Raw genomic sequence first — 109,056 nt, 5'->3', positions numbered from 1 at the left:
TAAAGTTAACACTGTACACTGATACAAACTCCTACAGTCAGGGTTTGAGTTAGGGATGTTGTGCAAACTTTGTACTTCCTGACACCTGCATTGAAAACTAACAATAATGTTGCTGTGACCCAAGAACCTCTTAATACTAGCTGGCAAGGGGGTGCAGAGGGCTCCAGGGTTCTCCTGATTCTCATTCATCAAAAGAACATCATGTGAGGTCAGAAATAAGAGTCCGTGTTGCATTCTTCATCAATATTGTTGTGAAATGTATGTGAGGATACTATGTAAGGAGTGGTGTATCTATACTGAACATATGTTCTTAAAGTCTGTGTCTGGTGGCTGGTCACCAGCAAAGATAAAAAATGGGTTTTTTGTCATACACAAAATGTTTAGCCACCTACATATTTACATGTACATTGAGCATTGTCTCATTCACAATGGATCTCCTATTACCAGTCTGAAGGGAATGAAAATAAGGATTGTGAAAACTTCAGAAAGGAACTAATAGGAAGAAAACAGCAGGGAAGGAGAACCTTATCTTGAAGTGTACCTCAATGGTTTGTTCTACTATATTTGGGGGGCAAAGAAGACACCCAGGCATATCTCAGCTAGGAAGCAAATCGACAGCAGATTTGCTTCATGAAGGTAGAATCTCAGCCAGGCTGGGCTAAAAACACTGGAGAGAACTTTGTGTGAGATAAGTTTCTTTATTAGCTGGTCAATTTGTTAGTTAAGTTTAGCTAGTCCATAGAAAGAGCATTATTTTGCTTTATATGTAACCATTTGATCCCAATATTCTTGCTCAGTATTACTTGAATCTCTAATCTTTGATAATAAATGTATTCTTGTTTTCACTATAAGCATATCTAAGTGCTGTGGTATGAAGTAAAGGAATGATCCTGAGTTGAATCTTACAAACTGGTGTGTACTGTTTCTTTGGGAACGGCAGGCCCGGTAATTCTGTGAGTGTTCAGTGGATCAGGGACCAGCCACTGGAGGGAACTGCTCTGAGGACTCAAAAGTTGATGTGTGACCAGCCACTGGAGGGAACTGCTCTGAGGACTCAAAAGTTGATGTGTGTCCATTGTGCAGAGAGGACAAGGCCTGAGGAATTCTGGAGGGTAGTGCTTGTATTGCCAGAAGCTGTTGGTTTCAGGAAGCTGATCCACAGCAGCACAGACATGACTGCTTCACACTAGACAGATGGAGGTGAGGTGCCTCAGAGCCCTGGGTACCCTTGGGGGGTGTCACAGTTGCATTAGCAGTTTTAAAAATCATTTAATTGGTTATAATTTGACTAAGTCAAGTTGTTTGCCATGAGCTGTGAGACAATTGTGACAGGAAACTTGGGATCTTCCAAATTTCATGTAGTGATTTCCTGTCAGTTATTTAGAGTTTAACATGAAATTAAAAAATTTTGTAGACTTGTCAGAAGAATCAAAATTGTAATTAACCAATTGTCTTCCAAAAGAGCAACTGGGAAAAATAAAACTCTCTTTCTGCTCTCGAGATTGTAATTTTATAGCTTTTCTTTGGTGAAGTATTATAGATGTATTTTGCTTTTGACCTTTTAATTTGCCCAATTGAAATGCATCTATACAGCTATCAAGTCAAGGATTCAATAAATCACTACATATTTTGTCATTTTCAGAAGTGGCAGGGAAATAAGCCAAACAGAAGTTGAAGACATACCTGTGTGCATGTGAAAAGAGTGAAGCTGCAAGAGTATAACACTACTATAAATGGTCAAATGGTGATAGACAGTCTTGGGCATGTACTTATGTCCCACTGATTGTAATGGGACTCAAGCATGTGCTTAGCATGTGTTTAAGTGCTGTCCTGAATATGGATGCTCTCCTCAATCACGGCTATAACATATACCTTCTTCTAATAATTTTTAAGGGACAAGTGAGTACTAATAATTAATATCGATATTTTGGCAATGCTACTCAGTTTCATTTTCCAGTTTTATACTCCCCTGTTTCCTAATCATAAATGGGGAGTCTTAAAACATTGTTTCTCTAATAAACCACTATAATCTACCTGGACCAGTTTTTAGCATAAATTTATGTCCCCTGAAAAAATGTGCGAAAGAAAGAAGTTGAAATCTACAGACTACTCTGTACATATGAGTTGAAAAACAAGAAAGAAGCCTTCTGCCTCTAATTTAGGGCTCGGAGCAATGCCCTAGGAACTGGGAAGGAAGAGTTTGGAGCAGGCACCAGGAAGCCTGTCTGTGCACATGGCTGGAAAGTTAGCTGCAGTTGCAGTCATGGCAGGTGCACCACTTGTGGCTAGGTGTGGTATAGCAGCTCACCATCTAGCACCCCTGCCGACAGCTTCTACGGCTCTGGGTGGTGTCTTTTTTCATGACTTGGCCTTCCTGCCACTTTAGAGTCCCACTTCTTCCAGAGTTTCCATGTGCCACATGGACAGTGCCCTACACAATACTGGTCATCGATCTGCCATCCTCCTCCCCTCCCAGACTCCTCTTCCACTCTACTCTTCTATCAGACTTGCAGCCCCCAGGCTTCTTCCTGGATTCTATTAACCCAACTCAAAAGCAAAACACAGATTTCAGGGAAAGCAGCATCAGACCCTTTTCCATGCTTGAATTTTTAAACCATCCTGTGTTCACACACCCCCTTCCGCAAAGCTCTCCATTCTTCTGCAGAGTACTGACTTTCGGGGACTACCCTCCTTAAGTCTTGCACTGTTTGGATCTTCAACTCCAGTCCCTCCCAATGCTTTCTGCCTTGGGGTGACCTTCTCTCAGGCCCATTTCAATATTTCCCTTCACTCCTGCTCCCTCTTCCATCAGGACCAGGGTGTAAATGCCCTCCTGATCTTCCTCTGTGCTCTACTACCTAGAGAAAGGGGAAGAAACCTGTAGCCGTTCTCCCTTCAGTCCTTTTCTACTTTGGGCTTCCTCCCTTTACAGAAACCATGTACATCCTTCCCCAGTGGGACTCATCTTTAACAGGCCAGGTCAGGCCTACCCTCCTAGTGCCACCACCTGTGTGTATTGGTTTCTCAGGCCCACATTAACCATTTCATCACCTGTGTGAAGTAAACACCACATCACACATCTCTGTAAACAGTTCTCTTAAAAAAGAGTAGTTTAGTTTTAGAAACATGCTGTGACATTCTGCACCTCATGGCACCCCATATTTACCATGGTGATGTAATTATGATAAGTTTTGTACAAAGTATGCTTTGTAAGGTTTTATTCTAAACGTCTTGATCTGTTAAACATTAATATCCTGTTGGAAGGATGTGCTATGCTCATATAAAAAGTTATGAAGTTTTGCTATGTGTGTGTTACTGAAAGATGTTGTGAAGTCAGAAACTAGCCTTTCAGGTACAATGATGAAGAAGCTAGACAGTGCTAATGGCTCATTACCGAAGACAATGGACCATGGAAAGGGCTTGTCCTCACCTGAGGACCCTTCACCCAGCCTATGAATAATGGTTTCTATGACTCAGCAAGGCATGCAAGGGAATGTGACCAGACCACAGGAAACTGAACTCCATTTTGGTACCTGTATTTTTCCACAAACTGGCCTGGGAAGCTGGCTTCAAACAAAGGGGTTCCTGCCATATGATGAAACTATATAAGATGGGGAGTGTTATCTTTTGGTCTTCACACCTCCACAACTCAACACCAAAAAGAAACGCTGGAAGACAAAGTACTTTGAATAGGGGAGTGGGAAACCCAGGCTACAAAGCAGATGCAGCCTGTGCCTCAAGAATCTGTAAGCCTGCTTGTATCATCAGTTAGGGTGAGATATTGCTGATTCAAATCCTCTCTAGTATATATGACTTAGACTGCATTTTGTTTGATTTCTTAGGTAACCTGCTTTGATCTGTTTGTTATCATTTATAATCACTGTGTGGTTTTGAGTGATATGTTAAGGAATCTTCATTCTGTTAACACAGGTGGGTGCATATCTTCCCCACATTGAGGGGGAAGCCGACTGATTTAATGAGCTTGCACTGTACAGACCCCTCTGCAGTGCAAGATGGCACAAGCCTGGGTTTATACTCCAGTGGGGGTGTAAGGCTGGGGAACTGGGAAATTGGCTGGGGCCTCCATTGTTGGTCCATGAGTGGCTTAGGCAAAGCCCCCAGATGACTCAGTTGGGGGTGTGGCGACACCTGTGTTGGGTGATAACAGGGCCTGGAGAGGCTGGGTGTGAGTCGCCAGCAGAGCAAGTGTGGGAAGCCAACCCAGCTAAATAGTTAGGGGCCAGTTCCAACAGCTTCCAGGTTTCACCACGGGTTCCATCCCGTCACACATGGTTCTTCTCATCTTATTACCCCACATGTGATATGTGAAACATGGTGGCAATGGTCAGTCTAATGAGAGACAATAAGAGTGTGTGATTAATAGGCAAACAAAGCAGCAACGAGAAACAGAGGAAACATGCAGCACACAGGGGCTCAGACCACCAGAAAGCTGCCAGCCATTCAACTGCCATGTTTGCAGGTAAGCTAGTAGATCAATGACCAGTTCGATTCCAACCAGCTTGACTAGAACACAGAGGCTGTATGTACACTAGAAACTACAGATCTATCTGCACCACTGTAGCGCTGTTCCCGAGGTCAGGCACTGGAGCAAGCAGGGTAGCAGACAAGGAGGGGTTCAAGGCAGGGGCAGGGCTGAGGCAAGGCTGGGTGCAAGGCAGGAGCAGCAAGAACAAGGTAACACAGGAGCAGGCACAGTTGTGGTGGGCATGAGTGTTTAGAAACCAGCAAGCCGTTGCTGCTGGCTTAAGTGCCAGCTTGCTGCGCTCTGTAGCCTGTCAGGGTGTGTGGCTAATCAGGCAGCCTGCCGCAGACCAGCTGTAGTGATGAGGTTGCCTGGAGACTAGCTCTCCTGGAGGCCCTGATTCCTGACAGTACTACAGAAAAGGCTCTGGGAGTTACAGTGGATCACAAATTAAATATGAGTCAACAGTGTAATACGGTGGCAAAAAAGAGAATGCATTCTAGGATGTATTAGCAGGAGTGTTGTAACCAAATGCATCCGATGAAGTGAGCTGTAGCTCATGAAAGCTTATGCTCTAATAAATTTGTTAGTCTCTAAGGTGCCACAAGTACTCCTTTTCTTTTTGCGAATACAGACTAACACGGCTGCTACTGTGAAAGATACAAAAAATAATTCTTCCACTCCCTCAGAAATGATCAGGCCACAACTGGAGTACTGTGTCCAGCTCTGGGCCCCACACTTTGGGAAAGAGGTGGACAAATTGGAGAAAGTCCAGAGATACGGTAACAAAAATGGCTAAAGGTCTAGAACAGTGATTCTCCAAACTACTGTACCCCTTTCAGGAGTCTGATTTGTCTTGCATACCCCCAAGTTTCACCTCACTTAAAAACTACTTGCTTACAAAATCAGACATAAAAATACAAAAGTGTCACAGCACGCTATTACTGAAAAATTTCTTTCTTTCTCATTTTTACCATGTAATCATAAAATAAATCAATTGGAATTAGGGCCATCAAGCGATTAAAAAAATTAATCACAATTAATTTTGCAATTTAAAAAATGTATCATGATTAATTGTGTGATTAATCTCGCTGTTAAACAATAATAGAATACCATTTATTTAAATATTTTCGGATGTTTTCTACATTTTCAAATATATAGATTTCAATTACAACACAGAATACAAAATGTACAGTGCTCACTTTATATTTATTTTTGATTACAAATATTTTACTTTTGTAAAAAAATAAAGAAATAGTATTTTTCAATTTACCTAATACAAGTATTGTAGTGCAATCTCTTTATCATGAAAATTGAACTTTCAAATGTGGAAATATGTTAAAAAAAACCCTACATTCAAAAATAAAACAATGTCAAACTTCAGAGCCTACAAGTCCACTCAGTCCTACTTCAGCCAATCACTTAGACAAATAAGTTTGGTTACAATTTGAAGGAGATAGTGCTGCCCACTTCTAGTTTACAGTGTCACCTGAAAGTGAGAACAGGTGTTCTCATGGCACTGTTGTAGCCAGCATTGTAAGATATTTATGTGCCAGATGTGCTAAGGATTCATATGTCCCTTCATGCTTCGACCACCATTCCAGAGGACAGGCATCCAAGCTGATAATGGGTTCTGCTCTATAACAATCCAAAGCAACGTGGACCGGTGCATGTTCATTTTCATCATCTGAGTCAGATGCCATCCAGAAGAAGGTTGATTTTCTTTTTTGATGGTTCAGGTTCTGTAGTTTCCACATCAGAGTGTTGCTCTTTTAAGACTTCTGAAAGCATGCTCCACACCTCATCCCTCTCAGATTCTGGAAGGAACTTCAGATTCTTAAACCTTGGATCAAGTGCCATAGCTATCTTTAGAAATCTCACATTGGTACCTTCTTTGCGTTTTGTCAGATCTGCAGTGAAAGTGTTCTTAAAGCGAACAACATGTGCTGCGTCATCATCCGAGACTGGTATAACATGAAATATATGGCAGAATGCAGGTAAAACAGAGCAGGGGACATACAATTCTCACCCAAGGAGTTCAGTCACACATTTAATTAACAAATTATTTTTTTTAACGAGTATCATCAGCATGGAAGCATGTCCTCTGGAATGGTGGCCGAAGCATGAAGGGACATATGAATGTTTAGCATATCTGGCATGTAAATACCTTGCAATGCCGACTACAAAAGTGCCATGTGAACACCTGTTCTCACTTTCAGGTGACATTATAAATAAGAAGCAGGCAGCAGTATCTCCCGTAAATGTAAACAAACTTGTTTGTCTTAGCAATTGGCTGAACAAGAAGTAGGACTGAGTGGACTTTAGGCTCTAAAGTTTTACATTCTTTTGTTTTTGAGTGCAGTTATGTAACAAAAAAAATCTACATTTGTAAGTTACACTTTCACGATAAAGAGATTGCACTATGATACTTGTATAAGGTGAATTGCAAAATACTATTTCTGTTGTTTGTCATTTTTACACTGCAAATATTTGTAATAAAATAATATAAAGTGAGCACTGTACACTTTGTATTCTGTGTTGTAATAGAAATCAATTATTTGAAAATGCAGAAAATCATCAAAATATTTAATACATTTCAATTGGCATTCTATTGTTTAACAGTGCGATTAATCACAATTAATTTTTTTAATCGCGATTAATTTTTTTTAGTTAATCGCATGAGTTAACTGCGATTAATCAACAGCCCTAATTGGAATATAAATATTGTACTTACATTTCAGTGTATACAAGTTGTCTGTATGAAATTTTAATTTTGTACTGACTTTGTTAGTGCTTTTTATGTAGCCTGTTCTAAAACTAGGCAAATATTTAGATGATGTACCCCTAGTTGAGAACCACTGGTCTAGAACACATTACCTACGAGAAAAGATTAAGCAAACCTTATTTTTTTCAGTATAGAGAAGAAAAGATTGGGGGGGACATGATCATGGTCTTAAATTACATCAAAGATTGTAATAAAGAGGAGGGTGATAAATTGTTTTCCTTACTACAGAGGATAGGAAAAGAACTAATGGCCTTAAATTGCAGCAAGAGGGATTTCAGTTTAGACATTAGAAAAAAGTTCCTAACTGTAAGGGCAGTTAAACACTGGAGCAAATTACCTAGGGAGGTTGTGGAATCCCTGTCATTGTGGGTTTTTAAGAACGGGTTAGACAAACATCTGTCATGGCTGCTCTAGATGATACTTTGTCCTGCCTCAGTGCAGGGGACTGGCCTAGATCACCTACCAAGGTCCCTTCCTGTCCTACATTTCTATGATCCTCTGTGGCCAGAATAGAAAACAAAGCACTGATCATGGAGGATTCCTTAGTCTATTGAATATGTGAACACTCCTCTAACTTGGAGCTAAGTTCTCTCTTCTGCTAATGTGCTCCAGCCAGAGAAAGCAGGGCTCTTGTTTGGACGGACTGTGGGAGAGGAGTGAGCCAGAGGTTCACAGATGAACTCTATTTCCACACCACTAGTAGTACTGAGGGAGATGAGTAGGACTGAAGTGGGGGAGTAAAAATAACAATCTACACCTCCCTCTGCGGTGCTATGCAAATTTCCTTCAAACTTTTGGCATGAACTTGCCATTTCCTATATTTATTATTAGAGTTAGAGAAACTACTGTGATTATATTAACATTGCCGCTGGAGGTAACAGAGACCTGCCTGGGATGTTGGTATATTTGTTTAATTAATAAATTGTCCTGTTTTGAATTATTTATCAGTGCAAGTTGCTTATTTGTTGGTGACTGACAAAATAAAAAAGGGAATGTCCACCCAAAAAAGCTTGCGATCGGCGTTCCTGTATGGCCCTAGCTTTGCATGGGCTATGTCTTATATACCTGTGGTGCTCATGGCAGGATCAGGGTCTAGGGGACAGAAAAACTCAGGATGTTCTGAGTAATCTAGAAGATTCAGATTTGTAACCTACCTTTTTTGAGTGAATGTGTAAATTGTAAGTATAGTTAATTATTTATATGGGATGGTGATAATTTCTGGGATAACAGAGGTGTCAGCTAATACTTATAACTCCTTATCAGTTTAACTGGGTACAGTATAATCAGAGATTCATAGATTAAAAGGCCAGAAGGGATCATAGTGATCATCTAGTCTGACCTCCTGTATAATATGGGCCATTGGAGTTCCCTAAATTAATCATTATATTCCTCATCTTATTTTAGAAATATCATGCCAGGTATACAGATTTAATAGGTTTGTATAAATAACCCATCAGGTTCCAGCAATCTGATTTGAATTCTAACTGCCATCTTTATAAAGATGGAAACTGAGCCAAAAAAGCAACAGACTGGTCAAACTCTGAGAGGAAAGATTATAGCTGCAAAAAATCCACAAAAATCATAAACAACCAACCCAAATCCCACATGTAATTTAGTGAATTGTTTAAATAACACATACTATGGTATTCTCTTCCCTGATTCTCTGCCTAAGGTCTGATCAAAGATTTGTTTGGTCCAGACTCTATTGTGACATCTACTGCACTGGTCTTAGTTAATGCCTTCACTTCAACGGAAAGTGGGAGAAGGAATTTAAGGAAGAAGACACCAAAGAAATGCCTTTTCGGCTGAATCAGGTATGACACATGAATACACCTATTACTTTCAAGATATCATATTGTAGACTCCAAAAAGACCAGTCTATAAATTATACCAGACCCAGTTTTACTTCTTATTTATTCAGCTCATAGTTCCCTTAATGCATTGTATTCCTTATGGGGAGCTTTCCTATTAACTACATTCCTAATACTATGTTCTGCCAATATAAATGTGCAACCAAGAAAAATGAGACCGAAGGTTCTCTCAGAAAGAATCTTGTTCTAAGATATTATTCAGTTAATTTTAAGCAGATGCATCAACTTGTGTTTCTAAAAAGCATGTTTCTCAAATTTATTTTTCAGCAAGTAAGCAAATCTGTGCAGATAATGCATCAGAATGGTCTATTTGCCTTTGCCTCCATAGAGGCAGAGAAGGTCAAGGTCCTGGAGCTTCCATATGCTAATAGAGAAATGGGTATGCTCATATTACTACCAAATGTTGTCTCTGGCTTTGATGAGGTAAAGCTCAGTCACCTCAAGTTACCTCAAGAGAGTAATATAAGTTGTTGCCTATAGAGTCTTTCATAGCCAAGGTATCCCAAAACAATTAACAAAGTACAGATTTGGACATTGGCAGTGTGATAGCTGTGAAGGTAAATACAGAGGCTTACATGAGGTCCGCAATCGCACATGCTGAGCACTGGGTGCTAGAACCTGTTTTATTGAAAAGTGTTGTCCAGGACAGAAAAGGTTCTTAACAAAGCAACTATGATCCACGTGCCTTGGATTTCAAGGATCTAATTTCCTGCATAACTGTATACTGATGTACACCGGTCAAACAATCTATATTGGTTTTACTATTAGTTATTGTAGTTTTAAAGTTATGTTTGATGCCCAGGGTTTGTTTCATTCAAATGATTAACATAGTGCAAGTGCAACTGTACTGCATATGTTGAAAGTCTGTGCTGGCAAACGCACATTTATGATGGAGTTTTCACAAAATGTTCTGTTGCCAATTACATATGAAAGCTTTCAAGTCATTCACAAGCTGAAGTTACAGTGATTTGCCCACACACAAAGTAATAAGGATCATGCTGTGACATACCAGGGGCTTATTTTTATAGGTAACAAAGAAGCTGAACACAGAACTCTGTAAAACAAATAAAGGGACTGTAGTGGGGTGGCCATCTGCTACTGCCCTGAAGGGCTTGAAATCAGCCCTGGGAGAGGGCTGAGGTGGCAAGAGGGCTGCTGCTAGGAAAAGCAGCAAGCCTCAGCTGATTGGGGAACCAGCCACAGATGCGGCCACGCTCCAATCAGGGCCCAGCTGGCTCTCATAAGAGGGCAGTGCGCCAGGAGCAAACACACTCACTCGAGAGGGATGGGCCTAGCTGTTAGGGGCTAAGCAGGGTACCAAGACTGAAGCAGGGCTGGGGGAAGGCCAGAGGAGCTGGGGAGCTTTGCCTGGAAACCCTGCAGGCCTTGTTAAAGGCCAAAGAAAGGTACTGGTGTTGCAGAGGCAGCAGGTCCAAATCCCCCTTGCCAGTGATGAGTGGCATTTACACTGCAGTCTGCCTCAGGGAACGGGGACTAGTTGATGACTGGCAGTGGCCATAGACTAAGGTGAGGTGGGGATAGAGGGTGCGGGTACCCGGGGGAAGGGAGACCCAGATCTGTGGGGGTATTGTCAGGGGGTAGCACCCTGGCCTGAAAGGGGCACCAGGGTCCAGGAGGGACTCAGGGCCCAGTGGCAAGTGGGACACCAGCCTGCAGAGGGCACTCTGGAGGCTGGAAAAGCTAATTCCCTGGTTGACCAGCAGGAAGCACTGCAGGGATGAGTCCCGCCCCACTACAGGGATCTAGATATTACTTCCCATATTTGTGCTGCAGTCTTTCTTACAAGTTGTAAACTCTTTGGCCCAGGGCTATCTGTTCCTATTTGTGTGAAGGGAGGTTTTTTGCCCTGATCCTGACTGGGGCTTCAGGGTGCTAGCACAACAGAAAAAGTTCTGGCTTGCATTGTTTAAAGAGGTTTGAATGGGAACACTTTGCACTGCTAGTGGCTGTATCTATTTCTGAGGCTGAGGTTATTGGACTCTTAGCAATTTATTAAAACAGAAAGCTGCTTTCCTTGGCCCAGGGAGCAGACTAACCGACAGCATCTCCACTTGTACTCTAGACACACATCTGTGCCAAGTTTGGGAATCTTTTGGTGCTCATTTTAGGAAACAAATGCAGACTACCTTAAATAATAGTCATTTTAAAGAGTCCCACTTTGCAGTGATGCTCTGTTCTGCTGGGATGTGTTAAGCATTTAGCCGGGGAATACCATATTCTGTACAAAGTGACACTTTTTGAACCAACCCATTTTCACTATATCCTGCCACAACAACAATCATAGTGAGCGATTATCACCCCTATAGGGCTGCTCACTGTACAGCTGTTAACTGATACAGTGAGCCTGTGAAGTAGATTACCAGATGTGGAAATAGCGGCTCAGAAAAGTTACCTGAGATTTGTTTTAGGCCACACAGCAAAGAAGTGGAAGGAACTCCCAAACCATCTTAGTTCACTATTCCATGCAACCTCTCTTATGAAAGAGCTCAGAGTCTTTAACACTAAATAGGTGAGTGCTGTACATGACTGTAAGAGTCACTCCGCACTCTAAGGGGAAAAGTAGACACACTGATAAAGTGGTGTATTTCCTGAATGGATTAAGCTAAATTCCCCCTCTCCAGCACCCAACCAAGAGCAGACACACAAGTGCTGACAAATCAAACATCACACACAGCATAAGATGATAAACCTGATCAAATATACTATGTCACTGATTTAAGTACTGAGAAGTGGCAGAATATCCAGCAATGAAAGAGAAAAGTATTCCATTATTTGATGAATCAGAATTTGCAGGCAGAATTAGCTCAGATCTTGCCCAAATCTCAAAGGCATTTGTATACAGGATTCAATTCAGCCCCATCTCTTAAAAAAATTCCAATGAAGCAAGCCCAGAAGAATGGACATACTGTCCATGTATTTCTTTGCCTCAATAAGTCCAAGTTATTCCAGCTCTATATCTGAGAGTCACAATGAAGTGTCAGTAATGTTTTAGTCTAAATCTCTTAGAGTAAAAGCACATAACTGAGTCTGGATGAGTGAAAGACATGTTACTGTTTCCAAGAATTACTATTAAGGGAATAATTGATGGGTCATCTCAGCCTCAGAAGGATGTTTACCCCGTCAAAAATTTTGGCAAAGAAATCTAAACTGAAAAGTAGGGTGCCCATACTATAACAGTTTGTGTTTGAAAGGAATTTGTGCCTCCATTTCTGGGACTATCAGGGAAACAAAACAAAAATGAAGTGGCCCAAAATCAACATTTTGCCAGGCCAAAAAGGACTTGAACCTCAACATTTTCCATTCTAACTTTAAATTTGCAATTTTTGAGTAATTTGAGAGTCTGACAAACTCTCATCACTCTAACTTAAGGAGACTAATGTTGAGCCATTTCATATCTTGTAAGAATTCTAGGAAATGACTCATGCAACATGTTGAATAACTCTGCTATTTAAATTAAAAATATACTGACTTAACCACCTAAACATTTTAATGGGATTAAAAGGACTACATTTGATAGCACCTGTCCCAGTCAGGATGTGTTGTCTGGGCACTTCTGCAATACAAATGAACAGCAAACCAGGGCTGGCCTTATCATGAGGCGAACTGAGGCGGCCGCCTCAGGTGCCAGACTGTGGCCGGAGGGGTCGGGGGGCACCGCTAGGACCCAGAGTGTAGAAAATTGTGTCGTCTGCTGGTGCATATGTATTCTCTCTGCTAGAGATAATGGAGTGCTGTGCTGGAGGAAGGAGGGCACAAGAGACATACCAGGCAGGCAGGAGAAAAGATGAGAAGGAATAACAGAAAGCAGCAGGAGCTGCAGGGAGAGAGAGGAGGAGGAGCCTTTTATGTACCTCTCTAGCACCTCCCGGAGCCTGGACTGATTAACACCAGATTCTCAGGGAGCTTCCTGTTTCCTGCTGCTTCCCTGAACCCACTTGAGGAGACCAGGCAGTCAACTGAAGTAGTAGGAGTCAGTTAGGCCCTTAAGAAACTGATATCTTCCCTCACTTGGGCCCTGCTACCAGCCTGCTTATTTGTCCCCTTGAGAGCCACTATAGCTGGCATAGAACAGCAGTCATGAAGGAAGGAAGAAAACACCCCTCTGGGGCAGCATTCAGAAAAAGAAAGAAAGCAAAGGAAGCTTTTCTATCTAAGCAGGCAGGAGCTCTCCTGAGATACATAGACACAAATGTTCACGGGGAGCCTTCCGGCCCCAGTGAGGATGTGAGTGGTGAGGAGATGCCTAGTCTTCCAGTTAGTCAGAGTGCAGGTGACCTGGCAGCTACTGCAGCATCCATATTTCCACCTCAAATGGATGTAACCATGCACATTTCTGAAGAAAAGTGTAGATCAGAGAAAAGTGTGGCGGAGGCGCAAGAAACAGCTGCTGCTGATTTTAGTTCCTTAAGTCTAGATGATCCAGGACTGTGGACCCACTTGAGCAGTAGCCTGAGGGACTTCCTTGTACTGCATGGGCCACAGCAAGTGAAAAACTTCATGTTCCCCAAAGACAATGAAAATAGAAGTTTCCATCCAACACATTACTCAATTACCCAATGGTGGCAAAGTGTAGAATCCATGGCTTATGTACTCAAAAACTCAGAATGCTGCATACTGTTTTTGTTGCAAACTCTTCCAATCTAATGTTCCAGCCACACTGGGTTCTCCAGGAACAAAGGACTGGAAAAACCTGGCTAGAAATCTGGCATGTCATGAGAAGGCAGAAAATCACCAGAGCGCATACCATAGGTGGAAAGAGCTTGAGATGAGACTAAGGTTAAAGGCCACCATAGATGATCAGCATCAAGAGAAGATTACATCAGTGTCTCTTTACTGGCAAAATGTTCTGAAAAGGCTCGTTGCCATTGTGAGAATGCTTGCTACCCAAAACCTAGCACTGCATGGCATTTCAGATCAGCTGTATGTGCCAAACAATGGAAACTTCCTTAAAATTGTGGAGCTGATGCCTGAGTTTAATGCTGTACTCCAGAAGCATCTAAGAAGAATCACCACCCAAGAAATGTACATACACCACTACCTTGGAAAAACCATTCAAAATGAGATCATACAGTTACTGGCAACAAAAGTCAAACAGAAGATTGTGGCAGATCTGAAGTTAGCAAGATATTACTCTTATTCTGAACTGCACACCTGACATCAGTCATATGGAACAAATGACTTTAATGGTGTGTTTTGTAACAACAACAGAACCTAGTGAAAATGTCCCTGCAATGGTGACTGTCAGAGAGCATTTTCTAGAATTTATTGACATTGATGATACTACAGGAACTGATATGACAAATGTGCTTCTTAAAAAGCTGGAAGATATGGGAATTGTGATAGCTGACATGAGAGGTCAGAGCTATGATGATGGTTCCAACATGGGAGGAAAGAACAGAGGAGTGCAGACGTGTCCAAGAGTTAAACCCTCGAGCTTTTCTTGTCCCATGCAGTTCTCATTCATTGAACTTGGTGGTCAGTGATGCAGCATCAGCTTCTAGTGAGGCTGCTGAATTTTTTAATGTAATTCAAACCATCTATGTATTTTTTTTCTCTGCATCAACTCACTGATGGCAAATTTTGAAGCAACATCAAGGAACATCCTCTCTGACACTGAAACCACTGAATGCCACATGGTGGGAAAGTCAAGTGGAGGCGAAAAAGCCTATCAAACACCAAATTGGGAAGATAGATGATGCCGTAGTTAATAATGCTATGACAGGAACTGTTCATGGGAGAACAGTGACAGAGGGAAATGGAATCACCAAAAACATACATAACTTCAAATTTCAGTGTGGCTTAGTGTTGTGGCATGACATACTGTTTGAAATAAATGTTGTAAGCAAGAGACTCCAAGGTGTTGACCTTGATATATCTGGAACAATGGAACAACTGGACAAAGCAAAGTCATACCTACAGTCTTACTGGTCAGATGAGGGATTTCAAAATGTTCTGAAGAGTGCACAGAAGTTGGCAGAGGAACTTCACACTGAAGCTATTTTCCCGCCCATTCAAGAATACAAGAGTCGCCGAAGAAGACGACATTTTGATTACAAGGCACGGGATAATCCCATAAGAGACTCCAAACAACAATTCAAAGTTGAATTCTTTAACCAGTTGCTAGATTGTGCAATACAGTCACTTGGACATTTCATGCAGCTCAAAGAACACAGCAGTATATTTGGGATGTTGTATGATATTCCAAAACTCTTCACTATACCTGAAGAAGACCTACACCAGCAATGCAGGGCACTAGACAATGTTGACATGCACGATATTGATGCAAGTGATTTAGGTGATGAACTGAAAGCCCTTTCAAGATACATTTCAGCAGGATCAACTCCAAAGGCTGTTCTGGAATATATGTGCACAAATAAGATGACCACCCTCTTTCCAAATGCTTTTGTTGCTCTGCGCATACTTCTAACACTTTCTGTAACAGTTGTCAGTGGAGAATGCAGCTTCACCAAGCTGCAGTTAATAAAAACACATCTATGCTTCACAATGACACAGGAGAGGCTGGTCGGCCTTGCAACCATCTCAACAGAACATGAGTTGGCCCAGACTGTGGACCTTCAGCAGGAAGCAGTTCAAATCTTTGCAATCAAGAAGGCATGGAAAGCACCACATTGATTATTCAAACAGATAAAAATGCCAGTGTTTACTATGAAGACAAGAAAAGTTACATTTGCTGTTCAGGCGTTTGAAAGTTAAGTGTTTCTTAAAATTTTTGAACAAGGCATTTGAAGTTGTTATTTCTCCTTTATAGGGGTAGGTAGCAGAGCAATACCATGAGAGGAGTAGAACAGGAACAAATCAGAATTGAGACCTTTCAAAGTTTTGGCCCAAGCTAGTCGGTATGGGGGTCTCATTTGAGCTCCCTGCCTCAGGTGCCAAAATGTTGTGGGCTGGCCCTGCAGCAAACACTGTGTTTCTTAGCGAGTTGTTACATGTAGATATGAAAGCTCCCATATTTAGCACTCGTACTCAGCCGCAAGTATCTAGAAAAGTCATATCTGTGATAAACCAAGTCAGCCACTGGAGGTCAGTCTCTGAACAGGTGCTAAAAACACAATTAGAGCTGTAACAGTTGCTTTGTGGGAGAATCAAACTATAGGAAGCAAGAATACCAGTCCCCCCACCCCAAGTATCTTGGCTAGAAATGCATGCAAATTCACCAGTAGTCTGTTTTTTCTACAAACATCTTTCTGAACCAGTCAGATATTGGGCTGCAGCTTTCTATACTTAGTCTCTATCAAAAGGTGATTTTTCTTGTCATTTTTCTAAAGATTAAGAAATATCTTTGGTTGTTTTCAATCTGAGGAGGTTTCTACTTTCAAATTTCTGCATGATGGAAACTTAAAATTCACGGCTAGTTCTTTCCTGCTCTTACAAATAACATTACTCACATGAATATAGTTATTCGCATGCACAAGTGTTTGCAAAACTGGGCCCTCAATAGGCAATTGGACCTCTGGGCCAGATTCTAACATCCTAACTCACTCCTCTTTGATAGTCCAAAAGGGAAGTAAAGCTCTGTGATACCCTGGCATCCCAATATTCACCACTGTCATGTAATTAGGATATGTTTTGCACAAAATATACCTTGTGAGGTATCCTTCTAAAAGTCTTGATCTGCTAGACAGTTATATCTCATTGGATTGTATGTGCAATTGTCATATGGGAAGTTATGAAGTTTGGCGCTGTGTGTGTTACTGAAACATGTTGTGAGGTTTAAAACACCCACAAGCAGCCTTTCAGGTTTAACAGTAAAACGGCCAAACAATGTTAATGGCTCATTCAGGAAATTCACACAAGCATAAGTGTTACCCCAGGAACTGTGTACAATAGAAATCTCTCAGAAAAAGCACTACACAATGGGAACTTTTTTGACCCAGGTCACGGCAAAAGAGCTTTCCAGCAAGTGGGAAGAAGATATAAAAGGGGGGGGGCAATGACAGTACTTCACTCTCCCTACAACAACACGCCTGGAAACACCTGAGGGGCAAGGACTGAACTGTGGTGATGGTACCAGGCAAGAGGGATTTTTAGGCTGTGTATGAAAACCTGAGAAAGCCACGGAAGGTTGTGCCTTAAGAGTCTGCCAGCCTGCTTATCACTCAGGGTGAGAATTTGCTAATTCATATCCTACCTATCTAGTGTGTTAAGATCAGTTTGCAGGTTTGTTTACTTACTATGGTAATCTGCTTTGATCTGTTTGCTATTACTTATAATCACTTAAAATCTATCTTTTGTAGTTAATAAACTTGTGTTTGTTTTGTCTAAAACCAGTGTGTGGTAATTATAACTAGGGGCAGAAAGTTGTTGCATGTTTCTCTCCACATTGAGGGAGGGGGTGAATTTTATGAGCTTATGCAGTACAGTTCCCCATGCAGAACAAGTATAATTTTGGGTTTACACTCCAGAGGGAAGGATGTGCCTGAGCAACTGGGAAGTGCCTTTACTGAGCCTTCCCATGCAGAGCTGATCTCAGCATCTGTGTGTGAAGCTGCAGCTGGGTGTGTCCCTATCTGTGTGTATGCTGGTGAAAGAGCAAGCTTTGGAGAGCTTGCCAACTTATCACAGCAACACAGTGTGAAAGGGAGCCCAGGCTGGTGAGTCAGATGAGCTCAGTGGTACCCCAGTCCCAGATGGCACCCCAAAAGGGGGGGGAACCAGACACAAGTTCCTCTGAATATTTGTCAGGTGTGGGAAAGGGAAAACAAGTGTGCTTCATCATTGTACATTTCTAGGAAGATATGGGTCTGTTCAGAAGTGTAAACAGATGTGGGCTATTTTTAACTAAGAATGGGGGGAGGTGGAGGGAAAGAGGAGAGAGAAAGGAGAAAGAAAAGGAGTACTTGTGGCACCTTAGAGACTAAAAAATTTATTAGAGCATAAGCTTTCGTGAGCTACAGCTCACTTCATCGGATGCATCGTAATGCATCCGATGAAGTGAGCTGTAGCTCACGAAAGCTTATGCTCTAATAAATTTGTTAGTCTCTAAGGTGCCACAAGTACTCCTTTTCTTTTTGCGAATACAGACTAACACGGCTGCTACTCTGAAACCTGTCATTATGCAAGAGAAAGGAGAGTAAGTTGTATATTTGAAGGCTATGCATGAAGAATGTCCAGCCCCAACTGGCGAAGATGTACTGAACACTACATTGTCAGTATGGCACAGTGCAAGAAGCCACCTCTCAAGAAGGCCTGCACCTCCCCTGTACTCTGCAACTATTTCAGCCTCTACACTATTTAATTTCTCCCCATATAAAACAGCAGTGCGTTCTAATAACCATAAACAGAGAAGGAGACCACTTGTTAAGAACACATTAAATAATGTTTGCTGGAATTGTTTACACTTTGTCCTAGAAAGATATAGTGAAAATATGGCACAGTGAAGGAAGGGGCACAATTTGAAGGAGCAGACTGGGGGGTAAAGACAATGTAGGGAAGCCAGGGGTGGGGGGTATTCTTTCTCTGTGAAATTTGGAAAATACCAGCTGTTTGATGCCATTTGGTTCATTCAAAAAGGAAAAATCATTTGGTTTTCAGAAGCGTTAATTAAAAAAAAAGGTAAAAGTTTTAACAAGAGGTCCCCAGAGAGCCCTTCTCTTGCACATCAGTTCATTGATACCAAGCTACATTGTTGTAACTGATTTCTGTTTGGTATTCTCCTTCAGAAATAATGGGGATAGAAAAAAGTTCTTAGAGCCAGTTACAATAATGTAACATGAAGTGGAGAATTTTCTGATTCAGCAGCAAGGCAGCTGGCGTAAGGTCACACCCTGTGACATAAAAAGAATCTCAGTGAAGTTTCTGTTCATGAATATTACCTGTAAACCTATCATTAATCACAGTGTGTTTCAGTGTTACTATGCTTTGTTACAGAGAAACCCAGGTTACCCCTCATACTTTTAGCCTTACAAGTCAACTGGAAAATTTCAAGGCTGCTTGCTTATGTCTTCATCATCGCTGGGACTGCATTTTTGTGAATATAAGATCTAAAGGTGTGTATATTTAGCAAAGTAGTACAATTTATATATGAACTGCACCCTCCCCAAAAGTTTTTAAGTAAATTTAGATTGTGCTTTTGAATAAGCAGAAAAACTGAACAGAAGAGTCCTCTGCATATAAACATTGCCAATTTTGAAGATTTTGACTGAGCAAAGATATTATGCTTAACCGGCATGAAGAAACTTTTGATATTTCAAGATACTCAATGTCCATTTCCTTCTAACATGGTTTGTTCTTTAGATCCAACAGAGATCCACAAAACACATTAAATTTTAACCAAATAATTTTAATCTGAGTTCTGCATGAACAAGATTTCTCACTGGAATAAATGTGTCTGTAAACAAATAAGAGTCATGAACAACTGTACAGATTTTGGCAAAACTTTCAAAAACCAAGTCACTTGTTGGCAGAAACCAGCCATGGAAAGTTTCAGTCCCTGAGCAATCTGAAAAAGTTGAACAAGACTCACAAGGGAGCAAGAGAAGAATACTTATAATAGAAGATGCACTGTTGCCTCAATTTTGGAAAGAAACTTGTCTCTCTTTAATTAGAGAGAAAAACACTAACCAGTTTAGAAAAATAAGTGAAGAAAAATATTGAATTAATTGCAGGAGGAATAGATGTAGGCAGAATGCCATTACACAAATGGAAATTCTCCAGGTCACTGAAATGATCAACATTAGTCCTGCACAGAGTACAATGGAAGCTTGAATGACCACAGCGGACAATGCCTCCCATTTACATCCCTTCAGAAAGATAGCACCACCCACCCAGTGTCTTCTAACAACATGCTGGTGCCTTAATTTAGCATTAGTTTAGAAGGAAGAGTATCACAATTACCAAATCACCAGCACACTTTCTACTCCGTTTTGTGTTTTCCTTGGAGAACCTCAGTAAATGGAAGAACTTGAGGATTTTTTTTATTGTTATCTCTCATCCCATCACACTGATTTAATGTATATTGTCCTTTTAAGTATAATTTTGTGTTAAAAAAAGCACTTATTGTAGATTAAATGTAACGAGAATAGGATTTAAGAGAAGACAGCTTTAAAAATATTGGGCTACTTAGAAATTACCGTATATTGAATAACCACAGAAGTCTTTAATTTAACCTTATACTGCACGTGCATGTACAGTGCACCCACAACCATTTCCCAAGATCTAACATCCTCACTCTAACACCACTGATTACACTACGGGATGAAACTGGCCCAGTACATCTGTCATTCACCTAATGAATGGGGAAGGCTTTCCAAGATGACTCAAGCCAAATTAAGTCTCTTAAATGACAAACAAAAACAGGTTACAATTATAACTTTCCAAAGTGCAAACCAGTACCCCAGCACCTGAGACTAACAGAACCCCCTCCTATGCTATGCTCATTGTGAGGAAGTCAAAAGAGAAACAACCTGGAGACCAAAGCTTGAAATCCTATGTACAGCAGAATTACCTACATTGATTCAGTGCCTGGTAAGTAAATATTGCTGCATCTACAGAATTTTAAGTTAGATACTATTCATCCACTTTGGCTAATAACAGTTATTGATAAAGAGTGGCCTTTGCTTTAACATAGGCTGTAGTGTAGACATATCTTATGTCAGCAAAATTATGTCGCTCGGGTGTGTATTCCACCCGCAGAGCAACCTAAGTTACACCGATATAAGCACTTATGAGCACAGCACTATGAAGTGGGAGAACTGCTGCTGCTCATGGAGGTGGGGTTTTTTTTATGGTGATGGGAGCGCCCTCTCCCGGCAGCATAAAGCGTCTTCACCAGATGCTCTGCAGTGTGATATGGCCTCATGCTTTCTGTGGAATGAGCCTGGGGAAGGATGTCACCATCTTGTTGGTTGTTAAAGTTGCATGGACTTCTAAAGTGATGAAACAACTTAGCACAACTCATTGGAGTAGCCAGCAAGGTCCCTTGTCTCAGAGAGAACTGTTCTATTTAAATCACAGGGGGGAGTCAGATGAAAAATCCCTGTCTGTTCAGCAGACCCTCTGACCCTTGTCTCTCTTGTAATGTTATAATTTCTCTAGTTTTACACCTGCGATAGGTACCACAGTACCTAATACGAAAAAGCAAATATTTATAATATATATATATTCCCCTGAACCCCATGACATACACCCTCCCATGTATTCTGCATACATTACGGAGCAATAAAAAGGTCACAAGGCCTTTCTCCATCTCCCTCCCTTGCAGGTCATTAACTGATGACCTCATGGGAGAAAGTGATCAGATATTGCATTATGTGAAAATCGACACATTACAAAGCAACAGTTGTTTCAAGTAGTGCTGGTTCAAGTCATTACTAGCCTGTTCCCATGAAATGCCTGTGGTAAAAATGTGGCAGCCAGTCCCGTACATGAGATCATTCCCACCATCCCTTTACATCCAGCTCTAATGGGATGATTCAGTGCTTCCATAGAGATATTCCCTTTCGGCAAAACTAAACTGTAACATTGAGTCATTGGAAATCTTTCTGTTGGAGGGGTGAAAGAAACACTATATATTCAGCCTACCATGTGTGTGAATTGTAGCAAACCCAAGAAAGACGCTGAGTGTGAGACTTCATCCTTGAACAAAACAAGGTATTGTAATTACTTCTATAGGTTCCACATTTTCATTCTCATGGATATACTGTGGTGTTAGTAAATGCATAGAAAGTATACATGGAGGGGCTTTGCATGGAAGTAATGTAATAAGGAACATATTTAACGAGACAGCAGACACTGTCTAGAAGAGAGAATTAACTTTAATTTAATCTCTTGCAGAAAAATAAACAAGAAGGTCAAATTCTGTTGTGGCTTACATTTAGACTTGGCAGAATTTGGATTTTTAAAAATTTTTTGCTGGATAAATGTCTACTTCAGTATTTTTTAGATTTGCATGGATTTAAATTGTCACCATTGAGTGAAATGGGGGAGGGGGTTGTCAAACAATTGTTTCATGACTGTAGATGTTGAGACTCAAATGTTAAAGCTTTCTAAACTGTTAAATACACAAAGTAAATATTCTTAAAATCAACAAACCATACTTATTTTTACTATACATTTTGTAATTCATTTGTAACAAGCCTAATTCAAAAGTATACATCACTAATATGTTCCCAAGCAGCATTTTTCTTTCTTTGAGTATGTGTAATTTTGATTATGATTGATGGAAATATTTTTTTCATCAGTTTGTGTGTACGGTGAACTCGATGTTTACTGATAAAAATCTAATCCTTCCAAGCCTACTTACATTTTATACAACTCCACTGAGTGATGTGTTAATCAGGATAGAGTACGGACCTGTGTATATGTTAAAGTTACTGTATTCTAATGTTATTTACATCAAAATAGTACTTACTTAGATTGGAAACTGTCTGGGGTCTGGACTGTCTTGTTCAGTATTTGTGCTTTACCTAGCTCAGTGGGGTCCTGCTCCATATCTGGGGCTGTAAAGGGTAATACAAATAATAAATAGTAATAGGGCGTATATTTGTAATCTACCTCCTCCCCACACACACCCCAAAAGGAATCCTTGCCCTCAAGAGATGGAAATCTAATGACATGCATGAGTATCATGCAGAAAAATAAAATACTGAATAAAGTCAGAGTGACTACAGATCGTTACAGCTGGAATGTTTCACAGAAGGGATAGGATTTCAGGAGTTTTCTGAAAGACAAGAAAGGAATACATGGTATTTGACATATAGTAGTTGGCAGTCTAGCTCACTGAATATAGCAAAGTGTTCAGAAACATTTGTATGTTTTCTGAATGGATGATCAATTTGACCATGTTTTTTTTCTGATTTATTCACTCTTTACAAACATACAAGTCAAAGGACTTTTGTTTGCACAAACAGGAACATTGGAATTGCCACAAACGATTGTATCAATGGTTCATTTAGTTTAGTATCCTGTCTCTAGCCGTGGCTAATACCAGATGCTGCAGAGGAAGGTGCAAGAAGTCCCATGGTGGCCAACTATGGAATAACTTGCAATTGAGGAAGCCTAGCCTAACCCAGTTAGTTGCAGGCATATACAATGAACCATGAGGGGTTAACCCTTATAATATTTTTATCATAGCTAAAGTAACTAGTTAATATTCTCATTAGCCATTAACCATCTAATTCTCTCTTGACTCCTACTAAGTTCTTGATGACTCAATGGTACCTGTGGTAATGAATTCCATGGGTAAATTTCTGCATTGTGTACAGTTTTTTCCTTTATTGCTTTAAACTTATTACCATTCAATTTTACTTAGTTCTCCTTCTTTCTTCTGTTATAAACAAGGAGCTGTTCTGTGTGCATCTACCTATTTCACAGGTGAAACAGAATATTCACTATACACAGTGTAATCAAGGAGTAGAAAATTAGATGCAATTTAGATGGCCAATCATACACCATGAATAACAGATAGCAGATGAGAAAAGGAGTACTTGTGGCATCTTAGAGACTAACAAATTTATTTGAGCATAAGCTTTCGTGAGCTACAGCTCACTTCATCGGATGCATTCGGTGGAAAATACAGTGGGGAGATTTACACACACACACACACGAAACAATGGGTTTTATCATACACACTGTAAGGAGAGTGGGAGTGGATGAGTCATTACATAAAGTAAAACTATTTCCCCATGTTATTTCTCTCCCCACCCCACCCCACCTCCCACTGTTCTTCAGACGTTCTTGTTAACTCCTGGAAATGGCCCACCTTGATTATCTCTACACAAGGTTTTCCTCCTTTCCCCCCTCCTTCCTGCTGGTAATAGCTCATCTTAAGTGATCACTCTCCTTACAGTGTGTATGATAAAACCCATTGTTTCGTGTGTGTGTGTGTGTGTGTAAATCTCCCCACTGTATTTTCCACCGATGAAGTGAGCTGTAGCTCACGAAAGCTTATGCTCAAATAAATTTGTTAGTCTCTAAGGTGCCACAAATACTCCTTCTCTTTTTTGCGAATACAGACTAACAAGGCTGCTACTCTGAAACCAGATAGCAGATGACTGAAGTGAGCAGCCTGTAGACTCCTGAGTGGCTGAAATGTGTTCCTTCAACTCCTAGAGCTTCCTTCAGTTAAAAACAAAATATTTTATACAATATGTAATAAGCATGCAGAACTCATTGCCACAAGGTATCTTCTTGTCACATCTATAAGTAGAATCAATATATTCTGTCAGAGGCCTTTTTGAAAAGAAAAAGCTTCAAACATAAGAGGGTCTCTATGAAATAACTAAAGTGAGGGAAATATGTTTTAACACAGACATGTGGCACATACTAAGGTCCAAATGACTATTTAGCTGCCTGCACTGAAAAGCTTAGCTCTCAGGGTAGCTGCACCTGAGAAACTTTCAGACCGCTTTAATTTCTTCAGTAGGAAACAGGGTTGGGCAGCAATCGCCAGTATTATGCAATGAGCTGCCAGCTGAAGATGTATTTTCTTTTCCTCTCACTTTCCAGGTTTCAAATTATGGAAGCTCTGAATGTAGCAAACACTGGTTTTGCCCTCGACCTTTTCAAACATAAGTGTAAGACACAAACCAACACAAATATCTTGTTTTCCCCTTGGAGTATTTCAACTACCCTGGCCACTGTGTACCTCGGAGCCAAAGGTAACACTGCAGATCAGATGGCAGAGGTGAGTTGGGACTATAGAGAATGTCAGCTTTTGAGGAATGCTGCTACTATTGAGTAACATGCATTGTACCTCAGCTGGTGCTTATTGATGTGGGTGAGGGACTGCTGTATTAATTTAGATTGAATATAAGGGCCGAAAGTCAAATTTGTTACCATGATCCTGTCGCTGTCCAACATCAAACAATTTAAAACAAGGTTTGGAGGTTGGTATAGAGAGACTACAGCCAGCTTGGTACCATGGCAAACATACCACTAAAACTCCTTTAAACCTTTTATTAAAAATACAGAAAAGAAGGAACAATAGTTAATATATTTAAAAAGGCTTTTATTTTAACAACATCCCTTGTTCTGTTTCCCTTTAGCTGAAGACAAAACCTCCCCTAGTCTGACAGCCTTTTAGATGGTGTTAAAGATGACATTAAGGCCTTGTCTATACTACAGGGGGTAAGTCGACATAAGTTACACAACTCCAGCTATGTGAATAACGTACCTGGAGTTGACATACCTTAGGTCGACTCATAGCAATGTCTGCACCGCACTGGGTCGACTGGCTCCACTCTCTGGTCAGTTTACATTAATCTTCTCATTCCAGTGGAGTGCCTGAGTTGACGGGAGAGCGATCATAGCAGTGGAGACATGCCCGAACTGTCCATCTGGGGAAAAGAGAAGTTTGCTGAAATGAACTTGAGCTGGCATTGTTGCTGTTGTTAAAGTGTAATCTTCTTTCCTAGAAGGCAAAACAAGACAAACACACACAAAAGGGGAAAGAAAAGAACAGCAAAGATAGAATATGCAACTACTGTCTCTGCCTTTGACTCTCACTTGAAACCTCACTGCTGGAGAAACACAGGCACATCACATGATCTTGTCAGCTACTTGGAGACCAGGAAAAATTGTATAACTATCAAGCTGTTTTGGGCTTGGCTTTTAGATGCCTTTCTGGCCTCAGGTTTACAGCAGTGTTGCAAAACATGCAGTCCTGGTTGGTCAGAGAAGAAATAAGATGGGGAAGGAAAAGGACACAAAAAGAGTGTGAATGGGGGTGAGAAAGAGACTGTCTTAAATCTTAGGTGGTGTTTGGGATTCAGCTGGAGACAGTGGAGGTGGCGAGGTCACTTGGGTCCCTCTTTCTTGGCCCAGTCTGGTCAGGACATCTTTCAGGAATAAGAAGAAAAAGGTGCAATGGTGTCATGTTAGATCCTGGGGTCCCAGGAGACAGAGGGGTGGCAGCTGTGATGGTGACATTCATTCCGTCCCCTTCTCTTTTCTTTCAGTCAGTCGGCGATCACATCCATCTGCCTTCCCCTCCCAGTCCCAAAGGCTCTTTTCTTTAAGAACCCCAAGAGGGAGTGAAGGGTGGACTACCCCATCCCATAGGCGAAGCGTAGCAGGGGGCGGGGGCACTCAGAGGCATGGGCCCCTGCCCTGGTTCGGCGAGTACCGAGCTGCCCATGAAGGGCTTGCTCTGTTCAGCCTGTGGGCAAGGGAGGGTGGCTCTGTCCTTCTCTTTCTGTGCCTCTCCCTGGGCACTTCCAGCTCGCTCGGCTCCTCCCCCACAAAGCCCAGGCCAGGCAGGGAGCTGAAGGGATGGGATGGAGCCACTTCTCATGCCAGCTGACTCCACTCAGGATCACTGTCTGCCTGAGAACCTGGCTGGGGAGGCGGTGGTAGCAGCAGCCCCCCCCACCCCCCGCTCCGCTCCCTGTCTGGACCTGGCTACCGGGGACAGTGGCTGAGTGAGCTGGAAACATGACTGGAGGAGGGGAAGGGCAGGACTCCAGCTCATGCTCCCTGTTCCTGCGTCCCCAGACTCCCAGGAGCTGGCAGAATTGGCTGTCCTGGCCCAGGGAGGTGGGGCTTGAAGTTCTTCCCAGAGGCGATGGGTGGAGTGGTCATGTGTCCCCCCCATTACATTGTGTGCCCCCTCCTCAGGCATGAGTCGTCTATGCACCATCCCTTATTATTTTGTTTGACAGTTAACCTAATATCTGACACGCCAGTTTTGGTCCACTTATTTCCAGTCCCCACTTTTCTTGTCTTTGAGGCATGATCTTAACACAGTCCTTGAGTTGCAGGAGTGGATCTTTTTGTTGGGACTAATTCAGTTTGTCTCCCTTTTGCAACTTTTCCTATCAAATTCTATAGGTTATTGGACACTTTACAAGCTCTCACTCACTTTTCACAGTTGAGCTCACAATTAGGATAATTTGGGAGGCCCAATTATTACAAGAGGACTGTGGCTAGGATCCTAGAGAGAGACAGGTACACCAAGCTGCTGTCTGTGAGGTGCACTGCCCTGTCACTGTGCTTAAAGTTCTGCCCCCTCCACCTCTGAGAGGCCTGCCTTCCCAACCCTCCCTCCTTCACGGGGCAAGACCTCCCCCAGACTCCACATAGCTCAGACGTAGACACTCCCCCCTCCTCTGCCCCTGAGGCCAATGACCCCTTTCACCAAACCTACCTCATCCCCCTTAAACCATCTGCTCCTGGCTCTAAGACATAAACCCCCCCGCCCAATGCTGCATAGCATTTCACTGACCCACACATATGTTAGCTTGCTGTTACACATTTTGGATGCTGCTGCTATACTTCTGGTTCCTAGAAAGTTGATAGCTATGGTGCGTTTATAGCATGCTCATCGGAGGGCCAGAGATAGTGTTCCACACACTATTAAGTCAGGCAGAAACTGGAATAAAAGATCTGTTCAAGCTCGGACTGGAGCCCACATTCTGGGATCCTTCCCCCTTACAGGGTTCCTCCCAGAGCTCAGGCTCCAGCCCAGGCCCCAATGCCTACACCACAATTTTACAGTCCTGCAACCCAAGCTCTGCAAGCCCAAGTCAGCTGACCCTGCCAACCACAGGTGTTTAACTACTGTCTAGCCGTACCCTAAGTGACACAGCAAGTCAGGGGCAGAGGTAAGAACAGAACCAAGATCCATGTCTGCTGACCACAAGTCTTCTGCTTTAACCATAAGGTCTTACATATACAGTGATCTATCTCTCACTGCATCTATTCTGTTCGCAATTCTCATTGTAGGTTCTTCACTTTAACAAAGTTGGAGGAGCTGGAGTTGACATCACAACCATAAAACCACGACGAGCCTATTTCAAAATGGAGGAGCTTCTATCAAATCCGTGTATCAGTGTTAAAAAGGTAACTCACCAAAACACATGTCAAAGGTGTCCAGGTTATAGGCATGTTCCCTTCTTTTTTAGACTACCTTTCCTTCCATGTTTGAATTTACTTTGGTTTGTCTTTCTCCTGTTAAATGTACACAATGAATGAGTACAGTATTCTGAGAGGTTTCCTCCTGTAATATTGTCCCTGATACAACAAGAGAGAGACCCTTCCCTTTTATGTAAATTGCAGAAGGTGTGACTTGTATTTCCTCATTTGAGGGACTCCGCAGAGTTGCAACCATTCTCTGTTTCTTTGCCTTTCTCTTTTTTTAATTTGTGGGTTTTTCCTTTCTTCTTGTTGTTTAAATTTCTAGTAATTGAATATTGAAGTGTGCTCTGTACTCTTAAAGACATGATCCCTGTTTACAACAGCACCAGGGCTGCTCTCACACATGTAAATGCAGTGCTGGGTGAAATTAAGATATTATTAGCTCATACAAGAGACATGCCTGTGAGATTTTGAGAGGAAGAGATTTTCCCCATAACAATGCTATAGAAATACACTGCTGTGCTGAAATGTTCTGATATAGATCAAATTACTGTGCTGGATGAAAATGGGCATAAAAAATCATGTTAGAGAATATTTCTGTGGCACCCTGACAAGTCCTTTATAGTCATTATAGTGTTCTTGATTCATCATTTTTGGTGCAAGGGAGAGCAAATGACAACCCCCTGTGCCAATAGGGGCTGCTGCATCTCTGGTAGGATTCCCCCATTGTGGAGGAGAGATGGTCTTTTCACTAACTCCGTACCTTACAGTTCAGCACCTTTAAAGTGTGGCTGGCTATACAGACTCCCTGACAGCAGATGATGGTCAAGAGTGTTAATTAATCAGCACATTTGACAGCCAAACTCTTCCTGGCCAACACCACCTACTTTCTGGGCTTTGCTGGCAAGCCAAAGCCCTCACTGGTGGAGAAGGGGTTTACTTTCTGCCAGTAGGAGCTCACCATACAGACTGGCGTAAAGCCCAGTGTCTAGATCTAACTGCTCCCTATCTGTTAGCAATCATAGCTCATACTGTTTGCAACAGCATATCATTGTTTTAAGGTTATGGAAGTGCTGCAGGTGGGGCTGAGGGAACTTTCTGAGTGTTTAGAAATTTAAAATTGTTTCATACATCCTTCATTGTCATATGCTTGTAGGGCATGGATGTACTAGGCTCCCAAATTCTGAGCCACAATGCAGTTTTTGAACATTGATAAGATCTTTATTTTTCTAATTTATTTTCTATAGTAAGTTTAATGGATTGTATTTCCTGTAGTTTTACCTCAACACCATTTTTTAAAGAGACTCCAGAGGTGATCCTGGCAATTACAGACTGGTAAACCTAACTTCAGTACCAGGCCAATTGGTTGAAATTATAGTAAAAAACAGAATGGTCAGACATAATATGTTGTAAGAGTCAACACAGCTTTTGTAAAAGGAAATCATGCCTCACCAATCTATTAGAATTCTTTGAGGGGTCAACAACATGTTGATAAGGATGATCCAATGGATATAGCATACTTGGACTCTCAGAAAGCCTTTGACAAGGTCGCTCAGCAAAGGCTCTTAAGCAAAGTAAGCAGCCATGGGATAAGAAGGAAGGTTCTCTCATGAAACAGTAACTGGTTAAAAAGACAGGAAATGAAGGGTAGGAATAACCAGTTTTCAGTTTTCACAGTGGAGAGAGGTAAATAGCGGGGTCACCTGAGTATCTGTAGTGGGACCAGTGCTGTTCAACATATTTATAAATGATCTCGGCGGGGGGGAAAGGGATAAACAGTGAGTTTGCAGATGATACAAAATTACTCAAGATAATTAAGTTCAAAGCTGACTGCAAAGAATTACAAAAGGATTTCACAAAACTGGGTGACTGGGCAAGAAAATGGCAGATGAAATTCAATGTTGAGAAATGCAGAGTAATGCACATCAGAAAACTAATCCCAGGTATACATACAAAATTATGGTGTCTAAAGTAGCTGTTATCACTAAAGAAAGGGATCTTGGTGTCATTCTGGCTAGTTCTCTGAAAACATCTGCTGAGTGTGTAGACAGTGAAAAAACAATGTTAGAAACCAATAGGAATAGGATAGATAATATGACAGAAAATTACATAATGCCAGAAATGCCACAGAGAATAGCAACACAAATGCTTAAGGGTATGGAACAGCTTCTATAAAAGGGGAGATTAAAAAAACAGAGACAGTTCATCTTGGAAAAGAGATGGCTGAGGGGGGATATGATAAAGGCCCTTAAAATCATGAATGGTATGGAGAAAGAGAATAAGGAAATGTTGTTTACCCCTTCACAGATCCCAAGAACAAGGAGTGATCCAATGATATTAATATCATTTTAAGCAGGTTTAAAGCAAACATAAGGGAGTACTTCTTTATACAGCACACAGTCAACCTGCGGAACTTGTTGCCAGGGGATGTTGTGAAGGCCAAAAATATAACTGGGTTCAAAGAAGAATTAGATAAGTTCATGGAGGATAGAGGATAGGTCCATCAATGGCAGTTAGCCAAGATGGTAAGGGACGTGACCCCCATGCTCTGGGTTTCCCTAAACCTCTGACTGCCAGAAGCTGGTACTGAATGAAAGGGGATGGATCACTCAATAAATTCTGTTCATTCCTTCTGAAGCATCTGGCACTGGCCACTGTCAGAAGATAGGATACTGGGCTAGATGGATTATTGCTCTGATCCAGTGTGACCATTCCTATCTTCATATATTCTTAACTCCCATAGGTAATAAGTACCTTGCAAAACTGTGCCCCAAATTACTGACTCCCTGCTTAACTTCCTTAAATAAGTTGACGACATAATTTTACCTGCTTCATGTGCAACAATGCAAACAGTTTTCAAACTAACAATATCTGCCAATATTGGAATCACTAGTTCTACACATTTTGGGGCAAACTTTCAATGTGATATATGGGAATTTTTGGTTATGTGACTTTCATAAAAGCTAATGGGCATCATATAGCTAAGTTTCCATGCACTGTGCTGAACCTGTACTATTACTGTCTCCATGCGTATGCTTTGTTTTTTAATAATCTCTCTAGATAACTTTATATTTCAGTGTATTACAGAGCTCCCTCTTTTCACACAGTGTCCACTGTCTGGAGATTTTACTGATCGGTTTAGTGCCCCTCATTCATATCAATACACAGTTCACAAAAAATTACTTCAGTAACTGTACAGGATATTACATGCAACTGTCACCAGTTGAGCTATGTGCAATATATGATATTAGAAGTTCTGAATCACTTGCCCTAGAAATCGCAGATAAATAACCAGAATATTTCTTCCTTCTTTCAAGGACAATCTGGAGAACTCAAGCAACATCCATGTAGGGTTTCAGGCACTTAGCTCTGAAATTAACCAACCCACTAAAAATTACCTGCTTAAAAGTGTCAACCAGTTATATGGAGAGAAATCATCACCTTTCAATAAAGTAAGTGAAGCAGTTCATCTATCTGTGCAATGGGGATACAATTCATCTTTATGATTGGTCTATGTCAACAAACCATACAAGACCTAAATGCAAATATTTCAATTACATTTGCAAAATGGTTTATTATTCTTTAAGATTTATTTCCCACTAACTCTTTGTAGATACTCATATCAAGATTACAGGGATTTTTAAATTTGCTTTTCTGGACTGGACTGTATCTAAACATGAACATTCATAGATGATTGATAACATATATAACTAAAAATATTTTGCTTCTGTGAAGACAGAGCTTTATGCACCTAGTAAACTATGTCATAACATGAACTCTCTTTTCTATTTGGCAGTAGTTGGCATAGATATATTGCCAAATAATATGTAAGACTTGTCTCTCTCTTGCCTTGAAGGAATATTTACAATCGATTAAAAAATATTACCACACAGAGCCACGAGCTGTTGATTTCATGAGAGCAGCAGAAGAAGTCAGAAGAGAGATCAATTCCAGTGTTGAACGCCAGACTGAAGGTGAGCTCAGGACTGTTCTTTCACCATTTACAAAGAGACATCATATATTTTCCCACCCTAAATTGTTTGAGGGGAGAGAGAAAATGTTGATTCATTCTGTTACAGTCTGTATTTGAACTGAAACACAAAATGGCTGCTGCCTCACTGCCCCAGTTGGAGTAGGCAGCTAACTACATTTGAAAGTTCAGTAACACCAAATCCAAAATGACATTCCCTTTCAGTTATAATACTACTCACACCACAAAAGAAAACACTGATGACTACTGCTTTCCAGTTGCACAAATATTTATGATAACAATTTAACCTTCATGTGTTTGAAGGCAATAAGATACCACAGTGTTGGCCCTGATACAAATATTTATATTTACATAGCAAAATGTGTTTCATTTTGATGGGATTCCATGCAGCATGTTCGAGAGGTTCATTTCCTGTTATAAACAGTGTCATGAAACAGTACGACAGAGTACATTATGCTGAAATTCCTCAGAGGGGATTGTAGGCCTTTTCTCTTCCAAAAATACAAAGGGGTGAAGATGTTTCAGCACCAGGTTGAGGTTCTGCAGCCAGTGTGATAAACTCTGAGCCTCTTATATCTTTATATTGTACTTTTATCTATGAGCCTCACACAAAATTAGTTTCCTCTCTTGGAGGCAACACCAGATTTTTTTTATTTTGACACATCCCCCCCTCTTCCTTTTTTCTTCAGTCTTCTTTCTTTGTCCATGGGAGGAACGTAGATTAAGATTATAAATCAGGGTTATTACTAGCAAGAGGAAGCCTGAGTAGAGCAAAGTCACTGAAGGGGACCACAGAGGCCAGCCCAGTGTTTGAGGATATTTCACAATAGTCTCTTAAGACAGAAAGCTGTTCTACAAGTATGGTCTCAATAGCACATATTCCAAAACTCAATTTCTACATTTGCTCCAAGCAGAAAAGCTGCACAAAATATATGACTGTGTCACTATTTCCTAAAGGTAAAATCCAAGCGCTATTGCCTGTGAACTCTGTTGATTCACTCACCAAGCTGGTCCTAGTCAATGCCCTCTACTTCAAAGGAAACTGGGCAAAGAAATTTAAAGATGGATTTACAAAGGAACAACCTTTCAGAGTGAACAAGGTATGTGACTAAGCCATGAAATGTCATAAATGCTAGTGGGCTGGAATAGAGAGAAAAACTAGGGAGAGACCTCAATCCCTCCATTTTCACAAGCCTGCCAGTCTCTAAATCGTCAGGGTGTCAGAGTTGTTTTAATTAAATCATAAGCATTCCCCTGTAGTATCTGCAATTCAAACAGCGCACTCAGTGCAACCAACACAGAACTGACAATACACAGAAGTGAAACTTAGGGTTCAGGTCTGTTCTCAGGCTGTGTCTACACAGCAATGTCCACCTAGGGTTAGTGGGACTCAAGTCAGCTCACCTGTGTCAGGGAACCCTCGGCTTGAGTGTCTACATTGCATTTTAACCCTAGGTTAAGAATTTTCTGACCAGTGCTTGAACCTAGGACTCTGGGACCCACACTGCAGTGCAGAGACCAGAGTCAAAGTAAACATATCCCAAGGTGCCTAGTGCTCCCCACCCTCCAATGTTGACACTGTAGCCTATTGCCCACCCAGTTTCCTAACTGTGAGGGTGCTACTGATGGGACTCAGGAGCCCATAGGCGCACAGGATACATAAACTGCATAATGAGCTCCTTTGGTGGCTGTCTCAGTAGAATGACTGCAGTTTGAGCAGGCTTTTACTGAACTACCTTCTAATCTCAGAATTGTGCTCTCCAGCTCTAGGCTGAGTTACATTGGCAGGAAAATGCCCAAGTGCACCTGTACTGAGGAGAATTAGGACATAGGTCTCCAGGGCTGTCAAACTATTGAAATGAAACTTTTCAATTCTTAATTTTTAAAATGAGAAGCTCAGTGAAGGTGGTTTTCTTTAGTTGCATTTTTATTTATTCTTGTCTGTTTGTTTTGAAGTTTGACATAAAATGAAGGTACCTGAAGAAAAACACCCCCCTCCCCCAAGCCTGGCTGCTGCTGGCTATGGAGTGGCGAAGTGCACCCTCATGGCCGGGGTGCAGTGTGCTCCAGCACCCTGTGGGGATTCCTTATCCCTGCACCTGCTGCACCCCGCGAGGCAGGGACCAGGGATCCCCAGGGGGCTGTGAGAAAGTTCTGGGGCTAGCTCCCACTCACCACCCTCACAGTGCTCGCTGCACCCCTGCAGATGCAGCTCCAGGGAGGGCGGGGGGACTTTAGAGCAAGGGACAGAGAGCAGATTGGGATCAAACGCTGCCCTCCAGGGAGGAGGAGCAGCAGAGCTCTTGGCTCAGCACAGTCAAGGAGGGATGACCCCCAACATCCCAGTGACTGGGAGCCAGCTTCTGCTTGTCAGCTTTGCTCCCTGCTCCGGGCAAGCTCCACGCAACAGCAAGGAAGTGGGACCAGGCTCAGCCAGGCAGTAATGGCACTTCCAGCCACTGCTTTCACTGCCTGCTTCTCTGCACTAGGAACTCTGGGATACATCTGGAGGACTTCTGGGTTCCGAGTCAAGTGAAGGCCATGTGCACACAGGGGTCGGTCCCAGTTAAACACTGGCTGGGGCCCTCCAGCCCTGCAGGATCGTGGGACCTTAGGTCTGAGCCTTGGGTTAGCACATTTACAGTGTGGATGCAAGTGGGGGTTGCCTTGAGCCCGGGCTCAAACCTGGGTTTAAACTGCTGTGCAGACATAATCTCAGTATCAAAACTGAGAGGTTGAAATATCAGCATAAATAGTGACAAATAAATTGGTTCTGTGAAGTATCACTTTTTAGTAACCTAACTCATTATAAGTAACACAGGAAAAATTAACATTAATACTTAATTATATTATTTTCACCTGATCCTTTAAAAGTGACATTTGTTCTCCTTTGCCTTGTTGCAGAATACAACTAAGCCAGTGCAGATGATGATCCAGAGAGGGAAATTTAATTGGACCTACATACAAAAAGTGCACACCCACATTGTTGAGCTCCCATATGTCAATGATGACCTCAGCATGCTCATACTGCTACCAGATAGCATCAACGATGACTCCACTGGTCTAGAAATGGTAAAGAAATTAATCATATTAATACGGGGAATTCAATTGTTTTTATATCCTAATATCTATATGGCTGCTGTCTGAGAGTAGGTGATGCTACATTCTTGTATTAGGAACGGGTGAAAAGATCTGGCTCAGGAAAAAATAAGGACAGACCCAAACATTGTTGAACACTCAGAGAACCTGAGCCTTTATTGACCTATGACAAGATTTTCATAGACCCAACAGTTTTTTGCACTTCTTACTGTCATCTAGTCCTAGAAGCAGAAGCCCCAATATCCTGCAAGAAAGGCAGTTCTTTCAGCCCAAGCAAAACCAGAGACTACAGGAACTCTTGACAAAAAGCCAGGATAGATGGGAACACTTCATACTAAACAAATTTCCCAGCACTAATCTGTAAGGACACCAGAGCCGGCAGGGCCCTTCCTCTGGCAAGATACCCATTAACTTTAATTGGAGTTTTGCAAGGGCGAAGGTCCACCGGATCAGTTCCAAGAAGGGATGATGGAAATGCCATCTTTTTTCCTTTCCAGCTCCACTCTTGAAAAAATACTAGGTGGGCGGGTTTCCAAATATATTTTCATACAATCAATATTTTAAATAAGGAAAAATATATATTAGAACAACTCAGATAATAAATAGTGACAAATATGTGTAATTAATTAACAATCATACTTTTCTGGTAGATTGTATGCAGATAAGCTAGAATGCCAGAGGCTCAACAGATGCAACAATAAATTAACTGGGTTACTATCATGTAAACCAGGACTCTGCTGCTATTACACTACAAATATTCAACACTGAAAGTATTCACTTTGTGGGGTCAGGAAGGAATTTTCCTCCAGGTCAGTTTGGCAGAGACCCAGGGGGGTTTCACCTTCCTCTGCAGCATGGGGCCTGGGTCACTTACTAGTTTGAACTACAGTAAATGGTGGATTCTCTGTAACTTGAAATCTTTAAATCAAGGTTTGAAGACTTCAGTAACTCAGCCAGAGATTATGGGTCTATTGCACGAGCAGGTGGGTATGATTCTGTGGCTTATGATGTGCAGGACGTCAGACTAGATTATCATGATCATCCCTTCTGGCTTTAAAGTCTGTTCGAACTTCCAGTTACTGCATGAAGCTGCTGTAAGAAAACACGCTGCTCTACAGTTGAGAAGACACCTGTAAACTAGCCAGAAGCTTTTCAGTGATCTTCACTATATTTATAAACCATCTCTATAGTTTCTCCATTCAGGATGGTGAAGGACATAAACGTTAAGGAAGTTTCATTTTCACTGTGTAATTTTTGATTCTCTCTTTTTTTAACTAACTGTAGCTAGAAAGAGACTTGACATACGAAACATTATCCAGATGGACCAGCTCAGAAATGATGGAGAAAACTGAAGTGGACGTGTATCTGCCCAGGATCAAAATGGAAGAGAGTTATGACCTCAACTCTACTTTGAGCAGCATGGGTATGCGAGATGCCTTCAGTCAGAACCAAGCTGATTTCAGAGGGATGACTGAGAAAAATGATCTGGTTTTGTCAAATGTTTTTCACAAGTGCTTTGTAGAGATCAATGAAGAAGGCACTGAGGCTGCAGCTGCCAGTGCGGCTTCTATGCCAGCACGAAGTCTCATTTCTGCCATTCAGTTTGCAGCAGATCACCCTTTCCTCTTCTTCATCAGGCACAATAAAACTAACACCATCCTCTTCTTTGGCAGATTCTGCTCCCCGTAAAAACTCAGATTTCTGTTGCTAAACAGGATCTTGCAGCAGCAGGAATGTACCATAAAGACAATGCCTCAAATGTCTAAATAGCTTGGGTAATTTTACTTCACTTTCCTGTATTATTCGTTCATCTTTGTAGCTTGGGGAACAACAAATAATTCAAATTATTAAGAATTTTGCTCATCTGTTCATGTGGTGAGAGGACTTCATAATATTGGGCTATGACTCTCAAAAGCACAATAAAAATGCACTGATTGCTTTCTAAATGACTGTAAATTGCACTCTTTCTTAGTACTGTACAACTATACATTTTGCCAGAAGCTGGGGATGAGCGACAGGGGATGGATCACTTAATTATTACCTGTTCTGTTCATTCCTTCTGGGGCACCTGGCACTGGCCACTGTCCAAAGACAGGATACTGGTTTAGATGGACCTTTGGTCTGACCCAGTAGAGACATTCTTATGTTATAAAGCAGAAGAACAAGTTTGTTTTATTCCTGAGATGTATTTCTCTATATCAATTACCTGTGCAGGCATACAAAGAGTACAACAGCAGGGCCAGATCTTCAGTAGGTGCAGATTGGACCACCCCTAATTATACCAGATGAGGATGTGGCCCACAGTCTCATGAATTATACTGAGTTAACATAGGCATGGCTAGGTAATGCAATAAAACCAACTGAATGTACATGTTTTGTAATCTTTACATTTCTACTGGCATTTTTTCTAGTTTGCAGACTGCTTGCAAGTGTTTTGTTTCCTCTGCAGATAACATGCCAATGGGCAAGTGCTGTACAAGAAACAATTGTGTGAACTATAAAAAATAAAATGCATTTTTCTTACAGCCATCTGCTTTGTAATAATTTTGCTTTCAGCCAGCATTGTACTAGGGCAGGGTTGGGCAAACTATGGCCCGTAGGCCAGATCTGGCCCGCCAGCCATTTTAATTCAGCCCTTGAGCTCCTGCTGGGGAGTGGGGTCTGGGGCTTTCCCCACTCCGACCGGGGAGCAGGGTTGGGGGCCGCTCCATGTGTCTCCCAGAAACAGCAGCATGGCCATGCTCCACCATTCCAGCTGGGGAGCAGGGTCGGGGGTTGCTCCCGGAGACTGCGGCAGGGCCCTACTCCAGCTCCTATGTGTAGGGGCAGCCAGAGGGCTCTGCTCTGCCCCCTGCCCTCACCCCAAGCGCTGCCCCCGCATCTCCCATTGGCAGGGAACTGCGGCCAATAGGAGCTGCAGGGGTGGCACCTGCGGATGGGACAGTGCACAGAACTGCTTGGCCGTGGCTCTGCATAGCAAGCTGGCCATTGCTTCCAGGAGGGAGCCGCTTGAGGTAAGCGCCGCCCGGAGCCTGCACCCCTGAGCCTCTCCCCATGTCCCAACCCCCTGCCGCAGTCCTGATCCCTCTCCCACCCTCTGAACCCCTCAATCCCAGCCTGGAGCACCCTCCTCCACCCCAAACCCCTCATTCTCAGCTCTACCCCAAAGCCTGCACCCCCAGCCGGAGCCCTCATCCTCCTCCCCGTGCCCGTGCCCAGCCCTGATCCCCCTCCTGCAGTCTGAACCTCTCAATCCCAGCCCAGAGTACCCTCCTGAACCACAAACCCCTCATCCCCAGAGTCTGCACCCCCAGCTGGAGCCCTGACCCACTCCCCCCCGACCCTACTCCCCCAGCCCGGAGCCCCCCCCCACACCCTGAACTCTTCATTTCTGGCCCTACCCCAGAGCCTGCACTCCCAAACGGAGCCCTCACCTCCTCACGCACCCCAACCCCAATTTCATGAGCATTCATGGCCCACCATACAATTTCTATTCCCAGATTTAGCTCTTGGGCCAAAAAGTTTGCCCACCCCTGTACTAGGGACTAATTCTCCACTGGCTTCTTCTAGTTTTGTGGCAGAGTAATCTCACTGAAAGCAATGCAGTCACACTGGTGTAAACTAGGGCAATGGAGAATCAGGCCCTAAATATTTATCTGTAACTACTGTGTAGTATATTTATGCAGAACCCATATTGTCATACATTTTGGTGCTGGAGCTCTTTGTTCAAATTCAGCAATCAGTGACCATGGAATAAAATACTAGAAGCACAAACTTTTTTGAATAACTTCCTCCCTTTTCTGGGACTGCTCCTAACTCTTTAATTTCAGGGTAGAGATTAAATAAACTGGGTACACGAGCGAACCTCCAGATATATTGAAAATATTCCCACCAGCCTGCAAGCACTTTGGAAGTCCACGCTTCTAGGAAGTAGCACACACCTTTCTTCATGGTTCTGCTTCCTGAATAGGAAAAGAACATGAAATAATATTACATAAGGGTTTATTTTATTATACTCACTATGACTGCGCAAACACATCCCCTCTAAATACTGTCCTTTTAATATAAAAAGATAAAGCTGTGTGCTAAAATTTAACCCCAAAGAAGTCCCTATTACGGTATATGTCTGCACAGACACGCTTTCTAGAAAAGCGCTCCTTCGTACAGCTAACAGCCTTAGATCTTCAAAACACAAGGCAGAGTGTACCTGTGCCTTTCAGAATTCTTTTTCTACTATCTCCGAGAGAGGGAACTCTTGGCTGCACATGAGCTATTAATTTTCATGCTGGGTCTTAGCATGAAACAAACAAACAAGACTCTGAAGTTTAAAAAAAAATGTTTCAACATTTCAGCATCCACTGCACTGAGCATGGACCAGGGATGTTCTTTAGTCCAGCCTTTAAATTAAAAAGGGATACTAGCCCCCATCCTTCAGTACACACAGCACCCACAACTGCCTTGAATTAGAGAGAAACTTCTGACATGGGAATATTTTAGCGTGCATTTCATGCATTCTTTGACAAGCCCATTTTGGGAGTCTTACATCCTCCACTTAAACATCTGGTATTGGTCACTGCTGGAGGCCAAATACCAGGCCAGTTGGACGGTTAGTCTGATTTGGTGGCATGGCAGTATCTATATTCCTAATGGTTTTAAATGAGGATGGTGGAGTCACAAGGTCTAACTGTTCCCTGCATTTCTCCAGTTTTACACTGATATGCCTCAGTTGAAATCTATAGGGATGAACTGGATTAAAACTGGAATAATGCAATGAAGAATCAGGCCACACAGAACACCCATCTAGCAGAAAGACAGACATTTGTGGTGTTTGATGTAAGTTAAGCACTAATTGCACTTATGTTAAACAAAAGTCTCACGATTACCAAAAAGAGAGTCGCAATGGACAACATTACCAGCCATTCTTATTATAGGCCACTCTGTGGTATTTTTGCTTATCCTATGCCTAAATAGCAGATCTTATAAGATCATTGTATTCCTCTTCTAAATCTCTAAGATTGATGTTTAAAATACATACAATGGATCAATAATCAGGTCAAACTTTACAACAAAAATTTCTGAAAAGTGGTGAGGAGTAAGGGTAGGTTTAGGTGGGGAAACATATTGGGGACTAGGAGTGGAGAATGTAGGCTAGAAGGAGAGTGAGCTGCAATCTCATTTTTTTTCTAGACGTATTTATTGCCAAACTAATATAGGGTATGTCAACAATCGGGGCAAGCTTTACAACAGAAAGTTCTGGAAACTGGTGAGGAGGAGGGGTAAACATAGGTGGCGAAACACATAGGGCAGAAAGAGTGGAGGATGTAGGTCAGAAGGAAGCACAACTGTTTTATATTTCTAAACGTGTTTATTGCCTAACTAACAGACCCAGAACCCAGCCAACGACACAAGTAATTTCTTCTCTCTCACAGAAATCTGAGGTAATGTGAGTATTTGTATAGACAAAATTAGCTTTCTTTGAAACTTCTTCTTAACTACTTAAACCATGCCTGACAGGGCAGATTAAATTATAATAAATTAAATGTCATGCAGTTAAAACAGGGATTGCACATTTGCATTGTAAATTTAATTTAGATTTCAATTCTTAGAAAACAGAGTACAAGTATTATATATTTACAGAGTTTAAGAAAAGATGCTGATCCAGGGCAAGTTAATTAATCAAAGGAAGAATTTTCTTGAGTAGATGACAATCGTGTTCCTTAAAATCTTAGATTAGATAAGGATAAATATATTCAGGTGGTAGTTCTTGCTGTGAGATGATACAACACAGCAAATTAATGGGTCAAGCACTAAATTGTCGTTCCCCTGAGGGGAAAGAAAAAGATTTTTATTCTGTCATCCTCTTTTTAGTCTTCTCATAACAAAAGAATCCGTGATTTACTATGTGTTTGGATACTCCATAATGCACCTTGTTGACAGCCACAGAAACCAAAGAGGCCAAGGACTGAGGCCCAGGTTATCAAAGGTATTTAGGTACCTAAAGATGCAGAGAGGAGCCTACTGGTATTTTCAAAAGCATTTTAGGCAGGTTAGGTGCCTAAGTCATTTTGAAATCTTTATATAACAGTAAAGAGAGTGCATGACATGATTTGTGTGTCATACAAGTACCTAGGGATTGATTTACAGCAGAAACTATAGGTCAGATATTCTAAGGAAGTTTGGAATCATTGTCAGATTTTCCAGTTTCTGAGGAAAATTAGTTTGTTATAATACAGAGAAAACAACGCATCCTGGAGACCAAAGGTAAAATCTTGGGTCCAATGAAGTCAAACTGTTACACTCTGTCTTCATATATCTGTCTTAGGTTTCAGCAATGGACTCTCTCTCAGCATCAAATGGTAGCTTTACTCTCGGCCTTTTCAAAAAGCTAAATGAATCTTTTAAAGGCAAAAACATTTTCTTTTCCTCTTGGAGTATCTCATCTGCTCTGGCCATGACTTATGTGGGTGCAAAAGGTAACACTGCAACCCAGATGGCTGAGGTAGGTTGTGAAATTTGACTATGTACTGTATATGTCTCGATATGACAAATGGTTCCTACACATGCTACAAGAACCTGATATACTACAGTATTAAACACAATATCTTTGAAGGAATGGTGACTGGAAACGCCGGGTAGATTACAGGGAATAACAAATTCACTGCAATTTTAACTAATTTCAGAGTTTCCCATCCAATTCTACCAGGAGAAAACATCTTGCTGGTAACTCTCTGTACCCCACACTGTTCAGGTACTCTGGGCCAGATCCAGTGTTCTGCTCAAAGGGAAAGCTAAAATGGAAGGTCAGGTTCTAAACTACTGGGGCAGCTCCCTGTAAAGGGGAGTTCCAGGTGGCAGCTCCTGGTCCTATTGGCTTGGGGGCTTTCCTGAGGTGAAAGGGGGCTTGGTTGATCCTGGGTAGTTGAGTGGCTCCTAGTAACTTTTCCAGGTGTCTCCTTACCTTCCCTAGGCAGAGATCTCCTTTATTTACCTTAGTTTGCCGGAATTCTCTTTAGATTGAGGTTCTCTGAATCCAACAGGTAACCCACTGAGGGGGAAAAGTCCTCTACTCACACTGAGGACCCATCATTTCTCAACACCTTCACTAGCCCCTGCATCTCACTTGCTCCCATACCTCCCAGAGTAGTGCTGCTGGTTTGCCAGATAGGAGCTGACCCAATAGTTTAGAACTTGATCTTCCATTTTAGCTTTCCCTTAAAACTCAATTTAACATTATTTTAAACATATTTCTAAGATATGAATATCAGCGTTCTGTACATAAATAAATGCCAATACTGAAAATGTGGCTTGGTTCGTCCATAGCTCTTCCATTACAGTTGTCTTACACTCACAACTGAAACCTTTTCAGTTTAGTCCTATTTCAGTCTATTTACATTTGACTGTATTTTTTAATAAAAGTGTTGCATAACCATTGTAATTTGCAGTGATCATACCTTGAATTGTGTTTTGTTGCTACTGCTACCTTTGCTTTGAGCATAAATGTATCTGATCGTTACCATTTGATGGCTCTGTGACTACACCTTCATATGGTCATTCCGTGCATTATGCAACTAAACTGCATTTGTCTTTTTAATATAGGTTGTAAACCCTTGGGGCAGCACTGAGCCTTTATATATTGTACAGCATCTAGCACATCAAGGATGCCCAATAATAAACAGAGTTTAATAATAAATGGCTGAAGCCATCATGAATTTCACATGGTCTCACCATATGTCTAGGTTAATTTCCACCTGATTCATAATAATGATCTGTTATTAAGCCAGCAATATGGCTGTGTGGTTATGACCTGGGTCTCAGTTACATTCAAATCGTCATTGAAAATCATAGATATAGTGTCCTTAGCAGGCTAAGTAGCAATTATCTTTGCTGACTAATTATAATAAATTTGAGGTTTTGACAATTAGGTCACTAGAAATCAATTTGTGTGTACATTTGTCTTAGACAGCTGTCTTCAAATATATTTACTATCTTTACAAACTCTGCTTGCAGGTGCTTCATTTTAAGAAAACTACAGGAACCAGAGGCTGTTTGCAGGTGACAAGAACTTCTCGTGGAAGGCCAAAGAAAAGAAAGACGGTATTCTTTAGAACAAAAATGTCAGAGAAACAAATCTGCTGTTCTTTGGGAATAGGAAAGTTCCAGGAATTAATCTCTTTAATCAAGATTACTAGTTTGAATCATGCTATGGGTTGTTTGTTTTCAGCCTACATCTATATTGACTCCCCCCCCCAAATTGTAGTTAATAACCAATTAAGGTTGCTTAAGTGCAAAACACACACACTCAAACCTTCAAAGGCAGGAAAGACACTTTGATTCACACTCCTGAACAGCAACTCAACACACCAGTGAGTCTGCACCTCTCCAGGGAACTCCCTTCCACCTCACACATGTACAGATGGACAACACAAACACACAATTCCTCTAACCCACATTGCAATGCAAAACCTGAACTCTGACCTCAGAGACTGGATAGCTACAGACATATCCTACAGGAATATGTGCAGTTGTAAAGGGTATGATGTGTTGCTATAAAGAGGGAAAGCATGATGTGGAAGTTAAGGCGGGAGAGGGGTATGCGACAATATATTGAGTATAGGGAAGATTTGGAAAGTGCTTGTGGAAAGGTAGGAGAATGGCCAGGTGCATGTAGTGCTGGAGAGATGGGGCAGGGGAGACGATACCCCTATTTCCCCAGCAGATGCATTCAGATTGATCTGCCTTGGTTCATTAGACCAGAGTGGGGAGCTGCCTGAGGTGTTCTGCTCCTCAGACAGCCCTAAGGACAAGCCCCTTTCCTCTCATCATTTTGGGAGTGGGTCAGGGATAGGGGTGAATGTTCTTCCTGAAGATGTCTCAAAAGCCTCTGTGCCAGCATTTTCTGCCGGTGAACCAGCTGTAATTCGTCAGCAGGGAATCCCTGGCTGCTGAACTAAGGATGGTTTGTTAGACAAAGTCTTCTGCTTTTTAAGAGAAACAGAGGCCTCTATCTCTCACCTTCTAAATTCCCTAACTTGCTCCCCTTTAATAATCCCTCAGTAATGGCACTCCGTTGCTGCTTCTAGTGCTGAGGGAAAGCTATGCCTCATCTCCACCACAGGTGTGCTCCATCAGAGATGTGATCTCCACCAGAGCTGGGTGACCCTGTGTTGAATATCACAGTCTTTACGGTGCAGGAGTAGAGCTCAAATTTTGAGTCCCACCTAAACTGCGGCTTTAAGTACTCACCTGATGATGTTTGTAAAGGTCTTACAGCAAGGGAGAAACTGATCTGCTCACTGTCCAGTGGAAACAATTAATCTGATTATAGACAATTCAGTCAAATACACAGAGTCAATAAACAGAAAAAATAGAGTAATCCCTCTCCCCCAGTAAATTCTGTCAACTGTAGTAATCTTAGGAGTTACAACATTTTAATAAAGAAATGTGATTTCCGAGTTCATTGTGTCCCTTTTAAAGGAACCCGAGGACTGCAAAAGTGAAGACATTCATTCTGAGTTCCAGGAATTAATTTCTTTAATCAACAAACCCCAAACTTCTTACTTGCTTAAAACTGCTAACAGACTGTATGAGGAACAGACTTTCCAATTCCTTAGTGTAAGTTGAATATTTTTATTAAGCTGAAGAGAAAGTTTTGAAAGATATTTATGACACTCAATACTGATCCAAATCTAAGATTATTAATAGAGCGGATTGAAAATTTTTCAAAGGAACAATTTGCCAAAGGGAAATGCTGATATGATAAAACTGAAATGTTTTGTGGGAACATATAGATTTTGTCTACATTTCTGATGAAAAATTATCAAAACTCTTAATTTCGATAAAGTCAAAATGCTTTGTTTTGACATTATCAGTTTAACTTTTATATTAGATAATATACATTTATATTATTATTTATAATTCATATTATATATAGTTGAAACAATAAAGCACTTCAACCATATTAAAATGGAAAATGTTCATGCATTCTAAGGCCAGAAGGGAACACAGTCATCATCTAGTCCGACTTCCATAGAACATCCCCAAAATAATTCCTAGATCAGATCTTTTAGAAAAACATCCAGTCCTGATTTTAAAATTGTCAGGGATGGAGAATCCACCATAAGCCTTGGCAAATTGTTCCAATGGTTAATTACTCTCACTGTTAAAAATGTACATCTTATTTCAAATCTGAATCTGTCTAGCTTCAACTTTCAGCCATTGGATTGTGTTATATCTTTCTCTGCTAGTCTGAGGAGCTCACTGTTATATATTTATTCCCTATGTAAGTATTTATAGAATGTAATCAAGTCATCTCTTAACCTTCTCTTTGTTAAACTAAGTAGATTGAACTCCTTGGGTCTACCACTACATTTTCTAATCCTTTAACCCTTTTTATGACTCTTCTCTGAACCCTCTCCAGTTTATCAACATCCTTCTTGAATTGTGGGCTCCAGAACTAGACACACAATATTCCACTTACTCTTATCATTAAATCATTTTGATATTTTCTAAAAGAATGTTTTCAGAATTATCATTTCACAGGAAATTTCAAAATTGTAACTTTTGGTTCTGATTTGGGATGAAAGGAAATTTCCCATGGAATTGAAATAGAGATTCAATCAGTTCTAATTATCAAATATACGGTACCATAGATCTTACTTTTAAATTTTATCTAGCTTCATTTGAATTACACTCTTTAGTATTGTAGTAGTTATGTTGTACAGCAATCTGAATTTTTTTACGTGATGCCAATTTGAATGTATTTTAATAGCAAATTATCTCTCCTACCTTTCAGGGATACGTAGAATTCGTTAAAAAATATTATAATGCAGAGCCACAAACGGTTAACTTTGAAAAAGCTGCAGAACAAGCCAGAAAAGAAATCAATTCCTGGGTTGAAAGCCAAACTGAGGGTAAGCTAAGGACAAACAATCACAGCTTTGCTCTTCTCCCACTATAGTTGCTGATTCCTTTTGGGTAGGTGGCTGCATTTCTACATGTGTTCTTCCTGTAGTCAGGTACTAGTGGAGCTAATGTGGAAATTGAAGAGAGAGAGGTGGACAAATGAACAGCTGAACAGCTTCTAGTGCCTGATCCAGAATTTTTTTAATTCAATGGAAAGACTCCCATTGGCTTCAATGAGTTTTGGATAAAATCCCGAAAGAAAGAAGGGAGCAGCCTATAGAACCTGATTTCCTCTAAAAAAAAAAAATCAATAGCTCCTGCAGGGCCTCTGGTCTCATGGGCCACCATGACTGCTGGAACTACAGGAGCAGGATTTATGACCATGGACTCCCTATTCCATGAGCCTGATTCTTCACAGCCTAGCCCCTTGTTTTATTTACTCCTGTGCAAATGGAGGATGCAATGGGTATAAAATGCTACCATTCTGATTTGGCAGAGTTTTACACCCACTATCAACGAGTATAAATGACTCTACAAGGGGCAAAGCAGTGGAGATTTAGGCTTTATATTTTTAAGATGCTGCATTATTTTAATTTCTTTCCATGTCACCTTGTGCCACAATAACAAAGATCGGTTTTAGAAATGGGTTTAAAGGCCAAATTAATTAAGTTTGGAAACTCACTCAGGGATCAGAGGTTCTGAGGCACATACATTCTCAATGGATAACCAAAGAGAAAGCAAGATTAGAAATAGCTACTTGCTGTACTACACTGGAATAAAAATACCATTCTTCTCCTTCTGAAAGGGAAAATCCATAATCTGTTGCCTAGAGGTGCTGTTGATCCCAACACCAAACTGGTCCTGGTTAATGCCATTTACTTCAAAGGAAAGTGGGAAAAGAGATTTCTGAATGAAAACACGTCTGAGAATCCTTTCAGATTGAGCAAGGTATGTTGCACCAATGCTAATGCTGTTGAGCAGTAAGAAATCTCCATATAGCATGATAATCTTTCACCCCCAGTTCATATTCCAACGTAAAACTAATGGTAGCTCAAAGCATGGCCTTAAATAAATAGCTGTGACAATTTTAATATTTAGTTAGTACATCTACTGCATTGTTTAAGAAAAGGTTTGAAAAATGGGTTTTAGCTTCAAGAGGAGACTGTTGGGTCCTAGGTTCATATAACATTATATGAACCTAGGACCCATATAACATAGAAACATTAGTGAATATCCTGACTGCACATTAATGTGACAGCTGCACAGCTCTATAGACTATGGTAACCTTTTCAAAAGCACCTAAAGGACTTATGAGCCTAAATCCCATTTTCAAATTGACTTAGGAGCCTAACACTCATTTAAAGTCAGTGGGACTTAGATTAAGGCTACAAAGCACCGTTGTGATAGTCTAATCTGCCCTCTTGCCTAACACAGGCCACAGGACTTCTCTGTACTAAATTCCTGCTGCAAGTCCAATAACTGTACTTGAACTACTGCATATCTTTTAGAAAAATAGCCAATCTTGTTTTTTAAATTTCCAGTGATGGAGAATCCAACACAACCCTGGCAAGTTGTTCCCATGGTTAATTACTCCCGCTATTAAATATTTGTGTTTATTTCTAGTCTGAATTTGTCTAGCTTCAACTTCCAGCCATTGGTTCTTGTTATACCTTTATTTGCTAGGTTGAAGAGCCCTATATTATCAGTTCCCCATGTAGGTGCCTATAATCTATGGTCAAGTCACCCTTAAAGTTCTCTATGATAAGTAAATAGACTAAACTCCTAAGGTCTTTCACTATAAGGCATGGTTTCCAATCTTTTAATGATTCTTGTGGCTCTTTTCTGAACCCTCTCTAATTTGTCAACATCTTCTTGAAGTGTGGACACCAGGACTACACACGCAATTCCAGTAGTGGGTTGCAGCAGCACCAAATAAAGAGATAATATAACCTCTATATTACTGCTTAATAGTCTTCTGTTGATACATCCAAGTATCACTGGAGCCCTTTTGGCCACAGCATCACACTGGGAGCTCATGATCCACCATGATCCCTAAATTCTTTTTCACCATAAGGTCCTATCCTGCAAGTATGGCCTACGTTCTTTGTTCTCAGATGTATGACCTTGCATTTGGCCAGATTAAAATGCATATTGTTTGTCTGTGCCCAGTTTACCAAGCAATCCAGATAGGTCTGTATCAATAACCTATCCTCTTTGTTATATACCATTCCCCCAATCTTTGTGTCATCTCCTAACTTCATCAGAAATTATTTATGTTTTTTTCCCAGTCATTGATATAAATGTTTAATACCATAGAGCAAGAACTGATCCCTATGGGACCCCTCTAGAAACACAACTGCTCATTGATGATTCAGTTTATACTTCCATTTTGAGACCTATCATATAAAGAGTTTTAATCCATTTAATGAGGGCCATGTTGATTTTATATTGTTCTAGTTTATTAATCAAGATGTCATGCAGTATTACTTAAAAGTGTACAGAAATCTATTGTATCCACTCCATTATTTTATCCACCACACTTGTAATCTCATCAAAAAAGACAGTAAGTTAGTTTGACAGGATCTATTTCCAACAAACCCATGTTGATTGGCATTAGTTGTATTTCCCTCATTTGCTTCTTTCTTAAACAAATCCAGTATCAGCCCTTCCGTTACTTCGCCCAGTACTGAGGGCAAGCTGACAAGCCTATAGTTACCCAGGGTCATCCTATTTACTCTTTTTTAATATCAGCACAACATTTACTTTCTTCCAGACCTCTGGAACTTCCCCCAAGTTCCAAAATTTATTAAAAATCAACATTAATGGTCCACAATCTTCCCAGACAGCTCTTTTAAAACTTTTGGGTGCAAGTTCTATGGACCCCCTGATTTATAAATGTCTAACTTTAGTGGCTGCTGTTTAACATTGTCCTTAGTTACTGTTGGAGTAGAAAGTATTTCATCATATGATATGAATATATCATGTTTTTTTCCCAAATACAAAACAGAAGTATTTAACACTTCTGTCTTTTCCGCATTACTACTGACAATTCTACCATGTCCATATAGTAAAGGGTAAATACCATTGCAAGAATTCCTTTTTTTTCTTAATATACTTAAACTCCTTTTTTATTGTCTTTAACTCTGATGGTCATAGTTTTCTTTGTGCCCTTTGCCTTCCTTTATCAATTTTCTACACTCTATAGCTTCTAATATATATTCATTGTCCCAACTTTCTCTTGTTTATATATAGATAGGTGCTTTCACTTTTACAAAAAGAAAAGGAGTACTTGTGGCACCTTAGAGACTAACAAATTTATTAGAGCATAAGCTTTCGTGAGCTACAGCTCACTTCATCGGATGCATTTGGTGGAAAAAACAGAGGAGAGATTTATATACATACACACAGAGAACATGAAACAATGGGTTTATCATACACACTGTAAGGAGAGGTTTCAGAGTAGCAGCCGTGTTAGTCTGTATTTGCAAAAAGAAAAGGAGTACTTGTGGCACCTTAAAGACTAACAAATTTATTAGAGCATAAGCTTTCGTGAGCTACAGCATCCGATGAAGTGAGCTGTAGCTCACGAAAGCTTATGCTCTAATAAATTTGTTAGTCTTTAAGGTGCCACAAGTACTCCTTTTCTTTTTACTGTAAGGAGAGTGATCACTTAAGATAAGCCATCAGCAGCAGCAGGGGGGGGGGGAAGGAGGAAAACCTTTCATGGTGACAAGCAAGGTAGGCTAATTCCAGCAGTTAACAAGAATATCAGAGGAACAGTGGGGGGTGGGGTGGGGGGGAGAAATACCATGGGGAAATAGTTTTACTTTGTGTAATGACTCATCCATTCCCAGTCTCTATTCAAGCCTAAGTTAATTGTATCCAGTTTGCAAATTAATTCCAATTCAGCAGTCTCTCGTTGGAGTCTGTTTTTGAAGCATTTTTGTTGAAGGATAGCCACTCTTAGGTCTGTGATCGAGTGACCAGAGAGATTGAAGTGTTCTCCAACTGGTTTTTGAATGTTATAATTCTTGACGTCTGATTTGTGTCCATTCATTCTTTTACGTAGAGACTGTCCAGTTTGGCCAATGTACATGGCAGAGGGGCATTGCTGGCACATGATGGCATATATCACATTGGTAGATGCGCAGGTGAACGAGCCTCTGATAGTGTGGCTGATGTGATTAGGCCCTATGATGGTATCCCATGAATAGATATATGGACAGAGTTGGCAACGGGCTTTGTTGCAAGGATAGGTTCCTGGGTTAGTGGTTCTGTTGTGTGGTGTGTGGTTGCTGGAGAGTATTTGCTTCAGATTGGGGGGCTGTCTGTAAGCAAGGACTGGCCTGTCTCCCAAGATCTGTGAGAGTGATGGGTCGTCCTTCAGGATAGGTTGTAGATCCTTGATGATGCGTTGGAGAGGTTTTAGTTGAGGGCTGAAGGTGATGGCTAGTGGCGTTCTGTTATTTTCTTTGTTGGGCCTGTCCTGTAGTAGGTGACTTCTGGGTACTCTTCTGGCTCTGTCAATCTGTTTCTTCACTTGAGCAGGTGGGTATTGTAGTTGTAGGAATGCATGATAGAGATCACTTTTACACTAAGTCAAACTAGTTTTCTAACAAACGCACCCATATTATTTGACTGTAGGGTTGTGGCTTTTCAGTATATAGAAAAATGTTCTCAAACAGTTCCCTAAGTCGCTTCTGAAAATGAGATTCAGGCTTCTAAGTAAGTTAGGCATTGAAACGCTGAGTGGAGCAACACCTCAATACTTTAAAAACTGGTCCTCAAATACTATAGTGATGGGTGAAGTCTACAGATCTGGATATTTCAATGATACAGTTTTAAACAAATGTGGGCTTAATTTCAACCATCATGGAGGGATTTAAAAGTTTGTGTGGGAACCAAGCAAAATGTCAGGAAAAACCTGACAGTCCTGTCTGGCTTTCACAGTAAGATTCTGGGTTCCTTCACACCTGAAACTCAAACTGAAACTCAGGAGTTGCAAACACATAGGAAGTGAAATTGTAAAGGACTTCATGAAACTCCTGCAAACCAAAATTACTAACTTTCTCATGCAGCTAAATATAGCACACACACCATTTGCACAGCACTGCTCCATAACTGAAACTAAGTGATCTTCCTGAATCCATGAAACTTTACAAACACTGAGTTTTTGTATTTATTATCCATTATCCAAATTAATATCTGTAGAATCCACTCTACAGCTGCTACTACTAAGCCACCAGAGAGTCAGCCAAAGGCAACATTATTCTGTTCTGCCAAGGTGGAGAAGAGACCAAAGCAGCCCCTGCATGCAGTGACATTTCTCCTTGTACTTAGAAGTTCCCCAGAATTTTCAGTGTTGGGAGCTGTGAGTCTCCCCCTGCTCTGTCTCCTCAAAAGTCTTCCCTGTAATAGGAACAATTGTCAGGAAACTCATTGAGGTGATCTTTGCAGAATTTTCCGGTTCCTTTGTCCCATCTTCTGTGAGTTATTACAAATGTACTGGGGAAGAGTAGAAGATGAGTCCAGGTCACAGAAAACAGTGCTTTGAGAGAAACAACAGGACAATTAATATTTTCTCATGAAAGGAGCCCTGTTAAACCATGCAATCAACTTTGGTTCATAAAACTGTATTCAAACTTTCATTCTTACATCATCTAAAGCAAGTCATAAATATTTACTGCTAACCCGTATGTTTCAAAGAAAGAAGAAGTAATATTTATTTTCTTATGGAGATATATAATTTCACAGACCAAGACTAAACCCGTGCAGATGATGTTTCTGAAAGATACATTTCCAATATGCTACTTGGAAACAATGAAGGTCAAAATTGTTGAGCTTCCATATGTCAATAATGACCTCAGCATGCTCATCCTATTACCAGATGATATTGAGGATAAATCTACTGGTCTGGAACAGGTAAAATCATTATACCATATTTCTGGTCGACGAAAGTGGAATTCAATGTTTCTTCAGTGTGAGACAGCTACGGGATAATGCTCAGCATAAGTTTAGCAACATCCTGTACATTAATGCATACAGCTATAGACAAATGTATGGCATACAAGTGCCTTTTTGTGAGCAGGATAAGAACTGGGAAGTGAAACTGAGCAGTTCTGACGACAACACCATCTAAGGTACAACGTTAAGAAGTATCATTGGCATGATGTATTATTATCTAGATGAAGCCCAAAAGAGTGCAAGGAATTTTCCAGAACAAACAGACCAGGTCTGTGTCCCAGAATAGCTTACAGCCTAGTTTCAGATGTGATGCAATGAGAGAGTAACAAACCATAAGGAAGTAGGAGGTTTGTAGCAGGGGGATAATTGGTTTCATTATGTGCATGTTTTGTGGATTTCATAAAGTTATATGTGTATTTAGGTTTCAGAGTAGCAGCCATGTTAGTCTGTATTCGCAAAAAGAAAAGCAGTACTTGTGGCACCTTAGAGATTAACAAATTTATTAGAGCATAAGCTTTCGTGAGCTGAGTTGTAGCTCACGAAAGCTTATGCTCTAATAAATTTGTTAGTCTCTAAAGTGCCACAAGTACTGCTTTTCTTTACGTGTATTTAGGGAATACATGATTCTCTAGTGAGATATGCAGGATTTTCAGAATTCTGTTGGGATAGCTGCATTACTCTTGAGTGGGAAGTGTCGTACTTGCTATACATTAGGTGGTGATTCTCCTAAACAAAAATTCCATACTGGTTATTGAAGCCAGTTCTTTTGTCCCGTTTCTGTTGCCTGGGTAGCACAAAGTGGACCACAATCTGACTCTCTGGCCCCTTGCAGTTAATGCTCTTCCAAGAGCTGTAGTCCTTTTCCCTGTTTTCTGTGCTCTCTTTTTCTAGTGAAATAATTAATTAGTAACCCACCTCGCAAGGGACTAAGCTCCTCACCGCAGATGCTGAGTGCCTCCAACTCAATGGGAACCGATCTTAACAATATGAAAAATCTGATGCTCCATTTGCAAACACATCAGGACAAGGATTATGTCCTCTTACTTGTCTGCAAGACCCTGTGAACACCAATCATATATAGTTGCAATGGGAGAAGTCTTCCTTGCATGCACATGTATATGTTCTATTAACATTAACAAGAGCTCTATATGTGCATAAGGGAACATTCCCATGTACATTTAAATAGAAAAAACAAGGAACTCCTCTATGGACCCAATCCTGCATGTAAGGTCACCTCCAATTTAGATAAATGGGAGCGTACGTCAATTAGCACCTTGCAGGATCAAACCCTATTTGCATGTAGCACATCCTATAATAATGGCAATAACCATAGGGGGCAGCTATGCATGTTTCATGCCTTTATGAGCTTTACTCACTTACTCATGATTTCATTTTTGCACTTTAATTGTCTAATTCCCTCTCTTTCTTAACTCACTGTAGCTAGAGAGGGAATTGACCTATGAGAAATTATCCAAGTGGACCAGCGCAGAAATGATGAAGACGACTGAAGTGGAGTTGTTTCTGCCCAGGATCAAGCTGGAAGAGACCTATAACCTCAAGTCCACTTTGAGCAGCATGGGGATGAAAGATGCCTTCACTCCGGACCAAGCTGACTTCACAGGAATGTCTGAGCAAAAGGATCTGTTTTTGTCGCAAGTTTTTCACAAGTCCTTTGTTGAGGTCAATGAAGAAGGCACTGAGGCTGCAGCTGCCAGTGCAGTCGTTGTAACAGTGAGAGCATCTGTAAATGCTGTAAGATTTAAGGCAGATCACCCTTTCCTCTTCTTCATAAGGCACAACAAAACCAAGAGCATCCTCTTCTTTGGCAGATTCTGCTCCCCTTAGAATGTGTTACTTTCTACTACCACATAGCATCATGTGTTCACCATGAAACTGGGAAATACAAATTGAAGCCTGATATTCAACGCATAGGTCTAGTTTGCGCTTTTAGTTAGAGCTCTGAGCATGAGCTGCCTCTGTCAGGAGTAGCCTCAGAAGTAATTGTGCCTCAGACACACACTGAAGCACATTTTCTCCTGTGCTCCTCTGCTGCACTTAGGGGACAGTAAGCTACTGCAGTCCATTATAGAATGCAGCATACTACTCACTGCACTGAGCCTGCTCTCCTGGCTAGTGTTATGGGGGCCAGAGTCATGGCTCTGTAGCCTCTGTCCCTCCCCACCCACTTGTTCACAAGACAGGAGAATGCACCTGGCGTTCAGGCCATGACCTTATCCCCATGCCTGCAGACAAGATGGGGGCAGGTCTAAAGCAGACATGCAGAATGATTTTGGTGGGTGAGAGGCTCTTAATCTCTGCTACTGTTGCCCATGGACACATTAGACCCTACTACAGTCAAGTGCTTAATAATTAACTCTCTTATTCACAGGTATTGCAGGTCTGTATACAAAGCGTAATTGAAAACACAGTAAGTCCTGTTTGCAAATCCCAAGCACAAAGCCAGTTAATGATAGTCAACATTAACTCTGAATTTCGTATTTTCGTATCGTGCCTTGAGTTGTATTTATGAAGTTTTTTCCATCCAAAATATATTTTCTTTTGTTCTTTCAGAGTGTTAAAATAGAAATTTAACCTCCTCACATTCTGTCCACAACATTCTATTTGGAACTAGGCCATTCTGTCTACATGACAGATGCTGGACCATTTAAGAGTCAGTCTGCTGGACATACATTGTACATTCATAAGTGCTAAAAGACTTGTTAAATCAGTAACAACACTGCTCATAGAAACACAGGAAAATCAACATTAGGCCAAATCTTCCCCCCATTGATTTCATTAGGACTGTGATCTTGCTGACTGAAATGTTATCACATAGAACGTGATGAGTTTGTTAGAGATCTTATTGTCTGACATGTAATAAACTTGGAAGTGTACAAAAACGTTAACTATCTTCAGTCTAAATTTTCACTTTGAAAATTATCGTAATTTCATAAAATCTAAGGCAAAAGCATGTGAAATTCAGTGCTCCCTAGAGGCTCTTTAAACTAAACATTTATATTTACTAAGACCATACTTTACCTCCCTAAGGGCCCAATTCAGTTTTTACTGATGTCAAAGGAAGGACTCGGCTGAGGCACTAAACATTCTGCCAATGCTCTCTGACAATGTTGGCACAGAATCAGTGAACTGTCCTAGCCTCCCCCGCCAGTGAATTTATTAACTTACTGTTTTTAGAGGGCTATGTAGGTGTGTCATGTTGCTCATACTAATAATTCTTCCTGTGCCTCATCTTTTGAAAATGTTTGTAAATTAGATTGTCCAACAGATCTGATGAGGACAACTGATATGAAAACTTTCATCAGCATGCCTCCTATCTGACTATAATGCTTATCGACATATGATCTAACACCTGCAGCATTCTAACAACAGTAATGTTAATGTAATTACTGGTTGTAATTTTCACCCATTCCTAGATACCTGTATCAATAATAAGGTACAAAAATAGGCTTTCATTTCAAGAATGCAGTTTAGCAAAGATATTCCTGTTATTTACACAAATTCTAATGTGCTTTTAGCTGATATTTTACTCCATAACTCTAGTGTATGACTTGCACTTAGAGCAATAAAAAAAAGATGAGATTATGTTTCTACAATTCAAATTGATGATTTAGCTGATTATGGACAGTGGGGGCTTTTGGGGGGCTGGGGGAGTTGTCAGTATTGTTTTGTTAAGCTATAATATTCTAAGCATTCTTAATAGTCACTGTATGTTTTCATTGTTATCATTCCAAAATGATAGTCATTTAACTAGGGTTGATTATGCCCAGTGCTTAATTTGTAATGAAAGAGGTGCCGGGGCTCATGCAATTTTTTTTTTTTTTTGCATACGTAATCGCTGCAGTAAGCCTAAAGATGCCAGAGCGATGAACTGTCAAACCTAGAGGTGCCGGGCTCAACCCTGGCACAAATTAAGCACTGATTACGCTTAGCTGAGACTTTTAAAAATACCATTGTCTTTGTATGCATTAGGCTGCACAATGATGTTTAAAATCATGTTATTTGAAATGTTTGCTAACACACTTGCCAAACGCATCTCCTTTTCCTAGTCTAGACAGGGCCTTAGTGACTTGCTTCTATGAATCTGCCAGGAACAGCATGTATTAAATTTAACCCTAACAGAACTCAAACCAGCAGAGAAGGCAGTATGTGCAAGCTTCCCTGAACATAACTAGCTCACTAATACAAAAGAAAAATACTTAAAAACTTTTTTCTGTATGTACCCAAATACATATATATAAATATAGATTCAGACAACAAACCTAATTCATGTACGCTGAAGTCAATGAATTTGAATTCTATTACTGCAGGGCTGTTTGGCCCAGATTAAATGCTGAAAATTGTTTGTTTTGTGCCAGCTGCTTGTGACACCACTGGTCCTGAGTTTTATTTGTTCAGCTGCTTAACAAGCCTGTTTTCACAGTACAGCTGTACTAGAGTCACAGATGCTGACCAGAACTATCTGTTTAAGCCAGCAGGGTTTAATGCTGCCTGAAAGAAATACTGTAAAATTGATTATACCCAAACAAAAGTTAATAAATCTTACTTTTCTAGACGAGTGTACACGTCCACATAAAATATCATAATGAACCACTTGAGCACCTCCCTCACAAGTGAAAAATATTCTCTATGTACAAAAAGAAAAGGAGGACTTGTGGCACCTTAGAGACTAACAAATTTATTAGAGCATAAGCTTTCGCGAGCTACAGCTCACTTCATCGGATGCATTTGGTGGAAAATTTTTGCCAATACAGACTAACACGGCTGCTACTCTGAAACCTCTCTATGTAGAGTTCACGCAATATACATTTGCAGCCAAACCTGACAGTACAGTCCCCTTTCCGCTCCTAGTCCATACAAACGAAAATAGATTTTCTTTTCCACCCGCATCACTCTCCTTCAGTTTTAAGGCGTAATAAATAATTATTAATTTGCAAACTGGATACAATTAACTTAGGCTTGAATAGAGACTGGGAATGGATGAGTCATTACACAAAGTAAAACTATTTCCCCATGTTTCAGAGTAGCAGCCGTGTTAGTCTGTATTCGCAAAAAGAAAAGGAGTACTTGTGGCACCTTAGAGACTAACAAATTTATTAGAGCATAAGCTTTCGTGAGCTACAGCTCACTTCATCCGATGCATCCGATGAAGTGAGCTGTAGCTCACGAAAGCTTATGCTCTAATAAATTTGTTAGTCTCTAAGGTGCCACAAGTACTCCTTTTCTATTTCCCCATGGTATTTCTCCCCCACCCCCCACTGTTCTTCTGATATTCTTGTTAACTGCTGGAATTAGCCTACCTTGCTTGTCACCATGAAAGGTTTTCCTCCTTCCCCCTCCCCCCCCCCCCCCCCGCTGCTGGTGTTGGCTTATCTTAAGTGATCACTCTCCTTACAGTAAAAAGAAAAGGAGTACCCGTGGCACCTTAGAGACTAACAAATTTATTAGAGCATAAGCTTTCGTGGGAAGTGAGCTGTAGCTCACGAAAGGTTATGCTCTAATAAATTTGTTAGTCTCTAAGGTGCCACAAGTACTCCTTTTCTTTTTGCGAATACAGACTAACACAGCTGCTACTCTGAAACCTCTCCTTACAGTGTGTATGATAAACCTATTGTTTCATGTTCTCTGTGTATATAAATCTCCCCACTGTATTTTCCACTAAATGCATCCGATGCAGTGAGCTGAAACTCAGGAAAGCTTATGCTCTAATAAATGTGTTAGTCTCTAAGGTGCCACAAGTACTCCTTTTCTTTTTGCGAATACAGACTAACACGGCTGCTCCTCTGAAACCTAAATTATTACTATGGACTTGAGCTCTTTTGTTCTGGTAGGAAAAAAATGACTGTATGTGTGTGTGTGCGGGGGGGGGTCACAGAACGTACAGCACAGCGTAGAGGTCCCTACCAAGTCCCCCGCCTGAAACTTTCCAGCATGTCTCTCCTCCAGCCAGCTCTCCGCTCACCCTTCTCTCCTCCAACAGCGCGCGGGGGGACAGGGGGCTTAGAAAGCGGGGCCGCGTTGAAACTCAATAGGCAAAAGGCAGAGCGAGGGCCCCAAGCTTCTCTCCCAGCACCAGCAATGAAGACGTGCCCAGGCTCGGTGGCGGGCGGGCGGCAGGCTCGGGCAACGCGCTGGCACGTAACTCTGCCGCGCATCAACACCGGTGCTGCAAAGCGGCCCTGGCCGCGCCCCCCGCAGATAGTGCAGGACGTCAGGGACGGGCGGAGGCTGAGGGAGGAAACGCCCCGTGGGTGGCTCCGGGGACAGGAGGGAGGGCGGGACCCCGGGGCTCTGCGGAGCTAACACAAGCCCGAGGCCGCCGGAGCCGCTTCAGCGACCTGCGCTCGGCAGCGATCGACGCCTCCCGGCTCCCCGCAGCCGCCGCCGCCGGCCGCTCCCAGCCCGGTACCGCCCCTGGCTTCACTCCCGGCCTGGCGCCCCCGGCCGCGGTGCCCGGAGGCTGCCGCGCTCGCGGCCTTGGGCGCGGTAGACACCCGGAGCCGGGCCGGGGCTGCGACTTGTGTTTAGTTTCCAGCCTGGGGCTCAGGGTCGCTCGGGTCTGGCGGGCGGGGAGGAGACGCTGGGAGGCGGAGTCGGCCCCACGGTTGGCTCAAGCAGCCGAGGGTGGGCGGGCGGTGGGGTCCCCTTGGTGTCCGGTGAGTTTTGTTTCTCTTGCAGTGACCGCTGCTGCTCGGGGCGCTGGGGCAGTGTGTGCGGTGGGGGGGTTTCAGAGGAGCAGCCGCGTTAGTCTGTATCCGCAAAAAGAAAAGGAGGACTTGTGGCACCTTAGAGACTACCACATTTATTTGAGCATAAGCTTTCGTGATGCATGAAGTGAGCTGTAGCTCAGGAAAGCTTATCCTCTAAAACATGTGTTAGTCTCTAAGGTGCAAAAAGAAAAGGAGGACTTGTGGCACCTTAGAGACTAACAAATTCATTTGAGCATAAGCTTTCGTGAGCTACAGCTCACTTCATCGGATGCATTCAGTGGAAAAAACAGAGGAGAGATTGAGATACACACACACACACACACAGAGAGAACATGAAACGTAAATGGGTTTATCATACACACTGTAAGGAGAGTGATCACTTAAGATAAGCCATCACCAGCAGCGGGGGGGAGGAGGAAAACCTTTCATGGTGACAAGCAAGGTAGGCTAATTCCAGCAGTTAACAAGAATATCAGAGGAACAGTGGCGGGTGGGAGGGAGGGAGAAATACCATGGGGAAATAGTTTTACTTTGTGTAATGACTCATCCACTCCCAGTCTGTATTCAAGCCTAAATTAATTGAATCCAGTTTGCAAATTAATTCCAATTCAGCAGTTTCTCATTGGAGTCTGTTTTTGAAGCTTTTTTGTTGAAGGATAGCCACTCTCAGGTCTGTAATCGAGTGACCGGAGAGATTGAAGTGTTCTCCGACTGGTTTTTGAATGTTATAATTCTTGACAAAAAGAAAAGGAGTACTTGTGGCACCTTAGAGACTAACAAATTTATTAGAGCATAAGCTTTCGTGAGCTACAGCTCACTTAGCTCACGAAAGCTTATGCTCTAATAAATTTGTTAGTCTCTAAGGTGCCACAAGTACTCCTTTTCTTTTTGCGAATACAGACTAACACGGCTGCTACTCTGAAACCTATAATTCTTGACGTCTGATTTGTGTCCATTTATTCCTTTACGTAGAGATTGTCCAGTTTGACCAATGTACATGGCAGAGGGGCATTGCTGGCACATGATGGCATATATCACATTGGTAGATGCGCAGGTGAACGAGCTTCTGATAGCGTGGCTGATGTGATTAGGCCCTATGATCGTATCCCCTGAATAGATATGTGGACAGAGTTGGCAACGGGCTTTGTTGCAAGGATAGGTTCCTGGGTTAGTGGTTCTGTTGTGTGGTTGCTGGTGAGTATTTGCTTCAGGTTGGGGGGCTGTCCGTAAGCAAGGACTGGCCTGTCTCCCAAGATCCATGAGAGTGATGGGTCGTCCTTCAGGATAGGTTGTAGATCCTTGATGTTGCGTTGGAGAGGTTTTAGTTGGGGGCGGAAGGTGATGGCTAGTGGCGTCCTGTTATTTTCTTTGTTGGGCCTGTCCTGTAGTAGGTGACTTCTGGGTACTCTTCTGGCTCTGTCAATCTGTTTCTTCACTTCAGCAGGTGGGTATTGTAGTTGTAAGAATGCATGATCGAGATCTTGTAGGTGTTTGTCTCTGTCTGAGAGGTTGGAGCAAATGCGGTTATATCGTAGAGCTTGACTGTAGACAATGGATCGTGTGGTGTGATCTGGATGAAAGCTAGAGGCATGTAGGTAGGAATAGCGGTCAGTAGGTTTCCGATATAGGGTGGTGTTTGTGACCATCGCTTATTAGTACCGTAGTGTCCAGGAAGTGGATCTCTTGTGTGGACTGGTCCAGGCTGAGGTTGATGGTGGGATGGAAATTGTTGAAATCATGGTGGAATTCCTCAAGGGCTTCTTTTCCATGGGTCCAGATGATGAAGATGTCATCAATGTAGCACAAGTAGAGTAGGGGCATTAGGGGACGAGAGCTGAGGAAGCGTTGTTTTAAGTCAGCCATAAAAATGTTGGCATACTGTGGGGCCATGCGGTTACCCATTGCAGTGCCGCTGATTTGCCGGTGGGGGGTGAGAGCCAGGAACCGAACCGTGACCCCCCCGTGTGTGATGGAAGCCTCTGCAGGCTGGGGGAGCGGTGCCCTGTGCTCCTGGTGGGATGGGTGGGAGCGAGGGGGCAGGTCTGCCTGGGGGCGTGTGGGGGACAGAGGAGGAGTCAGGCTCCTAGGAGACCAGACACCGGAACCTTGAATCCACAATTCACAATAGGCACCTCGGGGCCTTTCCCTGCCTTGAGAAGGTGGCTCAGCCTGTGACTTCCTCCTCCCAGTAAGACCAGGTGGAGGAGGGGGTTATTTAGCGTTATGGTCCCTCCTAACCCTGTGATTCTGTGCGCCTGGCGCTGGGTTTCGCAGTGCCAGCGAAGGACTGTTCCCTGGTTCCCTTGCCGGTGGGGTAGGACCGAGCTGGTGGGTGTGGTACACGCAGCACAGCATGCTGGTACTTGGGATTTATTAAATCCGTTGCACGTACAGGGGCCCTGCCTTGGCTGCTGACTCTTGTGGGAGAGTCTCTGGCGATGGGAGGTGCCTGGCACTGCCATTTACTGAGGCAGTAAAACAGGACAGGTGTCTCTAAATGAATCCCTGCAGTCCTGGAGTGAAGGAGGCAATAAAGCTTGCAATGAACATGCTACCGTTATTTTCATAACCTCTGTATCATGGCATAAACCCGCACTACCCATGACAAAACTGACCTGAAGATTTTACGATCCGCTGCAAGGCCTGCATGATGTTTTGGCTGGTATTTCAATAAGTATATAATGTTGTAGCCCTGTTAGTCCCAAGATATAAGAGAGACAAGTTGGGTGAGGTAATATCTTTTATTAGACCAACTTCTGTTGGTGAGAGAGACAAGCTTTCCAGCTATAGAGAGCTCTTCAATACCTGTCCAAGACCCGAAGAAGTTTTAAAACTTGTCTGTCTCGCCAAGAGAAGTTGCTCCAATAAAAGCTGTTGCCTTCCCCAGCTTGTCTCTCTAATAAGTCTATAAAACAGACAATACAAAATCACTGGAAGGTTAGACTGTGAACCTGAATTAAATTTTAATTGAAATGGGGGGCTTAATTTTTTTCTGACTCATTGCTTGTATTATGCACATTCTGGGTTCTTCACTTTCTTTTCCTGGCTTTACAGATAGAGCTAACTGTATTTCTAAAGTTATGTGATATTGTGGTCACCAAAATCTTATGTATTATTTCAGTGTAAAACAAGCTTTTTCTTTTTGAGGGGTGGGGATAGCCACTTCTGGGTACACACTTCAGGCCTCAGTCCTCAAGCAAACCCTGCATAAAGGCCCACTCACTGCTTCATGGAGTCCTACCAGGCTGCAGAGGTCCAGGCATGCAGACAGACTTACTGCAAGATTGTGACCTTAGTTTTTAAGATAACTGTATATCTGCATAAACATTAAAACTTGTTAAATACTGCCTTGGCTCCCATTACACGCCCACACAAGGGGAAATAGATATAGGTATGCATACACAATTTTTTATAAGATTAATTTTTAAAATTCAAAACTATTCACAGTATTCAGAGAGCAGAGAAGAGATTTTTGACATTGATTTGACAAAAACTAATCAGTTGGCTGGCTTGTAGATGTCACATTTGGAATGGGCCTTAAGGAAGGATTTAAATATGGGGATTGAAGTTGCTTTGCAGACTAGTTCAAGAAGGGAGTTTCATGCATGGGAGAAGTGCCAACATGGAGAGAAGATATTTGGTAGTAGAGGTTCTTTAATTTAGCAGACAGAAGCATAACAAGATCCTATAGGTGGAAGTTGAAGCTTGACAAAATCAAATGGAAAGTAAAGTGCAAATTTTGAACAGGGAGGATAATTAATCATTGAAATAACTTACCAAAAGACTTGGTGTCTCAATCACTTCACATTTTTAAATTAAGATTGGCTGTATTTCTAAAAGATATGCTATAGTTCAACCACAAGTTATGGGGTTGATGTTTCCCTAATGAGCGTGTCTGAAGTACCTTTACGTGCTCATAAGGAGAGTGAAACTCTTAGAGTTCTGCAGATGGTCATGAGAGAGCACTGTAATCCTTAAAATCTGAGTCCTATACAAACTTGATGTTTGCTAGCAGGGGTAGAGTGGAGGGACCGGAGCAGTTTTGGCATGGGGGGAAAGGGGGTGTTGGAATGAACAGACAAAGAAGGTAGACCAGTTATGCAGGGCCTTGAAGTCAAGAACAAGAAGTCAAGAACAAGAAGCTTGAACGTAATGCAGTTTGGAAGGGGAGTAAGCCCTTTGATAAACAAATTCCTCACATCTCCTAGTTTCCCATTTCTACTCCATAACTTTTTGTTTCATTCAACTGGATTTATTGAATATGTATACGTTAAATACAGTATTTAAACAGAGCTAGACAACATGATACACACCGCTACCTGACACGTGCCTCGGATGCACTGTGAGGAACAATATGAAATTAAGTGCTCTTTTATTATTATAGCCTCTTGATATCTCTGTGATAGTTTTTAAACGTTATGTCAATTCTAAAAAAGGTAGCTCTTATTCTCATGTATATGCAGGTTAGCAGTTATTAAATACATTTGATTTTTTCCCCTAATTTTGATTCTTTTCCCTCTTTCAGCTTCAGTAACTAGAGGAGAAATGCACTGCAAATTTGAAAGATTGTAAAGCTTGTGGCAGCTGTCATGATTGCAGGATTGGTTCTTTTTAGAGTGTGTTGACCATAGATCTAGAAATTTTTCTAAATTACCAAAGAATTATCTGTTGTGGCATGGAAACTCATGTTGTAATGCAGGGAGTTATCCTACACAGCACAGAGCAAAGTGGAAATACGAGAAATGCCATTGTCTGAGATCCCAGAATTTTATTCCCTGTGACATGTAGCAGTCTGTACCAGCACACATACAGACTCCACTGTTTGGTAAACTAAAAAAACAGCTCCATTATCATAGTCATGAAAGGAATCTGATTGGCGAGGCCTAATAATAGGGCCCGTGATATACATAGACCTGTATACCACAGAGAGATGCTTTCCTCTAAGGGAGAGGGAGAAGAATGTTCTTTTTCCTAATAGGATTATTGTAAAATGGAAAAAGGCAGATGATTCAGTTACTTGGTAATATTGCCCTCAAACCAGATGGTCAATTTAATATTCTAAATCAAATAGAGTCAAAATGTATTCCTGCTATTTCCAAGTTAGCACTATCTCGGAACCAGAGTGAGTGTCCTTTTGTACGTTGATTATCTGTTTCAGGGTTTTGATAAACTTCTGTCTTCAGTAATAAGACAGCATGATCACAACAGATCGGTCTTGCAATATTTGGTCAGAGGTGTTTAGGAGCTAGCAGGTCTGCGATTTGCTTTCTTATCTCCTAGTTTGGAGTCAAGGAGGACAAAGAACAAGTGCCAGTACTGAGTCTGTTGTTTTTCTAGAACATAATAAATTTAATTTCAATCAACTTGCAACGTAAATTCAAGGTGCTTTTAATAGTGCCAAAAAGGTACATGATGCAAAAACCAAATAAGCAAAAAACACCACGGGAATTAAAACTATAAAACATGTATCACACCTACACAAGAGAGAGGGAGATCCAATTCTAGTACGGGGAGGGGGCAATTGGCTTACACCTCATCCATATCCTCTGGCCCTTCAGTGTGAGTTAGAGTATCCCACAGGGTTTCCCTAATTTGTGCCCTGTCTGTCTTGGATTGATAGGCCTTGTGGCAGCTGGGGAACAGCCAGTGCATAGGAATGCACTAGTCAAGCCTTCCTCCCCCAGCACACCATCTAATATTGAAAAATATGGAAAACAAAAATAAGATTGTCCATTCTCTCTCACTCTGTATGATATAAAATAGAAGAGATCTGTCTTCCACTCCCACCCCTCAATTTTCTTGACAAGGGGGATGTGAGCAGGCCATTCCAAAGAGTGTAGTTCTTGTCCAATGGACACATTAGTATAAGATTACTTATCAACTGCTGATCATGAGGGCTGGAAAAAGTGAATCAGAGCTATTACAGTGTGCAGTTTGGCACAAGTGACAAGTTATAAAGGTGCAAATCAGTCATGCTGAGCTTATATCAGTGACTTCACTCGAATCATTTGGTTAGCCTCACAGCACACTACAGATCATGAACTCTAATTTTGCAATCTTTAACTAAACCTCTAGTATTCTAGGCAGATCCATTCAGCTCTAAGTGACATGAATAAAAAAATAGTAGGTTGGACAAAAGGTCTATGAACAACAGTTCAGCTGGCTTGTGTGTGTGTGTGTGTGTGTCTAGTAGGATTTTTGCTACTGCAGTTGTAACATAAAATGTGGTTGGAGTATGTTTTCCAGTAAGATGGCTACAAAAATTTGCATGAGTAAACTTAACTGCATTCTGTGCAGGGCAAAAATTTTTTATTTTTTGTAAAAGTGACAGCACTAAATAGTATCCTTAATTCAGTGTTGTAGAGTAAATGCCCTTCTTATTGCTTGAGCTCTGATAATTTTCAGACTACACCTCAAATATCTAAAGATCAAACAGATGATAATGTAGTGTAGAAAACCCAGCCTGGTTAATCTCAAATTTAAATTTTAATTAATCATTCTCAGTGAAACAGAAAAAAAAAATCTCCAACTAAATGTTTTTCTCTTTGTGAGTGCTGGAGGGCTGTGGAGATTGGTGCTCTTATTTTTAATTTAAATGCAGTTCTTTTGCACTCTTTCCTGAGTTTAACAAAGCCTCTGTTTTGAGTCAGTTACAGTAATGTACAATATCAGACAAATATACTTGACAGTTTGGCAGGCGTGTTGAATAATGCCTCAGTTAACAGCAAAGCTGACAGCAAGCATTTTTCTTTTGTTGAAACAAGAAGTTGATAGGATATGGGTTTTTTCCTCTATGTTAGACATTGTGAGTCGGGAATGTGAATTTGGTGTAGGTTTGTGTTTTGTAGCAATAAACACACCAATGTTAGTTGCTGCCTTAGGATAAAAGATTTGAGACATTTTGAAGTTTTTGTTACTGGCTGAGATCATAAAAAGGCTGTAATTCTTATCTGTAGTTAATTCACTATTATCATCTCAACTGCTCATGTTGTAGATGGCTGGATCTGTAACCTCAGGTTAACATTTAACCTTCCCCCACTTCCTCCAGGTGGACTGTTTGCACTTATTTTCTAACAACCTCAGAAGTGCAGGTGTTTACCTGTGTGTGTGTGGTGTAAAATTCTCTGTGGATTCTTTATTTAAATTCAGTCTAAGCTTTACAGTGCACAAGTGTCTCATGCTCCAGTGGTACTTAGGGTAACCAAACCTGGACTAAATCAGACTGAGTTTCTGGTAACCCTGCAACAGGAACCAATTTGTAATCTCTGGATGTCGTCCTGACCAACAGTAGTTCTTCTCCCCTCTTTTTTTTTTCTTCTTTTTCTTTTTCTTTCAAGAATCAATGGGGCAATAGGAGGGAGTCTGAGCTCTGGGACCCTCCCCCCTCATGGGGTCTTAGCAGCTAGACTTCAGCTTATGCCTGAATTCTATACTGAAGTTTTATAGCCCTGCAGCCCTGAGTCAGCTGACCCACGCTAGCCACATCTGTGCCTCAGATCTTTCACTGCAGTATAGACATATCCTATGTGTCTTGCACAAGGCCACACAGGAAGTCTGTAGCAGGTCAGGGAGTTGATACTGGGTCTCCTGCGTCCCAAAATAGCACTGTAATCAACAGTCCATCCTTCTACAAAAATGATTTCTTTGCTACTGTGCTGTAACTGTGCACTTGAGAAATCCCCTAAATAGCTGAATAGTTTTAGAATATTTTTTATTAGAAAGTTGCCTTGACAGTTTTGTATAGACTCTCCAGTTTCTTTTAGCTCTTTATTGCCATATCAATAACCAAATAAATCCCCCCCCCCCGCAACAATTAATTTAAATTAGTATTGCCTGCTGGTTATAGGTTGTGAAAATACAAAATATATCAATCAGCTCTAATTCATAGAATAATAGGACCGGAAGGGACCTTGAGAGGTCATCTAGTTCAGTCCCCTGCACTCATGGTAGGACTAAGTATTATCTAGGCCATTCCTGACAGAGGTTTGTATAACCTGCTGTCATAAAAATAAAGGGAAGGGTAACCACCTTTCTGTATATAGTGCTATAAAATCCCTCCTGGCCAGAGGCAAAACCCTTTCACCTGTAAAGGGTTAAGAAGCGAAGGTAACCTCGCTGGCACCTGACCAAAATGACCAATGAGGAGACAAGATACTTTCAAATCGGGAGAGGGGGGAAACAAAGGGTCTGTCTGTGTGATGCTTTTGCTGGGAACAGATTAGGAATGCAGTCTCAGAAACTCTGTTAAATTGGTAAATAATCTAGCTAGAAATGCATTAGATTTCCTTTTGTTTAATGACTGGTAAAATATGCTGTGCTGAATGGAATGTATATTCCTGTTTTTGTGTCGTTTTGTAAATTAAGGTTTTGCCTGGAGGGATGTTTTGAATCTGATTACCCTATAAGGTATTTACCATCCTGATTTTACAGAGGTGATTCTTTTACCTTTTCTTTAATTAAAATTCTTCTTTGAAGAACCTGATTGCTTTTTCATTGTTCTTAAGATCCAAGGGTTTGGGTCTGTGTTCACCTATGCAAATAGGTGAGGATTTTTATCAAGCCTTCCCAGGAAAGAGGGTGTAGGGCTTGGGGGGATATTTTGAGGGAAGACGTCTCCAAGTGGGCTCTTTCCCTGTTCTTTGTTTAACACGCTTGGTGGTGGCAGCATACGGTTCAAGGACAAGGCAAAGTTTGTACCTTGGGGAAGTTTTTAACCTAAGCTGGTAAAAATAAACTTAGGGGATCTTTCATGCAGATCCCCACATCTGTACCCTAGAGTTCAGAGTGGGGAAGGAACCTTGACACCTGCTCTTAAAAATTTCCAACGATGGAGATTCCACAACCTCCCTAGGCAATTTATTCCAGTGCTTAACCTGACAGTTAGGAAGTTTTTCCTAATGTCCAACCTAAACCTCCCTTGCTGCAATTTAAGCCCATTGCTTCTTGTCCTATCCTCAAAGGTTAAGAAAAAATATTTTTCTCCCTCCTCCTTGTAACAACTTTGCGTACTTGAAAACTGTTATCATGTCCCCTCTCAGTCTTCTCTTTTCTAGACTAAACAAACCCAGATTTTTCAGTCTTTCCTCATAAGTCATGTTTTCTAGACCTTTAATCGTTTTTGTTGCTCTTTTCTGGACTCTCTCCAATCTGTCCACATCTTTCCTGAAATGCGGCACCCAAATTGGGAGCTTTCCAGTAATTTCTTTATGCATAAGTGTATTTACAAGGAGCAACTACCGAGTGGCAGCATAAAAATAAAGCCATTATGTTATGGAGATTAGTAAACAGACTGCACTGTGGGCTCCTTTTCACTGGCTATTAGATGGAGACAACCAAATTAACTTCATATAAGCTACAGAACAGTCATCAGATGCCAACACAGCCTTTGTTTTATTACTAGTATGTGTTCTTGGATGGGCACATATGTTTACTACTCATCTTCATTAGACTTTCTTTAATCCTAAAGATTCTGTCATATTACAATGTGAATTAAGGATAATATTCCTTTTAAAATACTCTTATCATGATTGCTGTCTGTCTCCCAATTGGTTGAATGAAAAATGCTGGAAGCAGAATCTCCTGTTGGTCACTGACAGACAGGAGTAGATGGGCTGAGAATATAAAACAAAACCAGTGCTGAACAATTGCCCTCTAATTGAGGTTTCAGGAAGGGAAGAGGAAAGGAAGTTAAAAGAAAGGGATGAAACATTAAAGAGAAAAAAGAAAAGGAGTACTTGTGGCACCTTAGAGACTAACAAATTTATTAGAGCATAAGCTTTCGTGAGCTATAGCTCACTTCATCGGATGCATTTGGTGGAATCCGATGAAGTGAGCTGTAGCTCACGAAAGCTTGTGCTCTAATAAATTTGTTAGTCTCTAAGGTGCCACAAGTACTCCTTTTCTTTTTGCGAATACAGACTAACACGGCTACTACTCTGAAGCAAAATGGGAAGGGAAGTAAGAAAATATAATGGGCACAGTAGGAAGAGAGAGAGGTTATGATGGTGAGGGAAACACAGGTAAGTAAAGAGCTCTTTATAGTAGTCTTTTCTCTTTAATGACAGGTTTCAATCTCCCTATCTCTGCAGAAGTGGCACTCCGCCCCTCCTAGAATATATAGTCACAGGATCCACTTTCCATAATAGTGCTGTGAAATAGAAGACAAACACTATGCTAGTGGGCTAGAAACAGAGAAGTAATATGTGGATTTACCACTTAAGAGTGAATAAGGCTGATGTTTATAGAACTTTAAACCCCAAATCACTTTTTAGTTGACTAAGAAAGTTACCAACCCAGATCATAAAGTACATGCAGTGAATATTTTACACCAGAGAATGTAATATAAATTCAAATAATTATGTACTGCAGGTTGGATTAAAGTAAATTTGAAGCATTAATTATTGCACAACTGTGACTTAAACAACGTGCCTCCAATAATGACCATTAAATATAAAACAAATTCAACATCTGCTGATAAATTTGGATCACCTGTATAAATATGAAATATAAATGATATTTGTGAGGCTAGACAGTTCTGTATGCTAGGTACTGAATTCCTGAAAAACCGTGTACAATGTTGTTGAAAATCAACATGAATCTTAGAGAATTGGAAAACTTTGCAATTTTTGTGAGTTTGTCCCACTTGTTATCTGAAGGCTCTTATATAAACTCGGATTTTGAGAGAGAGAGAGAGACGGAACACATGGTCCTTAAACTTATTTGACATTGTGCGATATCCTGAGATGGGGTAAAACCAGTGTAGTTCCCACTGACTTCAATGGAGTTATGGTAATTTATACCAGCTGAGAATCTGGCACATTAAATACTCATTATATGTTAAATCTGTATCTTATATGATCTTTCCTTTGTGTTTTATCTTATAGGTTCTGAACCATGGATAATCTCAGTAAAGCAAATACCACCTTTGCACTCAACCTATTCAAAAAGCTGAGTGAAAATGCCAATACAGAGAACTTATTCTTTTCTCCTTTGAGTATCTCCTCTGCTTTGTCCATGTTTTTTTTGGGTGCAAAAGGTAACACTGCAGCCCAGTTGGCAAAGGTATGTCTGGATAAACTTGAACCACTTAACACAACTTTGCTCTAGAAGCTGAACCACAGATCTCTATTGTATGTTCTGTACCTATGGAAAACTCCCATTATCATCCTTGTGAGTCTGAGAGTAGAATTTTGGTGGCACCATACAGCTGAGGTGCCTTGAAAAATAGAGCTGTCTAGCTGCCTCAAGAGTTAGAAAAGAACTTCTTCAATTACATTCTCTGTTATTAATATCGGATTATACTAGTAACCTAAATATGTCTTAAAAACATAGCCAGGAGCATTTTCTTAAAATCAGGCCCCCTGTAAGGTGTCAAGTTGGGCAACCAAAAAAATCACTAGTCGCTTTTGAAAATGTAGGCCTCGTTCATTAACTTCTTAATGCCAAATCCTGCTCCAATGAGCACTCAGAACCTCTAGAGAGAAAGAGGGCCTAGGGAAGAAGAGTTGGGTGCCAAAGTATGGAGCCCTGAGGTCCCACTGAAAGCTCAAGCAAAGACGTAAGAGGAGAACCAGGAGATGGAGTTACAAATGTGAAGGGAGAACAAGATTTAGAAAAGGAGAGTGATCAATAATGGCAAAATTGGCAGGAGTCAGGGAAGATGAGGATGGAGTTGAGGCCCTGAGATCTGGCTGCAAAGAGGTTATTAGAGGGAAGGACTTCTGTGTGGCATCTACATCCTTTTAGTTTCTCTTAGTTTGTACTTCTCTTTTATATTTTTAATATAGTCTACTTGGAATCTTGGGGTGAGAATTACAAATTTTGAAACTAGATGTATAGCTGTCCACTTAGAGCCTTATGCAATATTTGGCTTAGGGGAGGGGAAGAGTATGTCTAAACGTGCAGCTTCAACAGTAAAATAGGGTGGAGTTAAAACTGATTTCTTATAATTTGTAAGGACTTTTAGAATTGGCATGTATATGTCTTTTTGTTTAGAATGTTGCTAAAAATTACATGCACTGGAGGGTGTGCTGAAGTGACATGACCTGTGAGTCTGTGACAGTGGGTATGAACATTCCCTTGTTCTGTGTCAATAAAATCTGTTGCTCAAAATATCAAGCAGTACAACAGCTCTGCAATTGTCCTGGAATTCATATCATGGCATTTTTTAGCAGTTATTACTTTGAAGCAAACCCAACATTTGGGAGGTAGTTTTTTTGTAAGAATTCAATCTTTTTAGTGTCACTTTAACTCAAACCAAGGGTGAATTTTAAACTTTGATACTAGGGTTATTTTATTTAAACTACAATGTTTAAATAAACATTGAGACAAATTCTTCTGTTGAATTGGTGTAAAACTGGAGTAACTATTAGATTTCAATGGAATTGTGTCCGATTTACACCTATGTAAATGAAAGCAAAGTTTGGCTTGATCTTGATTTTCAAAACGTTGACCTACTAGATGTGACATCAGTGAATTTAGCCCAGAGACTTACCATGGGTCTCTCACAAAGTTATCCCAGACTGCATTTAGTTGAATTGGGCCTGTTGTGTCTGACGGAGACAGTGCCTTCGATGAGCTGCCCGTCTCCCCTGTTGGCTGTTTGGTCCTTTGGGAAGCCTCTGAGGTCTTGGGCTATTTTTGTCACTTTGGGCATTTGCCTCCCCACATGCAATGAAGCACTGTAGAGCTAAAGTTTTCCCTTAGAAAGGGATGTTCAGGGTGTCTTACTTCACTACAGTATTTCGTACAATAAGAGCCATTCTTGATCTCTAGTAAATAAATCTTGTTCATATTAAAGCAAAGGACTAATGTACTGGAGCACTAAGTCATTCCATAACAATTCTTCATTCCACTAATGTTTAAGCTCAGATAAGAGCCAGATCTGTTCTTGAATGTATTCCCAAGAGAACCTGTGCTAACTATTGTACTATAAGGTGCTTCATCTTAGTGAAGAAGGAATGGAACAATGCAAACAAGAAATGATGCAACAAAAATCCCTTATAGAAGGCAAAATGGAGACCCTGTTGCAAAGACAGCAGCATCCTATGGTACTTCTTGAATTGAAGGCATAGTTCCAAAACATTGCTGGAAGCTTTGTGAAAAGGACTGTTGAAAGGGATACCGTCAACATAAATCTTACCTTCTCTGAATTTTTTTTTAACCTCTTAGTGTTGCAAGTAACAGTTCAGATTAGGGAAAAATAAAATTTCCCCCAGTTTGTATACTTGTGCATTTGACAGCACTTGGTGCTTCACTGTTTCTTCCATAGAGACATTTTCCCTGTTTGTCAGACTCTTTTGCACAATGAAACAAATTAAAAGAAAGTAATTACAAAGCTATAAAAATCGACATGGGGATATAGAGACAAGTATAGGACCCGAAGCTACTTTAAATTAATGTATGTTTTGAAACCGAGTAGATTTCAAGTTGATGGTTTTCCTTTAAACTCTCCAGAATTGTTCATTTTATGTGCCCTAAAGCTAGGACTGAGTGAAGGGTCTCTTCAAAACAGCTATGTTTATTCCCACAGTAAAAATTTGTATGCAGTTTCTCTCTTCTCACCTGCACAATGAGCTCTAAATGTGTTGAGTACTGGGAAATCCTTTCCCTTTTAGGGCTGTCTTGGGTGTTCAGGCTGCAGCTTTCATCTCTAAGCTGCTGAAAGTCATTGTACTAACCTGTCCCAAAGTGCATGTTTCAGCACATGTGGGTCGTGCTGAGTCATGCTCTCTTTTTCTATAGGTGCTTTCTCTGGACAAAACTGAAGACATTCACGATGGATACCAGTCCCTTATTTCTGAAATTAACAAACCAGGCACTAATTATGTGCTTAGGATTGCCAACCGGCTCTATGGGGAAAAGACTTTTAAATTTCTTGCAGTAAGTCAAACGTTCAGTTTGTTTTTGTGTTATAACACATTTGCTACGCTTCCTTTTCTGAGTGCAAATCAAGGGATTGGCTTTAATCTACAGGCACTATGTAGTTCAGGACCTGACTAACCAAAGCCAGTCTCCTTGTAAAATCCATTCATGTGCTCAGCTGACTGTTTGACAGTCCCTAGCTCTGAACTCTAGAGAACTGGAGTAGAGTGTTCTCAATGGAAGATCCATCAAACTCCAACTCTTCAGCATTCCATTAATCACTCAGGCATTTTTGGCCAGGAGCTAAGATTAAGGATTTCCTTCAAATGGTGGACAGGGAGGGTAATAGGCATTATTGTGTGACTTTTTGCAGTGTCTTCCCTCCCCCTAAATTGGACAGTGCATTCAAAGGACACAGCAATGGGCACATAATTATTTTTTTAAATCAGACATAAGAGTGATTAAAAATTCTCCAAAGACTTAGCTGAGATGTAACAGCTACTGGGGTATACATTTCCCTTTTAAAATGTATCCAAAAACATTTACCCCTAATTTTAACCTTATTCTTTCCAATACCCTTCCTTCATCTCAGAAAATTAAGAGGTAACTGAAAATCTCTCAAGTTTTAGATTCTAAAAAACAAACTTGAATTTTCAGTAAGGCAATCAACCTTACCTGCCCCATTTTACAGTAATTTTATTACTAAAAGGATTGCCAGTATAAATGGGCTCAGATCAAGAGTTCCTCTTCTCAATTAAAGTTAAAACCACTGTGATTACATATTTAAACTTTGCATCTTTGGCATTTGGTCCATAAAATAGAAGACTCCAAAATACAAACTGGAGAGAGAGAGAGAGCGCATGATTTTGACTTAATCACATAATTACTGACCTATTGATATTTGCACAGCAGGCCTTTTATAAGGCTGAAGAGCAGGTGGTCATGGTCCACACATAATATAGAAAAACCCCCCTGAGGTTTCACTTCTGAACTAGATCAGGTTTGGGTTACTCTGGGAGGGTTACAAAAAACCTTTATCTAGAGATTGATTTACAAAGCCTTGTACTCTCAAACGAAGCAAACTGATTGCATTACTCTCAGCCTGCAGTCTTGTTGATCTGTCAGTTAGCCAGCTGCTTGGACTAATGTAATAATAGAAAATAAATCATTCAGTTTGAAAAGAAGTGACAACAAGTTGGTGTTAAAGACTATTTTATGACTCCTTCTGAAGGGGTTGGAGAGGAAGAAGTAGATTCTATGTTTGAGTCTTCTACAACCGCACGTCAAAAAAATACATTGTTAAGACATCCTGCTTTGTTTGTCCTAGACATTTATAGACTCCTGCCAGAAATTCTACCATGCAGAGCTAGAACAACTTGACTTCTCTAGAGCTGCAGAAGATTCCAGAAAACATATAAATGCTTGGGTAGAAGAAAAAACTGAAGGTAAGTAGCTTGCAGAGTTCCAGTGTCTTTCTGAACAGCCAAAGCCTGCTTAAAAAGCATATGGTCTTAGGAGAGATACAATAAGGGAAGGAGAGGAAAAACAGAACTGAATCCTTCAGATTAAGATGTAGTTTTTGTCTTGTGCAGTGGGTAGAGGATACTGTTGTTAATAACACAACTAAGTAGACAGATGTGTACCAGCTAAAATCTATTCTTCCTTTAATGTGTCCTAAAGGTAAAATCCAGAATCTGTTGGTTCAGGGTATTGTTGATTCAATGACCAGACTGGTCTTGGTGAATGCCATCTACTTCAAAGGCAACTGGGAAACCCAATTCAACAAGGATCGCACAGTGGAAAGGCAATTTAAAATTAACAAGGTATGAAGTAGGGAAATGTCGCTAAATTTTGCAGTACACTTCACCCAGAGAAAACAAGAAATGCTTTTAATCAGGACTGCCCTAAATATACTTTACCACAATCCTCTGTTCTACCCCATCCCATCCCCTTAACACAAGCCCTTTGGTTAGTTTATTGCAAACATCTTTGAAACTACATTTTCAATTAAACACATTAACTTAGATGTATCCCTTGTTTCCTTCATTTGCTTTCTGCTGCACCTCTCACTGTATCTTTTCAGTGTTGGAGGGAGGTAGCCTTTAACATAAAATTTTAACACAGAAGGGAAGAATGTGGATAAACGAGTGTCGGACTCCATAAATTGGGATCCCATAAATTGTTCAGTGGTTAGAGAACCTGGAAGTCATTTAACCTCCCTGTCTTCTAATATGCTGCAGTTTGGTGTGCAGAACTACCACAGAATTAAAATTGCTTACAGAAACTGGCCCCCTTTGCTTCAGTTTTTACCCAGTGATAAAATTGGAACACAAATAATGCTCAAGTACCTCACGTCTTGTAAGGTTTGATTTGTGGCGATGGCTAATTCTCCTCACATCAGTGTAAATCAGGAGCAACTCTACTGCAGACCGTGGAGGCAAATGAGTGTAAAACAGCTATACTTAGATTGTATGCTCTTAGGGACAGGGATGGTCTTCTTGCTAGCACAGTGGGGTCCTGGTCCATGACTGGGATTCCAAGGGGTACAATAGTATAAAAAATGTGAGAAGAATTGGGTCCTAGGGAACACACTTGCGTTCAAATGCTTTTGCACATGGAACACTTCTCTTTACAGCAAACTTTGATCAAAACAAGATCATTTTTGCTTTAAAATGGATTCCACCATTAAATTGATACACAAGTTAGATCGGGTTATTTTTTTTAGCTACTCGCATCACAGTGTGAAAATCTCATCTTAAAGTGCATCCACACTACCCCAAAGCATAATACAGTAATTCTCATTGTGGCGATAGGCCAGCCCTCCTTCTTGCAGAAGCTCATCCATCCTCATGAGCACAAAAGAGCACAAACCGGAACTGGTAACATGATTCTGGAGAGCTCAACCCATTTGTATACCAAGAAACTGAATGAAATGTGAGCCAGCCTGTGTGACTTGTACCCATCCCTTCCTGGATGGTGAAAGACATTCAGGAGTGTCTGGAAGCACTACTGTCTCTTAATGCCATCTTTTAGAGAGAGAATTTTATCGCCCAGCCCAACACATGTTATAGTCAGGCCAGCACTCCAGAAGCCATGAATGGAAACCAGACTTTACTAATTAATGCTTGAGGGTCTAACTTCTTTCCCATTTGTGAATAATGTAAAGAAAATGCAAGTGGATACACCTGCTTACCATCTGTATAGTTGACCTCCCCAAATCTGGACTTCAGATCTTGATAGGTAACAGACAGCACAAGTAGTGTTGATGGATGACCTGCTCTTGTCCATGGATAAGAGACACAAATTCACACTACTGGATCTCTCTGAAGCATTTGATAGAATGCTACTGTCCTGCCTTAGACCTACTGCGGAGTTGGTGCCAATCTTTCCTACCAGGCCATTCCCAGAAAGAGCCCTAACTTGTGAAGTTGATTAGTTCTCCCTTTTCTTCTTTGGAGGTTGGGGGGGGGGGAATCAGTACTATGCTGACTCCCCATTGAATACAGGGTCATATTAAAGTTTTGACCCTAATCTTCAAAGCTGGCTATGAAACCGGACTGAACTATGCGAGGACTGCATTTTCTTCATGACAGGGAATATAACTTTTAAAGGAATTTATTAGGAATACAGAACTGTCGGTCACAAAAACTCGAGTGGAAGATGGCAGATGACCTACAACTATGAAATTCACTTTATAAGGCATAGGAATGACCACAAATCTCAGTGCTTCCAGAACAAACTGTAAAACGCACTTTTTTTATCCTCAGCCTGCTTATGCTTACTAGTCATAATGAACTGTCAGAAATGGAGTTCAGATAAGCACTCAGAAATCCAGATGCTACCTGAGCTTTTAGGATCTTCTCTGGTATCAACCGTGAAAAATTCCCAACAGCCTTTCCAGCATACAAAGAGCCATTCTCTTTAATCTACTTACAGGATCACTGTTTGTTTTTGCTGCCTGCTCCTTCCCTAAAACGCAGCAAGATCCTTAAGAAAATCTGGCTTTGTGCCCCTGTCCGCTCAACCCCCTCCTTTTCTTTATTAACAGGCAGTAGCAGCGATGGCCATATTTGTCATTTAGCAGTCAGAGGTTTGAAATCTCCTGCCTACTAACCTTTTAGATTTAAGTTTTGGAAAAGTTGGATTAATGGCCTTACAGTTTCAGGCTAATTCCTATTTTCTCATCTTGTTAGTCATCTTGAATGACAAGAAAATAATGAAAAATCCTCACAAGCTTGTGCTCCATAAGAAAAATGATAGGAGATAGTGGATTTCAAAATGGTCATTTCAAACCATTCGTGGCTTTATAATTTTAGGATTTAATTATTTTGTATAACATCAGTAAAATATTTTATATTTCTTTTGAGATTGCATTCCAGCACCAGTAGCCTAAAAGAACAAAATATTTAAGCTGAAAATGTTCCCTGTCTATTTGAAGCCAAGATTAAAATGTTTTTAAATTAAAAGGCTTGAATCCAGGTATGAAACTCTTTAGGCACAGAGGTCCAGTGTTTTAACAATTTTGTTGATAGGAAGCTACAAACTAAGCAACTAAAATACCTCTGTTGTTTTCCCGAAAATAAATCTCAAGGGACTAGGCATTACAAATGGGAAAAGCCTGATGGAATTCTGGTTCATTCCCTCCCAACCCAATGGGCAATGGTAGGACCCTTCCCTACCATATTTTCTAATGCTCTGTCCAGCCTAGTTTCAGATGTCGTAAGTGATTTGAATCCCAGTTCTTCTAGGTTAGTACCAACATGCTGGCTCTGTATTACTTGTTGACACTGATACTTTTTTTTTTTTTTTTTTTTTAAAAAGAATGAGACCAAACCAGTGCAGATGATGTTCAAGAAAGCTAAATTTAACATGAGCTACATAGCAGACTTTCAGACCAAAATCCTTGACCTCCCTTATGTTGATAACGAGACTAGTATGATCATCCTACTTCCTGATGAAATTCAAGATAATTCCACTGGCCTGGAACGGGTAAGGCATTTGTACTGAATACAAAGGCAGCTCAAATCCTGCCAGAGAAGAGCATTTGACTAAATCTCCTTTAGATTTGTGAATTCAAGACCCAAGCTCCAAACTTACCAGTATTAGCACAAGGTGGGAGAGCTGAGAAGGCGTTGCATCTGTCCCCCAAGGGATGGGAATACCATGTGTCACTGTCAAGTAAACCCAGCTCTCTCCGATGTCCAGAGAAATGTTAAGTTCTGAAAGGAGAGACTTCTTGACCAGAGGAGGGGTCACCAGGGAGTGGGATGAAGCCAGAATGTAGTGAGTGACAGATTGAAGGAGATCCTGGAGAGCTTCCATTCTCACAAAAATCACTTCCTGTTTGACGAACTTTCCCCATATTCCTTTCTAACTGTTGTGGGTTTGGCTCTCCCTTACTGTACCGAATGGTTGCTTCATATGGGAGTTTAAGTGCTCCTCCATTCAAGAGCTACTGATTTCCTTTCTGTGCTATATTGTTACTGAGCTGGCAAGGAATGGCGAAATAGTAATGCCTCTCCCACAGTAGCCATGTATCATAAATATAAAGGGAAGGGTAACCACCTTTCTGTATACGCTGCTATATACCTTTCTGCTATACGCTGTCTCTCTGGCCAGAGACAACATCCTGTTACCTGTAAAGGGTTAAGATGCTCAGGCCAACCTGGCTGGCACCTGACCCAAAGGACCAATAAGGGGACAAGATACTTTCAAATCTTGGGGGCAAGGGGGGGAGCCTTTTGTTTTCTGCTCTTTGTTTACGTGGTTGTTCTCTCTTGGGACTGAGAGAGGGCAGACAGAAATCCATCTTCTCCAACCCATCCTAATTCAAGTCTCCAATATTGCAACCAGTATAGGTAAGCCAGGCAAGGCAGATTAGTTTCTTTTGTTTTATGTGAATTTTCCCTGTGTTAAGAGGTAGGTTTATTCCTATTTTCTGTAACTTTAAGGTTTTGCGCAGAGGGGAATCCTCTGTTTTGAATCTGAATACCCTGTAAAATATTCTCCATCCTGCTTTTAGAGAGAGGATTTTCACCTTTTAATAAAATTCTTCTGTTAAGAACCTGACTGGTTTTTCCATTGTTCCAAGATCCAGTGGTTTGGGTCTTCGATGATTTTGTAACCAATTGGCTAGGATATTATTCTCAAGCCTCCCCAGGAAAGGGAGTGTGTAGGGCATGGGGGGGATACTTGGGGGGGGGGGAAGACATCTCCAAGTGGTCTCTTTCTCTGGTTTTGTTTAAAACACTTGGTGGTGTTAGCATATTGTTCAAGGACAAGGCAAAGTTTGTACCTTGGGGAAGTTTTTTTTTTTTTTTAAACCTGAGCTGGTAAGAATAAGCTCGGGGGTCTTTCATGCAAGTCCCCACATCTGTACCCTAGAGTTCAGAGTGGGGAAGGAACTTTGATACCATGTCTTTCAAGTACACTTCATTACTAGAGACAACATGCAATTGCATTAACTTGTCACCATGAAAGATGGACTTGTGACAGTACTTGCATATAGTACAGTGGGGCTCTGATCCTCATTAGAGGACCTTTTGACTATACTGATATAAGAATGTATCTGAATGCCATTTATTTTTCCTTCTGACTACAGCAGTAGCATTCAGACCAGGAAAGGATGCTAATCCCTGCTGTGTAAACACACAGTGTTCATTGTTTCATTAGTATAAATTCCTGGCTTTTCTTCCTCTTTAATTTTGACTTTTTTTCTTATAGCTGGAAAGAGAACTTACCCATGAGAAACTTATAGAGTGGATAAATTCAGAAATGGACTATAGTGAAGTGGAGGTATTTTTACCCAGATTTAAGGTGGAGCAAGCTTATGATCTGAAGCCTGTTCTGAAGAGCATGGGAATGGCTGATGTATTTGACAAAAAGAAGGTGGATTTATCTGGAATGTCAGCCAGCAATGACCTAGTTCTGTCTGAGGTTGTTCACAAGTCCTTTGTGGAGGTAAACGAAGAAGGCACTGAGGCAGCAGCTGCTACAGCAGTGATCACTATGCGATGTGCACTGATTGTACCACGGTTCACTGCTGACCATCCTTTCCTCTTCTTTATCCGGCACAACAAAACTGGCAACATTCTGTTCTATGGCAGATTTTGTTCCCCCTAAAAAGAAAAAAATGCAGCCATTAACACAGTGAAGTTATTTCCATTGTACTATCTTGGGATTTGATTTTTTTTTTGGCATTCTAAGCAACAAGATTTGTATAGATGCTGAATGTTACATAGTGCAGCCCTAAACACCCTTCTTTTGTGTGCCTGAAACAGCTTTTTGTAGTCCTCTATTCAAATTTAAGCAACAGTTTTAAATAACAGGATCATTTAAGAATGTCTGTTCCAAGTGATAAGACTTAAAATGGCATTTGCTATAGTTCACTGGAAAAACCCCTTGTATCCTGTATATCTAAATAAATGCAGATTTCTTTAGCTTGAGTCCTGGCTCATCTTTAGCCATAACTACTTGCTTAATGCATCCCTCCATCTCTGTACATATTCCCCTAGAAATTTGGTTCTCATACTTGGGGTTGCTTAGCAACAAGTGGTAAGATCTTGTGGGGAGAGGAAAAAGAAAGAAGACTGTCTTCTGACTGACCTCCAAATGCTTTTTTGCAAATTTCCCTTCTCCCTGTCTCATTTTCCAGACTGGTTCCTTCCATGTCTAGCTGTGCAGCCATCTAACAGATTTTTATGAACGATACTAACACAACTGTCATTGGGGAATAATTGAGCAAGTACTTATTCAAGACAAGGAAGTCAACTCTACTGCAGTCAATGGTAAAACTTCTTATTGACTTCAGTGGGGTCAGAATTTCACTCTGCATGTGTCTTATCACTAGTTAACCTGGGTTACACTAATGTTTTTAACACTTGTGAAATAGGACACACATTTCTATCTATAGCAAAGATAATAAACTTCCAGGACACCATACAGTAAGTTAAATGCGAGAGCTCTCATTTGTATCTAATGTAAAAAAAACCACAAAGGCAATATGTAACTCAGCAGTTTGTATATCTTTTTTGCTCAGACTAATAATGCTAAACTGTCCAGCCATAGTGGCTTTATACAGTGATTTTGGTCTTGCTGTTTCTGCTCCTTGAGCCAAAAATAAAGGAACTGATGTGAAGTGCTATGTGGCCAGGTTTTGTTTGGTTTTGTGTAATTCTTCAGCTGTAGTGTGATCGAAACAAGTGTGTGAATTTTTGCCATTGATAACTACTGGGACAGGCTCTGCCATTCTAAGACTGCACTAGCAGGGCTCCCACCTCCAGTGCAGTCCAGTATGTATTGTCTTCTTTATAATACTTGGCTGCCAAGAATGTGTAAATAGAGTGGTTAACTTGGAACACAGAATTTAGTGCTGTTCTGAGTGTTGAAGCTAACTCAGTTTCAGCGTCCAGTTAGGGTTTGCCAACAGCACCTCTTAACCTGGCGGAGTGAAGTCTGAGTAGGTAAGGAATAGTGTCAATGAAAACCTTGTTGTTGAAAATAACCTTTCACTGTATTATAAATTGCAATAAGATACCAGTCCTGGGTTGAATGCAAGGTTTTCATTCCCTCTGCCACCTACAAATCCAGACCTTTCACAATCTTTGCACCTACAGGCACTGGAACAGAGTTTGGCATTATCCACAAAACTGTAAGGAAGTAAAAACACTGACTTGACTTTAAAGGAGGTGAAAAGGAACAATTCCTGTGGGTAGAGCTAGGGCATTCTAAGCTGCCCTGGGATTTGACAGTGGGCATGCAACACAGCAGTTCTTTAACTCTGGAGAAATTTAGGGAAACCCTCCTACCAGCTGAACCAGTTCACTATTAAAGCATATTTCATTATGTGTATTTCAGTAGTGCCTAGAGCTCCAACCATTACTGGGGGCCTATTGCATTTGTACACTGCCTACTACAGGGAGACAAAATAGTCAAAACAGAAGAAGGGGGAAGTAAAGTGACTCGTCCAAAGTCACAGGAGGTCACTGGCAGAGCTGGAAGTAGCACCCACATTTCCTAACTTCCAGTCCAGTGCCCTGTATCTTAGACCCACGCTGCCTTATTGTCACCACGGAGCCAAAAATCATTGGTGGCAGGACACAACTGACTTCAGATGAGTTGCTTGTGCTTCCATCAGCAATGATTTTTGGCCCATAATTCTTTCACTGGGCAAGAAAAATGGGAGACTTTCAGTTAGTTTCATTTATACTATTGCCTGCAACTTGTGTATTTTTTTTAAATTGTCATCCATTACTCAAATGCAGTAGAAATTGTGCTAAAAAGTAAATGCAAGCTTAGAATTTAAGTTGCTCCATATGACTAAATTAAACTGAGTGATATTGCTGCTTTATTTCCATAGTTTTGGGATTTTAAAATCACAGAGTCAAATGCTTCAGTTCCAAGACAGTGAAAAGAGAAAATAAAAGCAAGAGCTGTTTGCAGTGGTGTCCTGACCAAATCCCAAATTAGGTTAAGGCATTCTGAAACCTATATTAACCACTTCTTCAGTCTGTTCTAAACTAACACTCCTATACAATACTGAAAATCTGCTTCAGTTCAGAAGTGACTGCATTTCTGTGGTAGGTAAAGTGATGCCATAGACTTGCTAATTGTACCTTTTACAATAATTTACTTAACCTCAGTCTTTGGTGCATTCTAGGTGTTCCTCACAGTAAGTAAGGGAAAGTTTAGAGAATACCGAGGTAATCATTTATAAAAGACAAAGCTGACAAATTTGAGGACCACTCCTCGGAATCACTTAATCCATTACTGAAGTATACTCACCTCTGAGGTAGAATGCTGCAGCTACTAACAGCACATCATTCACCACATACATCTTAAGAGTGGACCAAAAGAATTAGATACATTCATTACAGGCTCGATTAATATTTATGAAGTTCTCTGACACCTTCTGGATGAAAGGCAAAGTTGGCAGTGAGATTTCTCACCCAACAGAAAATCAATATCAATCTCATCTCTTATAGCATAAAGTCCTATAAACTTGTTTAGTTCTACAAATCTATTTGAGGTCACACTGTGAAATAATGTTGCCAGGAATGTTGGGCTGAAGCTTACGTGAAGTTTTGGCGTTTTTTAGACTTCTGTAAGAACATTTCTCCATAGGGGTCAAGGAGCATGAATTTCCTCTCTCTATCTTTGGTAAGTAAGGGAAGTATTGTCCTCTTATAGGTAATAATGTTTGGAGAGATTTATCCATCATTTGTCTTTTAAATAAAAAACTCCACCATTAACACCCTCTACTGCACTGACATTACTGCAAGCTGTAGAGCTTGTTTTGGACCAGTAGTTAAGTATTTATGAGAGTGAGGTCTGCACTCATCGTTACTATTTATACTGTGACAACACTCAACGGGAACCCCATGGGTAGGCACTGTACAAACTCAAGAGTCTCTGCCCTGAAGAGTTCAGTCAAAACAAAAAAGATCTACTCAGGGAGGGGAAATGGGCTATGCTGTGCAAGCACAGTGATTGGCTGGTAGGCATGCATCTTAATTCTATGGGGGTATTTTTTGTTTTTAATGTAAACTTTCATTGATTAGTCTTCCATGGAACCATAGTTAATCACTTTAAAAAAAAAAAAGCTTCAGCTGGTTGTTTAGTTACCTTTCTGAGGACAACCGTCCTACAGCAACCCGTAAACTGGGCTGCTTCACTATTTGCCTTCTGCTTTCCTACTTTGGACTGACTAAAATATCACTGCAGCCAGTCAGAAGAACCCTTCAACAACCATGCTGATTACACAGTCCGTGGAGCTCATCTCACCAGCTGGAAAGGAAGATTTCCTATCTGGCTGTTGAGCAAACACACAATTATTGTCTCCAATTACATTATTCTACCCACTTTAAAAAGTAGAGGTTGTTATTGCAACAGAGAGGGGAAGAGTGTTCGTCATCTTCATTTCAAAGGTGGGATATTACCTAATACGTGGTCACCTGAAAATCTGTGGTGTCTCCCCTGTAAGTCTAGGCTCATGAAGGCCTGGATAACATTTATTGTTTCCTTAGTGTATTTCCTTTACCTGATGATGTCACGGCCAGCAGTACCAAGTGTGATTCTGTGCACTCAGAGAGGCAACGGAAGCACTGGTTTCAGAGTAGCAGCTGTGTTAGTATGTATTTGCAAAAAGAAAAGCACTGTGGCTGGAAAAAGGCAGGTAGCTCCAGGGGCCAGGGTACTTTCTGCCTTTCAGTCATGTAGCCCTGTGAATTCTTCCAATGCTGTAACTACCAGATACATAAACTAAATTAAACTTGAACCAAGTTTACCATAGTATAACTATGTACACATGGGCTTACCAGTCTTAAAAAAAAAAAAGATTAAGAATAGTAGATTAAGTTACTGGACCCCATATCATGTCATGCTAGAGTACAGCAACAAAGAAAAGGCAATGGTTGAAAAGGTGTTTCTGTGGGGGACAGCCTGCTCCCCCACTTGAGACAGTAAAAATTGTCCACACAATTGAAGCGTGAATAATACCAGCAGTCTAGGTCTGTCCACCTTTTTCTAGCCTGCATACTGCCTCCTGCAGAGTTCATAAAATCCCACCAGCAAGGGCTCCTCTCTATGTCTTTTCAGAGAGAAAACAAAAATTTGGCATGACAGTTACGTATCAGGATAAGGGGCTTAGAGATCTTTCCTGCAAATGTTGTCAGTCTCATTCATCGGAGGGAAGTAATAAACCTCCAACTGATAGAAGCTGGGAGGGGAAGACAGCAGTAGGTTTCCCTAAAATTGCACTGTTCTGTAAACTCCTCCCTGAAGCTCTTGTACTCACCACTGGCAAGAGACAAGATATTGGGCTTGATGGACCATTGGTTGGACCCATTGGTTCTTATGCATATTCCTCTCTGTGTGTAAATTTTAAAGTCCTTTCCTCTCTTGATGAAAGATTTTGTAATTTGTTTTAAGGGGATATTTCAGTCTATCCTCATTGTATTATCATTGTTTTACGTCTAAAGGTGTTGCCAAGCCCCTTGTGGGGGGAATTATTTAAAGCTGCTGTGGTAACAATATGGGGCTAGAAGTCAGATCTAAGACATATAGACCTTGAGCAAATTATTTGACCGGTTTCCAACCCCATTCACCTATTTGTAAATAATCTTTGTATTACAAAGTTGGTTTACTTATTTGTAAAGCATTTTGAAATCCTTGGAAGATGCTATAACACAACATAGTACCAATTTCAGCCTTTTCTAAACCCAACTGGAGAGAGAGAAAACCATAGTTAGAGTACAGGAATTTTTTGTTTGGAAACTGTTCATTCTTCAATAAAGGCATTGAGCCAAGTTTTGCTCAATTACACAGTGTGAATACAAACTAGTGGAGTAGCTCTGTATTTACAGCGGAAGGCTGAAAACAAAATTCAAGACACAATCTGCAGTTAGATAGTACAGAGAAAACTGCAGTTATGGCTGAATTTCTAGTGGAATACAACGTGGCTGTTGAACCTGCTGCTACCATGCTGCAAGCTGTGCTGCGCCCGCGTGGGAAGGGCTTCTGGCAGGTGGGCGAGGAGAAAGGTGCCCGCTCCCTGCCAACCCTCAGACAGCAACTTTCCTTGTTTCACAAACAGAAACCTGGGGCACAGACTGCAAGAAAGGAGAACACAAGAGTCTGCTGTTTTCTCTCAGTCTCAGCCCCTTTCCTATACTATCTGATTCTTTTCAAATCTATTTATCGCCCCTGGGCAATCCCACCCCTCTTTCTTGCACCCACACGTCTCTTTTCCCCTCTTCCTCATGACGAGTCTTCTGTTCTCTGGTTTTTCTGTCTCGTGTCTTGTCATATTTGCTTTCACTCATTTTTTTTTTCCTTCTTTTCTGCCTTCCCCACACTAGCTGCCCCCTTCCTCCTACTGACTTGAAGCTTGCCCCCCGCCCTTACCCCTCTCTTCTGCTCACCATTGGGCGCACTCGCCCACAGAGGCCTTAGGGACCCTGAGCAGGCACCTGCCACCAAGCTCGCCCTAGGGCCTCACCCCCAGTCCAAGCAAAGGCAGAGGCGCTGAGGAGGCTGGTCTAATGAAAGCTATCACCTCCCGCACCTGCTCTCTGTCCTGGGACTCGCGGGGCTACAACCACCCTGCACACAGGCCCAGCCCCAGCCGCTTTCCTGCCCTACACCCTTCCACCCAGCCAGCTGTAGCCGGTTCATCCCCTTCCTTCCTCCGCCTCCCCCGAGCAGCCGCAGCCGCAGCCGCAGCCGCACGCTGCCCTACGGCCCGGCCCGGCCCGCGCACACACTCCCCGCCCGGGGCTTGGCTGAGCCACCGGCTCACGTGTCTCTTCGGCTGCCTGGAACCAGCGAAGCCCCAGCCGGCTGCAGGGTAAGAAACCGGCTTGCGGTGAATTTGTCCCAGTCCGAGAGCAGGGGAGGGGGGTGCTCATTGGCTCCGAGAAACGGGGCTAAGGGGAGGTCCCCGCGCCATCTGCCGGGGACCGATCCGGCGCCTGCGATCTGCCCCCCCTCCAGGGTATTAGAAATGTGCAGCGGGGGCTGGTCCTGACCGCCTTGGCCTGTTCTTCCTCCCCTCTCACTGCATGCCTGGGGGGACATGGAGGAAGCCGTGCCGGAGCCTCTCCCGCCAGCCCGCAGGCAGATGAAGCTGCTTCGCAATAGCCTGCCCATGGCCAAGTTCTCCGCAGCCTTCCAGGGAGAGCCCTGGATGCAGTGTCTCCTCCTCTTTCCCTTCTTACGATTTGTCCCCTCGACTTCCCCCCCGCGGGCAGAAGCAAAACGTGGCCACACTTAAAGCGGGCAGCTGTTAAACATCACAACTTCAGCGTGTGGACAGACCCCCCCCCCCTCCCGCCCCCCGAGGCCAGAGAGCCTGTCTGTGCTGTAGCAAGTACCTACTGGTGCGACAGTGGCATGATTCATGAACATATAGTTATTTGTTTTAATTAAAACATAGTTTAGTCCCACCTATGGGACAAGACACAGTGTCTGAAGAAAATCAGTTGTTATCGTACTTGTTAAAGATGATTGAAATTGGGAAAAATTCATGTGTTAATGAAAAATTGTTGCTATTTTAATGGAAGAAGGGGCTTTTTTTTCAATAATTTCCTTCCCTTCCTTTTTTAAAAATAAGCTCTAATGGAGCTCAGTGGAGAGAAGGGGAGAGAGAGGGGGAAATTTATTGAAGATTGAGGCAAATACCTACAATGTTGGGGGAAAAGTAGAAACATCCTCTTTTGCTTTAAGTTCATTTTTAGTGGAGAATTAGACAAAGCAGAATTGCAAAAATTTAGAACATAAAAACGGCCATACTGGGTCAGACCAAAGGTCCATCTAGCCCAGTATCCTGTCTTCCAACAGTGGCGAATGCCGGGTGCCCCAGAGGGAATGAACAGAACAGGTGACCATCAAGTGATCCATCCCCTGTCACCCGTCCCAGCTTCTGGCAAACAGAGGCTAGGAACACCATCCCGGCCATCCTGGCTAATAGTCATTGAAAAGTTATAGAAAAGTCAGTACCTTTGGAAACCGAATGTGTCCCTGCTGTCAGTTAAAGGGCATAATCATACATTTTAGAGTTTGTGTAGAACTACCATAGCAGGGCATAGTTTTATAACATGGTTTGGGGATTTTTGTGTGTGTGTATATGGGACAAAACCATGTTTTAACAATAATCCTGATCCTGAGCAACAACTCTGATTTTTAGTGTCAGTAATATAGACTATTGAGTTTAAAATAAATTTTAGAATGAAAAGGAATTATAAATGGCTAAATCCTACAGTCCTTACTCCCCCTGAAATCAGTGGGGGATTTGCCTGCAGGCATAGGCAGACAAAAGAAATTGGGCAATTTAAGTCAATGTACAAAAGCATTTTGCAGCATCAGACCCAGGCTTTGTATATTCTATATTTCACATTTGATTTCACAACTCCAGCTCTCATGTACATGTTTGGTTCCATTCTTGGGCTCTGATCCTCCAAAGATTTAGGCACATACTAAACATGATACACTGTGAGTAATCCCAGTAAATTCAATGAGTTCTCACAGTGCATGAAGTTAAGCAGATGTGTAAGTTTTTGGAGGACTGGGACCTTAATTTGGTGTGGTCTGTTCAACAGAAATAGATCTCAGATTAGATGGAGATTTAAGTACCTTTCACCAGCTACTATATTGGATGTCAACTAATAAATCCACTGGTGGGAGAACAAGGAGGAGGTCACCCACCAGTTGTCTTGACTGTGACTGGTTTGTGAATTTGGAATAAGAGGACTACAGTGTCTATTCCTGCAAGCTCCTTAACCTTTGTTTGTTCCAAATTTTAGAAATAAGAGGATACTGAAGTTTATTGTATAACATCTGTAAGGTTGGTGTAACCAGACTGTTTGAGGTAGGCAATCTACTATCTGTTATATCTTATTTATGTGAATTTGTTAATGTATGAGGAAGGTAAACTGAAGTTAATATTCCTGATTTCCATATGGTACAAATGCTCGTTTGTTAGTTTCACCTTTGCTCTGCGTAACACAGGGCATTTAGTTTTTGAAAAATCACTACCTGGAGCCTTGATTGCACTTGTTTTTGTTTTTCAGTTTGTAACCATGAAGAAACTGAGTAATGCAAACACCCGTTTTGCTCTTGATCTGTTTAGAAAGTTGAATGAAACCAACGCAACAGGAAATATCATCTTCTCGCCAATCAGTATTTCTGCTGCACTGGCCATGGTCCTTTTAGGGGCCAGAGGTGACACAGAGACACAGCTGTTGAAGGTCAGCAAAAATTTCAGTCTTGTTTAGATTTTTAATGTTACAGAAAATAAGTTTTAAGAGGAAAAAATATAAAAATTTATTGACCCTTCATATTATTTCCCACTTAATTCAGTCACTGATTAATTTGATAAAACATCTGGAACCAAATTATTTTTAAATTTGTTTTCATGCCTTTTGATGCTAAGAGCAGGGTTGCCCCAGGCCCCCAGTTTGAAAGAGCCCACAAACTGAGTGGTGTTGCAACCTAGTATGCCAGGTTACGACTCCTGGAGAGGAGAGCAAGGCCCAGTCCCACAGGACAGGAGTCATCGCTGTGGGGTAAGTACAGGGTGGGCTCACTCTCCACTTCTCCCCCTCCCCCGATAATTTTTTTTTGGAAGGGAGGCGAGCCTCTGTTTCAGATTTTGCCCAAAGCCCCTGTGCGACTCTGACAAAGAGATCTGTGATTTTGTAATACATAATGTTACGCATACTGCTGCCATGTTAAAAAACAAAAACTCAACCCACATCCCCCTCCTTAAATTTAAAGTATCATAACTATGATAATGCATGATGACAATGTCTTAGCATGAGATCATGAATTTTGTAAAATGACGTGATTGTTATCTCCCACAAGACACATACAACAGATGTGAATCTTATTTTAATCCCCTCACAGTTAATGTTGTTTGCAGTGGTGTTGTAGCCATGTTGGTCCCAAGATATTAGAAAGGCAAGGTGGGTGAGAGCATATCTTTTATTGGACCAACTTGTGTTGGCGAGAGAGACAAGCTTTTGAGCTATAGAGAGCTCTTCTTCAGGTCTAGGAAAGGTATTCAGGAATGCATCCGATGAAGTGAGCTGTAGCTCACGAAAGCTTATGCTCTAATAAATTTGTTAGTCTCTAAGGTGCCACAAGTACTCCTTTTCTAGTTACGCTAAACAATCCGTTCCAGCTTGTATTTAAGTAGTTAACACATCTTTCAAGGGACCATTCAAGGTGAAGTGGCCCATTAATACCCCTGCAGTCATAGGACAAAAAAGGGACTGTTAGTGGATTACATACTGGTGTAATAAACCATAAATTCTGACCTCTCAGTCCCCATCCTCAAACAAAATCTGCACAACACCTTCCAAAGACAAGCCTTAATGAAGCTTAAATTCATAACTTTGCCAGACACCAAAAAAGCATGATCTTAATAAAGACACTGGATTTATGGTTTATTACAGCAATCTGTAACCCACTAGCCCCCCCACCCCTTTTTATTCTATGACTACAGAGGTATTAACGGGCCTCTTCAACTTGAATGGCCCCTTAGAATATGTGAAAAGAAAAGGAGTACTGCTACTCTGAAACCTGTTAGAATATATGCTAACTATTTATGCTATGCTACCTGTTTGATCTTGTATTTGGCTGTGACACTGAATACCTTTCCCAGACCTGAAGAGCTCTGTGTATCTCGAAAGCTTGTCTCTTTCACCAACAGAAGTTGGTCCAATAAAAAATATTCTCACCTACCTTCTCATTCAGAGTCAAATCATTATCAGTCTCATATCAAAGATGATCTGAATGAGATCCGCCACAATAGTAATATGCAGTGCTTCGTAGACTAATATTTCAAAAATAGGTGCCTAATGTTCTATATTTCCCGATTGGAAATTATTTCCTTTTCAGCACACCATTTAAGTGCTTAAGTCTTAAAGGCCTTAAACACATGCTTAACTTTAAACGCTTATTATATTTTGTGTTTTCACTGTATTTGCTTTATTTTGCGCCTGATAGCCCTGATCCAGACCCCACAGAAATCAATGGAAAGACTCCCTTTGAGTTCAATGGGCTTTAATAGGCCTTTCCACATAACTTTACATTAGCCATATTTTTTAATAACAAAAGCTTTAAGGTGTTCAATTTTGTTTTATTACTGTGGCTGGCCCCAATTCTAGTGAAATCAATGGGAGTACTCAGCAGGGGTTGAAGAATTGAGCTCTTTGTGTTCAGCCTTGATCAAATTCAGCCTGTGAACAAGCTGCAAACTGCATTAACTAGTGCAGTGAAGATTTCCTGTAGGTTAAATTCTGGTTTTAGAGATGGGAGATTTCAAAATTAGTATTTATTAATTTTAAATTACAAAAAACAATTCTGGATGGCAGCATTGGTACTAATTGTACGTGGAATTTATTGCTTAAAAGTGATTCAGCTATTCATGGTTTTCTGTTTTTTTGGAATGTCATATGCAGTTGTAAAAGGGTATGTTTGCATTCACTCTGCTGGGGGTCACAATATATTTGTTTAAGAATATTGTCTCCTTTTGTATTGTTGGCTTTAGGAGGGGCTCTTTTATGTTAGGCAGTACTGAGTTATCCATTAGAACAATAAAACTATTTAATCACTACATGTCAGACCTGAACTTTGTACAGAAACTAACAGCCCAACCCAGGTTGAACCTATTCAGAGTAGAAATAGCATGAAAAGGGGCTAAAAAACCTACACTGAGACAAGTTTCAACATGCTAATCTGTGATACTTTATGTTCTAATTCAAAGTACTTTGTAATATTTGTGAAAATACATTACAACCAGCATCGGGGGGCAGAGAATCTTGTGGGAAAGGTTATAGCTACCAAAGATTTTAAGTTGCATGTGGATATTTGTTTCTGTAGGTCATGGACCCATTTCATAGTGCCTTAATACTACATCTTTTTACCTATACTAAGCAGATTGAAATAGGAATCTTTCCATAGAGTTCAATGGGCTTTGGATCAGGTCACTAGACCACATCCTATATGTGGACTCTGGTTTAGTTTAGCTTTATCCAAATATTTCTCTGTGCATTGAAGGTACGCTCTCATTGGCCCATCTGGATTCAGGTAGATCTCTCCATAATGCATATATCCTGTTGAGTAACTTGTCTCTGAGAAGTACTTGTGGCACCTTAGAGACTAACAAATTTATTTGGGCATAAGCTTTCGAGGGGGGCCATCAGGGAACGGGGGTTTGGATGGGGCAGGAGTCCGGGGGGCCTGTCAGGGGGCCAGAAGCAGTGGGGGGGGGAGTTGAATAGGAGGTGGGGTCAGGCCATGCCCCCGTCCCCTAATCGGCCCGCCATACAATTTCCAAAACCCGATGCGGCCCTCAGTCCAAAAAGTTTGTCCACCCCTGCACTAGCTGAAATTTTCAAATAGCTTACAATCAGAAGGCAAACACTAGTTGTTTGTTTTTCCTCCTGACTCCAAGGGCCTGATCATTCAAACACTTACTACCGAGTATTCTGTATTAATTGATGATTTCTTTTAATCCAGACCTTTCATTTTGATGTTGTTGAAGAGCTTCATTCAAGATTTCAGACCCTGACCTCTGACATAAACAGAAGTGGAGCTTCCTATCTGTTGAAGCTTGCCAATCGGCTTTATGGAGAGAAGACCTACAGTTTTTTAGCAGTAAGTTCATGCAGAAGCTCATGTGACAGAATTCCTGTAAAATTTTTCAAAACTCAATCATCAGTTACTTCCCATTTTTGTTAGGGCCTGGTCCTGCCCCTCTTGAAGTCAGTGGCAAAACTCCCACTGGAACAGGATTTATATAAAACCTTAACACAATTTGGAATTAATTTAGTAAACTGCATAACTACCGTGTTATTGATTGATTCCAAGCAGAATAACTTAATGATTTGAATATTTATGAGGTAAAAATTTTGAAGTCAGTTGAAGGACCCATAAGCAAATTATTTTTGGCTACAAATTTAGCTTCCTGTTTTGGGAAGTAGCAGTCTGATATCCACTTGTGCTTCTGGCTCTCAAACTGATGAATTTGTAAATATGAGGGGGTGTGGGGGGAAGAGGGAGATTAAGGGCACAAATGATTTTCAGTGGGGCTTGTGCTGCTATATCACTGCGGTATTTTTGAAAATTTCACCCACTAGCTATATCAGTGCTACACCACCTGATGTACTTTAAAACCAACATATCTTCAATTGGTGAAATTCACCCCTATGCAGAAAGTCTACATGAGGGCTGATGGCCACTTATGTCTCACTTACACTCTCAGTGGGAGTTCACTAGTGCTAGGCTTGTATGGGCCTGTTGCACAGGGGTGAACCAATTTAAAAAAAGTCTAACACTGAAACATCAGTAATAAGCAATCAGTTCATATTCATGCATGATGGGAGCATTGAAATATTAGCGTTGTTCACCTGTATCTGTCAGAAACAAAAATAATAAAATGCAAGGTCAGTTCACCCAACCCTTGAGATAGACAGATTCTTTAGCTGACCTAAGTTAGTGTTGTTTCACTAGGTTCTAAATAGGCTTGGCAGAATTTTATTTTTATTTTTTTTTATAATTTTGGCAGCTAATATTTTAAAACATTTTTTCCTTCATATTTATCAATTTAAATTTTTACTTGTTGGAAATTATAGGGGAGTTCTGAGAATGGGCAGATCAGACAGTAATGATTTAATGACAGTAGAGATTCAAAAAGATAAGCTACATAACAGTTAAAACACAAATTGTCAACATCATATATCAAAATATACAAACCAAAGATCCTTAAATCAAACTCTAGTAAGCAGCATTTTTGTACTGTGCCTATCCGTAAATTTCAACTATTATTGATGGAAATGTCTTTTCATCAGTTTGTATATGTATACCAACAAGTACTGAAAAAAGGCTAATCCTTTCAAACATAGCTGTAAAGATATCTATGTGCAATGAAAGCTATTTTTTCTGACTGTGTATTCTAGGACTTCTTGACTAAGACTCAGAAATTATATGGAGCTAATTTGGCTACGGTTGATTTTCTACTTGCTTCAGATGAAGCAAGAAAACAAATTAACCAGTGGGTAGGGGAGCAGACTGAAGGTAAGAGATTTTGGTTAGTTAAATAAATCTTTTTGTGGCTACTCAATAGGAATATGTCCTCTTTTTCTGCTGCCATTAGAATTGTTCCATCTTGTTATGGGATATCCAATAACATGGCTGGTAACGCCAGAAAATGCATGAGCATGGTGTTTATGGCAGCTAGATAACTCAAGACATTTGCATTTTCATACATTAAGGCCGACAATTGTTGTCTAAATATGGATTTAGGAGCCTAAGTTTAGGCATCTGATTTTGAACATCTTGGTCTTCTTATAGATTTCTAAATCATGTAGCCCTAAATTTTGGGTGTCCAACTGCAGGTACCTTAAAGAAGCCCTGTTGCCAGATGGCATATGCTCACCACTTTCTGAAAATCAGGCCCCTTTAAGTTGTCTTGAGTTGAGCACCCAAAAATTGAAGCGTTTCTGAAAATTTAGGCTGTAAGGGTTTACACTTTTGTGAAATTATATATGGACTGTTATGATATGTAGCATAATGTAGTATAGTACAATAGAGAATGGCACTTCAATATATTGTATTTGTATCAGGGAAAAATATCAGAAATCTTTTCTTGAATTAAGACAGTGGATTTCTTAAAATGTAAATATGTATAGTGTAAAATAATGTTGTAATGATTTTTTTATTTCTTTGAAGGTAAAATCCCCAACCTGTTGTCTGAGGGCTCAGTTAATGATATGACCAAACTAGTGTTGGTGAATGCTATTTATTTCAAAGGAAATTGGGCTGAGAAATTTAAAGAAGCAGACACGACACAAATGCCATTTCGATTAAATAAGGTAATGTAGATACATTCTATTATCTTTTTGCTTGTAGAATATCTATAAAGGGAAGCTGTCAGGTAATTTAGGCCCCAAATTAAAGTTTTTATAAAAAAATTTTAAAATTACAAACCAAATATGAATAGAAACATTTTCATGTTTTTTTGGTTTTCGTTCTTTTTTTTTAAATGTGTTCAAACAGTTTTTTGTTTGGATATATAAACATTTTCCTGCTGTCAGTGGGCTAGATTCTGTTTCACTGCTCGTCCAATTTCTGCAGGAATGGAAGAGTGGAGGAAAATGTGGCATGTAGGTACATTTGCCTCTCCCATACTCTCTCTGGTGAGGGACCTGTTTTCTCCAAATACAATTTAGTGTAGCTTTAAATTATGCTTTTAATGCCTCCCTGGAAGCAGTTATGCTATCTGAGCGTAACTGAATCACCATGTACTTTGGCCAAAGCTTCTTTCCTTGTCATATGTGCCCCTTATGCCAGGGACTGTGGGAAGAACCATGCTAAGATTGCTAATTTTGCTTGGAAGGTTTCCTCACATGACATAATCTTTAATTAAAGATGAATTCCTGGAGATTCCAGGACAGTCCTGGAGGGTTGGCAATGCAGAGCAATCTATTAGTTCTACAGTGCCTGGGGATAGCTTTTACACTGGGGATATTTCTCACAGGCCGTTAACACAGTTTGTGGCCCCTCTTGCTGTTGGAGGAGCATAGAGGAGCTACAGTTGAATGAAGAATCTGGGCTAGTTTCTATAATCGAAGAAGGAAGCATTATGCTAGGCAAGAGAAACCAAAAGCAAAACTGAACGTAATAATTCTTAGCATTTACATAGCACCAGGTCTTCAAAGAATTGTTAACGAATCAAGCATTAGTGAATTTGACCTGTGTGTATTTTCATTGCCTAAGATGAGGGAGGTGGGCGGAGGGAGTAAACCATACAGTGAAAAGTAATTTAGATTTTAAAAGTTAGTTTTAATCTAAGGTATTGTTAATAACATAGGAAAAGAAATCTGATCTTTAATTTGTCAGTCTTCTTTCAATTTACGAAAAATATTAATTAAAAATATTTTCTTTATTTTTTGTAAACCATCCAGAATGAAAAAAAGACAGTGCAAATGATGTATCAGAAAAAGAAATTTCCTTTTGGATACATCTCTGAACTGAAATGTCGTGTGCTAGAGCTTCCCTATGATGGAAAAGAACTTAGCATGATCATCTTCTTACCTGATGACATTGATGATAACTCCACTGGACTCCAGCAGGTGATTTATACAAGCCAATCTCAGTTTCTGCTTGGATGGCATTTCACAGTTTTACTGTAATATAGAACCTTATTTTTAGTCTGCTCTCACCCATTCAAAAGCCCACGAATTGTAACCTTCAACATTATGCGTTCACCTGTTTGTCCTACTAATAGAAAAGTAAAGAATTAATAACAAAAGAGGAAAATCCTGCTGTTTCCATCACCATCCTCTGATAGTCCTTAAGTACTTTCATTGTTGTTTATTTTAGAAATGTAGTAGGAGTTTTAGTAATCAAATAGAATGATGTAGAGCCAGTTTCCAGTGGTGTATCTGCTATCCAAAGTGGTGCATCTGCTTTGTGTCACATGCTGTTGGAGGAATCTGGCCGTGGAGACTGTCTAACTATCCACAAGAGGGTCAGTTCTGAGTAGGGGAATCTTCTCAAGTTGGGTGGGTGTAGTGGATGCTATGCTAGTCCTCTCCCTTCTGGTGGCATGGGGGGTTTGCCCAGCGTCAGTGGCAGATTAATGATTTTGCTGCCTGTAGGCCCTGAAATAATTGCCGCCCCGGCCCCATATGAACTTGTTTTAGTTTTTTATTGAAATTCATTTGAACCCACCGACAGCTCCTCGCGGGGCCCCTCCCTCCCAGCTCACCTCCACTCTGCCTCCACCTCCTCCCCTGAGCGCGCCGCTGCCACTCCGCTTCTACCCCCTCCCTCCCAGGCTTGCTAGAAACAGCAGTTTCCCACGGCAAGCCTGGGAGGGAGGGGATAGAAGCGGCGTGGCGGCGCACTCGGGGAAGGAGGTGGCGATGGAGCAGAGGTGAGCTGGGATGGGGAGCGGTTCCTCTGCCCCCCCTGGGTTACTTCCTGGGGCCCTCCCCATGCCCCAGCTCACCTCCGCTCCACCTCCTCCCCTGAGCGTGCCACCACTCTGCTTCTCCCCCCCTCCCTCCCAGTGCTTTTGCGCGGCAAGCCTGGGCAGGAGGGGAAACATGGCGCACCTGGGGGAGGAGGCGGGGCCAGGGATTTGGGGAAGGGGCGGAGTTGGGGCAGGGCCGGAGGCACACGAGCACCCACTGGAGCCGGGTCAAGTCTGCGCCTATGGCTATTATACATTTGTTGCCCCTGCAAATTTGCCGCCATAGGCCTAGGCGATAATACGCCCCTGCCCGGAGTAGGGCAGAAGTTTCTGTACACTCTGCTGATGGTCAGTTTAGTCCTTTAGAAATCCATTGGCAGCCAGTGTTACTTACAGCAGCCTTCACTTTGTCAAAGTGCAGAAGCTTTAACCAATTAATTAATCCTCAGAACTAAGCCAGGAGGTAGTTGACAAAATGAAATAAAAATAGGTTACAGATAATCGTTAACCTGTATTTTCCTTTAAATTGTGGAGTTTATCTGTTAGCTGCTTTGAATGTCTTATTTTCTGTGCTTTTAAATGGTGAAGCTGATTATCGTTACCGAAGTGTCAAGAAGGCAGCTCCCTTTTTGATTGTTAATTATTTTCATTATGAGTTTTTAGTGACTTAGACTTCCAAGTAGTTAGTGATAGGATTTTTTTTTTTAAGTTACTAGTACAGTATTTCTTTAACTCCTTTTGTACAGAGCAGCAAAAAGTAAAACTCTGTGATTTTAAAGTTGGATGCTTTGGGTCAGATTCTGATCTTGGATTTAATTTAATAGAATTGCATTTAATAGAATTACTGTGGGTTTATACAGGGTAGCAAAGATCAGAGTCTGGCCTTTTATATCTATATTTTCTTTACTTTGTATACATATATCATTATAAACCATGTTTTCAATATTGCATTTTATATCTTTTTGGAAGAGAAATACTTTTACAATGGTGGTATTTCAGAATCTCTCTACACAATTTAATAATCTCTGTGCTTGTAATTCCAGCTAGAGAAGCAGCTCACCTTAGAAAAGCTCCAGGAATGGACACAGCCACAAAATATGCATCCCAATGATGTTCATGTGCATCTGCCTAAATTTAAGATGGAAAACAGCTATGACCTTACATCAGATTTATCAGGTCTGGGCCTGCAGGATATATTTGACAGTGGCAAGTCTGACTTGTCTGGAATGTCAGGCACACGAGACCTCTTTTTATCTAAAATTGTACACAAGTCTTTCATAGAAGAGAATGAAGAAGGCACAGAAGCTGCAGCTGCCACTGCTGGCATTGCTAATCTCTGCATGTTTCTGGAAGAGGATTTCAATGCTGATCACCCTTTCCTTTTCTTCATCCGTCACAACCCAACACAAAGCATACTTTTATTTGGCAGGTATGCTTCTCCATAAAAGAAGACAGAGCTACAGTTGAGGATCTGATCCTATTTCCACTTAAACCAGTAGGAACCTGTAATTAAGTTCTTACTAATTTTCATTCCAATTCTGCATTTCAAAATAGAATGACTACTCAGAAATTGATACCTACGATCCTTCTTGGGCTTTTTTGCCAATTCCTTAGCACTGTTATTTGTTTGTGTACAGTAAAATATGCCTCATGCAATGACTCACAGGGCTGACAGTCTGGTTGCTCAGCACAGTTGATCTTCTAATAAAGGTGGACCAGAATTGAACTTCTGAGGATTCTTTAAGGCAGTTACTTGAGTCAGAAAATTCCCTAAAGTGTGAACATCCTCTTGTGTGGGTTTTGCAATTTTATTGTGAACTGGCAATTCCTTTGGTGTAATTCCCCTCTCTGACTTTGATCCAGTAATTCAATGTGCTTGCTCAGCAGGATAAGTTTGCAAGGATTTTCTTTTCTTAGAGTCTCTTCTTTTAGAGGCCTTTGAACATAATGCTGTTTGGCATCAGAAGGCACTCAACAGCCGAATGGGCCTTATTATGTTTTGGGATAAAAGGCCAATTAGCATTTGCTAGAGAGACTTTCTATTCTTAGAGAAAGCATTAAGCTGTTTTAAACACGTGCAACCCTTACAATCACTGTTTCAGAACTCTAGTATGATATTGCTTTTGAATGAGGAGGCAGAAATGGGACAGGCAATTTCTTAATGGTTTTTTAAGAAATCTTAATACTTCTGTACATTTTAAACAAATTTTATAACTGTTGTATCTGTTTAAAATGTATGGAGATTTTGAAAGGTAGTTGAAACTAACTTTCCAAAAGGGCATGAAATCTTGGCCTAAAACTATAATATCAACACAGGAAGGATTCCTGCTTTTCAGGGAACTGCTTTGTAGGTGTTCCAAATTTCTTAAGTGCAGTTCATGTATATTAATGCTACAGTGAGTTCTGGCCCACGTGGCTGGCTGGCTGCCTACTGCCTCTTTACAAACTGATTTTTGCACCAAATAACAGTTTGACTTCTAGGAACTGGTATGCTTATGTACTCGTAATGTCCTGCTGTTGTTTCCTGTTTAGTATTAGTAGCCTGTATAATTTCATGTATATTCTGCACAGTTATGTCTATGCATTAACAGTATAACCTCAGGTATATTCTGTATCCCTAATTCTGTATTCCTTTGTGAACCTCACTATAACTTCGCCTTGGAAGTACAAATAAATGGTATTATTTTTTTTTTTAAAGGCATCTGTTTGTCCACAGCAGGCAATTTTATGCACAAAATATGGCATTTGACAGCACAAAAACAGTTGTATACCTAAGTGATAACACCAAAGTAAGCAAGTGGGTTGGTGGGTGTGGTTTGCTATACAAGTTCTCCTTTTGCATTTTCAGAATAGTTGGCTACTGGGCAACAGCCTGTTGCAATGGGAGAAGGAGAGCAGAGAACTGGAGATTAAACCTGGGGAGGGCAGAAGTGTTGCGAGAACCAGGAGTCGCTGTACTACCTGTGGGCTAAATGCACCTGTAAATATTTGGAATGATGCCTGGAACTGAAGGAGTGATTAGTGAGCAGAACACTGATGCTAGCAGCTAAACCGACTCATTCTGTGAGTCAGGGAATTGTGATGTGGGTGTTCAGGAAACTGGCAATTCCTTAAATAATTTTGAACTTCCTCTGGAAGTTCATAAGACTAACTGTCAATGTAACAGACTGCAGCTAATACTTTTGAGAACTTAAAAGCAATGTGGGGAGAACTAACTATTTTACAGATGGTCTCCACATCTGTAAAAAATAAGGTTGAATCTGTTACTAACATCTTGGTTTCAAAGGCTGTGGTTTGTTTGAACCAGATCAGAGGAGGAGCTGCTAGAATCTTTTTATGTAGAGTAGTCCAGATATGAGGGACTATAGAAGGCCACATTGGACAGTGTGGATCTGTAAGCACAATGACCTATCCCTGAAGATTTAGAAACTGATATACTGAGTACATTTTTTAGGAATAAGATAAGTCTGCAAAATGCCTCATACAGAATTATTTGCAGTTGTACTAGGTTCATTGGTTTCTCTTCTGAAAATAATTCTGGGCCTGATTGTTCAGTCTTTAAAAGTCAAACTTCTGTTGATAACAAGCGGGGCTTTTGCCAAAGTGATGATTAGGTTCTGTTTCATTGCACACTCTTTCCCTTACTTTATGCTGAGGCCTGGTCTACACCTGAAAGTTATACCATATAACTATGTCTGTTAGGAGTGTGATTATTTCACTGATATTGGTATATCTCTACAAGCCCTAGTGTGGGTGTCATTATATCAATAAAGGTGACTTACATTAGTATAGTTATCACCTTCCTGGGTGGGGAGAAGCTATACCCATAAAAAGCCCCTTTACACTGATATAATGACATTGCTTTAATTATACTAGTTAAAGAAATACAACTTTAGTGTAGAAAAGACCCTAAAACAGTTTGAAAAATATTGCCCTGAATGTAGAAACAAATTACATGTCATGTTACATTTGTTCACACTTGCCATGTCTTTGGACTGTTATATAGGGATTTAGGGAACAGAAACTCTCTTATTAAATCCTTCCTTTGGCTTTGGTTGTTTGGTGATTGTCAGATACAAATATGTCTACTTTCTCCAGCAACATGATATGCAGAGTCCAAAGGGTTGTAATACAACAACTGATAAAAGTAAAACCATCTACTTCTTGAAATATAGTCAATTTAAAAAAAGGTAAGTATTTTGCCATACTACACTTGTCCCCGAATCTCCTTGCTGAGTTTTGTGGTTCCACAATCAAATTTTCCTATTTTTTTTTTTTTTTTAAAGATGGTCTCCCCTGTTCTCATGTCAGAAATTTACTCAAAGAGGGAAAACTGATGATACAGGGGAATGGTTAAAGTGACTATAGCCATAGGCAAGATATATAAAAATGGTGCTTAAAGTCAGGCTAAAGCCTGATTTAGGTGTCTAGATAAATGACCTAATTTTTAAAACTTGAGCATACACCACCTCCAATTTAAGACAGTGGGAGATTCTAGGTGTATGGGATTTTTGAAAATCAGGTCACTCATTTGGGGTCTTAATCAGGCACTATGGGTGAAATCAGAGCCCCACTGAAATCAATGGCAAAACTCCCATTGACTTCACTGAAGCCAGCATTTCATCCTAGAGGCCTGAATACGGAATGAGGGGTATAACTTCAGGCACACATTTTGGCCAAAGCACAGTCACACACACAAAACCTACAAAATATATATTTTTTTCTTTTTTTAAAAAACTCATTTATACTAGTCCTATGTGTTACTGGAAAAATAGTAAGCCAAGTTTACTTGTTTCCCTTTAAAGGATTGGTAAATGTTTGAAAATTAGCTTTTCCATTCAGCTCCGGATCATAGGACGGTACAATAGAGGAAGCCACAACTAAACATTTCTGTAGCATGGGGTTGAGGATTTCTAAAGGATACCAGTTTGCTTCATGTTGGGGTCTCCTGATCAAAAACTACCATGTGTCACAAAATGCAGAACATAACGTATGTTGACTTTGGAATGATGAGTAAATTGGACTTAGTCTTGCTGCTTGCGTGGTCTCTTTATGACAACGCTTTGGTTCTAACAATGTCAACATACATGCCTATGAGATACCAGAGGAATGTTGACGTTTGGTCATTGTCTGATCTGTACAGTTTGAACAGCCCTTTCTGCAAACCAAGCAGTGCATTTTGCATAAGGACTTCTGATATCTCCAGGTTAAAGTCTTCTGAAATTAGAAATGAACTAAATTGGGTTGATTAAAGAGCTAATTCATAGAAGATTCAATATTAAACTACATACTCCATTAAACATTTGATACATTTGCATATGAGCAACTATATCAGGGGCGGGCAAACTTTTTGGCCTGAGGGCTGCATTGGGTTTTGGAAATTGTATGGAGGGCCGGTTAGGGGAGGCTGTGCCAGACTGTGCCCCGGTCCCCATCTGCCCCCCCCCTTGCTTCTCACCCCTTGACAGCCCTTCTCCTGGGACTCCTGCTCCATCCAACCTGCCCCCCTGTTCTCTGACAGCCCCCCAGGATCCCTGCTCTACCCCCCTCCACTCCCTGTTCCCTGATTGCCCCCAGAACCCCTGCCCCCCACCATCCTATCCAACCCCCCATCATTCCTGACTGTCCCCCCAGGACCCCTTCCCCCATTCAAACCCCCACCCCATTCCCCATCCTCTGACCGCCCCAACCCCTATCTACACCCCGCCCTCTGACCACCACCCCAAACTCCCCTGCCCTCTATCCAACCCCCCCGCTCCCTGCCTCCTTACTGCGCTGCCTGGAGCACTGGTGGTGCTACAACCGTGCTGCCCACAGCACTGGGTCAGGCCGCAGCTCTGCAACTGCACTGCTAGACCACCCAGACCATTGTGCTGGCGGTGTGGCATGCTGAGGCTGCGGGGGAGGGGGAACAGCAGGGGAAGGGCCAGAAGCTCAGGGGCCAGGCAGGAGGGTCTCATGGGCCAAATGTGGCTCACGGGCCCTAGTTTGCCCACCGCTGAACAATATGGTCAACTGGATCAAGCTGGCTGGCCAAGTTATGAAAATATCTTGGAAAGAGACATTCGACCAGATTCTGCTTTCACTTACAATGGTATAAATCCAGAGCAACTCAGTTGAAACCACTTGATTTGGGATTTACTGTGGTGTAATTGACATCAGAATCTGGCTCTTGGACTCTAATTCTTACCATAGTTAAACCCTAGCTAGCTCTGGCAGGCGATTTGGAGCTTCCCACATGGTTGCAAGGGTTTTATATATACATATATATACATTCCTGCACATACATATGAAAATTCTTCCATAGTTGTCATATACATTACATAGGGGGTGGGGGTGGAAGTGGAATAATAGATCTACTTTCTTTCACGTTAGTGGGAATTCCTAGAGACACATGAGTTTGAGGATAATGTATTTGCAGATCTGAATTCCACTGCCTGGTGCTCAGTTCACATGTCTGTTAGGAAAGAGAGATTGAACAAATCCAGAGATCCTCAGAACACAAAGCTAATGCTCTTTCTGCATCTTTAAAGTTGACCAGGAAATCTAGCATTTTCAAATGAACAGCAGTAAGTTCACCCTGCTTGGATGGATCTACCCAACTAGATTTTATTTTTACATATAATTATGAAAAATATTATGTAGGTTCTGCAAACAAGAACTTTAAACGAATGAGAGAATCTCCTTAACAGATAAAATGGTACAGTCCATAGGCTAATTGAGAATTAACTCTTTCTCAGAAAATAGCACAAGGAAATTTGGGGAAAAAGGGTTTTACAAATATTTATTACAGAACTTCTGAACAACTTCCCCCCTCCCCCACCCTCTGGCATGTTTTAACAAGTTGGTTCTCTCATCTGGTAGTTTAGAGCTGGGAAAATAATGGAAAGACAATCTATTAGCTAATTTATTAGAACAATATCACTTTATTCATCCATTAGATTATTCAACTAATATTGTTGGCCTCTCTCTACTTTTGAGGTTTGTATGTTACTATTTGGGTCAGCTGCTGTCCTTATTTTTCTTAATTTGTTATTTTATATCCCAATTATAAGTTGTTCTTTACTGTCCATCAAATTTTGATGACAATTCAATAAATTTAAAAGTCCTGCTTACGATTTTTTGATCCAGTCTCATTTTAGAGGGGCCTGATTTATGATTTTTAAATGTTTGGGTTTGGCAATATTGCAGAAAATTGAAAAAAATAGGGGAGATATCAGAGTGGGGAAGTGGACATTTTGGCCTATCTATCTGTCTCAGACTTTATAGGGGAGAGGAAGTGGTTCAAAGTTAAATGTCCATTTCCAACTTTGTCTGATAACCGAGGATTCTTTCAGCTAGCAGGCACATGTATAACAAAAGCCAAAGGTTGGAAGATGAAGCTAGACAAATTCAAATGGGAAATGAAGTGCAAATATTTAAGAGTGAAGCTAATTAGTCATTGGGACAGGTTACCAAGAGACATGGTGGATTTTCCATCATCTTAGTTATAGTGGTCCCATCTGATCTTGAAAATCAATGAGTATGAATTGATCACCTATGCAACAAGCTTTGAAAATATCTTATTTCAGTTTGCCAATATTGTGGATTGTCATTCACTACAAATTACATTTTGCTTTCACATGAGAGACTCAGAAATACAGCAGAACAGGATGTTGAAACCATTTACTTTTTAAAAACGTATGCCGTCTGGTGGCTGCCACATTTTACTCAGCTTACTAACATAAAAAATGTTGTACCTCTGACAGATGGTACCTAACTTAACCCGGAAATGTAACTGGTGAAGCAAAGTGAGGCCTCACATGCAACTCAATGGAATTTCTCTGTTCGTCTGTCTCACTGCGATGTGAAAACTTTCAAACACCACAGCCAATAAATTCCAAAAATTTAGGGGCTGTTTTAGGCATTAATGGACTGATTTTGGTGAAGACTAGGAAATCAGAGAAGAGGGACGCATGACATATGGTTAGAGGAGCCAGCAGCTTCAGCCACCTCTGTACTTGTCTACAGATCAAAGAACTTGTTGATGGTAGCTGTGACCATCTTCCAGCATAAAAACACTCTCTCTCGTCTCTGCCCATCCTCCAAATAGGATTTTAAAATGTTGACATGCTGAATGATACACTCCATCTGACCCAGTCAGAAAGAAAAAGTAAAAATAGATGAAGGTGAAGGGAGGCTCACACAGAGTGGGGGGCCAGGGAGGGGGGAAAAGAGAAAATATGGGAGCCTGGTGTGCGGGGAGGAGTAATGGGAGACACTCAGAGCCCCTGGCATGAGGGTGGGTATAGGAGAGTTTCAGGGTATCTTTGAAATAAAGTAGGATGGGAAAGTGATACATAAGGAGTTTGTGGGAGAGAATGGACAGCTGCAAGTATGAGATTGTGACCTAATTTAATGACAATATAACTGATTTTTTGTTCTAGACTGCAGAATCTCACTGTAAGGTACTGCATGTATCCATAAGTGAATTAACAAATGTCAAGCACTTGGAAGTGATTTAATAAAAATGCAATGTCATCTACACTGTAAGCAGTGGGGACTAATGAAAACTAGCCTTCACAGCAGGGTAGTGCTTAACTGCCCAATATATTTCCCTATTTATTAATTGTAGTAAGTGCTTTCTAGCCTCTTAATTTCTAGACTGCTGCACTGGACAAAACTGATGCTCTTTCACTGTGGGCTCAGTCTTCTACCAGAACTAAGTCAGGGTCATGCCTTAAATGCGGCTATTCCGAAGTAGTACCATGTGTGATCCTGCAGGAAACCTGCATTACAATAGTATTTCCTGTAGGAAAGATTTTCACAGCAGCTGTGGAATAATTTGCAGCATGCTACGGAAACAATGACATTTCAAGTGGGTCACACATTTGTGTGCCCTTCTGTCAAGTCCTGATGGCAGCAACATTTGCCAGATTCAATCTATCCAGGAGTCCTTTTATAAAATAAATAAAACTATGGCTCAGGTGTCCACCCAGAGCTGTACTACTTCTGTCTCTGGGACATAAATAAATAAAACCTCCCTGGTCACACTGAAAGGTTTCCCCCTCACATGCAATCATTCAAAAGTCTTTTCAGAACATTTCACATTGTATGTTTTTATCTGGGGCGGGGGGGGGGTGGCAGGGCAGGGAGGAATCAGTAAAAAGAAACATGGAAACTCAGTATTAGGTTTGCATATAAGAAACTGAGCAACCCTAATTAATATAAATCCTCAGTTCTAAATAATGAATATCCAGTTTATGGAGATCCAAAACTCTGTCTCACGACATACCCACCCACCTAAAACCACACTCACAGGTTGAGTTAGTCTCAGTGTTGTCAAAGATGAGGGTGAGGGTGACTGTCCCCCACTGATCTGCTCAAGGCCTGACAGAACTGCTCCTCCTGCTCCGACATACAGCTCTCTGGTCCAGTTTTGTGATTTCAGCTCTGCTTCCACCAGCCAGAAGGAAGTCAGCTCAGCAGCCAGAGCTACTCCAGTTACTCCTTGCCCTGAAATCATCTCTACTTGCCCCCACTGGTCCAAATGAATCCTCTCAGTCCTCACTGTAGAGTTAACTGTGCTTCTATAGCCACTGGTCTGGTCCAGTCCAGTCCAGTCCAGTCCAGTCCAGGAAATTCTTCCATAGAGAGTTCAGGTGAGGAACCCAAAACAAAACAGGTTGCTTGGACAGAGTTCATAAGATACCACTCTTCATCTCCAGGATACAACCTTTTATCATCCTTTTGCTTAGCCTAAGCTTCATTACCCAACCAACATCTATTACTCAAAGTCAGGTTGATCCCTCATCTAGGGTATATCCTACACAATTCCTGTGTCCTTTTATGAGTACCATAAAAATAATAAATCTATTGTCACATTTATTCATCAAATCAAAAGCAAATTCCAACCCAAACAGCAACATTTGGCAGGTGGAATTATGGGTGAAAACATTGTAATTCAAGTGAAGCTGGCCTGAGAGCTCCAACCCACTAGTTATTCTAGCCCAGAGGCTTACTCTCAAATGTCTGGCTAAGGCATTCCTCCAACCATTAGTGGTCGGCTGGTGAGGATCTAATGTAACATGGTTGATACCATTACTTTTGAGGAACATCTGAAACTCTTTGACTGTGAAGAATTCCATTGTCACAACCTGTTCAAGACACTCCCCCCCCATCCACATCAGTCCTTGAAAATAATAGTTTTTATACCTCCACAATCTCCATTGAATTAGTTGAGGTCATACAGAATACATCAAGGCCTTTAGAATGGGAATCTACTGCAATAAAAAACATCTGTCACATATGTGGTTCAGAACAGACTATATATATATATATATGCATTCCTATTCATAGTTAGCCACTCCCAGGGATGCAATGGAGCATGTGGGGCATGTGTTGGGTTTGCTGGCAACCTTGATGTTGTTTTGCCAGTTCCTCTATTTGTGTATCAATCCCTTGCCACCTCACAAAACTCCTGGTCAGGACTGTCACTTTTATCATTCCCAAATGGTCTTCATGTAATTCTTGGAGTACTCATGACTGGAATGTCATAGGAATAACCAATTTGGTGCCACTTATCAGGCAACCTTGATATACACATAGCTGTTCTTTCAGAGCAAAGAAAGCTGGAAACAGTGTTTGTGGAGGCAGGCTGTTTCCTCCTCTTCCTCGAGGCTGGGGGGAGGTGGGAAATGCCACCAGTGGGAGCACTGAAAGCAGGGAAAGACAGTCTCCCTACTCTCAGTTCCTGCACCTGGTGCCACAGTGCCCCCCCCCCCCCAAGTCCTGGAAGGAGCAATTGCAAGGAAAGTCCTGATCAATCCTTGCAGCAGTGGGCTGGAGCAAGCCCCGTACAAACAGAATCATCAGCAAACGTAGCTGCAAAGTCTCTATGGAGCACATGCAAACTGTAGTTTTTCAAAAGATTTATAAATTGGCCAAATTTTGGAGGAACTTTCATGGGGATAGCCACAGGCACATCCTTGCCGCTAGGGAGAGCCTCTTGCCAATTTTTCATGTCCTGGCTCCAATGTCTGACGACACTATAGCTTCTCAGTGAAGGGGTTGTAAGACTTTAATATGGGCAAAATAACACTTTTTTCCCTCCTATTTTTGCTGAAACATTCCCAAAAAATTGCCACAGGGAGACACCCCAGCATGGAACATTTCAGCTCCAATGGCTGACATTTGACAAAGGGATAAGTAGCTGAACACAGGGTCTAATCATGGAAAACATTAGGCAAGCGTGATAATAGATGTAGCTACCAGCTCTCCCTAAAACAGGCAAGAAACTACAGTGTGGTGTTGCCCTGTGACTGCCACTATTTCACATTTGGTGACAATGTATACCTTCAAATCAGCGGCACTGCGATGGGTACCCGCATGACCCCACAGTATGCCAACATTTTTATGGCTGACTTAGAACAACGCTTCCTCAGCTCTCGTCCCCTAATGCCCCTACTCTACTTGCGCTACATTGATGACATCTTCATCATCTGGACCCATGGAAAAGAAGCTCTTGAGGAATTCCACCATGATTTCAACAATTTCCATCCCACCATCAACCTCAGCCTGGACCAGTCCACACAAGAGATCCACTTCCTGGACACTACGGTGCTAATAAGCGATGGTCACATAAACACCACCCTATATCGGAAACCTACTGACCGCTATTCCTACCTACATGCCTCTAGCTTTCATCCAGATCATACCACTCGATCCATTGTCTACAGCCAAGCGCTACGATATAACCGCATTTGCTCCAACCCCTCAGACAGAGACAAACACCTACAAGATCTCTATCATGCATTCCTACAACTACAATACCCACCTGCTGAAGTGAAGAAACAGATTGACAGAGCCAGAAGAGTACCCAGAAGTCACCTACTACAGGACAGGCCCAACAAAGAAAACAACAGAACGCCACTAGCCATCACCTTCAGCCCCCAACTAAAACCTCTCCAACGCATCATCAAGGATCTACAATCTATCCTGAAGGACGACCCATCACTCTCACAGATCTTGGGAGACAGACCAGTCCTTGCTTACAGACAGCCCCCCAATCTGAAGCAAATACTCACCAGCAACCACACACCACACAACAGAACCACTAACCCAGGAACCTATCCTTGCAACAAAACCCGTTGCCAAGTCTGTCCACATATCTATTCAGGGGATACCATCATAGGGCCTAATCACATCAGCCACACTATCAGAGGCTCGTTCACCTGCGCATCTACCAATGTGATATATGCCAAAATGTGCCAGCAATGCCCCTCTGCCATGTACATTGGCCAAACTGGACAGTCTCTACGTAAAAGAATGAATGGACATAAATCAGATGTCAAGAATTATAACATTCAAAAACCAGTTGGAGAACACTTCAATCTCTCTGGTCACTCGATCACAGATCTTAGAGTGGCTATACTTCAACAAAAAAGCTTCAAAAACAGACTCCAACGAGAGACTGTTGAATTGGAATTAATTTGCAAACTGGATACAATTAACTTAGGCTTGAATAGAGACTGGGAATGGATGAGTCATTACACAAAGTAAAACTATTTCCCCATGGTATTTCTCCCTCCCACCCCACCCCCCACTGTTCCTCTGATATTCTTGTTAACTGCTGGAATTAGCCTACCTTGCTTGTCACCATGAAAGGTTTTCCTCCTTTCCCCCCCCTGCTGCTGGTGATGGCTTATCTTAAGTGATCACTCTCCTTACAGTGTGTATGATAAACCCATTGTTTCATGTTCTCTGTGTGTGTGTGTATATAAATCTCTCCTCTGTTTTTTCCACCAAATGCATCCGATGAAGTGAGCTGTAGCTCACGAAAGCTTATGCTCTAATAAATTTGTTAGTCTCTAAGGTGCCACCGGTACTCCTTTTCTTTTTGCGAATACAGACTAACACGGCTGCTACTCTGAAACAGGTGAAAACTGTTAGCTGATGCAGTCTGAGCTTTGGTCAGGCACAGAGGCTCCTTTACTCAACTTGTTTTAAGCTAAGAAAACTGAATTAATTATTTTAAGGGAACAAGTTGAGTAAAGAAACCTGTTTGTCAGAGAAT

General features: G+C 41.2%; 4 protein-coding genes and 3 long non-coding RNA genes across 17 annotated transcripts; 4 read left to right on the top strand and 3 right to left on the bottom strand.

Moving 5' to 3' along the window:
- The first annotated feature begins 21,498 nt into the window (after positions 1–21,498).
- LOC119850512 (serpin B10-like) lies at positions 21,499–37,591 on the top strand. Of its 2 annotated transcripts, none has more exons than XM_043508402.1 (8): positions 21,499–21,772; positions 24,629–24,806; positions 27,845–27,961; positions 31,294–31,428; positions 31,833–31,950; positions 32,925–33,067; positions 34,872–35,039; positions 36,351–37,591. In XM_043508402.1, the coding sequence occupies exons 1-8, from the start codon at positions 21,705–21,707 to the stop codon at positions 36,753–36,755; spliced, it is 1,332 nt and encodes a 443-aa protein (XP_043364337.1). In that variant the 5' UTR covers positions 21,499–21,704; the 3' UTR covers positions 36,756–37,591. The 2 variants fall into 2 exon arrangements, with proteins under 2 accessions (XP_043364337.1, XP_043364338.1); XM_043508403.1 differs by lacking the exon at positions 21,499–21,772 and adding an exon at positions 23,374–23,494.
- A 2,134-nt stretch (positions 37,592–39,725) lies between these two features.
- Positions 39,726–56,133, top strand: LOC119850507 (serpin B10-like). Of its 4 annotated transcripts, none has more exons than XM_038388603.2 (8): positions 40,312–40,504; positions 41,389–41,565; positions 43,074–43,160; positions 44,541–44,678; positions 45,859–45,976; positions 46,774–46,916; positions 51,723–51,890; positions 53,373–56,133. In XM_038388603.2, the coding sequence occupies exons 2-8, from the start codon at positions 41,398–41,400 to the stop codon at positions 53,775–53,777; spliced, it is 1,227 nt and encodes a 408-aa protein (XP_038244531.1). In that variant the 5' UTR covers positions 40,312–40,504; positions 41,389–41,397; the 3' UTR covers positions 53,778–56,133. The 4 variants fall into 4 exon arrangements, with proteins under 4 accessions (XP_043364341.1, XP_038244531.1, XP_043364339.1 ...); XM_043508404.1 differs by having other exon boundaries at positions 40,355–40,504; positions 43,074–43,118; XM_038388604.2 differs by having other exon boundaries at positions 40,418–40,509.
- Positions 51,135–53,373, bottom strand: LOC122458788. The gene is made up of 2 exons (XR_006279056.1): positions 52,848–53,373; positions 51,135–51,516 (listed from the first exon to the last, which is right to left on the bottom strand). It is a non-coding gene; the product is annotated as an uncharacterized LOC122458788 (long non-coding RNA).
- On the bottom strand, positions 55,463–56,580 carry LOC122458789. The gene is made up of 2 exons (XR_006279057.1): positions 55,831–56,580; positions 55,463–55,799 (listed from the first exon to the last, which is right to left on the bottom strand). It is a non-coding gene; the product is annotated as an uncharacterized LOC122458789 (long non-coding RNA).
- A 1,449-nt stretch (positions 56,581–58,029) lies between these two features.
- Positions 58,030–80,660, top strand: LOC119850510 (serpin B6-like). Of its 6 annotated transcripts, none has more exons than XM_038388607.2 (7): positions 58,030–58,355; positions 69,544–69,721; positions 72,404–72,541; positions 73,851–73,968; positions 74,204–74,346; positions 77,345–77,512; positions 79,247–80,660. In XM_038388607.2, the coding sequence occupies exons 2-7, from the start codon at positions 69,554–69,556 to the stop codon at positions 79,643–79,645; spliced, it is 1,134 nt and encodes a 377-aa protein (XP_038244535.1). In that variant the 5' UTR covers positions 58,030–58,355; positions 69,544–69,553; the 3' UTR covers positions 79,646–80,660. The 6 variants fall into 6 exon arrangements, with proteins under 6 accessions (XP_038244535.1, XP_043364345.1, XP_043364343.1 ...); XM_043508410.1 differs by lacking the exon at positions 58,030–58,355 and adding an exon at positions 58,549–58,606; XM_043508408.1 differs by lacking the exon at positions 58,030–58,355 and adding an exon at positions 60,783–61,322.
- A 2,256-nt stretch (positions 80,661–82,916) lies between these two features.
- On the bottom strand, positions 82,917–87,847 carry LOC122458790. The gene is made up of 3 exons (XR_006279058.1): positions 87,837–87,847; positions 83,678–85,354; positions 82,917–83,625 (listed from the first exon to the last, which is right to left on the bottom strand). It is a non-coding gene; the product is annotated as an uncharacterized LOC122458790 (long non-coding RNA).
- On the top strand, positions 85,596–98,688 carry SERPINB1 (serpin family B member 1). 2 transcript variants are annotated; one of them, XM_038392822.2, is made up of 7 exons: positions 85,596–85,868; positions 88,090–88,266; positions 91,544–91,681; positions 92,983–93,100; positions 93,755–93,897; positions 94,990–95,157; positions 97,046–98,688. In XM_038392822.2, exons 2-7 carry the CDS (start codon positions 88,099–88,101, stop codon positions 97,445–97,447), a joined length of 1,137 nt encoding a protein of 378 aa, XP_038248750.1. In that variant the 5' UTR covers positions 85,596–85,868; positions 88,090–88,098; the 3' UTR covers positions 97,448–98,688. The 2 variants fall into 2 exon arrangements, with proteins under 2 accessions (XP_038248750.1, XP_038248749.1); XM_038392821.2 differs by lacking the exon at positions 85,596–85,868 and adding an exon at positions 87,828–87,887.
- Positions 98,689–109,056: the final 10,368 nt, after the last annotated feature.

Source organism: Dermochelys coriacea, chromosome 2 (genome assembly GCF_009764565.3).
Source record: "Dermochelys coriacea isolate rDerCor1 chromosome 2, rDerCor1.pri.v4, whole genome shotgun sequence".
In the NCBI taxonomy this organism is placed as follows: Eukaryota; Metazoa; Chordata; order Testudines; family Dermochelyidae; genus Dermochelys; species Dermochelys coriacea.
This window is presented reverse-complemented; position numbering and strand designations above follow the sequence as displayed.

What these genes read in the sequence shown, in the direction of transcription:
- LOC119850507 (XM_038388603.2), top strand. Translation starts at nt 41,398, where the DNA reads ATGGACTCTCTCTCAGCATCAAATGGTAGCTTTACTCTCGGCCTTTTC. An exon ending in GGCCAAAGAAAAGAAAGACG is followed by an intron (nt 43,161 to 44,540) that starts GTATTCTTTAGA and finishes TCCCTTTTAAAG; the next exon opens with GAACCCGAGGACTGCAAAAG. An exon ending in AGACTTTCCAATTCCTTAGT is followed by an intron (nt 44,679 to 45,858) that starts GTAAGTTGAATA and finishes CCTACCTTTCAG; the next exon opens with GGATACGTAGAATTCGTTAA.
- SERPINB1 (XM_038392822.2), top strand. Translation starts at nt 88,099, where the DNA reads ATGAAGAAACTGAGTAATGCAAACACCCGTTTTGCTCTTGATCTGTTT. An exon ending in CAGAGACACAGCTGTTGAAG is followed by an intron (nt 88,267 to 91,543) that starts GTCAGCAAAAAT and finishes CTTTTAATCCAG; the next exon opens with ACCTTTCATTTTGATGTTGT. An exon ending in AGACCTACAGTTTTTTAGCA is followed by an intron (nt 91,682 to 92,982) that starts GTAAGTTCATGC and finishes TGTGTATTCTAG; the next exon opens with GACTTCTTGACTAAGACTCA.
- LOC119850512 (XM_043508402.1), top strand. Translation starts at nt 21,705, where the DNA reads ATGTGTGTGAATTGTAGCAAACCCAAGAAAGACGCTGAGTGTGAGACT. An exon ending in TGTTGAACGCCAGACTGAAG is followed by an intron (nt 31,951 to 32,924) that starts GTGAGCTCAGGA and finishes TATTTCCTAAAG; the next exon opens with GTAAAATCCAAGCGCTATTG. An exon ending in ACTCCACTGGTCTAGAAATG is followed by an intron (nt 35,040 to 36,350) that starts GTAAAGAAATTA and finishes AACTAACTGTAG; the next exon opens with CTAGAAAGAGACTTGACATA.
- LOC119850510 (XM_038388607.2), top strand. Translation starts at nt 69,554, where the DNA reads ATGGATAATCTCAGTAAAGCAAATACCACCTTTGCACTCAACCTATTC. An exon ending in CTGCAGCCCAGTTGGCAAAG is followed by an intron (nt 69,722 to 72,403) that starts GTATGTCTGGAT and finishes CTTTTTCTATAG; the next exon opens with GTGCTTTCTCTGGACAAAAC. An exon ending in AGACTTTTAAATTTCTTGCA is followed by an intron (nt 72,542 to 73,850) that starts GTAAGTCAAACG and finishes TGTTTGTCCTAG; the next exon opens with ACATTTATAGACTCCTGCCA.